General features: G+C 38.3%; 1 protein-coding gene across 1 annotated transcript; it reads left to right on the top strand.

Moving 5' to 3' along the window:
- The first annotated feature begins 55,788 nt into the window (after positions 1-55,788).
- On the top strand, positions 55,789-111,483 carry POP4 (POP4 homolog, ribonuclease P/MRP subunit). Its single transcript, XM_053719315.1, is given in 9 exon segments — positions 55,789-55,955; positions 56,753-57,222; positions 74,729-74,781; positions 84,235-84,400; positions 84,403-84,448; positions 102,506-102,595; positions 103,115-103,234; positions 105,782-105,810; positions 111,347-111,483. Coding segments are annotated over 9 exon segments (1,278 nt in total).
- Positions 111,484-144,179: the final 32,696 nt, after the last annotated feature.

Genomic DNA, 144,179 nt, shown 5'->3' with positions numbered 1-144,179 from the left:
ATCGCCTACTGTTCCCGCACACTGACGGCTGCGGAGTCAAAATACGCTCAAATTGAGAAAGAGTGCCTGGCTTCAGTTTGGGCCTGTGAGCGCTTTCAGGGTTATCTAGTGGGTTTGGAGAAATTTAGTCTGGAGACTGACCACAAACTGCTAGTCCCTCTAATCAACTCTTATGATATCGACAAAACACCCTTAAGATGCCAGAGACTTTTAATGAGACTGCTCAGGTTCAATGTTCAGGCAGTGCATGTGCCGGGGAAACAACTGGTTGTGGCGGATACTCTATCCAGGCTCCCGCTGGCTGCTGCTGAAGAATCCTCCATTGAATCTGATGTGAAAGTGTATGTTGATTCAGTTCTGGCCTCTAAGTCCATTTCTTCAAGGAAACTGGAGGAGATAAAGAAAGAGACATATTTGGACACAGATCTGCAAGAGGTTATAAAGTACATAAAAGAAGGCTGGCCCGAGAGCCGGGCAGCCTGGATGTCTTTAAGTGCTTACCAGCCAGAGAGGTCGCAGCTCACAGAGCTGGAGGGGTTGGTGCTGTTCCACGACGGCATCGTAATTCCTGTCAGCATGAGAAAGGAGATGTTAAACAGGATTCACGATGGCCACCTAGGCATTACAAAGTGCAGAGAAAGGGCAGCTACAGCTGTGTGGTGGCCTGGGATCAGCTCCGACATTGCAATTCACGTGTCTAAATGTGCCTTTTGCTGGGAATGCTGGCCTACTCAGAGAAGGGAGCCCTTGATTTCTACTCCGCTGCCTGCGGAGGCTGTGGCAGAAAACAGCTGTTGATTTGTGTGAGCTGCACGGGAAAAAGTTCCTTGTTGTGATCGACTACTATTCCAGGTATTTGGAAATTGCACCTCTGAATGATATCACAAGTCAAGCCGTTATCATTCGTCTGAAGAGCTTGTTCGCCCGGTGGGGCATTCCAATGGAGCTGGTGAGTGATAATGGTATGCAGTTCGCTTCTACAGAGTTCAGTGCTTTCAGCAGGGAATATGACTTTGTACATTCCACGTCAAGTCCACATTATCCGCAGGCCAATGGAATGGCTGAAAGGGCAGTTCAAACAGCAAAATTAATTCTAAAACAATCTGAGCCGTACCTAGCCCTCTTGTCATACAGGGCGACGCCCATTCAAGCCACCGGGTGTAGCCCGGCACAGCTGATGCTAGGACGCCAGATTCGCACCACTTTACCCTCAGTGGGTGTCTTCAACCCGCCTGGCCCTGTTCCTCCTGATGAAGTCCTTAGGAGGGATGAAGAGGCCAAAAAGGGTTATCGTTTCTTCTACGACAGGAACTGAATGCGGGGCAAAGTGTCAGAATTAAACTGGATGATGAGAAGAAATGGAAGACGCCTGCTACGGTAATTGGACACTCTCCAGAACCAAGGTCTTATACGGTCCTTACTGATGGAGGGACGGTTACATGCCGTAACCAAAGACATCTTCAGCCTGTACCTGAGAGTCTGGAACTGGATGCCTCAGTACCACCGCCGGTGGGATCCCCTGTTCTAAGAGAGGTGCCTTCCCCTCAGCAAGATCACAGCGGGGCTATATCTTTGCCTCCAGCGGACTCTTATTCACCTGCATCTCATGACAAAAAACAAACATTTTCTTTCATGATTAAGATAGATAATACAATTTTTCAAATGTACTTCTATTATTTAATTTGCTTCCTTCTCTTGTAATCTTTTGCTGAAAGGTTTATTTAGCAAAGCTCAGGAGCAGCAAAGAACCTAGGTTCTAGCTGCTGATTGGTGGCTGCATATATTTACCGATTGTCATTGGCACACCCATGTGTTCAGTCAGCAACCAGTAGTGCATTGCTGCTCATTCAACAAAGAATACCAAGAGAACAAAGAAAAAATGATAATAGGAGTAAATTAGTAAGTTGCTTAAAATTGCATGCTCTATCTGAATCATGAAAGATAAAATTTGGGTTTCATTTCCCTTTAAGTATAGATATAGAATGTTAACAGTCAATACTTTTATGCTAATGATTGAGGAAGAAATTAGTAAAAACAATTATAACTTTTTTTTAATATAGATCTAACTGAAGCTCAAATTGTTAAATTGTCTTTGTCAATCATAGTTACATCAATATACAGTAGTTTCAATTTGTGCTTCATTTTTTATTAATACAAATGTTAATTATCCATCAAAGTTGTGTATAATAGACATAGCAAAAGAGAGTAGAGCAAGGATTAAATGCACAGTTGTATGAAAAAGTAGTTTGAGTAAAACACGAGTCCCTGTTTAATGCTGTAATTCATGGAGTAAGGAGAAAAGTATAGTTTAAAAAAGGTCAAGCTAAAAAAAAGTTTTTATTTTATGTATTGATATGAGAAGAGGCATTCATTTTATGGATATTTTGCCTTTTAAAGTCCCCATTCCAGTTCAATATACCACACAAAAAAACACTTCAATATACATCCAAAACACATTTTATGCATGCTTGCTGGAGATTCCAAGGTCAAAGCAAAAGAGTAACATGATGACTAGGTATTGAATGATGATGACTGCTTTACATGTTTGAATTAAAATGACTAAAACCTGAATAATGAAAACATAGAAAAATCAAGAAACACTTTAAACAGTGCAATATAGCTATTTATAGGTAAAATGATTATTGAATAAGTTGCAGCTCACAACATTAGGAGCCAAAGTGACTGTTTGCTCAAGCCCAATGTTTCCAATAGCTCGTGTTTATGGGAAGTAAGTTTCCTGTATATACACTCCAAAAAGAGAATATCATTTCACATACAAAAGCTTATATTAAATTAAAAAACATATTTAATATCAGAGCATACTTTAAAATTCTTGCCAACACAGAGCATCAACGACATTTCACCACCTCTGCAAGTTTCTAACTTTCCACAGGTTTGCTTAATGGTGTCTGTGTTTTTCTACTCTTTTTAGTCCCACCAAACATTTTACTGTTGCAGCTTTTCTCAGGACACTGTTAATTACCTCACACACTTTTATTTATATTCTATGTCAAAAGAGGAACCAATAGGAAGTCATCTCCATGTAAAATATTTTGCATAAAACGTATAAAAAACAACCAAAAATAATTATGTATAATAGAGAGAAAGTAATCACTCTCTAAGTGGTATTGAAGTTGGTAATAACTTACTGGCTTGATTTGTGATAGCACATTGAGGAATTTAAATCAATGAGCTTTGTGGGGTTTTCTCTATATATAGTGACTAAATAACTTCTGTGATTGGGTTACTGGCTTTCTGTGTGTTATTAGAAATAAGAGGGTTATTGGCTGACCTTGTGGATTTGAAGGGCAAATGTTAGTCTTTTTAAACTACCATCTTTTTTAAGTGAAAGCACTAACAATTATAGAGGAATAAACATAGCACCCCTCGTCTGCTGCATCTGTCAGTCCCTCCACTGGCTTTTCTTTGCCTCAAGAACATAATTAAAACTGTTAACCTTAACATTCAAAAACCTTTAATAACATTGCATTCTCCTATATCTCCTGCCTGCAAATATTCTCCTACTCTCTTTGTTCAGTTGAAAAACCTCTTCTGTTATTGTACAAAGAAAATATAACTATCAATGACATTGATTTGTGGTGCTTGAATAACAAAAGGAAAAGATACAGATTGCTAAGCTGTAAAATATAAAGGATTTAGCAATGGGGAAGTAAGAAATCCTATTAGAAGCAGAGACTTTGGGGATACATGTGACTTATACAAGCTTTAAGACAGAATTTAAAGAAAGGAAGATTAACCATCTTTTGAAATGTAAACAAAATGTGCGACATGGGGATCAACTTCAATACCCACCTAGATAAACAGCAAAAGTAAAAAAAATCAACTTCTAATAAATGTAACATCTAGATTACGAGTTTTGCGCTAAACAGGGTGCGAAACGAACGCAACAAAAGTTGCGTTATTTCCCTCTCCATAGCGCTGCCATTACGAGTTAATGAAAAACCTCCTTGTGCGTGAGATATGGCTGCGTTAAGCTCTATACCACACAAAATCCAAGGGCTGCTTTGACGTACTCATGCGCGCTTTCCCCCATAGACATCAATTGGGAGAGAGTGTTAGAAAAAAAAAACACCTGTGATCGCAGAATGAAAAATTTCTGTAACGCAACCCCACTGATGCCTATGGAGAAAAAAGTTACGTTTAAACCTAACACCCTAACATAAACCCCGGTCTAAATATCACTAATCCTCCACCCCCGACACTAATCCGCCATTCCCCGACTTCGCCCCCACTATAGTAAAGTTATTAACCCCTAAACCTCCGGCCTCCCACATCTCCGCCACTAAATACATCTATTAACCCTTAAACCGCTGGCCCCCTACATCGCAAAACACTAAATTAAACTATTAACCCCTAAACCTAACACCCCCCTAACTTTAATTTAAAATTACTATATAACTCTATTTAAATAAATAAAAACTTACCTTTGAAATAAATATAAACCTAACATTAATCTATAAATTATCCTAACATAACTAATCTAATAAAATAAAAAATACTACCAATTAAAATATCTAGATTATAAATTATAAATGTAAAAAAACCTAACACTAAATTTTTTAAAAAAAATCTAAATTTAAAAAATAAATTAAAAAATCCTACGAAAAAATTAAAAAATCTAAAATTACCAAAAATAATTAACACTAAAACCATGAAAAATAAAAAACAATAAGATTAAAAAAAAATGAAATCAGCAAAAATAAAAACAATTACACCTAATCTAAAAGATCTATAAAAATAAAAAGCCCCCCAAATAAAAACACCCCCTAGCCTACAATAAACTACCAATAGCCCTTAAAAGGGCCTTTTGTAGGGCATTGCCCTAAAGAAATAAGCTCTTTTACCGGTAAAAAATACAAAGTCCCCCCAACAGTAAAACCCACCACCCAACCAACCCCCCAAATGAAAAACCTAACTCTAAAAAAAACCTTAGCTACCCATTGCCCCTAAAGGGGCATTTGTATGGGCATTGCCCTTAAAACAGCATTTAGCTCTTTTGCATTGCCTTTAAAAGGGCATTGAGCTCTTTTTCAAAGCCCTAATGTACAGAAAAAAAGACCCCAAAAAAACAAAACAAAACTAACACTAACCCCATTACATCTACTCACGGTTCCTGAAGTCAGGACATCCATCTTCAACCAGGCGGCAAGGTCTTCATCCATCCCGGATGCGTCTTCTATCTTCATCCCGGCGGCGCGGAGAGGAGCCTTCCTGGTAGCCGAAGACATCCTGCGCGGAGCGTCCTCTTCATACGGTCGCCGCCGTACACTAAAGTTGAATGCAAGGTAGCCATTTTTAAAATCTAGTTTTTAGGCTTCTCTATAGAGAGTAAGTATCATATATTAGAAATAATGTTTGCTTTAATTAATTATTTTGGTAATATTAACTGGTTAGTACTGCCATATTATCTGGACACATAAGTGCTTATTAAGCTAAAGTTTATGATATGCACTACTCTCCTAGTCCCTTCTGGGACTGCTTCTCCCCTCTCTGCCTCCTTCTCTGATCCTACCGCCACACACTCTGCCTTCCTCCCGCCTCCCCGCTTTGACCCTCCCCCCCTCCCATCTCAATTTAATGCTGCTCGCTGTGCTACTACTCTCCTAGTCCCTTCTGGGACTGCTTCTCCCCTCTCTGTCTCCTTCTCTGATACTACCCCTATACACTCTGCCTTCCTTCTGACTAACCGCTCTGACCCGCCCCCCTCCCATTTCCATTTAATTCCGCTCGCTGCGCTACTACTCTCCTAGTCCCATCTGGGACTGCTTCGCCCCTCTCTGCCTCCTTCTCTTATCCTACCGCCACACACTCTGCCTTCCTCCCGCCTCCCCGCTCTAACCCGCCCCCTCCCATCTCCATTTAATGCCGCTCGTTGCGCTATTACTCTCCTAGACCCTGCTGGGACTGCTTCTCCCCACTCTGCCTCCTTCTCCGATCCTACCGCTACACACTATGCCATCCTTCCGCCTCCCCGCTCTGACCCACCCCCTACTACTCTCCTAGTCCCTTCTGGGACTGTTTCTCCCCTCTCTGCCTCCTTCTCTGATCCTACCACCACACACTCTGCCTTCTTCCTGCCTCCCATCTCTATTTAATGCCGCTCGCTGCGCTACTACTCTCCTAGTCCCTTCTGGAACTGCTTCTCCCCTCTCTGCCTCCTTCTCTGATCCTACCGCCACACACTCTGCCTTCCTCCTGTCTCCCCGCTCTGACCTGCCCCCCTTCCATCTCGATTCAATGCCGCTCGCTGCGCTACTACTCTCCTAGTCCCTTCTGGGACTGCTTCTCCCCTCTCTGCCTCCATCTCTGATCCTACTGCCACACACTCTGCCTTCCTCCTACCTCCCCGCTCTGACCTGCCCCCCTTCCATCTCCATTTAATGCCGCTCGCTGCGCTACTACTCTCCTAGTCCCTTCTGGGACTGCTTCTCCCCTCTCTGCCTCCTTCTCTGATCCTACTGCCACACACTCTGCCTTCCTCCAGCCTCCCAGCTCTGACCCGCCCTCCTCCCATCTCCATTTAATGCTGCTTGCTGCGCTACTACTCTCCTATTCCCTTCTGGGACTGCTTCTCCCCTCTCTGCCTCCTTCTCTGATCCTACCGCCACACACTCTGCCTTCCTCCAGCCTCCCTGTTCTGACCCGCCCCCCTTGGATCTCCATTTAATGCCGCTCGCTGCGCTACTACTCTCCTAGTCCCTTCTGGGACTGATTCTCCTCTCTCTGCCTCCATCTCTGATCCTACTGCCACACATTCTGCCTTCCTCCTGCCTCCCCGCTCTGACCTGCCCCATTCCATCTCCATTTAATGCCGTTCGCTTCGCCACTACTCTCCTAGTCCCTTCTGGGACTGCTTCTCCCCTCTCTGCCTCCTTCTCTGATCCTACTGCCACACACTCTGCCTTCCTCCAGCCTCCCCGCACTGACCTGCCCTCCTCCCATCTCCCATTTAATGCTGCTCCATGTGCGAGCGCCCAGCTGGCGCAACAAAGGCACACCAAGGCAAGCCCACCTGTGCCCGAACCATGCCCAGCACAAACAACCCTGTCACCCGCACCCACCTTCACTACAGTACCAGCACCCGTCTCAGTCTCAACACCAAGAGATCGCCCGCCTGTCACCTTGCATCCCCCACCAACACCAGACCCTTCACCTGCCCCAACTGCCCCTTTTTCTCCCTACAGACCACAATCCCAACAATCAAGAAACCTAACAACAACCACAACCACCTCAACTTCATCTTCCTCAATATCCGCTCCATCCACAAGCACGCCATCGAAATCTGGAACCTACTTGACTCCACCTCCCCAAACTTTGCTTTTTTCACCGAAACCTGCCTGAACCCCGCATCCACGTCTGACATCGCCATCGCTATCCCAGACGGATATAAGATCTCCCACAAGGACCACACTAACCGACCAGGTGGAGTTATCACCATCGTCTACAAACACCACCTCCATGTCACAGCTAGTTCTGACCATCACTCACCAGGCCTGGAACACCTACACTTCAAGATCCAGGTCAACCGCAACACCACCCTCCGTGGCACTCTCATCTACAGACCTCCCGGACCCCGCACCACCTTCTGCGATTCCATCACCGACCTCATTACACACCACGCCCTCGCCTCCATGGACTACATCCTGAAATGAATCGCCTCCATCCTCACCGGCAGAACCCAGAAAGTCATACTCCCACCTTTTGCCTCCAAGCCCACAGAAATCAACTGCGGTGTACCACAAGGATCCTCACTAAGCCCCACACTCTTCAACATCTATACGGCTCCTCTCGCAGCCATCACCCAACATCATAACCTCAACATCATCTCCTAACAACTGCCTCAAACTGAACGCAGAAAAAAACAAAGTACTCCTCCTTGGACCTGACAACTCAGCTTGGGATAACTCTTGGTGGCCCACAGCCCTTTGACCCCCCCCCCCAACTCCACTGACCATGCATGAAACCTAGGCTTCACCCAAGACTCATCACTATCCATGAATTGACAAGTCAACACCGTCTCCTCGGCAGGCTTCCACATGCTCCACCTACAGAGAAAAATCTTCAGATGGATCCGACCGGACACCAGAAAAAATATCTTCTCGCACCTAATAGGTACCCATCAGCTCCTCAAGACCCTCACGGGTGATTAGCCGCGCTTTATAAAAACCCAATAGAATAGAATAGAACATGTATAGTCCATATGTACTCCAGCATGGGATCCAGCACTCACTTTATCCAAAGCTCACAACAGCCGGGGTGCAATTCAAAGTGTATAATCCAGTAAATCACCTCAGGAACAGCACTCTCCGTTTCAACAAGTTACTTTATTAGCTAACATTTTTGGGGTTTATCCCATCCTCAGACTAAAAGTATACACACAATAAAATCAACTTACCCAGTGGGGTCCTTCAGGCGCAACTGTGCATGCACCAAAGAAAATACGGAGTAATCGAGGGCAAACTTAAAATTAAAGAGAAACACACCATGGATTACTTGTCACCCCTAGCAACCCACAAACAAAGAGCGTTACAATCTATTCACGCTTGCTACACTCCCTATACTATATACATTAGGCAAGCTACCAAATACAGGCACTGATAAGTGATTCACTTCTATATTACCAATAGACTTGTTGCGCATTATTCACAATTACCTAGATTACAAGCTTTGCGTTTGTGTTTTAATGCTGAAAAAATGGCCATTTCAGCGTTAAAACCGTAACGCAGCCATTACGAGTCTTCTCGCTGTACTGCAAGCATTTTAGCCTGTAACGCAACGTCAGTCCCGCACTCAAAAAAATTCAGTTTTTGCGTGGGATTTCCATAGCACTGCCATTACAAGTTTTGCGGTGAGGCTAAAAAGCTTGCGTTACAGCCTATAATGCCTGATGATCCGTTCTGCAATCTGAGACCAGTAGTTATGAGTTTTGCGCAACAAAACTGGTACTCAAAACTCATAACTAAACTGTTACAAAGTACACTAACACCCATAAACTACCTATTAACCCCTAAACCGAGGCCCTCCCGCATCGCAAACACTATATTAAACTTATTAACCCCTAATCTGCCGCTCTCGATATCGCCACCACTAATAAAATGTATTAACCCCTATTCCGCCGCTCTCCGACACTGTCACCACTATAATAAAGCTATTAACCCCTATTCCCCCGCACCCCAACATTGCCCACACTATAATAAAGATATAAACCCCCAGTGGCGTCACTAGGGTTGGTGTCACCCGGTGCGGTAAGTTACACAGGCACACACACATACAAACTCAGACACACTTAAAAACACACTCAGATGCACACACAAACACTCGGAAACAAAAACACTCAGACACACACACATACAAAATATGTAAACTGCACTGCATTAATTATAAAGCTCATGCCTAGAACTGCTCCCTGGCTCAGCAGCGCATCAAATGAAAGATAAACAGAGCACTCTAAAATCACTATTAAAAGGTTTAGATGCGCAAACTATGAAAATTCTGCTCTCTGACTCTGTTCTAAGTCTGTCAGTGCACAGTCCCGGGCCGTGTACCTAACGCTTCTTATGGCCAATCACCTCTGCACTCTGCCCACCCGCAAACCCCCGCCCTCCCCTCCTACCTCTGCAGTGTGCACTTAGTGTACCGTAACTGTACCGTTCTGGTGGGCATCATACGTGGCTCCTTCACTTTAGAGACAGCGTCAGACAATCATGCGGTCAAGTGCCATGTATCCCCCTCACGATTTCCCGGTTCCCTTTTAGAGAGACAGCACAGCAGTGAGTGACTCCACTGCTCCACACGTCACTGAGCAGTGAGCACAGATAGGCAGGCAGGTTTAGGCTAGCAGCGCAACTTCGCAAGCCCCACGGCACGCCCACAACATTCATAGTGAAATTGGATAGGGGAGGAACAAAGTACAAACAAGCAAAAGCAGCCAGGAAAACTATTTGTGGAAATTGCAGCACTGGCTCAAGAGGCAAAAAAATGAAAGGGACACTGTACCCAATTTTTTTCTTTTGTAATTCAGAAAGAGCATGCAATTTTAAGCAACTTTATAATTTACTCCTATTATCAATTTTTCTTCATTCTCTTGCTATCATTATTTGAAAAAGAAGGCATCTAAGCTTTGTTTTGGTTTCAGTACTCTAGACAGCACTTTTTTATTGGTGGATGAATTTATCCACCAATCAGCAAGGACAACCCAGGTTGTTCACCAAAAATGGGCCGGCATCTAAACTTACATTCTTGCATTTCAAATAAAGATACCAAGAGAATGAAGAAAATTTGATAATAGGAGTAAATTAGAAAGTTGCTTAAAATGTCATGCTCAATCTGAATCACGAAAGAAAAATTTGGGGTACAGTGTCCCTTTAAGTGTCTACAACTTCCCCAGTCCCACTAATGTTCACAAATGCTGGCTCCTCTAATAAAAAAAATCTATGCATCTCTACATTGTATTTCTTTGAATTTCAATAAAATTAAAAAAAAAAAAAAAAAAATTCTGGTGGTGTCACCCCCTGGAGGGTGTCACCCGGGTGTGGCCCGCACCCCCCCCCCTAGTGACGTCACTGTAAACCCCTATTCCGCTGCTCCCCAACATTTCTGCCACTAAATAAAGTTATTAACCCCTAAACCTCTGGCCTTCCACATCACTGCCACTAAATAAACCTATTAACCCCTAAACTGACAGCCCCCCACATCGCAAAAACTAAATTAAACTATTAACCCCTAAACCTAACAACCCCCTAACTTTAAATAAAAATTACAAGATCCCTATCTTAATATAAATAAAAAACTTACCTGGGAAATTAAAAAAAACCTAAGTTTAAACTATAAATTAAACTAACATTACTATTATACTAAAATTAAAATAACTATCAATTAAATAAATTAAATTACACATTAAAAAAAACCTAACACTACTAAAAATAATTATATCTACAATTACAAAAAAAGAAATACTAAATTACAAGAAATAAAAATACTAAATTACAAAGAATAACAAACACTAAATTACTAAAAATAACAAACAAAATTATCCAAAATAAAAACAATTACACCTAATATAATAGCCCTATAAAAATAAAAAAGACCCCAAAATAAAAAAAACTCCTAGCCTACAATAAACTACCAATAGCCCTTAAAAGGCATTGCCCTAAAGAAATCAGCTCTTTTACCTAAAAAAAAATACAAAGACCCCCCCAACAGTAAAACCCACCACCCAACCAACCCCCCAAAATAAAAATTCCAACTAAAACCTAAGTTACCCATTGCCTGAAAAGGGCATTTGTTTGGGCATTGTCTTTAAAAGGGCATTCAGCTCTTTTCCTTGCCCTGAAAAAGGCATTTAGCTCTTTTAAGAACGCCCAAACCCTAATCTAAAAAAAAAAAAACACCCCAAAAAAGTTTAAAAAACCTAACACTAACTCCCAACCATCCACTTACAGTTTCTGAAGTCCGGACATCCAGGCGGTGAGGTCTTCATCCATCCAGGTAGCGTCTTCTATCTTCATCTGGCGGTGCGGAGCGGGTCTATCCTGAAGACATTCGTCGCGGAGCATCCTCTTCATACGGTTGCCGCCGTATACTAAATCTTCAATGCAAGGAAGCCTTTTCAAAATGGCGTCCCTTGCATTCCTATTGGCTGATTTGATTTTTGAAATTCAAATCAGCCAATAGGATGAGAGCTACTGAAATCCTATTGGCTGTTCAAATCAGCCAATAGGATGAGAGCTACTGAAATTCTATTGGCTGATTTGAATAGCCAATATGAATGCAAGGGACACCATTTTGAAAAGGCTCCCTTGCATTGAAGATTCAGTATATGGTGGTGACCATATAAAGAGGATGCTCCGCGCCGGATGTTTTCAAGATGGACCTGCTCCGTGCCTCCAGGATGAAGATAGAAGATGCCGCCTGGATGAAGATCGAAAATGCCGCCTGGATGGATGAAGAACTTCGCCACCTGGATGAAGACGTCTTGCCACCTGGATGTCCGGACTTCAAAAACTGTAAGTGGATCATTGGGGTTTAGTGTAAGTTTTTTTTAAACTTTAGGTGGGGTTTTTTTTAGATTAGGGTTTGGGTGCTCTTAAAAGAGCTAAATGCCCTTTTCAGGGCAAGAAAAAGAGCTGAATGCCCTTTTAAGGGCAATGCCCATACAAATGCCCTTTTCAGGGCAATGGGTAGCTTATGTTTTTTTTAGAGTTAGGTTGTTTTTATTTTGGGGGATTGGTGGGGTGGTTGGTTTTACTGTTGGGGAGGTCTTTGTATTATTTTTTTTAGGTAAAAGAGCTGATTTCTTTAGGGCAATGCCCTACAAAAGGCCCTTTTAAGGGCCATTAATAGTTTTTTTGTGGGCTAGAGGGTTTTTTTTTATTTTGGGGGAGCTTTTTATTTTTATAGGGCTATTAGATTAGGTGTAATTGTTTTAATTTTGGATAATTTTGTTTGTTATTTTTCATAATTTAGTGTTTGTTATTTTTTGTAATTTAGTATTTTTTATTTTTTGTAATTGTAGATTTAATTTTTTTAGTAGTGTTAGTTTTTTTAATGTGTAATTTAATTGATAGTTATTTTAATTTTAGTATAATAGTAAAGTTAGTTTAATGTATAGTTTAAACTTAGGTTTTTTTCATTTTCCAGGTGTTTTTATTTATTTTAAGATAGGGATCTTGTAATTTTAATTTAAAGCTAGGGGGTTGTTAGGTTTAGGGGTTAATAGTTTAATTTAGTTTTTTGTGATGTGGGGGTTGTCAGTTTAGGGGTTAATAGGTTTATTTAGTGTCAGTGATGTGGGAGCCCAGAGGTTTAGGGGTTGATATGATAACTTTATTTAGTGGTGGCGATGTTGGGGAACGGCAGAATAGGCATGTGGTAGGAAGTTTTGCTTCTGAAAACGTCCGTCGGGCAAGTGAGAAACAGTAGAAGCGGACCCATTCAGTTGCAGGGGGGAGTATGGAGCCAGCCCAAAAAGAAGCGGAGGACAGCCGCAAGACAAAAAAAGGAAAAAAAGGCGGCTACTGAGCTACTGAAAAAAGTGAGTTTTATTCCATATAAAATACAGATAGACAAAAAGCAAAAAAAGAAATAAGACACTGCATACCAAGGAGGGTACAGCAGACTTACATGTTTCGCGCACAATTGCGCTTAATCATAGTAGCTGAGTACAAGCAAGATCAGCTGTGATACTTAAAGGGACAGCACACCAATAAAAAAAACCTGTTTAGCAATTATATGAAAAAACAGATGTCACATCAGTGTAGAACTTAAAGGTGTGCTGTCTCAGTAAGCACCACAGATCAGAAAATATTAAAAATATAATTAATATACTAGATATACTTGATAAGGGATACAATCCGGCACTATATAATGGAAACTCAATAATATTAAATTATATTATATTATATATTAATTCACAATATACACATAGGTAAAGACATGCATTTGTATAAGTTACTAAGCCAAAGGAGTTTTCAATTTAGTGTAATCATAATGCACTTACATACAGAACAATTCATTATTAAATTTTGAAAATGAGATAAAGAGATAAAGCTGCTTTCAAAGCAAAATGATTTGGAACAACAAATACAGTCATAGTTCACAATGATTAACAGACAGTCATAATTCATAATAATTGACAGACAGTCATAATTCATAATTCATGATAATTGACAGCTGACAAAGTATTTCAGGAATTTTTTTAGAAACTGACCATATTGTTCTCTAACTAACTCTGATGTATATTTAATCATGGGATAAGTCAGAGAGGAATACAGTACGTGTATGTATAAGTATAAATATAGATGTACATATATATATATATATATATATATATATATATATGATGTGGACTTATGTATTAGTAATAAAGATAAGTATTATACTAATATGAAAATATATGTGTAACTATCTATATATTAAAAACACTCATATGTTTGTTCTAGTCCACAAAATATCTCATATCCCATTCCAAATTCATTCCCAAAGGTGACCGTGTTTTCAACTTGTAGATCCAAAACAATTCTTTTCTATCTAAAACCTTACATATATCACCCCCTCGATAAGGGGTTCTAGCTATATCTATAACTTTGATTTTCAACTTTGGTATATTTGTAAGGTGATAGAGATTGAAATGTTTTGCTACCGCTGAATCCTTATTGAAGTTCTTAACATCCCTAAGATGTTCCCTAGCCCGGTCCCTAAGAGATCTGCTCGACTGACCCACATATTGGGCTCTCCAGAGCTGACAATCTAATAAATAAACTATGTGGCTAGTAAGACACGTTGCATAGAAATCAATCTCAAAGGAATTCTCAAGTATATCTAGTATATTAATTATGTTTTTAATATTTTCTGATCTGTGGTGCTTACTGAGACAGCACACCTTTAAGTTCTACACTGATGTGACACCTGTTTTTTCATATAATTGCTAAACAGGGTTTTTTGATTGATGTGCTGTCCCTTTAAGTATCACAGCTGATCTTGCTTGTACTCAGCTACTATGATTAAGTGCAATTGTGCGCGAAACATGTAAGTCTGCTGTTCCCTCCTTGGTATGCAGTGTCTAATTTCTTTTTTTGCTTTTTGTCTATCTGTATTTTATATGGAATAAAACTCACTTTTTTCAGTAGCTCAGTAGCCGCCTTTTTTTTCCTTTTTTTAACGGCAGAATAGGGGTTAATATCTTTATTATAGTGTGGGCAATGTTGAGGTGCGGGGGAATAGGGGTTAATAACTTATTATAGTGGTGACAATGTCGGGAGCGGCAGATAAGGGGTTAATAACTTTATGTAGGTGTCGGCAATGTCAGGGTGGCAGATTAGTGGTGTTTAGACTTGGGGTTTATGTTAGGGTGTTAGGTTTAAACGTAACTTTTTTTCCCATAGACATCAATGGGGTTGTGTTACGGAGATTTTTCATTCCGCACTTCAGGTGTTAGTTTTTCTTCTTACACTCTCTCCCTATAGATGTCTATGGGGAAAGCATGCACAAGCACGTCAAAGCAGCGGTATGGAGCTTATCGCTACATATCGCACGCACAAGGCAGCTTTACAGAAACTTGTAATGGCAACGTTATGGAGGGTAAAATAACGCAACTTTTGTTGCGTTCGTTTTTCACCCTTTATAGCACAAAATTTGTAATCTAGGTGAATGTTAGTATTCTCACTTAAAGGGACACTGAACCCAAAATTTTTCTTTCGTGATTCAGATAGAGCATGCAATTTTAAACAACTTTATAATTTACTCCTATTATCAATTTTTTTTCGTTCTCTTGCTTTCTTTATTTGAAAAAGAAGGCACCTATGCTATTTTTTTGGTTCAGAACCATGGAAAGCACTTGTTTATTGGTAGGTGAATTTACCCACCAATCAGCAAGAACAACACAGTGTGTTCACCAAAAATGGTCCGGCATCTAAACTTACATTCGTGCATTTCAAATTAAGATACCAAGAGAATGAAAAAAAATTGATAATAGGAGTAAATTAGAAAGTTTCTTAAAATTGCATGCTCTATTTGAATCACGATAAATAAAAATTTGGGTTCATTGTCCCTTTAAAAAAACAACTGCAATAAATTGATTGCTAACTATCTATGCATTATAGTGGAAACCATTGTATTATGTTACTCAACCTATAGCAATGTTAGACTTCATAGCCCTAAACTACAGAAGACTATTTTAGCTCATCAGGAGATAGAGAAATAAAGTGACAGAAGTTTGTTATAAAAAGCACTGGAAATCCAAATTTGTGTTAAGTCCTTTAGGAAATAATGTATCCAGATAAAAAATCCAACGGGACTCTCTTTGTAGCAAGCATCTGGCTCTATCACACCCCCTCGGACTCATAAGTATATGATCTATTATGATGTAAATCTGAGGTCTGAAACTGCATGTTTAAACTCCAGAAAATGTCTGGCAACCGGCTGATCTGACTCACCATTTTTAATGGCTAACCGAATCGCAGACCGGTGATTCGTCATTTGAGTCCTCAGATCATCCTGGGTCTTACCCACTTAAAACCTGCCACATGGACAATGCAAGAGGTATACAATATATTTTGTGGTACATGTGACCCTATGTCTAATATGGAACTTTTTTATTAGACCAAGGATGTATGAAAAAGGTGCTTTGGGTTAAACCCCCACATGTTGTACAACCACTGCACCGGAAGCAACCATTTTTGGGGTACTTAACCAAGTTTTATTGGTATAGCTGTCCCTATAGTCTGGGCGTAACAGCAGATCCTTCAAAGAGCAACCTCTCCTAAACCCCACCATAGGAGCCTCCGTCTGCATAAGTGGCAAGGATTTATCTGTGGAGATAATCTCCTAGTTCTCTCTCAGGGTCCGTGAGAAACCAAGTCTCTCTGGGGTGAAAGTAGAAGTGAAGATCATCATTTCTTTTTTCAACTCCTTTACAGTCTTCCTCAATGCTTGCTCCTGTGTCAAGTTGTTCTTGTCTCAAGGGTTTGCTGTAGATGAGCTGCACCATAGCCCCTCTCCCTGAACCTCAGTTCCATCTTAGAGATTTGCTCATTCTTTTTGTCTTCTTCAGTATTATTACAAACAACCCTTTTAAACTGTGACACTGGTAGCGCACATTTTAAACTGGGTGGATGGCAACTTGTCACTTCCAACAGTGAGTTTCTGTCCGTTTCCTTTTGGAACAAAGTGGTACAGAAAACATCAACACCCTTATAAATCCGGATATCAAGAAAGTCAATTTGTTGATGGTGATTGGGGATTTTAAAATGAACCTGAGGGTTAACTTTATTCAGATCCTCAAACCATTGCAGTAGTTCAACGCTACTGCCACTTCACACCAAAAATAAATAATCTATATACCGTCTGTAAAATTTGACTCGAGGATCAAAAAATAGGTCTGTCTCCTCTGTCTTGAATCATGAATAAGTTAGCATAGGATGGGGCCTACATTGGACCTCATCGCTGTGCCAGAAATTTGTTGGAAAAATTCCCTTTCAAATTTGAAGTAGTAGCATTTCAAACAGAAGTCAAGAATCTGCATTATCACATCAATTGGAGGGCCAAGTCTAACATTGCTATAGGTTGAGTTACATAATACAATGGTTTCCACTATAATGCATAGATAATTAGCAATCAATTTATTGCAGTTGTATTATTTAACTCTATGTGACAATACGAGTATTGTGAATAAAGCGCAGCAAGTCTAGTGGTAATATAGAAGTGAATCACTTCTCAGTGCCTGTATTTGGTAGCTTGCCTAATGTATATAGTATAGAGAGTGTAGCAAGCGTGAGGAGACTGTAACGCTCTTTGTTTGTGGGTTGCTAGGAGCGATACGTAATCCATGATGTGTATCTCTTTTCTTAGAAGTTTGTCCCCTCGATTACTCCGTATTTTCTTCGGAACATGCGCAGTTGGGCCTGAAGGACGCCAGTGGAGACTGATGGGCATGATTCTGGTGGTGGGAGCACTATTTTATGGTGGTAAGTTGATTTTATTGTGTGTATACTTTTAGGGGTAGATTTATCATAGTGCAATCATATTTGATCGGGTTAATTTCTCTCCGCAGCCACAGAGCAGGCGGACAAGTTATGGAGCAGCACTCTTTAGACCGCTGCTTCATAACTTCTGTTTCCGGTGATCCTGAAGGCTCGGGCAGAAACAGGGGCATGAAGCTCCATACGGAGCTTGATTAATCGGCTTCTTAGAGGCCGAATTATCAAAGGTCTTGCGGACCTGATCCGACAGTGTGGATCAGGTCCACAAGACCTCGCTGAATGCGGAGAGCAATACGCTCTCCTTATTCAGCATTGCACCAGAAGCTCACAAGAGCTGCTGGTGCAACGCCACCCCTTGCAGACTCGTGGCCAATGGGCCGCCAGCAGGGAGGTGTCAATCAACCCGATCGAACTCGATTGGGTTGAATTGTGGCGATTCCTGTTCGCCTCATCAGAGCAGGTGGACAGGGTTATGAAGCAGCGGTGCTTAGACCGCTGCTTCATAACTGCTGTTTCTGGCGAGTCTGAAGACTCGCCAGAAACACAGGCCCTCAAGCTCCATTCAGAGCTTGATAAATGGGCCTCTTAGTCTGAGGATGGGGAAACCGCCGAAAACGTTAACTAATAAAGTAACTTGTTGAAACGGAGAGTGCTGTTCCTGAGGTGATTGACTATATATATATTTAAATTACCTCATACACATAGAAAAATGCTTATATTAGAAGATATTAAGACATTTTATAGTTGTTATTTTCACATGACAATACAATGGTTTTGTAATGTACTTTTTTTTTAATAACATATTGATACATGTGCTATCTCTTACATTTTCCAATTTTAATGCTGAACTTGGTTGACTGCTCCTGTCACAGTAAGTAAGTAAGTCTCTTTCTTCTGTTTGTTCCTGCAATGATAACTCTTATATATACGGCTAGATTTAGAGTTCTGCGACCAAAGGGGTGCGTTAGCTACGCTGGCTTATTTTCTCCCGCACCTTTTAAATACCGCTGGTATTTAGAGTTTACAGAAGGGCTGTGTTAGGCTCCAAAAAGGGAGCGTAGAGCATATTTACCGCCACTGCAACTCTAGATACCAGCGTTGCTTACGGACGCGGCCAGCTTCAAAAACGTGCTCGTGCACAAATCCCCCATAGGAAACAATGGGGCTGTTTGAGCTGAAAAAAAACCTAACACCTGCAAAAAAGCAGCATTCACCTCCTAACGCAGCTACATTGTTTCCTATGGGGAAACACTTCCTAAGTCTGCACCTAACACCCTAACATTAACCCCGAGTCTAAACACCCCTAACCTTACACTTATTAACCCCTAATCTGCCGCCCCCGCTATCGCTGACCCCTGCATATTATTATTAACCCCTAATCTGCCGCTCCGTACACCGCCACCAGCTACTTTATCCCTATGTACCCCTAATCTGCTGCCCCTAACACCGCCGACCCCTATATTATATTTATTAACCCCTAATCTGCCGCCCCCAACGTCGCCTCCACCTACCTACAATAATTAACCCCTAATCTGCCGACCGAAGCTCACTGCTACTATAATAAATGTATTAACCCCTAATCCGCCTCACTCCCGCCTCAATAACCCTATAATAAATAGTATTAACCCCTAATCTGCTCTCCCTAACATCGCCGACACCTAACTTCAAGTATTAACCCCTAATCTGCCGACCGGAGCTCACCGCTACTCTACTAAATTTTTTAACCCATAAAGCTAAGTCTAACCCTAACCCTAACACCCCCCTAAGTTAAATATAATTTTTATCTAATGAAATAAATTAACTCTTATTAAATAAATTATTCCTATTTAAATCTAAATACTTACTTACTTACTAAAATAAACCCTAATATAGCTACAACATAAATTATAATTATATTGTAGCTATTTTAGGATTAATATTTATTTTACAGGCAACTTTGTATTTATTTTAACCAGGTACAATAGCTATTAAATAGTTAATAACTATTTAATAGTTACCTAGTTAAAATAATTACAAAATTACCTGTAAAATAAATCCTAACCTAAGTTACAATTAAACCTAACACTACACTATCAATAAATAAATTAAATAAAATACCTACAATTATCTACAATTAAACCTAACACTACACTATCAATAAATTAATTAAATACAATACCTACAAATAAATACAATGAAATAAACTAACTAAAGTACAAAAAATAAAAAAGAACTAAGTTACAAAAAATAAAAAAATATTTACAAACATTAGAAAAATATTACAACAATTTTAAACTAATTACACCTACTCTAAGCCCCTTAATAAAATAACAAAGCCCCCCAAAATAAAAAAATGCCCTACCCTATTCTAAAATTAAAATAGAAAAGCTCTTTTACCTTACCAGCCCTGAAAAGGGCCCTTTGCGGGGCATGCCCCAAAGAATTCAGCTCTTTTGCCTGTAAAAAAAAACATACAATACACCCCCCCCAACATTACGACCCACCATCCACGTACCCCTAATCTAACCCAAACCCCCCTTAAATAAACCTAACACTAAGCCCCTGAAGATCTCCCTACCTTGTCTTCACCTCACCGGGTTCAGCGATCGGTCCAGAAGAGGGTCCGAAGTCTTGATCCAAGCGGCAGCTGAAGAACTCCATCATCGGGCTGAAGTCGGAAGTCCATCATCGGGATGAAGTCTTCTATCAAGCGGCATCTTCAATCTTCTTTCTTCCGGAGCGGAGCGGAGCCATCTTCTTCCCAGCCGACGCGGATCCATCCTCTTCAACCGACGCCTACTCGCCGAATGGCGGTTCCTTTAAATGACGTCATCCAAGATGGCGTCCCTCGAATTCCGATTGGCTGATAGGATTCTATCAGCCAATCGGAATTAAGGTAGGAATATTCTGATTGGCTGATGGAATCAGCCAATCAGATTCAAGTTCAATCCGATTGGCTGATCCAATTAGCCAATCAGATTGAGCTTGCATTCTATTGGCTGTTCCGATCAATAGTACTTAGTCTGAACTTCAAATGAGAAGATTTTTGTTAAATAAATTGTAAAGTTATGTCTATTTCCACTCCCCCTGTATCATGTGACAGCCATCAGCCAATCACAAATGCATATACGTATATGCTGTGACTTCTTGCACATGCTCAAGAGCTGGTGACTCAAAAAGTGTAAATATAAAAATACTGTGCACATTTTGTTAATGGAAGTAAATTGGAAAGTTGCTTAAAATTGCCTGCTCTATCTGAATCATGAAGTTTAATTTTGACTTGAGTGTCCTTTTAAATGTTAACTCTACCGGGCTATTGCATGTACAATAACAGTTAATACAGGGAGAGAAAGTTCAGGTTTGTTACACCACAAGCAAAATATAGTACACAGGACAGTACTGGGCTCTAATCAGAGCAATATTAAGGCAGGCTAAGAACCCGACAGTTCAACCCACACTGTAAGTATCTCCCCAGCACACACAGTGTAGTTACATGAGGATATATCCACAAGTTTCCAAAACCGTAGTGACTCACCACAAGCGGTTCATGCCAGCATGCATCTGTCCCAGATCCTCAGATGGTCCTTCATCTGCTCTCCCCTGGAGTAACGTCCTCTGTTTCCTGTCCTCCTCAGGGGTGCTCTACCGGACACTCTCCTCAGCTGGATACATGCGAGCGCCCCTTTCGTATGGCGATCCATGGTTCGGATCCTCACAACTGTCAGGTAGCCGCTTCTGACCAATCCTCTGCAGGCTAGCTCTAATTGCACGTGCTCACTTACGGCCAATCAGAGAACGTAATACAAAAAAGTTCAAGGAGCACTGTGCTTGGAGTAAATAATCAACTTTATTCGATTATATACATAAAAAGCGGGTTATTTCAAGGCAAATAATAACACAAGCAGACGTATTTCGGCTTGCTCCGTAATCCTAGCCTCCTTTAAAAATTATATTACAATCTGTGCTTAAAACACACTATTTGCCTGTCTATTGGTTAATTGGTCCACACCTCCACTATGATTAACCCAATCAGGCTCTTCCAATTTTGCAACCAGTCCTTACTCCCTTACGTGTCATTCATATATTGAATCATCCAATATACACATATGGATGCACTAAACCTTATACAGTTTAAACAGTGTCTGCTAATCTACATCCCAGATTTCACCTTCTTAGGAAGAGTTCTATACTGGGGGGGGGGGGGTATTTATCATTGCACAAGCATTTCACAATACAGCCCCCTGCACATACACGGCCAATTGGCCGCTAGCAAGGGGTTTTAATCATCCCGATCATATCCGATCAGGATGATTGCTGTCCGCCACCTCAGAGGTGATGGATGAGTTAAGAAACAGCAGTCTTAAGACCGCTGCTTCTTAACTTACATTTCCGGCAAGCCAGAAGGCTACCGCAAAATAAGCAGTATTGGCTGCTTCATAAATCAGCCCCCAAGTCTTTCTGTAGGTCTTTTGCAATTACTCTAGGATTTTTCCCAACCTTCCTTCTCAGAAATCTGGTTGCAGTCATTAATAGCTTCCTTTTTCTGCCCCATCCAGGTAGTGTAACCACTGTTCCTTTAACTTTGAACTTGGGAACTATGCTTGCGACTGTGTCTCTAGGAACATCCAGTGCCTTCGCTATTTTTTTGTATCCTGTTTCTTGTTTGTGAAAATAAGTATAAAGTGTATTCAGTATTTGTAATTTTTTAAATTTATATATATATATATATATATATATATGTATATGTATATATTCAGTTGTAATCAAAATTATTCAACCTCCATTGCAAATCAGGTTTATTGTCAAAGTTTACAGACAATGGGGCCTATCTATCAAGCTCCAAAAGGAGCTTGATGGCCCGTGTTTCAGACTCGCCAGAAACAGCAGTTATGAAGCAGCGGTCACAAAGACCGCTGCTTCATAACCCTGTCCGTCTGCTCTGAGCAGGCGGATAGGAATCAACGAAATTCAACCCGATTGAGTACGATCGGGTTGATTGACAGCTCCCTGCTGGCGGCCCATTGGCCGCGAGTCTGCAGTGGGCGGCGTTGCACCAGCAGCTCTTGTGAGCTGCTGGTGCAATGTTTAATGCAGAGAGTGTATTGCTCCGCACTGTCGGATCAGGTCCGCAAGACACTTCTTAAATATGCCTCTTTGAGTGGTTTGCAATAAACAAATCAAACAAAAACAATGGAAATAGGTAAATACATGAATGCTTCAAGTGGTTTCCCCAAATTCAACTGAAAATGCAACTTTTAATGAATTCTGCAGTCTCAAAATTATTCAAACCCTTGAATAGAGGACCAACAGCACAAATATGCAAAACAGGTGTTGTCTCAAGCACACCTGATGCAACTAATCAAGAGCTTCATAAGTTGTACCAGGTGTGCTTGAGCTAGAACACTAAATACCTGAACTTGCTTGGACTTTGTTGAGTGTCACATTTGAATGCATGGCTAAGTCAAAAGAATGGTACAAAAAGTTAAGAGAAGAGATCATCGCCCAGGGTGAAGTAATGCCTGCTTAAGAAGGAGGAGCTTGTCAAACTCCTGTCTTCCCACTCTTGAGAGGTCAATTTGAAGGTCTGAACAAATAGCATATTCGTAAATAGTTTTGCTTATCTGGAAAATCTTGTCATTAACTGTTTCTGGAGCAGGACCTGGAGAAAAGAATGAAAATGAAAACTGCATTAAATTAGAAATTTCATGGAGATTGGATAGAAAAGTGGGTCCTTCCAACATATTGAATCCCACATAATTAAGGAAGATACCACTACATCACGTTTGCTGTCCTCAGAGAGAGAGTTAGCCAGCATAATCTAAAATTCCTGGCCGGCCTGTATAGCACTTGTTTGTGCTTTTCCAAATGTGAGTGCATTTTCATCTCCTTGCATTTACTGTGCCATTTGTTTGAACATATTACGCTATGGGCGCCTTCTTTTTGTACATTTCTCTATAGGTAATCGCTTAAGTGAGTGGCCATCTCACTCTATGAAGAGCTGCCCGCATACTATTGCTGTACACGTTGTATCCGAATATCAGATTCTGAGATCATAAAACAACTAAGGCAAGAACCAAGAGATACTGGGTTCCGTTATACCTCCTAATAGGGAATTTATTAATTTTAGGGCTCCTGTTATTGGCTTTACGATATCTTTTCAGTATATGAATTGTGTCTAAATTGTGTTTTTTAGGTTGCAATACCAATTGTTATATAGTATAGTAATTACTTATTTTGGCGCACCTACTCACTCTTCCTTGGGTTTGGTTGAGCTGGTTTTTACTTTCCTGAAAATAGTTTAATGTCCAATTTATGCATAGATTTAAAAGGAGGAGCTTGAGAAACCCTTAACACTAGGTTAAGACTCCAAGGAGGAGAAATAGGCTGAATAACAGGTTTAATTCAGACTAAAGTCTAAACGATAAAAATAAACATCAGGAAGATTAGCAATCTATCTGTGAAATAATACAGAAAGAGCAGAAATTTGTCCTTTCAGAGAACTGACAGACAAACCTTTATCTAGAACATCCTCCAAAAACTGAAGAATCCCAGGAATTCTAAATGAATGCCAGGAAAAAGAATGGTCTTTACACCAATACATGTAAGTTTTCCAAACTTTGTGGTACATTTTCCTAGAAACAGGCTTACAAGCTTAAATCAGAGTGTTAATCACAGAATCTGAGAAGCCTCTATGACTCAGGACAAAGGGGCCTATTTACCAAATGGCAGGCAGACATGATTCGCTGTAGCTGAATGCTGACAGCATACGTTGTCGGCATTTAACATTGCACAAGCAGTTTTGGTAAACTGCTTGTGCAATGCTGCCCCCTGCAAATGTGATCGGGCGTATTGATGTCCGCAGCATCAGAGGCGGCGGACTAGTTAAGGAGCAGTGGTCTGCTTCTTAACTGCTGTTTCTGGGGAGCCTGAAGTCTCGCGCAGAAACAGGAACATCAGGGGCCATTCAGCCCTTGATAAATCGGCCCCTATGCATTCAATTTCCATGCCATCAAGTTTAGAGACTTTAGATCTGGATGGAAAAAAGGACCTTGACATAGAAGGTCTGACAACTGGACATTCTAACCATATCCACATACTAAATCCTTTGAGGTCACGCTGGGGCAATCAGGAATACAAATTACTGTTCTAATTTTATCTTGGAAATTACTCTGGAAAGTAGAACCAAAAGAGGAAACAGATAGGCAGGCTGGAAGGACCAATTAACTACCAGATCACTGTTTCTCAACCTTTTTATAGCAAGCACCCCTGCAGGTATACATTTCTTTCCTATGTACCCCAATTGCAAAACATAAATATTATTCATCTCAAACTGTAATATGAGTGAAAGTGTAAATCATGTGTATCACATGATTTCACAAACCTTTATCAGATCTATTAACCACAGAAAATATTCAGGTATCAGATTTTTTTTTGATTTTTTTTTACTGTTTTTAGGAATACATTTTAAGGTTAACTGAATTTGGATACAGCAAATCTTTGGAAACATTTGAATAACAAATAAATATGAAGTTAACACACGCAAAACACACACACACACATATATATATATATATATATATATATATATATATATATATATATATATATATATATATATATATATATATATATATATATATAGTCCATTAGTACTGCACCTCTTACATACAAAAGAGGAAAAAAAATGTCTAACTTAATTTCATAAAGTGTTTATCTGGTTCATTTTACTGAGGCACACTTGGTGTAGACTATATTCCCTCCAATGATATTCTATATAAACAGTATGCTTTAATTTTCCTGTCTATATGATTATTTCATATATTATAAAGTAACCTAATCTCTAATTTTGAGAGAGTTTCCCCTCTATGGCATCTTATATACACATATTTGTATGCGGTATACGTATAGACATTTGATGACAGTCTGTTGGGACAATTTTCCTTCTTGAAATATGGGTTTAACACACATAATTTTAGATGATGATCTGTTGCTTGTCCTCTATACTTCGTGTTTACAAATATGTATATTCACTTTCTTTTCAAACAAGAGGTTATTTAGATCATATTAGTGTTGATTCTAGCAATTAGATTATGTGTTAAAATCTTCAATACCACATACAATAAAGTACTAAATACATAGAGGCCTATTTATCAAATGTCTATCGGACCTGATCCGACAGTGCCAATCAGGTCCGCCAGACCTTGCTGAATCCGGCGAGCAATACGCTCTCCGTATTCAGCATTGCACCAGAAGCTCACAAGAGCTGCTGGTGCAACGCTGCCCCCTGCAGACTCGCGGCCAATCGGCCATCAGCAGGGGGGTGTCAATCAACCCGATCGTACTCGATCGGGTTGAATTTTGGCGAATCCTTTCTGCCTGCTCAGATCGGCTGCTTCATAACAGCTGTTTCTGGTGAGTCTGAAGACTCGCCAGAAACACGGGCCCACAAGCTCCATACGGAGCTTAATAAATGGGCCTCATAGAGTAGGAGGAGGAAATTTTTTTATCAAAGCAGAAGCTTAGGGTTAAATGTTCTGTCTGACCACATGAAGGTTAAGTAGCACTGCTCAAGAACCAATCAAAGGGTTTTTAATGTTTTTTAAAGAGTCTAGAGCATGCATGTAATAGGCTATGAGTACGGGAGTTTCCCGAAAAGCGTAAGCTTAAATCAGAGTGTTAATCACAGAATCTGAGAAGCCTCTATGACTCAGGACAAAGGGGCCTATTTACCAAATGGCAGGCAGACATGATTCGCTGTAGCTGAATGCTGACAGCATACGTTGTCGGCATTTAACATTGCACAAGCAGTTTTGGTAAACTGCTTGTGCAATGCTGCCCCCTGCAAATGTGATCGGGCGTATTGATGTCCGCAGCATCAGAGGCGGCGGACTAGTTAAGGAGCAGTGGTCTGCTTCTTAACTGCTGTTTCTGGGGAGCCTGAAGTCTCGCGCAGAAACAGGAACATCAGGGGCCATTCAGCCCTTGATAAATCGGCCCCTATGCATTCAATTTCCATGCCATCAAGTTTAGAGACTTTAGATCTGGATGGAAAAAAGGACCTTGACATAGAAGGTCTGACAACTGGACATTCTAACCATATCCACATACTAAATCCTTTGAGGTCACGCTGGGGCAATCAGGAATACAAATTACTGTTCTAATTTTATCTTGGAAATTACTCTGGAAAGTAGAACCAAAAGAGGAAACAGATAGGCAGGCTGGAAGGACCAATTAACTACCAGATCACTGTTTCTCAACCTTTTTATAGCAAGCACCCCTGCAGGTATACATTTCTTTCCTATGTACCCCAATTGCAAAACATAAATATTATTCATCTCAAACTGTAATATGAGTGAAAGTGTAAATCATGTGTATCACATGATTTCACAAACCTTTATCAGATCTATTAACCACAGAAAATATTCAGGTATCAGATTTTTTTTTGATTTTTTTTTACTGTTTTTAGGAATACATTTTAAGGTTAACTGAATTTGGATACAGCAAATCTTTGGAAACATTTGAATAACAAATAAATATGAAGTTAACACACGCAAAACACACACACACACATATATATATATATATATATATATATATATATATATATATATATATATATATATATATATATATATATATATATAGTCCATTAGTACTGCACCTCTTACATACAAAAGAGGAAAAAAAATGTCTAACTTAATTTCATAAAGTGTTTATCTGGTTCATTTTACTGAGGCACACTTGGTGTAGACTATATTCCCTCCAATGATATTCTATATAAACAGTATGCTTTAATTTTCCTGTCTATATGATTATTTCATATATTATAAAGTAACCTAATCTCTAATTTTGAGAGAGTTTCCCCTCTATGGCATCTTATATACACATATTTGTATGCGGTATACGTATAGACATTTGATGACAGTCTGTTGGGACAATTTTCCTTCTTGAAATATGGGTTTAACACACATAATTTTAGATGATGATCTGTTGCTTGTCCTCTATACTTCGTGTTTACAAATATGTATATTCACTTTCTTTTCAAACAAGAGGTTATTTAGATCATATTAGTGTTGATTCTAGCAATTAGATTATGTGTTAAAATCTTCAATACCACATACAATAAAGTACTAAATACATAGAGGCCTATTTATCAAATGTCTATCGGACCTGATCCGACAGTGCCAATCAGGTCCGCCAGACCTTGCTGAATCCGGCGAGCAATACGCTCTCCGTATTCAGCATTGCACCAGAAGCTCACAAGAGCTGCTGGTGCAACGCTGCCCCCTGCAGACTCGCGGCCAATCGGCCATCAGCAGGGGGGTGTCAATCAACCCGATCGTACTCGATCGGGTTGAATTTTGGCGAATCCTTTCTGCCTGCTCAGATCGGCTGCTTCATAACAGCTGTTTCTGGTGAGTCTGAAGACTCGCCAGAAACACGGGCCCACAAGCTCCATACGGAGCTTAATAAATGGGCCTCATAGAGTAGGAGGAGGAAATTTTTTTATCAAAGCAGAAGCTTAGGGTTAAATGTTCTGTCTGACCACATGAAGGTTAAGTAGCACTGCTCAAGAACCAATCAAAGGGTTTTTAATGTTTTTTAAAGAGTCTAGAGCATGCATGTAATAGGCTATGAGTACGGGAGTTTCCCGAAAAGCGTAAGCTGTATATGCTGCGCTCCTTTTTCACCTTCCTTTCTATTGGCGGCTATGTCAAGTTTTTAAAAATTGACCAATAATGATAAAGATTTTTTATTCAACATACCCAGGCGTTTTTGGTATACATGATATACTGTATACTATTTTTTGCTTACCCCGGACTGGGCTGAAAAATCCATTCATTCCTGTAGTGATTGACGCATCCTGGAGGAGGGGCCATTTCAGAAGCATGACAGATGCGTGGCTCCGTAAACACAAGCTACAGCGTGTGTATACACGGAAGCCTCACAGTACAGGAGACCGACAGCCGAGCATCTCTGGGAGAGGAGGAAAGAAAGAAAAAAAGGCTTACCATCCGATACATACAGGATACATTGGGCATGACGACTCTGACGAGGTACGTGCATGAAGTATAAACAAGTAATACAAGCACGTTTGGGTATTAAGAAGTGTTGAATTTGTTCAGGACCAGAAGGAATTTTCCTGTCCGTCACCTGACCCACACTAAGATGACAGTGTGTTATATACCTTTAAGGTATATCCCCTCCTATTTCCTATACCTATTTAAACACCCTTCCACATCACCTTGCCTGAAAATTGAAGTTGTTTTACGTGTATGTCTACTCTGCGAGAGATTCACTATTCTCCTTGCAGGTCTATTTTTGATTAAAGTAACAACTTTGCCTTTAATTACTACTGTAGCTAAATCTCCAGCATTCTAAACAACTTTCTATAGTTTGTGTAGCACAACTCAGACTGTCACCTACTTCTAGCAGCCGTTGCAGTTCTCTCTTCAATCCTGACACAGATTACACTGCTGTGTCGAACAGCCGGACCGGATCCTCTCCTCCACTCAACCGGAAGTTAGTCACACACAATCACTCTGTTTGGAACTCAGAAACACCATAGCAATGATAAGGTAACTTCTTTTTTTCTCCTCAGGATACCTTACCGCAAATATCCGGAGACTCTTCAAGGTAAAATTAACCTTATGTGATATACCTTTAAGGTATATCCCTGCCTCGCCTCTGACCCTTTAAAAGGAGGTCCTTTTTCTCATTTCAGTGCCTGATTATTGATGTCATACAGCCTCTACTTGTGGTTGTGTATAACTCAGTCTCCAGGTCGTTACTTTCACAAAGTTGTGCTAACGCTTAAACTTTATTTATCTTTCTCTGATCTACCTCTAAGTTCCAGGGTTGCCAAATTATCTGCTTAGCATGGAACTCACCTCCCCATCCAAGCCTCAGGATTGCCAGCTACGGAAATCTATTCTGCAGCAGCTTAACCGAGACGCTGTCTCGTAGAACCGGAAGTGAGTCACACACTCTTTCTCTGAGCCGCAACAACCAGCACACATCGTCCGCTTCTCAACAAGGTAAAACCTAACTCTCCTTATTCCAGATTATGCACCTGAACTGTGTTTGCATATACCGGGCTACACTGCTTACCTGAAGGTATAGGGTTTGATTTTACACTTGTACTATTGCTTCAGTTATATCCAGCGACACTTTAAATCTATGTGACTTTGCATTGCTAAACCTCATTGGGAGAATCCTCATTGGTGTGTCTGTTATGTATATATTTTATGTGAGTGAGTGAGTGTGTGTGAAGACCTCAGATGGCTATATAAAGGAGTCTAGAAAAAACAAAGTTATAGAAAATCAATACAAAACCCTAAATAACTGTACCTCTCAGCTGCCTCTATAATCTGTAATCTCCCAATAGCAGATAAAAAACAAATGTAAAATATAAAATAAAGAGGAGCGCTAAAAAAGCTAGGTACAAAAAAGTCTAAAATAAACTACGATAAGTAAAAAGTTTATTAACATAGGAAATACATACTTATAAATATAACTAATAGTAAAGAGTATGTGTTGTGAAAGTGCCGTGCTAGCTAGTGTAAGGACTGCAATAGTATTAATTATGAAGAAATACTAAGTATAAGGAATTCCTTATAAGTTATGTAGTGCGTGCTAAATATAAAGTGCATATATTAAGTGCATGAAGTTAAATAGGTACACCAATAAACTTTAAACAATAAAAACAGAATCCCAATATTAAGAACGTAAATGTGTGGCCACACATCAATTTTAAAATAGTTCAAATAGGAGATGATAATTCGAATAGTCCAGAAGGATATGAATAAGTATATATCTAAGTTGGAGTCCTTTCCAAATATTAGATAAGTCTCTTTTCAAAGAAGACCGTTAACTGGACAAAAAAGTTATATTCAATATTCACTTGTTTCAATTAGAAAAGTCTTAGACTGATGTTAATATGATGACCCCCACTTCTCCTCTTACCGGACCTCCGTTTGTTGGCGAGTTTTTTCTTCTGCCGTGCAGCTGCGGACCTTTCTTTCTCCGCTCTTGGTAGATTCTGAGCACCGGACTTCGGCGTCTACGCAGCGTCAGCACGTTCAATCCCCGATCACCTGAATGCTCCAACAACCAGGATTGGCTCTTCAGTATGGGACTCTTGGAAGAAACGGAGTGTGGGGGGGTGCTTTGAAATCGTATCCTTTGTTCAAAAAAGATGATATATGGGTACAGTGCACTGTTACCAATAGCATCCACAAGTACTGATCCTCAATTACGCGTTTCGGCGCTAGCTCATGCGCCTTTATCAAAAAGATACAAAAAGGTTCTTTCAACTTACCTACTATTTTATCTTATATGTATACATTTTCATGTTAACTTATTAGATATTATAAGTATTTAAGTATAGTAATCCAATATGGTGATAACAGGCTCTTAGTTTTATTTGTTTTATTTATTTATATTTTTTCCAGTAGGATCTTTAATTTATTCACATATATTTATCTATGTTGTAATCTGTACAAATAATCCCTAATATCTGACTATATCAATACCTTATAATTATTCTTAGCAAGTATATATCCCTCCTAGAAAAGAAAATAAATAACATCAAGGAGTTAATTTTCACACGGAATAACAATTAACAATTACTCTGGACCAATCCAAATTCAAAGAAGGAGACCATTGACTATAAAAATATCACACATTGCATCTACCAGTATGAAGTCTTTTTGATAAAGGCGCATGAGCTAGCGCCGAAACGCGTAATTGAGGATCAGTACTTGTGGATGCTATTGGTAACAGTGCACTGTACCCATTATATCATCTTTTTTGAACAAAGGATACGATTTCAAAGCACCCCCCCGCACTCCGTTTCTTCCAAGAGTCCCATACTGAAGAGCCAATCCTGGTTGTTGGAGCATTCAGGTGATCGGGGATTGAACGTGCTGACGCTGCGTAGACGCCGAAGTCCGGTGCTCAGAATCTACCAAGAGCGGAGAAAGAAAGGTCCGCAGCTGCACGGCAGAAGAAAAAACTCGCCAACAAACGGAGGTCCGGTAAGAGGAGAAGTGGGGGTCATCGTATTAACATCAGTCTAAGACTTTTCTAATTGAAACAAGTGAATATTGAATATAACTTTTTTGTCCAGTTAACGGTCTTCTTTGAAAAGAGACTTATCTAATATTTGGAAAGGACTCCAACTTAGATATATACTTATTCATATCCTTCTGGACTATTCGAATTATCATCTCCTATTTGAACTATTTTAAAATTGATGTGTGGCCACACATTTACGTTCTTAATATTGGGATTCTGTTTTTATTGTTTAAAGTTTATTGGTGTACCTATTTAACTTCATGCACTTAATATATGCACTTTATATTTAGCACGCACTACATAACTTATAAGGAATTCCTTATACTTAGTATTTCTTCATAATTAATACTATTGCAGTCCTTACACTAGCTAGCACGGCACTTTCACAACACATACTCTTTACTATTAGTTATATTTATAAGTATGTATTTCCTATGTTAATAAACTTTTTACTTATCGTAGTTTATTTTAGACTTTTTTGTACCTAGCTTTTTTAGCGCTCCTCTTTATTTTATATTATATAAAGGAGTCTTATAAGTTTCCTGAGACAACCTCTGGGACAGATATAAAACTTAATAGCTAATGCACTCTGATAGAGTGAAGCACACTAAATCATTCTTCTCTTTAACGCAGTACTTTCAATTGCTGTGCATTAATTCAGCTCACTGTGCCTTATCCCTGTTATCCAGATTATTCCAGGGTTTGTTCACAAAGGAGCAACGCAACAAACTTTTGCTTTATTAAATAACTAAATAGTGGGTTCATTACACCTTAACAACCACGGGTTCTTGCCATTGTTTACTATGTAATCTGATGTATACTCATTTGACACTTCCTCATTCTGCTGAACTGTTACTTGCATCAGGCTGAAGTATTTTGTATAATCGTTTGATTACTATCCTGCATATGTACATATTTGATTTGTGTTTGTATGTGTGTGAAAACTGGACTTAACAACCTAATCAACAGCTCATGCTCTGCATATCGCAACTCTCCTCCACTACTGACATTCACCCTTGAATTAAGTAAGGGAACATACTCCATTCTGATCTTACCTAATCAGTACAAACTAACAACCATTTATTAGCTCACAGTGTCTTATTCCAGGTGACTCCGCTAATGTAACTCTGGGTATGTATACTAAAGAGCAACAAACTCACATTTAAAACAAAGATACGCCAGTTCATCATCTATTGCATGTATAACATTACACAGTGTGAGAAGGTAATATATACCGGGGTGAACATTCTACTTACCATCAGTGTCGGAATTATATATATGCCATAATAATATCACTACTAAGGGATTCAGTAAAAACTGAGAGACTATTCCTGCCCAGTTCGCGCAAATTGAAGGACATTACTTTATACATACATTGATATTTTGCATTTACCCCACATTTTCTGTCTTTTGATTGTACTTAGTACTTAGGTCAGGCAAAGTTTGGACACCCCTGACTTAGGTGGTTACCGGCAAGCACAAGGTGGGTTTTTTTGCATAAACAAGTGGTAGGCAATAGTATACAGTTCAAAAATGGAGACTAGCCAGCCACAGTTGTATTCATTGATGCCTGTTATGGCAAGAACAGTTAACCCTATGGAGTATGATAAAATATTCTCTGACGATAAAGGGATTTTATCACTAAATTCACTTTTTGATGCTATGGAACGACTATTATCCAAGGAGATTAAAATTCAATGGGATTTATGGATTATTGATAGATATATAAAATCTAAGATGATACCAAGGGGACTTCATATATTCAAGTTCCCCACCTTTGAAGTGGATCTTATTAACTATGTTGAATTTATTGAAGCCTGGAATCATGTTCTATCAGAATGCTCTTCCAGAATAATGCTTTTTTAATTGATTATAAAACTAAGATGCTAATGAATATTAGGAAAGAGATAGAAGCAACACAAAATGAAATGAACAAAAGATGTGATGATGTAGACTTTCCAAAATTTGATAATATTCTAAGGAGCACATTGGCAGCACTTAAATCAGATATAATGGAAACTAAACACACAAAGTACCTTAGAGATAAATCAGATTATGAAAACAAAGCTGTATATATTTGGAACAAAAAACAGAGGAAATACAAGACGTAGAGCAGGAATGCATCAAACCAACACTGAAACTAACAAAAATAAAAACAAAAACAAAACTAAACAAAATGCAAAACATTACACACGTAGTGCTAGTAATGGGGGCACATCAGTAACATATACAGATAGTGAAGGTGATTATTCCACAGACGACAAGTCCTCAGGAAATGAGGATGATTTCAATCCAAATTCAGGAATACTTAAAAACCAGACTGTAGAATTTCCACAAGTAGTGAGACCAAAGGAGATGATACAGATAGAGCACAGTTCAGATAGCACTAGGTATGTACACTCTGCCTCAGGCTCCACTAGAACAGACATCTCAGTTCTAGATCAGATTTTTCCCTTGGGTCCCAATGCCCAGGTATCAAATATACCCATGACACAATGTCAAAAGAGGTATCAATTATGGGGGATAAGGACAAACACAAAATACAAATAGGGAATGTTATAAACCTATCACATATAGAACTAACATATGAACAATATAGTATTTTGGAATATGGTCTGTCCTTTTCTCCAACTGCAGAATTTAATGTTTTTCAAACAATAGTCGATGTAAACCGCCTGATCAGGAATATCACTTTGAAAAAACATTTTGAGGGTGTTATTCCAGATACAGTGGAGACAGGTGTAATAAGGGAATCCGGCATGCTGGAGAAAGACATTCTGACTTTTAGAGAATCATGTGATGGTATTACCTTACAAGAACTCTCAGCTAATGTAGAAGGGGAACAGGGATACATGAACAAAAGTGTTACATTTAAACCTGTATCCAAGTTTTACCTGATACGTAGTAGGGGAGACATTGTAGAAACCTTTTTGTAATAGGGAAAGGGACCTGGTTGAATTAAAGTCAGCATCCAAATCTGTGAGACGTAATCTAATCTAACCAGGAAACAAAAATCAGCATTAAAGCTCTACAAGACAATACCGATATAGTTATCAAGTATTCTGACAAGGGCGGTACAATCACAGTGATGGACAAAACAGATTATATTACTGAAGCCCTTAGACAATTAACAAATTCCGATAACTATTTGGTATTGAAAAAAGATCCTACAAGTGAGTACAAGGGAGAACTCCTACATTTGTTAGATACTGCTTAATTTATTGATGTTGAATGTCCTAAAATCCCACTCTTTCATCATCTTCTAAAAACTCATAAATCCCTACAAAATGTACAAGGACGCCCAATAGTCAGTGGGATAGGATCTTTGACAGAACACCTATCCCAGTGGCTTGACTCCATTTTACAACCAATAGTAGTCTCTCTACAATCATATGTTAGGGATACTAAACATATCCTCAACATACTGAATACACAAAATTGGCAAGATACCTATTGTTGGATGACCGTTGACGCAGTATCCCTATATTCTTGTATAACCCATGAGGAGGGAATGAAAGCACTGGGCTTCTTTCTACAATACTTTACAGATTATACCCAAGATTGTCAAAAATGTATCTTAAGGGTAGTTACATTTTTTATTGACACATAATTTATTTCAATTTGGGGGGGTTCTATCTCCTTTGATGTGGAACTGCGATGGGAGCAAAATTTGCCCCATTGTATGCCAACTTATTTTTAGGTTGGTGGGAATACTTCCACATCTTTGGAGATAGAAACCCTTTCAAAAGAGATTGTCATGTATCGAAGATACATTGACAATCTCTTATTTATACATAGTGAGGTTTCAGTGGAATTCTTAGACACTAGGGTTTATAAGGATAATGGGACCCTTAAAACAGATCTTTTTAGAAAATCCACTGATAGGAATACTATGCTTGCCTATGATAGTTTCCATCCAACTAGGTTAAAAGACTCACTCCCTAGGAGTCAACTCCTTAGGGTCTGTAGAATAGTGAAGGATGAAGAAATATTATCTACCAGAATGATGGAAATGGGCAACAGATTTGTTAGCAGAGGTTATCCTGAAAACCTCATTAAGGAAGAGATCTCAAGGCTTCAGAGAGAGAAGAAAATGTACAGGGATAATAATGCCCCTAAAGATAATAATAAAAATGGTAAAAATAAAAGTAGGAGGATGGTATTTACTTCACAATATAATTCATACAGTACTGAAGTTACTAAAATCATAAGAAAGCATTGGAATATTATTAAAAATTGTAATAGAGATATGGAGATATTCCAAAATAATCCCATTATGGCCTTTAAGAGGGTTAGAAATTTGAGAGACACACTGATTAAAAATGATTTGGGACCCTCCAAAAGTCTTAAACAAAGCCATATGGGTCAGAAATCTTATGGTTCTTATCCCTGTCTAGGGTGCTCTAATTGCCATGCAATGATAAAAGGGAAAGAATTTTCCCATCCAAGAACAGGGCATAAATATAAAATTAATGGTTATTATACATGTGAGACATCCTACGTTATCTATCTTATTAAATGCCCGTGTTCTCTTATTTACATTGGAGAATCGACTAGAAAAGGCAGGGAAAGAATTAATCAGCATAAGTCCAACTTGAGATGTGGTAATAAAGAAGCTCCTGTTTCTAATCATTTTATCCAGACAGGCCACAACATAAGTCAAATTAGGTGGCAGATTATTGACCATGTAGGTACATTAAGAGGAGGGGGTGACAGGGAGAGGATCCTTAAACAAAAAGAAACTTACTGGATCCATAAATTAGATTGTATGTACCCTAAAGGGTTAAATAGAGAAATAGATTTCTCTGTCTTTCTCTAAATGTAACAAAGTAAAAATACAAAACAAAAAACATTTTCTTCAAAACATTTTTTAGTTAGTTTTGGTTTAGTTAAACACATAGGTAAAGTCACTTGTTCACTTAAACACATAGGTAAAGTTTATCAGTAAGATTGGTAAAATGTGTCAGTAATATACTTTAGAAGTGTTACTATAGAAATATAAGATTGCAGTAAGACTTGTTCCTATATATTTTCTTGTTTTTAATGACACTTGTACATTCAGTGGAAACTCCTCTAGTAATTGTATTTTTGGTAACTTGAGAGTTAAATTTTATAGGATGTAGTAAAATATGACTAACACTAGAGGGAGTAATTGCTCTGTGTGAAACATTTTGTCAAATCTGTTTGTAATTAATGTTTTAATTGATCAGCCTATATACTGTGGACAGAGGCTGAAGTGTTTTGTATGCATGATTAAGGCTGTGAAGGCCGAAACGTCGCATGTAATGTGAAAATAAAGGTATTTTCTTTTACCTAATTGGTGCTGTGGATTCCATTTGTCTTTATTTATATGGAGTGGTCAGATGGCAAATATTCCAAATTTTATAGACTATCTCAATAACAACTTAGTCGGACTTAAATTTACATTTGAAGTTAATTCTGCAGCCATAAACTATTTGGATGTGTCTCTAACTGGTTTAAAGGATGGCAAAATATCAACTAAAATTTATAATAAGCCCATTGCAGGCAATTCCCTCCTACATGGAAATAGCTGTCACCCCAGGCACACTACAGCAGCAGTGGCCAAAGGGGAAATTACTAGACTCAAGCAAAATTGCTCAGAGAAGAGTGATTATGATTTTCAGGCAAAAGATCTAGAATGTAGACTGAAATAAAGAGGTTACCCTAGAAAGGTAATAACAAGTTCAACAGTTAAGAAACAAATTGAGGTTAAAAACAGGGGTCAGTTATTAAATAGTCACAAAAGAGATAAAAACAAATTTGAAGGAATCAATTTTGTAACAGATTACAGTGACCAATTTCCAGAAATAGTCAAAATCATCAAAAAACATTTTCCTATACTTGCGGCGGATAATAAACTAACAGATGTAGTACAAAAAGGAGTCAGATGCAGCTCCAGAAAATGCCCAACCTTAGGATCAATCTTGTCACCAACTCAATTGAGAGAATCTAAACCACACAGTGGCTCATGGTTATCTAGCAGAGGGATGTATGGATGTGGTCACAGGAAGTGTAGACCATGCAATTACCTGGACAGGACAAAGGAGTTTAGCTCCTATGTTACAGGAGACGTTTTTCAGATCAAAATTGTAATGAATTGTATGTCCACCCAGGTAATCTACATGCTTAAATGTGATACAAACAGGCTACAATACATAGGTCTCACTTCCAGGGACATAAAGTCCAGGATAAGGGAGCATCTTTCAACTCTTGGCAGGGGCAAATCTATCACCCCCCTAGTACGGCACTTCCATGAGATACACAATGATAATCTCAACACACTAAAATGGTGTGCGATAGAAGAGATGAAGGTGCCCAATTGTGGGGGGGGGGGAAGATATAGATAAACTCCTAGCTAAGAGAGAGATCCTCTGGATTTTCAAATTGAGAACCAGACATGCAGAAGGTCTTAACTCAAGATATGATATCAACTTTTGGGAGTGATATCTCTTTAAATAGTATACCACATTAAGGGTATAGGATCATTTTGAGGAACCAGTTTGTCTTTATTCTCATCCATAGAGATGCTAATATACATGACACCCCTGGTTTGTGTAGACTATTTTCACTCCAATGATATACTATTTAAACAGTTTGCTTTCATTTTCCTATGTCTATATGATTATTTCATATATTATAAAGTGACCTAATCTCTAATTTTGAGAGAGCTTCCCCTCTATGGCATCTTATATACACACATTTGTATGAGGTATACGTATAGACATTTGATGACAGTCTGTTGGGATAATTTTCCTTCTCAAAATGTGGGTTTAACACACGTAATTTAAGATGATGATCTGTTGCTTGTCCCCTATACTTCGTGTTTATGAATATGTATATTCACTTTCTTTTCAAACAACAGGTTTTTTAGATCATATTAGTGTTGATTCTTACAATTAGATTATGTGTTAAAATCTTCACTACCACATACAATAAAGTACTAAAAAATTTTTTATCAGAGCAGAAACAACTTAGGGTTAAATGTTCTGTCTGACACAGGTGATGACGGTTAAGTAGCGCTGCTCAAGAACCAATCAAAGGGTTTTTGATGTTTTTTAAAGAGTCTAGAGCATGCATGTAATAGGCTATTAGTATGGGAGTTTCCCGAAACGCGTAAGTTGTATATGCTGCGCCCCCTTTTCACCTTTCTTTCTATTGGCGGCTATGTCAAGTTTTTAAAAATTGACCAATAAAGATACATATTTTTTATTCAACATACCCAAGCGTGCATTTTCTCCTTTCAAGCTCTCACACTTGAATATAATACACGTTACCTAGCACATTTCACAATGGCACATTTATCTGGCACCTGCATTTGTTACACTTGTTCAGAGTAATATACATTAGATGGCACACTTCTTATCCTTGAAGCTCAACGCCAGTACTCAAATGTCACTAACAGGCCAGATTCTAAGGATTTCCAAATCTGAGGTGAGTCAGTGTTTGATCAGAAGACCAACCTAGCTTGTGAAATACTCACAATATACCCTTTTTAGAATTGCATAAGGATGCAAACGAGAAACACTACTTCCTGTGATATGTTATGTTTACTGTAGCTACATCAGGAGAAACAATTTTAAGGTTAATTCCTGGAGAACCCCTTATCTATGCCCCAAGTACCCCCAGGTTGAGAAACAAGGTACTAGAACATCCACCACTTCTGCCTGAGGATCCCTGGACCTCACAAAGTACCTGTGAAGTTTGTTGTTCAAACAATAGGCCATCAGATCTATGTCTGGTAGGCCCCAAAGATCTGCAATCAAAAAGAACACATCCTGATGGAGAAACCAGTCTCCTGGATGTAGAGACTGATGACTGAGAAAGTCTTCATCCCAATTGTTCACTCCACGGATGGGAATCACAGCTATTAGGCAAGAACTGACTTCTGCCCAAGAGAGAATTTGAGACACCTCCATCATAGCCAGGGAACTGTGAGTTCCCTCTTGATGGCTGACATAAGCTACTGCTGTAACATTGTCTGTCTGGAAAAAAATCTAAGACTCCCTTTTCAACAGAGACCAAGCCTGAAGAGCTGAGGCGTAACTAGAAACCACAGGGCCCAGGTGCAAGAATCTAAGAAGAGGCCCCCCCACCGCCCCTCCCCCCCCTCCAAAAAAGGTGAATTTAATACATTTTTTTTTAAAAAAATTACATTTAACACAGAAAAAAAATGTGAATCAGATTACATGTCTGCAAAAGGAGGTACCCTGTACCCACAGTCTGTGAGATGGTCTGACCCCCTATTACTGTATATATGTATGTATATATATATATATATATATATATATATATATATATAGTGACACTATTTAACCCCCCAGAACGGTATATAGTAAGTTAGTGACACAGTCTGTAATCTGCCGGTGAGATGGCTGGCCTGACCCTACCCGCCCAGTACTTTATAAAGTGCCCACATTAGTCAGTGACATGGTCCACCCCCCCATACTGTATATAGTGGTACTGTATAATGACACTGTTCACCCCCTGCCCCACCAATGCTGTAGTAACAAGGTCTGTAATTTGCTGGTTCCACAAACATACACACATACATACATGCATAAATACACACACAGTCACATACATACACACACCATACATACACACATAAACACCAATGGGTAAAACAGAAAAAAAAATATTAAAAAATATATATATATATTTTTTATTTTTTTTTTAAAGCTGGGCCCCCACCCTCAGGGGCCCAGTTGCACTTGCGACCTTTGCACCCCCTGTAGTTTTGCCCCTGCTGAAGAGTTCTGAATAGTGCACAGAGTTCTAAAATATAGATTGGTAACCTTCCAAACCCGTTGTGCTGTTAGAGCCCCCCAAACAGCCAACCTGAAAGAATTGCATCTGTGCTGATCAAAGACCAGGTAGGATGAGCAAAAGTTAGAGACAGGTTTTTGCTGGAATCTAAGAATATCTTTCGAGATATCTGGGTATGATTGCTGCAACATTGATGTAGCATACAAAGCTGAAGAGGTCTTGGGAAAATGAGCACATGAAATTGCATCCAAACTTCCATACACAGAGCCACTGAAGGGAATGAGAAAGACTGAAGGATCAGACAGGTTGATATCAATTTTATTCATCTCTGCTCTGTTAGAGAAAGACTCATAGACACTGAATCTATTTGGAAACCTTAAAAGGTAACTTTTGTCTGAGGAATCAATGAACTCTTTGGTAAATTGATCCTCCAACCATGTTTTTGAAGACACAACAACAGTTGTTTTGTGTGAAATTCTGCTAAATGAAAAGATTGAACTAGTACCAAGCTATCATCCAGGTAATGAAACACTGCAATACCCTGAGCTCTGATTACAGACAAAAGGGACCCCAGGACCTTGGTAAATATTCTTGGAGTTTTAGCTAGACCAAATGGAAGAGCAAGAAACTTATAATGCTTTACCAGAAAAGCAAACCTCAGAAACTGGTGATGTTCTGAGTGAATTGGAATATGAAGGTAAGCATCCCTTAAATCTACTGTGGACAAAAAAATACCTTGTTGAATAAAAGGTAGAATAGTCCTGATAGTTTCCATTTTGAAAGATGATATTATTACAAATTTGTTTAAAGTTTTCAGATCCAAACTTGGTCTTCTTTCTTTGGAATAATGAAGAGATTTGAATTAAATCCCATTCCATGTTCGAGTAAAGGAACTGGAACAATTACTCCCATATCTTCCAGAACTGAGACAAATTGAAAAAAGCTTTGATGAGGATTCAGTTTTCTGTTCTTTATTCTGACGAAAGAAACAAAAACGATTAGGAGCTTTACATTTTGCTTTTGACTTCTTGTCTTGAGAAAAAAAAGCTCCTTTACCTCCAGTAATAGTAGAAATAATAGAATACAATTCAGACCTAAATATTTTTTTTTCCTTGAAAGGAAAGAGAAAGTAATCTAGATTTAGACACCATATCAGCATTCCAGACTTTAAGCTATAGGGCCCTCCTGATAAGAATAGCTAAAGACATGTTTTGACATTGATTTTCATAATATCAAACACAGCATCACAAATAAAATTGTTTGCACTTTTAAGTAAATTCAATATATTAGAATTTTCAGGGTTATCAGAAAACTGCTGTGCAAGACTGGCTAACCAGTAAGTAGACGCAGCAGCTACATCAGCTATATATATTCCTGATCTGAGTATATAACCAGTATATAAAAAGGCCCTTCTTAGAAAGGATTCTAATTTCCTGTCTAAATGGTCTTTAAAAGAAGTACTGTCTTCTAAAGAATTAGTAGTATATTTTAGTTAGAGTGGAAATGGCCCCATCTACTTTGGGAACTGTTTCCTATAATTCTAAATTAGTAGCAGGTAAAGCATATAGCTTTTTAAACCTTGTAGAAGGATTAAAAGACACACCTGGTATAGAAAAGTCCTTAACAATCATGTCAGAGACAGCATTAGGTACAGGGAAAATTTCAGGGAGATTAAGAACAGGTTTAAATCATGAATTTAAATGATTACATGGTTTATCATCCGAAGGTTTAGATTCTTCAACCCCTAAAGACCACTTTTAAAAGAGAACAAATGTGTTAAACTTTAAATAAAAAAGTGGAATTATCAGGTTCTACATCAGATGAGGGAGCCTCACACTCAGAGGAAACCTCACCGTCAGAAGATACTACAGTATCCTTTGAATCAGAACATACATTACTTGTAGAAGGTAAAACTTGAACTGACCTTTTAGGCTTGTTTGAAGGCGGAAGAGCAGCCAATTCCTTCATAATAGTGATAGTATTGAAATTCTTCATTGCTGGAGGTACTCCATTACATCTGCATCTTCCTGTTATGAACAGACAGTAGGTGTGTTATTATTATCCAGAGAAACATCATTAGATTGATCAGTATGCAATAACAAATCTAAACTTGAGCCACATAAATGAGCTAAAGAAGGTACTTAAGTTGTTTTACAATAAGCACACTTAATATTAGATAGGTGTGTTTAGGAGACTCGGTTTCTAGGGTAAATTAGGGACAGATTTATGCTGCTCCATTATAGCAAATTAATTAATTACTCAACGTGCGCATATCCAAGAGACGTGCGCTAACCCGACATGCGTATACTAATGCCTGAATGTGTGCTGACCTGACATGCGTAACATAACGCACCAATGTGCACTAATCCCACGGATCACTAACCTGTACTATATGAGGCTAATAAACTATATGTACAAGGTGCGCTAACCTGACAGCGTATTATAATGTCAGGACCTGGCGAGCGAAAACTAAAGCGCAACAAAAAAATGTGTGTGCAAAATCATGGGGAATAATGAGTATCTGTCCCAGGGCTATATATACACACATACAGTATATATATATATATATATATATATATATATATATATATATATATATATATATATATATATATGTACTATACTATACAGTATACATATATATAAACTTTTAACAATTCTTAAAAGTGCCCTAATCAAAGCTGTATGAGTGTCTATATATATATATATATATATATATATATATATAAATATAAAAACAAATACTTCTCCATAGACACTCATCCACTATCAAGCAAGTAGCATACAGCCAAACCAGTACTGAAACATACCAGCAGAGGTAATGGAATAGGAGTATAATGTAGATCTGTAAAGCGATAGAATTTACAGAGGGCATATAAAGGATTTCCCATGAGGCAAAAACATTGTATCACAGACCATACCGCAAGTACATCCCTCTGACAAGCACTGTACTCTGAAGGGAACCTGCCGTCACCATAGACTGAAAGCCCCTTTCCTTGAAGAAATCATGCACATCTTCATGCTTTAACCACCTCCAACGGAGGCAAAGTAAAAACTAAGGTATGTGTGAGGTGGGAGAGGTTTTATAGGGCTCTTGGGGTTTTGGAAACTTTGCCTTCTCCAAGTGGTAGGAATGTAATGGATCGTGGACTCTCACTACATATATGAAAGAAATATACAGTGAAAAGAATCATAGGTAAAGTGGAAAATGTGTGTTGTGGGGTCTGAAGTGAGTCTAGAAGGTTGAAACCATAAAAAGTATATAGGAAATGTATGAAATGTGAAATAAAAAAGGGTGATTATCGGAATTAAGGTAGAAAAAATCCTATTTGCTGATGCAATCAGCCAATAGGATTGAGCTTGTATTCTATTGGATGATTGGAACAGCCAATAGAATGCCAGCTCAATCCTATTGGCTGATTGGATCAGCCAATAGGATTGAACTTCAATCCTATTGCCTGATTGCATCACCAATAGGATTTTTTCTACCTTAATTCCGATTGGCTGATAGAATTCAGAATTGAAGGGACACCATCTTGGATGACGTCACTTAAAGGTACCGTAATTTAGTAAGAAGACTCCGGATGAAGAGGATGTCTTGAAGATGGACCCGCTCCGCGCCGGATGGATGAAGATAGAAGATGCCGTCTGGATTCTGCCTGCCTGGAGGACCTCTTCTGCCCGGCTTGGATGAAGACTTCTGACCGTCTGGAGGACCACTCCTGCCCGGTTGGGTGAAGACGTCTCACGGTAGGGTGATCTTCAAGGGGTTAGTGTTAGGTTTTTTAAGGGGGGATTGGGTGGGTTTTAGAGTAGGGTTGGTTGTGTGGGAGGTGGGTTTTAATGTTGGGGGGGTATTTGTACTTTTTTTTTACAGGTAAAAGAGCTGATTACTTTGGGGCAATGCCCTGCAAAAGGCCCTTTTAAGGGCTATTTGTAATTTAGTGTAGGGTAGGGCTTTTTTTTATTTTGGGGGCTTTTTATTTTGTTAGGGGGATTAGAGTAGGTTTAATTAGTTTATTAAAAATCTTGTAATTATTTTATTATTTTCTGTAATTTAGTGTTTGCTTTTTTTGTACTTTAGATAATTTTATTTAATTGTAATTAATTGTATTTAATTTAGGTAATCAATTTAATTATAGTGTAGTGTTAGGCGTAATTGTAACTTAGGTTAGGTTTTATTTTACAGGTAAATTTGTCTTTATTTTAACTAGGAAGTTATTAAATAGTTAATAACTATTTAATAACTATTGTACCTAGTTAAAATAAATACAAAGCTGCATGTAAAATAAAAATAAACCCTAAGCTAGCTACAATGTAACTATTAGTTATATTGTAGCTAGCTTATGGTTTATTTTATAGGTAAGTATTTAGTTTTAAATAGGAATTATTTAGGTAATTGTAGTAATTTTATTTCGATTTCTTGTAATTATATTTAAGTTAGGGGGTGTTAGGGTTAGGGTTAGACTTATGTTTAGGGGCTAATACATTTAATATAGTGGCAGCAACGTTGTGGGCGGCAGATTAGGGGTTAATAAATGTAGGTAGGTGTTGGCGATGTTAGGGACGGCAGATTAGGGTTAATAATATTTAACTAGTGTTTGCGATGCGGGAGTGCGGCGGTTTAGGGGTTAATATATTTATTATAGTGGCGGCGATGTCCGGTTCGGCAGATTAGGGGATAAACATATTATTTTAGTGTTTGCGATGTGGGGTGGGGCCTCAGTTTAGGGGTTAATAGGTATTTTATGGGTGTTAGTGTACTTTTTAGCACTTTAGTTAAGAGTTTTATGCTACGGCATTACTGACTTTAAAATGCGGTACCAGGCTTGACAGGAGAAGTTCTACCGCTCACTTTTGGTCAGTAATACCGGCGCTATGCCAGTCCCATTGAAAATATAGGATACGCAATTGACATAAGTGGATTTGTGGTATTTCCGAGTCTGACCAAAAAAGTGAGTGGTGAGCCTTGTAATACCAGCGGGACCGGCCAATGCTGCTTTTTAACCCTAACGCACAACTCGTAATCTAGGTGAGAGGAAATAGAGGAAATAGAGGAAAAAGGACAAAAAAGGGAATGATGGAAGTATCAGTATGGTATGGAGTCACACAGTACATGTTATAGGGACTTAAGACTAACAACAAACTTGGGCTTATTTGGACACAGTACCATTATACCCAATAACGTAACAATGTATTATATTGCACATATATATCATGTTCCAGAAATATGTCTTCTGAGCGATATGGTGCTGATCTGAGATCTTACTCAGCTGAGGGTGGACATAAAGGTTATACAACAAATTAATACAAAAACACAGTGCAGTAGTTAGTTAACACCAATGTTGCAAGTAGTGCACAATTATTTCTATTTTTGCACTCATATTTGAAGTCCAAAGTAATTTTTTAGTGCTCAAGTGATAGTCGAGGACGCTAACATCTCCATGTTGGATGGTGCATATGCACTAAATCCTTCACATAATAGACTATTATAGGGCCACGCAGTAAGATTCAACAACTTTCAAAATGACTTCTGTTATCTAATGTGCTTTGTTCTCTTGGTATCCTTTGTTTAAAAGCATGCCTAGGTAGGTTTAAGAGCTGGGAGCTAGCTACTGATTGGTAGCTGCACATATAGCTCCCAGTAGTGCATTGCTGCTCCTTCAATAAAGGGTACCAAGAGAATGAAGGGCTGCCAAACTCTACACTGGCTACCCATACAATTTAGAATACAATTCAAAGTATTAACCCTAACCTATAAAGCACCCTTGCTTACAACTATATTTCCTCTCTCATATTCAAATAATGCCTAAGGTCAAGCATAGCTATTGGCTAAGAGGTGGAAATGTCACCTCATTGAAAAAATGAGCTGTGCTGTGGATGGCCGGGGGAGCTGAAACCACAGTGAAATAATGGTACCTATTCATCAGGTTATTTTCAAACTAATGAATGAAGGACACCTTTAATTTTAGTGATGTCAAATCCTAGAGATTTTGAAATGCTAGAATTTACCATCACTTTAATTAGAGTGAAGACCATTATCCAGTTTGTGCCAGGGTATTCATTATAAAGCGCTTCACTCCTAGGGCTGGGTCACAGCTCATGCATATGTAAATATTATTCCCTGTAAGATGTGGTTGAAGTGTTAAAGACATAATTCACCATGAAATACACTTTTTTCTTTTTGAGTTGGCACCTTTAGAAGCATCAATAGAGAGGACACTGTAAATCATTTTTGAAAAATTGACATTTGAAAGATACATTTGTTTGATTAATTAAAACATAAATGTTATGATGAAACTAAACAGTCCATTTTTGTTAGCAACTTTATATGCTTTTAGTAATGAATGCTGCATATTATATTCTTGCATATGAGAATCCATATTTACATATTGTTTCTATGTGTATGTAAGAGACACATTATTTATTAAAAAAAAAACCTTCAGCTTCAAAAAACAATTTCTATAGGTGAGTAAATTTATTACACTTCAGGCAAATGACAAGCACACAGCTGTTAGATCAACTTACTGAGAGATGTACACAGCAGATTTTTTAAACGGCCCTTGATCATCTGATTGCATTATGAGTGGGTGGGGAGTAACTGTCTCTGTGAAAAATAACTTGGAGCAAGTAAAGACAAAAATTCACGAAACAGGTCACATAGTTAACTGAATAATGGTAAATTCATCTCCTGAAGATATAATTATACTGTAATGTCATAGTTTACTAGAATTAGCAGAATTCCACGAGTACAACCTACAGGTTCATTACATAACTGTTAACCATTTGTCAGCATACATTTAAATAAATAATGTGAACTAGATAGTATCTACTATAAATCTTATTTGCTTAAATATTGCATTTAAAAGCCTCATATATTCTACATCAACTTTGCGAAACAGAAAAATAATGCCCATCAAAACTAGTTTAGAAATTGATAAAATAACTGTTTAATCTATAACATATATGACTCCAACAGGGATTTCTGAACAAATTAAATTAGTGTTTTATTCTAAATTTACATTAATAATTAAATATCTCAAACATGAACTTGATGATTTGAGAAACAGAGAGGAAGATCAGGAGAAAAATATGATCAGACTAACATTTCCCTTTAGCTTAGAAAAACAAAACAAGCTTTCTTAACAAGAATAAACTGAGAAACAGAAAACAGAAAATTTGCTTGATAATCCTTATGCTAACAAATAACCAGCTACTATTTTGCTAGTCTCATAGAGGCCTTTCCACAGAGATTGCACCCAAAATGTATGAGACACCTAGGGCCAGATTACAAGTGGATCACTAATTAACGCTCCCTTTCTAGCATTAATTGTGCCAGAAGTAAGCGTTTTGCGCTTGTCAAAAAAGCCAAAGATATATTCACATATCCCCCTTAGAAGTCAATGAAGAAAAAAAAAATTGGAAAAAAACCAAACACCCCGCTTTCGCACAAACACAATAGTTTATTCTTCAACATTGGAATGAGAAATATATTTACAGTAAATACATAGTTAAAACCTTTATTAATATAAATATTGCATAAATATGCTTTAATATGTTTTTATCTACTTAACTGCAAAGGGCTCCAAAGCACACAAGTGGATGTGTGCTTTGGAGCCCTTTATATATATATGTGTGTGTGTGTGTGTCTGTATGTATGAGTCAGAGGGGCCTTCTCTATAATACTATATATATATATATATATATATATATATACATATATGTGTGTGAGTCAGAGGGGCCTTCTCTATAATACTATATATATATATATATATATATATATATATATATATATATATATATATATATATACATATATGTGTGTGTGTATGTGTGAGTCAGAGGGGCCTTCTCTATAATACTATATATATATATACATTTATGTGTGTGTGTGTGTATGTATTTGTGAGTCAGAGGGGCCTTCTCTATAATACTATAAATATATATATATATATATATATATGTGTGTGTGTGTGTCTGTATGTGTGAGTCAGAGGGGCCTTCTCTATAATACTAAATATATATATACATATATGTGTGTGCATATGTGTGAGTCAGAGGGGCCTTCTCTATAATACTATATATATATATATATATATATATATATATATATATATATATATAAAGATCAGACGATAACCGCATTCCAGATATTTTAAAAAATATATTCCTTTATTCAAATTCAGTTAAAATCCACGGCACACATTATAAAACATAAAAGATCAGTGGGAAATCCGTCAGTCTGACGCGTTTCGGCTATCTAGCCTTACTCATAGACTTAATCTGACTAGCACCTGTGGAGCTTAAATACGCTCCCTCACATTCTCATTGGTTACCACTTTTCCCACTGAAAACAGATGTATGGAGACTTAAAGGGACAGCAGGTCAGAACTGTCAGTCACATGATAAAAGGCAAGCACACTTAATTTCAGTGCCATTAACACTTGGTTAGCTATAATGTGTCTTTTCTTCTTATAATATTGTATGTATCACGTAAGACCCACGATAATCTTATTTAGTGCTACTTGTCTATTGTACCATCAATAGAGTTAAACTAATGCTTTATACAAGCATAGATATAAGATAGTTATTCTCATCTTTTATTTAAGAAAAGGTTCAGACTACACCTCCATATTTAACTTCTGCTAGAGATCAATATTGAGTATATGGAGAGACATCATATAACTTTTGTTGGAGTTGAGTATAGAAAGAGGATTTAAGTGACAGGTATATTTATCATAATTCCTTAAACTAGTTACTATGTATAACCCATCCTATTATATATCTACTCCCAGAAGTTAATAATATCCCCATCTATATTTAGGCCATTTGGTTTACGCGTCCTTAGCGTAAAAATCCAATAGGCCTCCTTTCTAAACAGGGCATGTACCCTATTACCACCTCTTGGTTTTTTCATTATTAGATCAATGATCATCCAGGTGAATGTACTTGTGTCTCCCCCATGGTCAAATATGAAATGTTTAGAGACTCCTGTTGTAGCTCTGTTCTTCTCTATATCATATAGATGTTCCTTGATCCTAACCCTTGTCTCTCTGGAGGTGCATCCTATATACTGTTTCTCACAGGCTGTACATGTAACCATATATATAGCATGGTCTGATCTACAATTTGTACAAAAGCCACAGTTAAAGACCTTCTGGGTACTAGAAGATTGAAAGACCTTACTTGTCTGTGTTAGGTCGCATGCCACACAGCTACGTGTGCCACACTTGTAGTGGCCTTTACATGTGAACCAGCTACTACCCTTCTTAGGTTTTTTCAGAACACTGGGGGACACCATATTACCAATGGTAACATTCCTTTTAGATACAAACTGGCATCCCTCTTCTACCACTCTCTTTAAAACTTTATCAGCTTTCAAAATTGATAAGTTTTTTCTGATAATGTTACAGATACTATTGTACTGTTTGGTGTAGGTAGTCACGAAAGTGACTCCTCCAGTTTGATTCTCATGATTTAAGCCTTTCTCCTTTCTCCTATTTTTTGTTTTCTGTATTTTAGGTTTGAGTAGTTCTTCTCTAGGTATAACCCTAACGTCATTATAGGCTCTCATGATGCTATTTTCTGGATAGCCTCTTGCTCTAAGTTTATTAATCAAGGTTCTACTCTCCTTAAGAAAGGCATCGTCATCAGAGCAATTACGTCTAATCCTTATCATTTCCCCTTTGGACACCCCATAATGCATGTGCTTGGGGTGGCAGCTCTTCGCATGCAAAAGGGAATTTGCGAATATCGGTTTGGTATATAGTGAGGTGGATATGTATCCCCTGTTAGGATCTCCTTCAAGTGTTAGATCTAGATAGTCAATCCTATTCTCTTCAAAGTGAGAAGTGAATTCTAGACCCACTTGGTTGTTGTTGAGGTAGGCTATGAACTGTTCACTCTCCGCTTTAGACCCCACCCATACAAACAGGAGATCGTCGATATAGCGTTTGTACCCTACAAGTGACTCCCTGTAAGGATTTCCATCTGCATAGACGTGGGACAGCTCCCACCAACCCATAAATAGGTTGGCGTATGCTGGGGCAAATTTGGCCCCCATAGCCGTCCCACGCCTCTGCAGATAGAATATGCCTTCAAACTCAAAATAGTTGTGGGTCAACAGAAAGTGAACAGTTCTAACAATAAATTCTTTAAGAGAATCCTCATAATCACTAAGGAGATCCATCATTTCTCTGATAGCCAATAAACCAAATTCATGTGGTATGGAGGAGTACAGGCTCACCACATCAATGGTGAGCCAATTATACTCCTCCCTCCAGGTAATCTCTTTCAGTGAGTTAAGTAAATGTTTGGTATCCCTCAAGTATGAGGGTAACTTGCAAACAAGTGGCTGTAGTAACGATTCTATCCAGTTAGACAGGTTCTCAAAAAGAGAACCTATCCCTGAAACAATAGGTCTACCCTTAACATGGGTGATGGACTTGTGGACCTTCGGTAAGTGGTGGAAAATAGGTGTCACCGGTTCATGAATATATAGGTATTCGAAGGTCGACAAGTCCATCACCCCTTGTTCAAGGCCATCATCAAGTAAATCTTTCAAGAGTTCTTGAAAGTGTTTGGTAGGGTTAGTGTGAAGTGTCTTGTAAACATTTACATCTTCTAATTGTCTGTGAGCTTCTTCTATGTATGTACTCTAATTAACGCTCCCTTTCTAGCATTAATTGTGCCAGAAGTAAGCGTTTAGCGCTTGTCAAAAAAGCCAAAGATATATTCACATATCCCCCTTAGAAGTCAATGAAGAAAAAAAAAATTGGAAAAAAACCAAACACCCCGCTTTCGCACAAACACAATAGTTTATTCTTCAACATTGGAATGAGAAATATATTTACAGTAAATACATAGTTAAAACCTTTATTAATATAAATATTGCATAAATATGCTTTAATATGCTTTAATATGTTTTTATCTACTTAACTGCAAAGGGCTCCAAAGCACACAAGTGGATGTGTGCTTTGGAGCCCTTTATATATATATGTGTGTGTGTGTGTCTGTATGTATGAGTCAGAGGGGCCTTCTCTATAATACTATATATATATATATATATATATATATATATACATATATGTGTGTGTGTCTGTATGTGTGAGTCAGAGGGGCCTTCTCTATAATACTATATATATATATATATATATATATATATATACATATATGTGTGTGTATGTGTGAGTCAGAGGGGCCTTCTCTATAATACTATATATATATACATTTATGTGTGTGTGTGTCTGTATTTGTGAGTCAGAGGGGCCTTCTCTATAATACTATAAATATATATATATATATATATATATATATATATATATATATATATATATATATATATATATATATATGTGTGTGTGTGTGTGTCTGTATGTGTGAGTCAGAGGGGCCTTCTCTATAATACTAAATATATATATACATATATGTGTGTGTGTATGTGTGAGTCAGAGGGGCCTTCTCTATAATACTATATATATATATATATATATATATATACAGTATATATATATATATATATATATATATATATATATATATATATATATATATACAGTATATATATATATATATATATATATGTGTGTGTGTGTGTGTGTGTGTCTAAGGTACTGAAGAGGGTCTGTATGTGTGACATTGCTAAATGTGTATCAGCACCACTAAGTCTCATATCTGCTGATTTATGAAAGAGAAGTAGAATTAGAGTTAAAAAGTAAAGCTGTATTGATTTCATCTGTTGTTGCTTACTAGAGAGCCAAGTTGGTTTACATAAGCCTAAATTGTTAATAACTAGTTCTTTCTTGCAAGTGTGCTGCCCCTCTACATGTTTTGTACTAGATATACTGTCGTATGCTCACTCTGGCTCCTGTAGTAATATAACTGTTATGAATTGACTCTGTAAAGAGCTGTAACTTAAAACCATGGTTTACTGGTGCTTTACCAAAAATAACACCATAGTGAGAGCCCTACCACTGTAGGGACCAGTTATAAAACAACTTATAAACAGTAATAAATACTGCTAACTGGCCAAAGTCCATATGCAAGCGAGGCAAGCGGTATCACTGATGCACTAAGTAGCGCTACACATCCACTTGGCTAAAGGGTGTTTAAAACATAGCATTTATTGTGAATACAAATAGTAAAATGATAAACCTGGATGGCATCAGTTTTAATCATAGACAAAGGTCTGACCCCCTACGCGCCATCTGACGCTTTTCGCCAAAGCTTTTTCAAAAATTCACATGGTGGCAGGCAACAGAGTGGTAACTTGCATTCGAGAGCAAAAGTTGAAATGAATTTACATTAAAGTGATGGTTTATTTCAGACTTCAAGATTGTAGCAACAAAAAAATATATATTAATTTGCAAGTAAAATCCTATATATTGTTTTTAATAAAAACTGCATATATATTTTATAATCAAAGATTTTTATACTCGCTCGTTATCGTTGTTCCTCTGACCCCTTTAATTCTTCTATTGGCTCGGCTGTGACATAGAGACCAGTCCCACCCTCTCTCCACGTAGTCTTCTTAATGAGTGCCGAACGGCACACAGGCAGATTGGATGATCCTTGAAATGGTCACCAAGAAAAAACTGACTATCGTAATAGAACCATTACTATTGATTTAACCCTTTCACAAATGGATTTTTTTTAATTAAAGGTACATATAGACTTCTTTACTGGCAAAGATTACATTATATTGCATTAGATTAGCTACAGTTCACCATCACTTTTGTAGTTGGACTAATTTAATAGTTAGCTAATATATGTTGGGCATAACTAATATTAAATATAAATTTTATTTCGGGGTTCATAATTTGTATTTTGCATATTTATTTAATAGTATGTCCAATAGAGCTAAATACCCCTAAAGCAGCCTAATAATGTGTCTATGGGAAGGGGCAGTAAAGTCAGAATTAAACATAAATTGATTGGGTAGACCATGAGCTTTTAAATAAGCCTCTAGTTTATTTTTATCAGTTTTTCTTTTCATTGGTATCCTTTGTTAAAAAGTAATCGTAGGGAGGCGGGGCTTAGCCGGTCTGGAAGATGGCTGCGTGATCCTATAGCTCCTATGCCCTGGCATCCCAAACCCAACTAAATTAACAGACATTGGCATCTTTAAACACCCCTAATAGCAGCATCTGGTATCTAACACCTCATAGATATTGGCAGAGAGAGGAAGCAGGCACAACGCAGGGGAAACAAAGTCAGCAGCGGAGGTGAGAGGACTGGCCAGAGACACCGGCTATAACATGCAGACAACCGCATAAATACAGCATCGGACAGAAGATACAAGAGAGGAGAGGCACAGACCGACAACTGGAGGTATCAGGGGAAACCTGATTAGAAGCGGTAGACAGCGGAGACAGTGGCCAGAAAACGGAACCGCCATACCACGTGGTCATGCGATCAGTGACGGCCCATAATTACGGAGTGCAGCAGGGAGTAAAGTCGCATAAGAGGCAGCTCTGAAAGGGGAAAAAAAAGGGGACTAAATACATGCAGTAAGTGTACCACTTAACACACCACATGCTGGGGAACCCTGGGCATAGATAGGAATGTTATAAAGCAGGCCCCATACGTTAATCAAACAGTAGAAGCAGACATATAAGCAACTCACAAGAGGAAACAGCACCATAAAGGGGAGAAACATAAAACAGCCAAACAGACACACAGGCAAAGATAAGCTGAACCCCGGTATATAATAAAAGAACACTCCTGACAGGATTACAAGGAAGAAAAACATAGCCTCTCTAATTACAAGCTGGGTTGGCCAGATTAACAGTGAATGAACGTTTCTTTCAGTCACATCCAGTGAACCATCTGCTTACATTACATGAACAAAATGCCAGGAAAGAAGCCAAATAAACCAGACAACACACCAAGGTCCAGAATGCTGCAACATTATTTAAAACCTATTGACCATGTGCTAGATTCCATGCCAGCAACCACTGATACAGACAACCCACAAGGAGACATGGTGGAGAACACACCAATGATACATGACAAAACTGGGCTTACAAAGGAGGATCTATTACCACTGTGTACTAAGAATGATCTTAAAGAAATGGTCAAAGAAGTAAAAAATTGTTATGGGGATTTGAAAAGAGATTTATCTAGAGTGACACAGAGGGTAACAACATTAGAAGAAAGACATAATATCATGGATACGGATATTCAACACATGTTACGTTAGGCTTATGACCAGGAAGAGACCATACAACAGCTATTAGACAAGGTTGAAGATCTGGACAATAGAGGAAGGAGAAACAACCTGAGAATAAGGGGCATACCAGAAACAATACAGGCGGGGGCATTAGAGGGGTGCTTGCAAAATCTATTCAGAACAGTTAAAGATGATAATTGTGCCCCAGATTTGGTGATTGAAAGAGCGCATAGAGCACTACGTGCAAAACCACCACCCAAGGCACCGCCGAGAGATGTAATACTCAAATTGCTCCACTTCAAAGACAAAGAAGAAATAATGAAACAAGCAAGATTGAAGCAAAATATCACACACGCGGGAAACCGCATACAAATCTTCCAGGACCTCAGCCCGACCACTCTTCAAAAGAGGAGAGAACTCAATTACATTACAAACATCCTAAGAGAACAAAAGATTATATACAGATGGGGCTTCCCAGTCAGCATTATTGCAACCAGAGACAACACCACTGTGATCCTTAAAACCCAAGAAGATCTACCATATTTCTGTGAGGCCCTGAAGCTCAGCCTACAACAACTGGAAAAAGCGAAGCACGCTGAAACAAGACTACCTCCACGTGAGAATGGTCCCCGTTCTCCCCTAAAGAAGATTCCCTCCACCCTAGAGAAAGCTCCTCAGCCAGAGATAGCAGCAGATGCAAATACTGAATCTGAAGCATGAACTGGGGACTATTTGCTGTGAAATAACGGCAGTGTATACTTGGAAACTAGACAGCTGATATAAGGTCGTATGCTAACAATGTTTAATTTTTTTATTTTATCTGTACAGGTTGGGTTTGGGGGCAGGGATACTGCCTCTACTGTTTTTTGTTTGTACTGTATTAAGTTACACTGTTCTGTATTGCATGGCATTGAGACACAGATCAATATCTGGGTCTGATACTGTAAGTTGTTGCATTTCACTGACAAAAGAAAAGGTTAGGCTTATATTTGTAAGGAATACTTTCACTCTGTATTTCTCAGTTAAAGGAGGTTCAGTGCATTGGCATATATACCAGTACTAATAGCATATAGAAACGTGAGGGAACACTCTATACCCGGAAACACCACCTAATAGTTTACATGCAGCTCCTTCTCTGGTTAGTATAGTACTTGACAACCTAATACATAGATTGCTTATAACAATCAAGGGCTTACTATATACAAGAAATAGTAATTGTTAAAACAGGGTAGGTTAACACCTCTAGAGACACAGGGGGAAACAATACACCTCATCATGCAGACGAGACAAATAAAACTGTTAACCATTAATGCAAAAGGATTAAACAGCCCAGAGAAACGCTCAATAGCCTTTAATCATATGCATAAGGAACTGGGGGATATAATGTACATGCAGGAAACACATTTCAAAAAGGGAAAAGAACCAAAGTTCATCAATAACAGGTACAAAACGGCCTTTATGGCATCAGGCCCTACAAAAAAGGGAGGAGTAGGTATATTTATGAGAAACCATATACATTTCTGTCCATCGCATGTTATTAAGGACCCTAATGGCGCTTATATAATAGTGATAGGCTTTCTTTTCAATACACAAGTCACATTAGAAAATATCTACCTGCCGAATACAGGGCAGCACTTGCTATTCAAACAAGTCACCCAATTGATACTGGAACACTCGAAGGGTATTCTACTGCTTGGGGAGATTTCAACACCCCATTAGACCCAATAAAGGACACCTCTTCGGGTAAAACCAGCACATCCCACAAGGTAATAAAGGGAATACACACCCAGATGCAACAACTCCGATTACATGATGTTTGAAGGGCAAAAAATCCACGCAAAAGGGATTATACATTTTATTCACACCCGCATCACATATACACCAGGATAGACTACATCCTCACAGACCAGGCAGGGTTAACACTGATAGAAGACTCAACAATACTACCGACCACATGGTCAGACCACGCCCCAGTAAAGTGCACAATTAGATGGCCAAATATGCTGATAAAGCCATTTATATGGAGGCTGGACGAGCACATGTTAGACAATAAACTAACACAGACAGAATTGGATTCTGTTATAGGTCATTATTTCAGAGAAAACACTAATGAAGACACCGCCATGTCAGTACTATGGGAGGCACATAAATGCGTACTAAGGGGAGAATTTATAAGATATAAAGCTAGGGAAAATAAAAACAATAGGCAATTCACAAATTCAATAACCTCTCAAATTAGATACTGGGAAACAGAACTTAAAAAACACCCTAATTCCACTGATATACTACAAGAACTCTCCAAAAGTAAAACTGTACTTAACAATTACCTGATGAAGGAATACCAGAGGAAAGCAAACATACTACAGCAACGATACTTTGATGTTAATGACAAAACTGGCTCATCCTTAGCGAAAGCTCTTAAAAGAAAACAGCTAGATAACCATGTATATAACATATCAGATACAGCAGGACAAACACAAAAAGACAGCATACATATAGCGGACACCTTCAGACAGTATTATGGGAAGCTGTATAGTATCCCGATGAAAGGTACACAGGAAGACATAGATAATTTACTAGATGACATACAGCTTCACCAACTAAATAGTGACGACTCCGAAACCTTAGATTTGCCAATCACACCTGAAGAAATAAAAAAATCCATTAAAAACATGCCAAACGGGAAGAGCCCTGGACCAGATGGTCTAAGTATTAAATACTATAAAAGCTTCATGCATCATTTACTGGCCCCTCTAACCAAATTATTCAATTCCCTACTCAAGGACGGGGGCTTTACAGACAACATGCTAGAAGCACACATTACGGTTCTTCCTAAACCGGGGAAAACACCTGATAGACCTGAAAATTATAGACCCATCTCACTACTAAATTCAGACATAAAAATATTTGCCAAAATACTAGCCACTAGAATAAACACTTATCTCCCAAGGTTGGTGTTGTCAGAGTATATGAATATTATGATGAATATTACATATGTATACATATATATGTATATTTTATACACTGTATATGTTAGATGAGACCTCAGGATTAATTGAACATGAGTTTGTTTAACACCACAGGGGGTCCCAACCCCCTTACCAGATGGGTTCGCTGGATGAATACACGTTTATCAGGATTGAAAATCAGCATAGCTTTTGAAGTACCACCTCCTATGGTGTAAAACACACAAACATTTTTTTTTCCTACTCATTTGACTATATATGCAGAGTTTTATAACTCCCAAAACATTTGGTGAGAGAAAAGAATGTGTTCAAGGACCCCTCTGGAATTTCTCACCTAAGTTTTGTGATTTCAAAGTAAGATGTGTTGCAAATACACAGCTAGGGGGAAGGTGACACAGATAGAGTTGGATGCATTTTGCAAGGGGAACAATGCCAGTTTTCCATGTATGTTTGGAATGATTCATGATATATATATATTAAAATTAAGCACATTGTATTAGGTGGATGATTGCTTCAGGGGATATTTATATAGGAAATAAATTCAGAATTAGTATAGATTGAATTACCATTTTGGTAATCCCTTATTTGAAGTGCATATATATATATATATATATATATATATATATATATATATATATATGTTTTGAAAACATAAAAGATCTTACTTAGCCTCTGTGTGTTTAAGAACATGAATAGATGTTTATGGACCTGAAGAGAAGTGATTATTAACATTTATTTTTATTTCAGATCTACATAGACAGGATTCACTTGGAATACAGTACAATACTGAATTAAAAATAAGCTATTATTCACATATAAATGCCAGGATACAGATAAAATTGTAATGCATTTTAAGCTAATAATTAACAGTATTAAATTGCCTTAATATAATAAAATGTTAATAATATAACATATTTGGTATCAGAATAATGAGAAAATTCATTAAGATATAACTTATCCAAAACAAATATTGTGAATAGTTGTTGCAATAAATTATGATAAAATGAATAACCATTTGATAGAAATACTGATTTAAGTTGATTCAAATGTTGCTATGTATGTTTGTAATGATGCCACCCAGTGTTGCCATGAGAGAACTACAGCCAGAAAGCTTTTTGGCTGTTGGAAATGGGATATTCAGATTATCCAATAGAGGGACAAGGTTTCGAAGGGCCACCCATATTTCACACCTATGATTAGACTAATAAGTTGATGCAGAAGGAAGGGGACACACTGGCTACAGAGTTTTTGAACTGACTGAAACTGTTTTGCGTGGGACACAGTCAAACTACAAAAACAAAGTGGGCCATATTTCTCCTATTCCATTGCAATTACACTTATTTTATATGAGGTGTGAAAAATCTTGAAGTTGGATATCATTTTGGGAAGTTGGATATCATTTTGGTAATGTATATATATATATAGAGTATAAGAAAAGGACTGCTAATTACATGTGATATTTTAAAGTCACTGCAGTTTAAAGATACGGTTTTCTGGGTTTAGTAAGATAAGTCATATGCATAGCCTTTACAGTTAATAGATTTAAAGTACAGATTATACTTTTAAACTGTATGCCATTGTTTCAGTTAGCTCTTAGCCTGCCTATTTGTATGCAAACATTTAAAATAAACATTTATTATTACTGTATGTGGCAGAGTAGGATAAATTGCAGTTAAATAGCAGAATATATATATTATCCTATTATTTTATAAACACTGTTTAGAATTGTATTGCTTGGATGTTAAAAGACTTGTATATAAGGCTGGTTTCTTAAGATAAGCGTGTAGGAATTTTGCATAACATATTTAAATAGTTGTCAAGCGCCTATACTATTATTTAGTTTCCTTTTATTGCAAATATACTTCAATATGTTCATGGATATTAACTAAATAAAAGAATTCAGGTATTTATATTAATTGTATGGTCTAGTAGATGCATGGTTGATTAAGGTTGCTATTTTTTTTTGTTTATATTGTGTTTGTAACCCTGCCATAAACTGATTTATTATTTGGATAGCACTACTAAGATTCTTATAAATATACTGACATAATAATTGGAGGCACTTTTTCTGAGATTTATTAATATTCCATCATAATTGATATAATATATTAGTAAGTAAATAGAAATTATTATAAAAGAGAAAAAAAAAATTCATATTTCGATATTAATATTTTGAAGATATAATTTTTTTATTTTTTTATTTTTTTTGAAAAGTTGAAATATTAATTTTCATATTTCGAGATTGACATTAATATCTTGAAATATTATTAAAGATTAATTTTGAAAAATTAATAAAAATATTAATTTTTCATATTTCAAAATTAATCAAAAATATTGATTTTTCATATTTTCAAAGTTAATCAAAAATATTAATTTTTCATATTTCGGAATATTAATTTTTCATATTTCAAAATTAATAATATTTTTTTTTTTAAATATAAAATTTTTCCTTCTCTCTTTTTATTGGCAAAAATTGTATTAGCGTTTTAGTTTAACTAAGTACTAAACCAATATAATAATGTCTGTAGCCAGAAGTGACTCATTTAATTCTATACATAACCATACCTATTACTAAAGGTCAGGTCCTTAAGAAAGATATCTTAAGTTACCTTAAAGGGAAGTTTAATATTGCGGGTGAATTAAATGATTTTATGGATACGCTTGAAACTAGGGCTAAAAATATTACCGTTAATAATAATATGTGGAATGAAGAGAATGAATTCTTCCAGGAATTATTAATGATTAATCAATGCAAAGCTCCCAAAAAGCGAGACGAACTAATACTAAAATCCTGGCCCCTTTTAATATGCATAATTGACGAAATGTCGTTTTGTGTCACAGACAAACGATTGCAAATACTGGAGCTAGAAAATAGTATTCGTTCCTTGCGCAGACGCGAAGAGGGTTTAAAAATAGCCAAAAATAAAATGGATGAATTGATTGCATAAATAATGTAATTTGGTCACAAGTTAAACGGCCTATCAATTATGAAAAATCTGGTATATCTCACGCCCGACATAGCTGTCACGTGGTGGAAGAGAAACCAGATGCTGTGGAGATTCATTTCAGAAATAACTCTGTACCTGAAATCACTATTCTACAAATAGATGATCAGACTCCTTTTAGTGGCTCTGATGGTAATACTTTTAAAATTTCGCCTGGAAAGATAGCGAATATTTCCCTAGATGGCGATGTATTAACCATATCACTCCACAAGGGGGATCATAAAATCCCTAAGGGGGGAGGCCACGCTCAATACCTCACAGGGATTGAGAGAGTTAAAGAGGATCTATTTATCCCTATACAAGTGCATGACCTTGGTAAAACCAAGTATGCTAAAATAAACTTAAAACAGGAAGCTAGCTATATAAGCGAAGGTTTATTAGCGCAAATAGCTGAACCTAAAGTGATTAAATATCTTTCTCCCCAAGACCACAGTGTCAACGGCCTGGATGACAGGTCTGAAAGCTATAACATCACAGCTAAGTGCTTATTATCTATCTCTATAGGTAATAAGTCAGTGAAGCACCTGTTTTTAGTTTTAAATACTCCCCATAATCAAATATACATTGGCAATGATATCTTACATAGATATGCCATACAAATAGATTTGATTAATTCTTGCCTCTGGAGCAGGTTAAAGGGGGACCCTGAAGTATTTCAGGATGAAAATGCAGCCCTGAAATCAAACCAGCAATTGCCATATGCTGTGAATATGCAGGTATCTAGCGATGTTATAATTCCTGCTGGGGCTGATAAATTTCTTTTACCCTTACAGGTAAAGAGAGGTCAGAAATTAAAAACTTCTGAAACACTGATTTGCCTCTCCCATAGAATACAAAATCTGGGTGTCTCAGTAACCTACACTCCTATGGTGAATATTGGAACTGTGCCAATAAATATTATTGTGCATAACATGACCCCACAGGATATAACATTATCCAAGGGAACTACCACAGGATATGCACTGGAATCAAGTTATTACACTTTTGGATTCCAGAATAATGTAATTGGGCTAATACCTGAAGGATACCTAACTGAAGAACAATTAATGGAACAATCCTTTGCATCTATGCCAGAGGGTCTATTTAATATTCAGTCTATTTATCCCTTCAGCTCAGAAGAAGGCATCTGTAAAATTGAAGAAGCCTCTCTAGTGTTTGATCAGCCAATCAAACAGCAAGATTACCCCAATACCCAGAGTCATGGGAGCAATGTAAATTATAATCAAGGGGATCTCACCTCTAGGTTGGAAGAAGCCTATGAAATAGGACAGCCTGAAATCTTTCCAGGATTTCAGCAAATAGTCGAAGAGCAAATATCCTTAGCTAATGGCTGTTCCAGCGATGACGAACGCCAACAGCTGCGAGAACTCCTAATGGAATACAAGGATATTTTCGCTAAGGATTCTTATGACTGTGGTACTACAGACTTGCACATTGCAAGAATACAAACAGATCCCGATGCGCCACCTGTATTTGTCAAACAATACAGACTTTCCTTAGCCTCATATGATTCTCTTGCAGAGATCATAAGGAATTTGGAAGAAAGAGGTATTATCAGACAGGTGCACAGCTCTTATAATAACCCTATTCTAGGTGTCCTTAAACCCAATGGACAATGGCATTTGTGTGCTGACTTAAGACAGCTAAACAAACGAGTATACATGTCTGGCTGGCCTGTACCATACATTGACCAGTGCCTAGCACAAATGCAAGGATCCAAAATATTCACTGCCATTGATTGTGCACAGGGATATTGGACCATAAAGGTACATGAAGAGGACCAATATAAGCTAGCATTCTCCTTCCAAAAGGTCCAATATGCATTTCAAAGACTTCCTTTTGGATACATAAATTCTGGACATGAATTTGCTGTATTCATGCATAAGGCTATGCCTGATGCACTGGAAAGGGGGACCTTATCTTATGTTGATGATGTTTTAATCAAAAGCACAGACTTTGAAAAACACATCGTAGAGCTTAAACACATTCTCAGCCAACTTAAAAGGGCAGGTGTCAAATTATCCCTGCAAAAAGCTCAATGGTGCCGCACTCGTGTAAACTTCTTGGGACATGAAGTTACTTCTGACGGATTAAATCCCCAGAAGAAAAAGGTAGAAGCGATAGTGAATTCTAAAAACCCAACTAACTTAAAGGAATTGAGATCATTCCTGGGTATGACGAATTATTCTCGCAAATTCATTGATAATTATGCGGAATTAGCTAAACCACTACTACTTCTTCTAAAGAAGGATGTGAAATGGCACTGGAGTGAGTCTCAAGAGACAACCATCAGAGAGCTGAAGAGAAAACTCACTCAAGCACCTTGCTTAGCGTACCCTGAAGGTGGTAAACCTTTCTTCTTAGAGACGGGTTACACAGATGTAAGCATGAGTGCTGTGTTATACCAAAAGCATGATAATTTGAACAAAGCCATTGCTTATGCGAGCAAAAATCTATCCCCAGTAGAAATAAAATCTAGCGATTGCGAAAAAGCCCTCTTATCTACTGTATGGGCTCTACAAAATTTCCGCAGCTATATACAGGGCGAGAAAATTATTGTAGAAACGGCCCACCAGCCTTTGCTATATTTGCAAAGTGAGAGAATAAGAGATGGGAATCTGTCTAATAGCCGCATAACAGTGTGGACTCTTTCCTTACAAGGCTGGCCCTTAGAAATTCGCTACAAACAGAATAAAAAGAATCCAGTCGCACAAGGGCTTGCTGAGCTCCACGACTGTACTGCTAGAGATCCTGGGGAAGAATTATCAGAAGATGATTTTCTGGAGGAACAATTGCTTTCCCGATATAAAATATACAATGAGGAACATTGTCAAACATTACCTTGGGTGTATGTTGATGGTTGTTCTTACCACGCCACTATTGATAGTGAGCGCAGATTAGTAGCTGGCATTGGTATAACTTGGACAAATGGAGACTCAAATATATCTGTAGGTTTCAACATTGGACCAAGATCCAGTCAAGTTGCAGAACTAACTGCTGTTTTCAAAACCATTGAAATGGCTATTGAACATGGTATTCATGAATTTGTGATCATAACTGACTCAAATTATGTACGTGACAGTTTTGTTGAATACCTGCCAACTTGGAAAAGAAATGGCATGCAGAAAAGCAATAACAAACCAGTCAAGCATGGCAAGTTGTTCTGCGAGATTGATAATCTGGTGGTATCCAATGATTTAACCATACACTGGAAAAAGACCAAGGGTCATTCCAGAGTTCTAGGTCCTGATAAGGAAGGCAATGACCTTGCGGATTCATTAGCCAAACAAGGAGCCATAACTGGAGAACTCCTTAATACTGACCACTTAATGGGTGCAATTCAAGTAGAAGCCATTACCAGAAACCAGGCAAAACAACAGAGTGAGCCTAATTTGGTACAATGGAGTCAGGATTCTCCTAGTGAGGACCTGATCACTAGTCAAAAAGAAGACCCCATTGTAGGCATCTTCTATAAACACATAGAAGATCCTGAAAGCAACCCCATCTCAAAAGATGATTGCATTGGCAAAGAAGATCTGAGAATCTTAATAAAATCTAAATCACAATTCAAATTACAGGATGGTTTGTTAATTAGAACCTCCAAAACTGGCATCCAGCAGTGGGTAGTACCCACCAAGTTCCGAGGTCTAATGCTTCAACATGCCCATGATGCTCCCACATTTGGTCATCGTGGTGCCAAACTCACGTATGAAATATTGCGTGATTACGCTTTTTGGCCACACATGTTGAAAGATGTTCAAACCTACTGTCAAGGGTGTTTAATCTGCCCACAGTTCCAACCCACTGGACCAACGCATAGAGCGCCATTGCAGAAAAGGGGGATGGTAATGCCATGGTCAGATATACAAATTGATTTTATTGGCCCAGTAACAAGATCATCAAGAGGTAACAAGTACATGTTAACAGTGACATGCCTGTTCACTAAATGGGTAGAGTGCATTAGTGCACCTAACAATAGTGCTGAAACATGTGCAGCATTGCTCATCAACCATGTATTTTCCAGATTTGGTTTGCCCCAAAGAATCGAATCAGATCGGGGGACCCACTTCACTAGCGAAGTAATGACAAAAATGTGGAAAATACTAGGGGTTAAAAGAAAGCTCCATATTGCTTATAGAGCTGCCTCAAGTGGTGGTGTAGAGCGTTACAACCAGTCCATTGTTAAAATCCTCAAAAAGTTTGTGAGTGAAACAGGTAAAGACTGGGATGTAAAACTACCTCTAGTCTTAATGGCATTAAGAGCAACTCCAAGTAGTGCTACCAAGATGTCACCTTTTGAACTGATGACTGGTAGAAGAATGGTTCTACCTCAGCATCTACTATACCGTACATCAGACCAAAACTTGATAAACGCTGCCAATACACATCAATATGTGGAGAACCTAAGAAAACACCTGCAATATGCCTTTGCATTTGCTCAAAGGAATTTAGAAAGAGCCGCAACTACCACTAAAACCTATTATGATCTCAAAACGTACAAAAAGGAATATGAAATAAATGATAAAGTTTATCTTTATAACTTTGGAAGAGATCAGGTTAGGGAGAAGAAATTTCTTCCCTCATGGAAAGGTCCTTTCGTCATTACTGACAAAATATCTCCAGTGGCCTATAAAATAAGGATCCCCAAAAATGAAAGTTTCATAGATAAATGGGTCCATATCAATCAATTGCGGGCATGTCATCCCAGATCCCAACTACAAGTCATAGAGGGAGAATGAAGTGTCATATCCCCAAATGAACTAAAGACATACTGCAGTTTAAAGGTGCCCAACTGATAAACATGAAGGCTCAAAATAACAAACTTTCTACATAAGAGACTGTCTATGAGATATACGGTTGATCCTCATCAAATACCACTGACTTTAAGCCAATTCAAATACATGTGTCCTACATCTATTTGAAGTTGGAAGGGGGATTTATGTCAGAGTATATGAATATTATGATGAATATTACATATGTATACATATATATGTATATTTTATACACTGTATATGTTAGATGAGACCTCAGGATTAATTGAACATGAGTTTGTTTAACACCACAGGGGGTCCCAACCCCCTTACCAGATGGGTTAGCTGGATGAATACACGTTTATCAGGATTGAAAATCAGCATAGCTTTTGAAGTACCACCTCCTATGGTGTAAAACACACACACATTTTTTTTTCCTACTCATTTGACTATATATGCAGAGTTTTATAACTCCCAAAACATTTGGTGAGAGAAAAGAATGTGTTCAAGGACCCCTCTGGAATTTTACACAGCTAGGGGGAAGGTGACACAGATAGAGTTGGATGCATTTTGCAAGGGGAACAATGCCAGTTTTCCATGTATGTTTGGAATGATTCATGATATATATATATATTAAAATTAAGCACATTGTATTAGGTGGATGATTGCTGCAGGGGATATTTATATAGGAAATAAATTCAGAATTAGTATAGATTGAATGACCATTTTGGTAATCCCTTATTTGAAGTGCATATATATATATATATATATATATATATATATATATATATGTTTTGAAAACATAAAAGATCTTACTTAGCCTCTGTGTGTTTAAGAACATGAATAGATGTTTATGGACCTGAAGAGAAGTGATTATTAACATTTATTTTTATTTCAGATCTACATAGACAGGATTCACTTGGAATACAGTACAATACTGAATTAAAAATAAGCTATTATTCACATATAAATGCCAGGATACAGATAAAATTATAATGCATTTTAAGCTAATAATTAACAGTATTAAATTGCCTTAATATAATAAAATGTTAATAATATAACATATTTGGTATCAGAATAATCAGAAAATTCATTAAGATATAACTTATCCAAAACAAATATTGTGAATAGTTGTTGCAATAAATTATGATAAAATGAATAACCATTTGATAGAAATACTGATTTAAGTTGATTCAAATGTTGCTATGTATGTTTGTAATGATGCCACCCAGTGTTGCCATGAGAGAACTACAGCCAGAAAGCTTTTTGGCTGTTGGAAATGGGATATTCAGATTATCCAATAGAGGGACAAGGTTTCGAAGGGCCACCCATATTTCACACCTATGATTAGACTAATAAGTTGATGCAGAAGGAAGGGGACACACTGGCTACAGAGTTTTTGAACTGACTGAAACTGTTTTGCGTGGGACACAGTCAAACTACAAAAACAAAGTGGGCCATATTTCTCCTATTCCATTGCAATTACACTTATTTTATATGAGGTGTGAAAAATCTTGAAGTTGAATATCATTTTGGGAAGTTGGATATCATTTTGGTAACGTATATATATATATAGAGAGTATAAGAAAAGGACTGCTAATTACATGTGATATTTTAAAGTCACTGCAGTTTAAAGATACGGTTTTCTGGGTTTTGTAAGATAAGTCATATGCATAGCCTTTACAGTTAATAGATTTAAAGTACAGATTATACTTTTAAACTGTATGCCATTGTTTCAGATAGCTCTTAGCCTGCCTATTTGTATGCAAACATTTAAAATAAACATTTATTATTACTGTATGTGGCAGAGTAGGATAAATTGCAGTTAAATAGCAGAATATATATATTATCCTATTATTTTATAAACACTGTTTAGAATTGTATTGCTTGGATGTTAAAAGACTTGTATATAAGGCTGGTTTCTTAAGATAAGCGTGTAGGAATTTTGCATAACATATTTAAATAGTTTTCAAGCGCCTATAATATTATTTAGTTTCCTTTTATTGCAAATATACTTCAATATGTTCATGGATATTAACTAAATAAAATAATTCAGGTATTTATATTAATTGTATGGTCTAGTAGATGCATGGTTGATTAGGGTTGCTATTTTTTTTTTGTTTATATTGTGTTTGTAACCCTGCCATAAACTGATTTATTATTTGGATAGCACTACTAAGATTCTTATAAATATACTGACAGTGTACCCAGACCAGGTGGGATTTGTACCGGGACAGGAAGCGCGTGACAATACACTCAGAACCCTCCAATTAATCACATATGCCCAAATAAATAAGATACAAATGGCCCTTATATCTACAGATGCGGAAAAGGCATTTGATAGGGTAAATTGGCAATTCCTTAAATCAGTCCTTCACAAAATGAAATTTAGTAGTAGGTTTATACAGTTAATTCTCACACTATATAGAAGCCCCACAGCAAAAGTAAAAGTGAATGGACTACTTTCCGAAAAGTTTCTAATTCAAAATGGCACAAGGCAGGGATGCCCACTTTCCCCGATACTCTTTGCACTCACAATAGAAGCGTTGGCCCAGAAAATCCGAGACAACAAACTAGTAACTGGTCTTAACATAGCAAACAGACATCATAAATTAGCACTATACGCGGACGACATTCTGCTCACTTTAACAAACATAGACACGTCATTGCCCCGGGTATTAGAGATTTTCAAGGAGTATGGGGAAGTTGCAAACTTCCAGTTAAATCTTGCAAAGTCTGAATTATTAAATATAACGTTATACGACAACAATTAATGACACGCTACAAACATGCCCACTCAGAAGACAAGCTATCAAAATGAAATATGTAGGCATTTATTTATCCCCAGACCAACAAGAGATTTTTCATGCAAATGATAAACAACTGGAAAAAAGCTTGGTAATTGACTTGTCTAATTGGAAAAACAAAACAATCTCATGTTTAGGCAGGGTTAACGTCATTAAGATGAACGTCTTACCAAGACTACTATACCTCTTACAAACAACACCCATAACTCTGCCTTCTAAATACTTAAAAAGACTTCAAAATATAATAGAACTATATATCTAGGGGGACATTAGACCAAGAATTCCAAGAAAAACGCTCTATTTACCAAGAGACAGAGGAGGGGTGGGACTACCTAACATAGAGGTATATAAGCAAGCGATTGTGCTACACACTTTGTTTGACTGGTGCTACAACGATTATAATAAAATATGGGTACAACTGGACCGCGCCATATTGGGCTCAGGGAACGTGGGAGGTTTGGAGTGGCTAGCAAAAAAGGACAGACCACAGACGGTAGAAAAGTATCCATTATATGTAGACTTTTTCACTATATGGGATAAATTCATGAACACCTCAGAAAGGATCTCATCACACTTTTCACCCATGACACCAATTTGTCAGAACCCGGCATTGCCTTGGAACTATAGGAGCTCAGACTTAGACCAAAACACTTCCGTTAAAACACGAGTATTCAAGATATTGACTGACAATGGTAAAATGAAATCCCTTGAGAACATTAAAGAGACTGAGATAGGTGACAATATGAATTGGCTAAGGTACTCACAGATGAGCCACTACCTCGCGACACACAGACATAAACATAATTTACTCAGGCAGACCACTGCATTTGAAACTCTTTGCTTACGTGAAACCCCCACTGAACATGCTACATCTGTTTTATATAAATTATTGATACCAGAAGACGTACAAACCTTGCCCACATTCACTAGAGCATGGGAGAAGGAACTAAACACAGATATCGAGCTACAGGAATGGCTAGTAGCGTTTCAGACCACTAAACAATCCTCAATCTCAACTAGGGTACAAGAATCAAACTATAAATTCTTATCAAGATGGTACCTGACCCCTGTCAGGTTAAAGCAAATATATAAAACAACCTCAGGGAAGTGCTGGAGAGAATGTGGAAACAACGGCACACTAACTCACATATGGTGGGAGTGCCCTGGCTTGGATAGATACTGGACGGAGATATTTGAGTATGTAAGAATAGCAACAGGGAAATCTTTGCAGAATAATCCTAAGACCCTCCTATTTCGTTCGTTACCCAGCCTCGATAGTAAGGCTGCAAAAGCCCTTAGGTTAGTCATGTTAAACGGGGCAAAAATGCTGATCCCCAAACATTGGAAGAACAAGGTTGCACCATCGGTTGAGGAATGGAAAAAGCAGGTAGACACATTACTACATTTGGAAAGGTACCACCACATGCAAAATAACTCATTAAAAACTCAGGAGATAATGCTGATGCAGTGGAAGGAGTGTCAAGAATCTTACAGACCAAGGGTTTAATAAATTCACACCACAACATCACAGAGGTTAGAACACAAGACATTTTAGTGAGAAAAAATAATAAAGGGAAGGATATAATAGATTTACACGGGCAGAGTTGAAACCTCCCAATAGTTTATAACTATACTAACTATGCATAGCAATGCACTTGGTATCGTAATTAGTTTGTTGTTAGTAATGTTGAAAAATATAATATTTGATAGGATATCAGTTGACTGACAATGAATAGCTCAGAATTGCTTTATGAACATTGTAAGAAACAGGCAATATGGATGGACACTCATCAATAATGTTATGGTGAACAGTTGAATATATAGTTAGAATCAGTAACACAGAAATGAAAAGCAAATGTTGATGATAACTTGAAAGATTTATTTTGAAGGAAGGGAGGAGAGGGATTGTCTCCCTCCCAACCTGAAAGAGCATATTGTATATTTGATGATTTTCTAAATAAAGTTTATTTGAAAAAAAAAGTAATCGTGAGTTCAGGAGCGTTCATGTGTCTTTAGCCCATTGGCAACATTGTTTACAACAATGTTTATAGCAATGTTGGATTACTAAAGATACTTATCAGCCTACCTTTGTTTACTGTTCAAAAAGGATACCACGAGTACAAAGCAAATTTGATAGAAGTAAATTGGAAAGTGGTTTAAAATGTCTTGCTCTGGGCTCCATTTAGCAAGCTGCAGTACAGCTTTATAGTGCCTTTGGTAGAGGCTAGCATGAGCGAGTCTGCAGCCTATAGTTAAGAACCAGCGGTTATCAGACAGCTGCATCTTAACCTATACTCCAGCTCTGTGCTGGAGATTTGCAATCCCCTAGACTTGTCCAGGCTCGTATGCGATTGGCCATGTGTAAGCAGGACGTAGTGAGCACAAGTAGATACTTGTGCAATGTTAAATGCAGGTAGCATATTGCTGTGCGCTAGCAACAATGCCAGAGCGGACAGGTTCAGAGTTGTCCATCTCGTGTTTCTTGAATGGAGACCTCTGTCTCAATCATGAACATTTTAATTTTAATTGTATTGTCCCTTTAAGGTTTTCCATACAAATATCCTAAAAAAAAAGTTGTTTCTGCTTTTTATTTTTTTAGGCTGACTTCTAAATGCTAAGCAAATTTAAGTCCTGTCCTAAATATATATAATACAGTTTAATAGTTATGTAATGTTATGGACACTATAACATGGACTTAACAAGTTATGATAGCAATAATAACCTTATATCACTAGATAACTATTACAAAAATTAATTAGTAAAAATCAAATCTAAAATATGAACATAGCACTATGCTAAGTTTGTAGTTTTTCATTATGACAAGTAATAAAAAGACTAACATTCTCAAGAAATATGAGAAGTTATAATAAAAATAATTTGCCATTAAATGCTTATAGCTCTATTAATATTGTGCAGCAATAATAGGATGTATCAAGATAGTCTAAACATAGGGTAATACAAGTTCTGAGAAGCCATAAAAACATCTTATAAAGTATACAAGATGAAAGTAAGTAATTATTGTTTATAAAACATCAATAAAGTATGAAGTGCTGTGAATAGGTTCAATACAAGCCTGAAAATACAAGACATTTTAAACAGATTTCAGCATAAATAAGAAATGACCCTGTCTTTAAGTCACAATTAGGTATCTGTGTTTTTTTTATACAAAAAAAATAGGTTTTAGAAGTTAAAGGGACAGTCTAGTCAAAATTAAACTTTCATGATTCAGATAGGGCATGCAATTTTAAACAACTTTCCAATTTACTTTTATCATCAAATGTGTTTTGTTCTCTTGGTATTCTTTGTTGAAAGCTGAACCTCGGCAGGCTAATTTCTAAGACGTTGAAGGCCACCTCTTATCTCAGTGCATTCTGATAGTTTTCACAGCTAGACAGCGCTAGTTCATGTGTGCATATAGACAACATTGTACTCACTCCCATAAAGTTGTTTATGAGTCAGTACTGATTGGCAGTCTGCAGAGGCTTAGATACAAAGTAATTATAGAGGAAAAAAGTATATTAACATAACCGTGTTGGTTATGCAAAACTGGGGAATGTTTAATAAAGGGATTATCTATCTTTTGAAATAATAACAATTCTGGAGTAGACTGTCCCTTTTATATGCACAGAGCTATGGCTTCCTAGCTTCTGGGTTTTTCAAGCCTTTTTTTTGCAGCAGTAGAAACATAGATACCATAACAATAGTTTGTGTAGGTATATGACTCCGAAGCTAAAGCACAGGGGCGTATTTAGGTTTTGTGCTGCCCTAGGCACTCAAAACTCTGCTGCCCCCCCCCCCCCACCCTCCACCCCACCCCAGGTTTAAGGCCTTTTTTTAGACATAATATTTTTGGGGCAGGGTGTAAAAAATTAAAAATTCTTTTTAAGTAGATGTTCACCAGGGCTTGCATTCACTCTGGTCACACACACACACACACACACACACACACATATATATATATATATATATATATATATATATATATATATATATATATATATATATATATATATATATATATATATATGTATGTATATATATATATATATATATATTTTTTATTTTTTTATATTAAGACATTATTTTGAAAGTCAGATGATTAAAGTGTTTATATCAGAAAAAAATATCCTTCACTGTATGGTAGTTTGTCAGTAGGTTGTTTAACCTTAAACATCTTCTTTGGTGATTGACAGTTATTTAAGCAAAATATCTGCTTGGATAAATATGTAATGAATATACAAACTGGCCTTTAAAAGTACTAAAAATACAACAGTAGTTATGATAGGTTTAGGAATTGTATCCTAGGGGATAAAGTCACATGATACAATCATAATAAAGTATATACTTGTATTGTTTCTGAATGTATTAAATGCATACAACATATTTTCAGTTGTGTTTTAAGTCACATAGTTGTATAGATTCAGCAATAAATACTTATTCTTTGCATGTATGACAGATAGATAAACATTAAATGTACAAGTATTTAGTGACTAATCCGTTTAAGTATTTTAATGCCTAATGAAGATGTATTGAAGGGAGAAAGGCATATGCTGTTTCACAGTGGTCACTTTGTAGTGCACACTGCACTGTGTAGTCTGTGTGAGTCTCAATCATGCGGTGGATCCAGGAAGAATACCGCATTCCCTCTCAGTCCAGGTCAGGCTGCGCAAGTGAGCTCCGCCTCCACTGTCTCCACGTCATGCGCACCCACATACAATCCCATAGGATAGCAATAGCCGGGCCAGCCATTTAAGTCATTTGTAAATGGTTGATTTAGCCACACGGCCCTGAGTTCAGTAGAGTAGCCCTAGGGACTCAAAATTCTGCTGCCCCTTAAAAATCTGCTGCCCTAGGCACCGGCCTCGTTGGCCTATGCCTTATTACGCCCCTGCTAAAGCAACAATCTAAATCAAGGGAAAATGTTGTGATTATTGAGTATTTGAAGAGATACAAGAGTGATGCATTAGAATCTAATATATAACAATGTATCACTGAAATTGCAGAATAAAAAAATGGATGCATAAAACTACATGGTTGTGCAATTGCAAAACACTTCAGGCACACACCAATTGAAAAGCCTTTTGGGTATGTTTATCTTATGTCCTCTGCTTTGGCAAGTTTGAAACTGATTAAAATAAACTCAAGTAATCACTTTAATAACGGCTCGAAAAAACCCAAATGTGAAAGTTTAAAACTGTATGTTCTATCTGAATCATAAAAAAGTTTATGTCCTTTTAAGATCTATTTCTCAACTTTGTATGTTTTTTCTATAACATTTTTGCTGTGAAGAAGAGGCACATTATTTATGTGGACACAAATTCACAGTTTTGAGAAGTACAAAACCAATATGTGTCTTTTAGATAGAAAAAAATAATTTTACAGAAATCTCTGGGAGAGCATGACATTGTGAATGGATTAATGGAATTTATTTACCAAGAAAAAGTTAAACATTACAGTAATGAATATATAGCCTCATGCTACATCTTTTACTATACTTAAAGGGATACTAAACCCCAAATTTTTCTTTTATTATTCAGATAGAGCATGCAATTTTTAGCAACTTTCTAATTTACTCCTATTATCAAATTTTCTTTGTTCTCTTGCTTTCTTTATTTGAAAATGAAGGCATCTAAGTTAAGAAGCCAGCAACATTTTGATTAAGAACCTTGGACAGCATTTATCCACCAATCAACAAGGACAACCCAGGTTGTTCATCAAAAATGGGCCGGCTTTGAAACTTACATTCTTGCATTTCAAATAAAGATAGCAAGAAAATTAATCATAGGAGTAAATTAGAAAGTTGCTTAAAATTGCATGCTCTATCTGAATCATGAAAGATAAATTTGGGATCAGTGTCCCTATAAATATATTTGATTTGGAGTTTCTGTCACATCTAAACGTTTTAAGTGCATTTTTTTTTTATGGGATAGTTTGCTTACAGACTGATAAAGACAACTCCTACATTTCTATTGGTGGACAATAAAACATACCCACAAAGATAAAAACAATACAGTATTTTATTTTTAGAACAGAAAATCAAAAGAGTCCTTTTGATTTCTGAAAAATGGATAGTCCTCTGCTGGATAAACCAATTCTTTTTTTCCTGTGGCATCTGTCCCCATCAGCTAATGAGCAAGATTCAGTTAATATAATCATGTATTTTCTTTTAGTTTTACTTCAAATTTATATTTTATATGTTAAAATATTTTTAGCATATTGATCTGCCTCTCTTTCTTATGCATGACAAAAAATTGGAGTGCAATATCTCTTTAAATTAATTTTGTATCCCAGTCACTGTTTTGCTAGCAAATGTGAATTAGCTTACTTCTAGTGTTATTGAAGGAGGAGAGCAGATTTCAAAGACTGATGGTAATATTGCTATGGTAACACTAGATGCTTATTTATTTTTTGTTCCTGTTTTTATCTGATTAGGAGTCTTGAGGAAGAAAATAAAACTGTCACCACAATATTCAATTAATGATTTATATACTTTACTTCATGTTTGTAAAACAGGTTGAAAAATGTGCCAGGCTTATTTCTGAAGTCAAATTGTATTTTTCTGCTTTTATCTACATAGTCAACATTAATATAGAAGATTGAAATAATTGTCCACAAAAACAATATTTATTAATAAGCTATCAGTATCAGCATTTCCATAAGACATTTTCATTATTTTTTTTTTCTAGACATAATATATCAACCTCTATCTCCTGAAGAGGCAAAGCAAATTGGATTACAGGTAGGCTTCATGACAATACATATTCTGGTCTTTTTCTTCCTGCAGCTCCTAATCAGTTAGTTAATCTTATCAAATTATGTCACCGATTGCATCTCCACCTTACAAAGATACTTCAGCCTACACAATAACCCAGTGCAAACCAACTATTGCTTTAAAGTTTGATTGAAGCACTATGTAGGGAAATATATGTAAACAGTTAAGTTATTCTAGCATGATGATGGAAATTTTGTGTCCAGGAACCACTTGTGGCCATCAGAAGTTTGTATTTTAATACGTTAGTTGTGTGTTGTCTGTAAGGTGTAAAAGGATTTGGTCTCTACTTTTGTGCCAATTTGATACTGCTCAGCCATCACATTTATGCAAAGCCTAGGAGCCAGACACACATTTGTTGGAGCAAAGCAATTAATTTTACCCTTGTAGAACTCTGTCAATAATAATTAGGTAGATTCCTCCGACAACTGGAACTAGAACTCAGAAGTTTTATAATTTGCTATAGATGAAGGAACATATCTTGACCTCTATAAGAGTAAAGCACAATCAATACTGTAAGGGTCCAGCCACCTTGATAGTTGTTGGTCCCCCACTTGTGACCTTTTAAAGTTGCCACAGCATGTGACCTATTATATTTGTAAGAGATTTACAAGTGGTGTCCCTTGACTCTGAGTGTAGCCCCTGCCAGGTATCCTCACCAATGCAAAGTGATTCTCCACAAGGGGCAGCTTGCTGGGTTGCTTTGCTGTGTTTTCTGTCTACTGTGGATATCCAAATACTGCAGTCCTTCTCTTTAGTAGGCATTGGGAATCAGGTTGTATGTTACTTTTATTAGTGGTAATTGTGGACCTGTGGGTAGGGATGGGCGAATGTGTTTATATCCGAATTCGAATGTTACAAGAAATGTTATTGTAGAAATTCGATTTACATAATAGAATGTTGATAAGAACGAATATTCTTAATTCGATTTTTGAATGTTATTTACAGTTTTTGAATGTCACATTCGAATTCGAATATTACATTTATAAAACACAATTGTAGACTAGAAACACTATTTCGAATGTCACATTCAAATTGAATATCACATTTCGAATCGAATGTCACATTCGAATTCGAATATTACATTTATAAAACAAAGTATTAGACTAGAAATACTATTTCGAATTTGAATGTCATATTCGAATCGAATGTCACATTCGAATTCGAATATTACATTTATAAAACACAGTATTAGACTAGAAATACTATTTCGAATTCGAATGTCACATGTCAAATCGAATATCACATTCGAATCGAATATAACATTTAAAACACAGAAATAGACTAGAAATACTATTTCAAATTCGAATGTGACATTCGAATTCGAATGTAGCATTCGAATTTGAATATTACATTTATTAAACACAGTTGTAGACTAAAAATACTATTTCAAATTTGAATGTCACATTCGAATTCGAATGTCACATTTAAATTCGAATATTACATTTCGAAATTGAATGAATACATAGCTAAGCATTCTATTATTCAAACGAATATTTTTGAATTTTATTGAGAAATTCGAAAACGAAAATTCTAAAATAGAATGTTAGAATGTTATATAAACATTCGAAATTCGATTCGAATGAACGAATGTATCAAAATTCGTTTTAAATTTCGAATTTTTAGAAACATTCGCCCATCCCTACCTGTGGGTATGACTTCATTTTTCTTTTCTCGCCTTGTTATTTCAACAGATTTAAGCAGTTTTTGCAAAAAAATGCATTTTATGTTAGTTTTACATACTCTTTGCTATAAAGTTTTATTGCTTGCATTATATTTTCTCCCAAAGGCAGAATATGCTATGACCTGAGATGACGTCTCAGAAAATGCAGCGTGTCTGCAGAAAGAACAGGACACATGCAGGAACTGTTAGCGCTTTTGCTTTGCAGCCCTGCTCCACATCAGGCTTTTCTCTTCAAAGAGCACTGTGCTCTGGCTGCACTGTGTAAGAACAGTCAAATACAGAGCAGCGCTGCAAAGCAGCAGCACACTGATTGCTAACAGGCTCTGTGATTATTTTCAACACCCCCTAGCCTTTCCAAGTCTACGAATGCAAGGTGTTCTTATGTTGTTTTATTGCTATATTTTTACATTATAATTATAAGATGTTAGACCAAGAGCAAATTCAATTTATTCAAGAGCCATTTTAAAAACTTAACAAAACTTCAATTTTTTTTCAACACATTGAAATTGAGCTGGTGCTTTGGTGCCTAATATAAAATTAAATTTCATTTCAAAATGACCTGCAGAACTTTTTTCACTTAAAAACAAATCTTATAGCAGAAAGAGAGAAAAGGTTCTGCCTCTGGATGTTTGCTATTCTCTTCATGAAGGAAGTTGAGACAGAATTATCCTATATAATAAAAGGCCAAGTGTGTTTGTCCGAAGCTGTCATGCGCAGTAGAGACTGCGCACAAGGACAAACACACTTTGCCTACCTCACCTGGCATCTGGAGTGAAGTGATCGTGGCCAGTCGGGCGTGACGTAGGCGGTGTCGGGCATGATATTGGAGGGGCCGGGTTCGACACGGGTGGGGCCGGATGCGACGTGAGATATATAGAGAGCTCTAAAGAGGGGGGATAGAGAGAGCAGAAGAGGGGGGATAAAGAGAGGGGGGAGAGACAGCAAAAGAGAGGGGGAGAGAGCAAAAGAGGGGCATAGAGAGAGAAAAAGAGAGGGGGAGAGAGAGCAAAAAGAGGGGGGAAGAGAGAGAGCAAAAGAGAGGAAGAGAGACAACAAAATAGAGAGGGGAGAGAGAACAGAAGAGGGGGAGAGAGAGCACAAAAGAAGGGGAGAGAGAGCACAAAAGAGGGGGAGCGAGAGCTCAAAAGAGGGGGAGAGAGAGAGCTCCAAAGAGAGGGGGGAGAGAGAGCGCTCCAAAGAGAAGGGGGAGAGAGAGTGCAAAAGAGAAGGGGGAGAGAGCGCAAAAGAGAAGGGGGAGAGAGCGCAAAAGAGAAGGGGGAGAGAGCGCAAAAGAGAGGGGGGAGAGAGCGCAAAAGAGAGGGGGAGAGAGCGCAAAAGAGAGGGGGGAGACAGTGCAAAAGAGAGGGGGAGAGAGCGCTAAAGAGAGGGGGAGAGAGAGCGCTAGAGAGGCCGAGAGCGCAAAAGAGGGGGAGAGAGCACAAAAGAGGGGAAAGAGCGCAAAAAAGAGGGGGAGAGAGCGCAAAAGAGAGGGGGGAGAGAACGCAAAAGAGAGGGGAGAGAGCGAAAAAGAGGGGGGTAAGGGCGCAAAAGAGGGGGGAGAGAGCACAAAAGAGGGGGGGGAAGAGAGCAAAAGAGAGGGGAGAGAGCGCAAAAGAGAGGGGGAAGAGAGCGCAAAAGAGAGGGGGAGAGAGAGAAAAAGAGAGGGGGAGAGAGAGAAAAAGAGAGGGGGGAGAGAACGCAAAAGAGAGGGGGGAGAGAGCAAAAGAGGGGCATAGAGAGAGCAAAAGAGAACGGGAGAGGGAGAAAAAGAGAGAGGGAAGAGAGAGCGCAAAAGAGGGGGGATAGAGCACAAAAGAGGGGGAAGAGAGAACAAAAGAGAGGGGAAGAGAGCGCAAAAGAGAGGGGGGAGAGCGCAAAAGAGAGGGGGAGAGAGCGCAAAAGAGAGGGGGAGAGAGTGCAAAAGAGAGGGGGAGAGAGCGCAAAAGAGAGGGGTGGAGACAGCACAAAAGAGGGGGGAGAGAGCGCAAAAGAGGGGGGGGCACAAAAGAGGGGGGGAGAGCAAAAGAGGGGAGAGAGAGAGAGCAAAAAAGGGGAGAGAGACAGTGCAAAAGAGGGGAGAGAGAGAGCAAAAGAGGGGGAGAGAGAGCAAAAGAGGGACGAGAGAGAGAGAGAGCAAAAGAGGGGGAGAGAGAGAGAGCAAAAGAGGGGGGAGAGAGCAGAACAGGGGCGGGGAAGAGAGAGCGCAAAAGAGAGGGGGGAGAGAGCGCAAAAGAGAGGGGGAGAGAGCGCAAAAGAGAGGGGGGAGACAGTGCAAAAGAGAGGGGGAGAGAGCGCTAAAGAGAGGGGGGAGAGAGAGCGCTAGAGAGGCAGAGAGCGCAAAAGAGGGGGAGAGAGCACAAAAGAGGGGAAAGAGCGCAAAAAAGAGGGGGAGAGAGCGCAAAAGAGAGGGGGGAGAGAACGCAAAAGAGAGGGGAGAGAGCGAAAAAGAGGGGGGTAAGGGCGCAAAAGAGGGGGGAGAGAGCACAAAAGAGGGGGGGGGAAGAGAGCAAAAGAGAGGGGAGAGAGCGCAAAAGAGAGGGGGAAGAGAGCGCAAAAGAGAGGGGGAGAGAGAGAAAAAGAGAGGGGGAGAGAGAGAAAAAGAGAGGGGGGAGAGAACGCAAAAGAGAGGGGGGAGAGAGCAAAATAGGGGCATAGAGAGAGCAAAAGAGAGAGAGCAAAAGAGAACGGGAGAGGGAGAAAAAGAGAGAGGGAAGAGAGAGCGCAAAAGAGGGGGGATAGAGCGCAAAAGAGGGGGAAGAGAGAACAAAAGAGAGGGGAAGAGAGCGCAAAAGAGAGGGGGGAGAGCGCAAAAGAGAGGGGGAGAGAGCGCAAAAGAGAGGGGGAGAGAGTGCAAAAGAGAGGGGGAGAGAGCGCAAAAGAGAGGGGTGGAGACAGCACAAAAGAGGGGGGAGAGAGCGCAAAAGAGGGGGGGGGCGCAAAAGAGGGGGGGAGAGCAAAAGAGGGGAGAGAGAGAGAGAGCAAAAAAGGGGTGAGAGAGAGTGCAAAAGAGGGGAGAGAGAGAGCAAAAGAGGGGGAGAGAGAGCAAAAGAGGGACGAGGGAGAGAGAGCAAAAGAGGGGGAGAGAGAGCAAAAGAGGGGGGAGAGAGCAGAACAGGGGCGGGGAAGAGAGAGCGCAAAAGAGAGGGGGAGAGAGAGGGAGCAAGGGTTAGAACCGCGGTACTTAAAAAAATTGGCCCGTGTACACAGGCTTTAGGACTAGTACCATTATATAACACTAGGCGATAAGCCTGCCCAGAGGGCAGTCTATGTAAAAAAATAAAAAATACAAACCCCAAAGCTAAAATTACACAAAATAAAAAATTTAAAATTACAGAAAAAATAAACAAAGCTATCCAAAATAAAACATTTAAACCTAAGCTAATACCCCTATAAAAAATCCCCCCAAAATAAAAACACCCCCAAATCTTATACTAAACTACTAATAGCCCTTAAAAAAGGCTTTTGTAGGGCATTGCCGTAAGATAAACAGCTCTTTTGCCTAAACAAATTATCAATTACCCCCTAACAGTAAACCCCCCCACCCACCAAACCCCCAGAATAAAAAAACCTAACACTAAAAAAAAATAAACTACCCATTGCCACTAAAGGGGCATTTGTATGGGCATTGACCTTAAAAGGGCAATCAGCTCTTTTCCAGCCTAAAAACACCCTAATCTAAAAAAAAAAGCCACCCCAAAAAATAAAAATAAAAGCCTAAGACTAAGGCCCGGTGGAGAAGGTCTTTTTCCAGGCAGTTCTATCATCTTCTATCTTCATCCGGTTTAGGGGTTAATAGGTTAATTCGGTTTATTGCGATGTGGGGGTTTGTTGGTTTAGGGGTTAATAGGATAATTAGGTTTATTGCTATGTGGGGGGTTGGCGATTTAGGGTTTAATAGTTTAGTTAAGTTTATTGCAATGGGGTTAATATTTTAATTATGTTTTTTACGGATTAGGGGTTAATTATTTTGCAATGTGGGGGTTTGCGGTTTCGGTGTTTGTTAAAGGACTAGTCAACACTGTAGATTTGCATAATCAACAAATGCATGATAAGAAGACAATGCAATAGCACCTAGTCTGAACTTCAAATGAGTACTAGATTTTTGTTAAATAAATTGCAAAGTTATGTCTATTTCCACTCCCCCTGTATCATGTGACAGTCATCAGCCAATCACAAATGCATATACGTATATGCTGTGAATTCTTGCACATGCTCAGTAGGAGTTGGTGACTCAAAAAGTATAAATATAAAAAGACTGTGCACATTTTGTTAATGGAAGTAAATTGGAAAGTTGTTTAAAATTGCATGCTGTATCTGAATCATGAAGTTTAATTTTGACTTGAGTGTCCCTTTAATACTGTGTGTGGGAGGTTAGTTTTTTTTTATACTTTGTGCATGCGGTTAGGTTTTGTTGTTATACTTCATGTGGACGGTTACATGTTTTTGCGTGTTGTTGTTTTTCTAAGGCTTCGGATTTGCCTACGCTGCATCCAGGTGGTTTCCGAAAATGGCAGGGTGGTGAAAGAATCCACCCTGGTTAAAGATGGCAGGGTGGTGAAAGAATGCACCCTGCCATTTTCGAAATCCACCTGGATGCAGCTTACGCTGCATTCTGGTGGATTCTTTTGGCTGAGTGCACAGCCAACATTCTTTTGGCTGCCTCGCGCAGCCAATATTCCTTTGAGTATGCGTGCGCAACTAGCGACACCGATGGACACGTTACAAACGCGATTATAGTATAGATTATAACATTTTGCAACCATTTTGTTGTTTCCCAGCATGTCTGGAAAAACTTCTGGAAAGTTATTCTTGGTAAAAAGCACAATTGGGCTAAAAGAGGATGTTCCCAGGTGTTTAATCATCATAGAATAAGATACTGAGCTGTTGTTCATTCCTGAGACAGCGCTTCTCTTTCTGTATGTATTTATAATAGTCACAACAGTGTATTTGCAGATGACTGCAACAAAACTTGAAGCCCCCTGTTTCTTTTGCCTGCTATGTTAACCATCCCTGTTTTACTTACAATTTGTTTCTTCCATTGAATATACCTTGAGAGACAGAAGGTCTTGCTATGCCTGCTCTGAATTCCTAACCTGATACCTGAACTAATATTTGTGGCTAGCCCTTCAATGCTAACATGCTTCAACAGTGCCATGGCTTTATGATTTCTTCATGCTTTGGTGGGAAAAGGTATATTTTTTTCTCCAATTTATAAAAAACATAAACAGGTCCATTCCCTTTTACATTATTCACACATTTCCAGATATTGTGTATTCACAGATGCCTGTCTATCTCAGAACTGGAGATTTTAAAAATAAGCAAGAGGCCAAAGTAAAGACAGATCTGCAATTTTCATTTATTTTACTTGACATGAGATTACAAGTGTCCATAGCATTGGATTCAATATACGCCTGTTATTGTTTACAGGAGTGTGGGTAGTCTTGATTTCAGATACATGTACATATCCAATTGAATTTGTGTCCTCCTCCATTAGAACAGTTTCTGTACTGCAGACAATTCTTTTTTTTATTACTTCATTAGCAAAATTGTTTAAATAATTCTGCTTTAGTGCTAAACAGGGTTCTTCTCTTGAATGTTCCTGCTCAAAAGAAGGAAAACTTAAGGCAGCCTGTGTCAGATTTTGGTCATCATATTTAGGAACAATCAATCAAAAGATGCTTCCATGCACACAGTGGCGTCACTAGGGGGTACGGGGGTGCGGGCCGCACCAGGGTGACACCCTCCAATGTAGAGGTGCATATATTTTTTTTATTAGATGGGCCAGCATTTGTGAACATTAGTAGGACTGGGGAAGTTGTAGACACTTCATTTTTTTTCCCCTTGAGCCAGCGCTGCAATTTCCACAAATAGTTTTCCCGGCTGCTTTTGCTTGTTTGTACTTTGCTCCTCCCCTGCCCAATTTCACTATGAATGTCGTGGGCGTGCCGTGGGGCTTGCGAAGTTGCGCTGCTAGCCTAAACCTGCCTGCCTATCTGTGCTCACTGCTCAGTGACATGTGGAGCAGTGGAGTCACTCACTGCTGTGCTGTCTCTCTAAACGGGAATCAGGAAATTGTGAGGGGGTGCCTGGCACCTGACCAAATGACTGTTTGACACTGTCTCTAAAGTGAAGGAGCCACGTATGATGTCCACCAGACTGGTATGGTTGCGGTACAGCAGCTCTAGGCAGTGTTTCTGTGTGTGTGCCTGTGTTTTTGTGTGTGTGCCTGAGTGTTTTGTGTGTGTGCTTGAGTGTTTTTGTGTGTATGTCTGAGTGTTTGTGTGTGTGTGTGTGTGTGTGTCTGTGTGTGTGTGTCTGAGTGTTTGTGTGTGTCTGAGTGTTTTTGTGTGTGTGTGTTTGTGTGTGTGTGTGTGTTTTTGTGTGTTTGTTTTTGTGTGTGTGTGTTTTTGTGTGTTTGTTTTTGTGTGTGTGTGTTTTTGTGTGTGTCTGAATGTGTTTCTGGGTGTGTGTTTAAGTGTGTCTGAGTGTTTGTATGTGTGTGTGCCTCTGTTTTTGTGTTTGTTTGTGTCTGCTTTCTGGGGGGAGGGGGGTGACACCATAAATTACTGCACCGGGTGACACCAACCCTAGTGACGCCACTGCATGCACATTGCAGTTGTGGACCTTATCAAAACTTTGCACAGACAAGCATGGTTGGATATTTAATATTGAAGGTAATTATATTATTTTGCTTCAAACTCATGCCATCTTGGAAACAAAATTTCAGACTCTGAATTTCAGAAGCTGTTTTTTATTAATTTTTCCATTAGTACATATCCGATCTTTGAAAGGTTTTTTAATGTTTGCCCTTATTTATTTCAATGATGCACTGGACAAGCAGTAGGGAGTATTCTACTCAAGTATGTTTTTTTTTATTTTATTTTTATTTTTTCTAAGGTTTGACATCCTAAAATGAGGTTGTTGACTCTTATTCACATCCCAGAAGGGAAAGAAGCAGAGCAAGCCCAGATTGGAATAGCCAATACCCTTATATCAATGTAAAAAGGCAAGATCCATCAATTGTTTTTTTTTTTTTTTGGATGTGAGAAAATAAAAGTCCTTTTCAAAAATTGTTAGTGGATGGATCTTGCCTTTGTTATGGAAAATATAGTTCAATCTGGAGTGCAGTGAAGATTTTATGTTTTCTTAAATGGTTTTCTTTACCATAAACTACAGGAATTTTGCATCACCTTGTCAAACCTATGGACATAAGGAGAATATATGTGGCTGTTAAATGTATTGTATCTAAAGGCAGTTGGTCTAGCTCTCCAGTTTCTTTTTTGTTGTTGAGTCACCTGACCAGTATTGAGATAAAATCCCTCTTCGTCAGTAAAGGAGTAGTGTCGCACATCATACTTTATTTATAATTAAATAAATGTATTTTTATATAGTTTTTGAAATTGGTATTTGGATGAGCAGCCATGAAACTGAAGTTAAATTATACTGTAATTTCAATAACTTTGCTTAGTCCCCTTAATAATACTCACTAACTACCCCTTACTTATATTTATTGATTTTTAAATATAAATGTTACCTGGCAGGAAGAAGGGGCTCTTATTCCCACCCAAAAAGGGGACATATTCTGCTTTGCATTTTGTTTTTGTTTTTTACTACCCTTAAAGGGAACATATCTGAGAAACAGATGGAAATTACATTAAGTATGTTTAATTTAAATGTCTATTTTTTATATTTAATTTGAAATTTGTTCTATTTTACTTTTTTATTTTTATTTTCCTCAGGTTCAAACTCCTGAGAAAGCAGAATAGTTTGTCAATGCCTTCCTTAAACGTAGTATGCCTAACCTGAGAGAGAAAACTATTCAGTAGTGCTTGGAGAGCAAGGCTGTTGTTTTGGAGCACAACTACAAAAAGTAGAAACAGAACAAATCTAAAGATTTAACTGCAAAGCAAAAAGAGAGATGAGACTCTTTAAAATTAAACCAGCACAGCAAAGGTAAACCTGCCCTTGAAAGAGAATCACTTAGACTAGATCTGTCATGTACTTGTTTATGTAGTTATAGGCATGTGCATAAACACAAGCGAATGCCAGATACATCTGCAGGAAATAGCTTTCAGCTATTTTCAGTGTTAGATTTATAAAGGTGAAGGTGTGTTGTACTTTAGCACTAATACATTTGGCTCTGAAAATAGCTGAATATTGTTTTCCACTGCCATATTCTGCATTTGTTTGTGACACAAATTCTGAATTTATCATATAATTTTCCTTTTTTCCAAGATTTCATGCGTCAGAATTTCAAAATTATCCTTCTGGAACACAGATAAGTTAAGATTCCTGGGCTATTTTTTAAATATATAATTTTCAATCCTACACTGTATTCACTATGGCCTTAGAGTACTGGATATGGGCACCCGTACTTCCCAACATTTCTTTTGTTAAAGGGACTGTCAAGTCAAAATTAAACTTTTATGAATCAGATCATACAGAGCATGCAATTTTCCAATTTACTTCAATTATCTCATTTGTTTCATTCTCTTGGTATCCTTTGATGAAAAACATAACTAGGTAGGCTCAGAAGCAACAATGCATTATTGGGAGTTAGCTGCTGATTGGTGACTGCATATATATGCTCACCAGATGTGTTCAGCTAGCTCCAAATAGTGCATTGCTGCTCCTTTAACAAGGGATTACAATAGAATGAAGCAAATCTAAAAATAGAAGTAAAAATAAATTATTTACATTTCTACCCTCCATCTGAATAATGAAATATAGTTTGGGGGTTTAATGACCCTTTAAAGAGATCTGGGGGTTAGGTCACAGAAAACCAGTGGCAGAGACACATTATATAACAGCAGAGTTGAGTTGAGATAGTGGAGCTTGTTAGGGAGTTGGATGATCTGGGAGGGATTGGACATAATGGGCGTGTAACTAACTATAGTGTCCTTTAGTAAAAGGTCCAAAAAGAAAGATGTAACTAGTGCACATTAATCTTAAAATGTATTGTTTATTATATTTTTGTATAAAACTTATATAAAAAAAGAGCTACAATCACACAACTTAAAACACATTATTACTTCCCTCAGATACAGGGGTCAAAATTTTGTAAAGGAGATTGTTAGAGTCACACTTTAGGGCGACGCCCACTATAGTCCTGGTCAATAAACTGATACCTTGGCATCGGTTGGGGGCACCATCAGAAATGACTCAATTGTGCAAGGAAAAAAAGAGAGTTAAAGATTGCTATGATCCCATAATTGCACTAATGAGAGGTAGTTGCCAATTGGTGGCTGTGCATATAACAAATGATACCTAGAGAATCAAGCAAATTTGATAATAGAAGTAAATTGGAAAGTTGTTTATAATTGCACACTCTTGGTATTTGTTAAAGGAGCAGCAATGCACTGCTGGGAACTAGCTTAACACATCTGGCAAGCCAATGACAAGATGACAAGAGGCATAGATGTGTAGCCACCAATTTGCTTTATCCGATTAATGAAAGTATAATTTTGAGTTTGCTGCCCCTTTAAAGAAAATATTATCATAACTCTCTGGCCCTCTTCTCTTCCTGTAAGGTGCTTTAGTTTTTATTAATTTAATAATTATTTATATATACTGCATCTAATAGCTAAATATATATGTTTTTATATACACAATAATATCTACACCTAAACTACCTAGTATGACCACTGCTATTGAAAATAATGCTTTCCTGATGGTGCGATCGGGAGTGCTCGCTGACACGTCATCACCCAGTGTAGACGGCGTGATCCCAGAACGAGGGCAGGCACGATAGCTGTGAGAAGAAGCCGTGTCTGTTGCAAAGACTGGGATTCTTGGGCCCACTGGAGTTCCCGGGTGTGAAGCAAGTGTTGAGGTATAACGGCAAGTTCCAGCGGAGCCGTCACCTCTTACCTAGGGAATCAGCCAAGAGGGAAACGCTGCGGCACGGCTGACTGCGCAGACTGCAGGGACAGCGGCACAAGAAAGGTCTAGCAGCTCTCTGTTCGTTTGGAACTGCCGAGCAACGCTGGGGCTATACGGTGCCCTGAGAGGTGGGAGTAGGACACCTTAAAAGTCACAGGGTTGCCTCTAGACGAGAGGCCTTTAACCCCCCCCCCCCAAAAAAAAAAGAGGGAAGAGAGTCTGGAGAGACTTGTAAAGATCTGGCAGAAGGAGAGAAGGGAGGTAGGAACTGTTAATTTTTTTCTTTCCCTTATCCAGCCTTGAACCAGTGGACTGGTAGTGATGCTAAACAAAATGGCAAAGATCTGGGTTAAAGACTGAAATAATTAGGAGTTTTCCTATTTTATAATTTGAAACCCTAAAGCTGTTGTTCTCTAAGCACTAATTTGCTAAACAAAGTTTTTATTCCTTTTGCTGTGCTTGCTGGACTTGATGGTAAAACAGGGCCTCTCAATGTGTTAAACCTTCAGTCTTTTTCTTCTCCCTAACCTCCTATTAATAAAGACTCCAGGGACATAACATCTTCAATGGGTGTGAGGCAACATATGTACACCTGGTTGCCATAAAATTTGCTATAGTATTTTGTGGTGAAGGAGTTCTTTCTCTCTTGCAATATGGGTGGTCACTAAAAAAAAAAAATATATATATCAGCTATCTGAGTTGATGAAGCTTTTTCTAAATAATCTGCATTTAAAAACCTCACATGATTTAAGGGCTTGTGAAACTTCAGACGTACCTATATGTATAGGAAGATTGAGGTGCTGGATCTAAGATAGAACTGCCTTATAAAATTATATGGATAAATACCTCATTCAAGCGAAAATGTCTCCAAAAATGAAACAAACAGAGAAAAAAGGTAACAAATCAGTCATCTCAATTAGCTCTCCTAACAAATCCACACTAGAAGATAAGAGTTCTGATACCTCTTATGCTGGTGAGATCACAACTCTGGTTTCTGATCTCATTAGCCCAAAGATAGAGGAAATTTACACAAGATTGAATACAATACTGGAAGAGTTGAAAAATCAAGCGGAAAGAATAAAAGAAACAGAGCAGAGGATTTCAAACTGTGAAGACACTCAGAATACTTTACAATTGCAAGTTGAAACTCTTCTAAAACAAAACATAAGCCTGGCCAGTAAAATAGATGATATGGAAAATAGGTCAAGGCGAAATAACCTGCGGTTAATTGGAATCCCTGAAGCCTTAAGACCTCAAGATCTGAAAAAAATTGTGGAATACTCCATTCCAGAGCTACTAGGCCTAAATCCAGGGGATAACATCTTTACAATTGAAAGAATACATAGATTGGGGAGAGAGAGGGAAGACTCAGCACCCAACGCCAGAAAACCAAGACCAGTCATAGCGAAATTCTTAAATTTCCAAGGGAAAAGTGAGATCCTGAGAGCCTATAGGAAACAACAGTCCTTACAGTTTCAAGGAGTGAAGATCTTGCTTTTTCAGGACTTTTCTATTGAAACTTCAATAAAAAGAAAACAGTTTTCGCCTATATGTTCTCATTTAGTAGCTGAAAATAGATTCTTCTCCTTGATATATCCAGCTAGGTTGAAGATAAAGTCTGGAACGGATTTTGTTTTCTTTGACTCTCTGGAAGCAGCATTAACTTTTTTGGAAAAGGAACCAAAGAATTAAAAGATTTAAAGAGAGTCCTCTTTTCAGTCTTCAGATATTTTGTGTTATACTGTTTACTGTGTGTATTATGCTTCTATTTGTTTTCCTTATTTCTTTATTGGTTGGTAGTATGTGTGTGTTTTTTTTTCTCTCCTCCTCCTTTAAATTATGAAAACAATTGAGAACAATGTGATATATGGTAATCGCTTTAGTCTTTTTACATTTAGCGATTTCACTATACTAACCACATATTAGAAAATACTGTTATAAATGGGTTTTAGGTTGTATTGTGTATGCCAAAGATTTTTTTTTTCTTTCCTTTTTTTTATTTTTTTTTTCATGATGAAAATATTGATTTTTGCACAGGTATTTTTTTTCTAAAATGGTTTTAGGTATACTGTGTACTATATATGTGGATGTTTTTTTTTTTTTTTTTTTTTTTTTTTTATTCAACTGATAATTGAAAATTATCTATCTACCTATCTTATAAAGCACGTACTAGAGAATGTTTGGTCATATTCACAAAGAAAATTGATCACTTACACTATATTAAGTATATATATATTTATTTTTTTCTTTCACATGTCAGAAAAGAAAATGTTGATTATATGTTATATAAAGCTTGTGCAGGTGTTTTCTAAAAAAGGTTTTAAGTGCATTGTGCACCATATATGTGGATGCAGTGTTTTTTTTTATTTTTTTTATTCTTTATTTTATTATTGAAAATATTAACATATACGAACGATTGAAAGATATACTTTTGCTCGTAAAGGTAAAGATATATATTACACAGGTTTATTGTTTTAATAGTTCACTTTATAAATTACTTATTAAAGAATGTTGACTATAAAAAAAAAAAAGAAAAGAATGCTTTCCTATAATGATAGTTGATGCACACAACTGTGAACACACAAATAGCTAGATAGACAAGGTAAGGGAAGTATACTATAGTTCACAGTAAAAAAAAATAACAGCCTTCACATGATTAGAACCAGCACAATTTTCTGATGTATTTTACAGGCAAAAGGCAGCAAAATAAATAATTAATCCATAATTAAACAGTTAGGGGCATTTTTTTTTCATGTATCAGACAGAGAATGCAAGAGACGTAAATTAGAATGTTGCTTAAAATTGTATTCTCTATCTGAATCATGAAAAAAAAATTGGGTTTCACATCCTTTTATATTGAGTTTAACCCCTTAATGACCACAGCACTTTTCCATTTTTTGTCCGTTTGGGACCAAGGCTATTTTTACCTATTTGCGGTGTTTGTGTTTAGCTGTAATTTTCCTCTTACTCATTTACTGTACCTTTCTCGCCATTAAATGGACTTTCTAAAGATACCATTATTTTCATCATATCTTATAATTTACTATAAAAATTATAAAATATGAGGAAAAAATGGAAAAAAAACACACTTTTTCTAACTTTGACCCCCAAAATCTGTTACACATCTACAACCACCAAAAAACACCCATGCTAAATAGTTTCTAAATTTTGTCCTGATTTTAGAAATACCCATCGTTTACATCTTCTTTGCTTTTTTTGTAAGTTATAGGGCCATAAATAAAAGTAGCACTTTGCTATTTCCAAGCCATTATTTTTCAAAATTAGCGCTAGTTACATTAGATCACTAATATCTTTCAGGAATCTCTGAATATCCATTGACATGTATATATTTTTTTTTTAGTAGACATCCCAAAGTATTCATCTAGCCCCATTTTGGTATATTTCATGCCACCATTTCACCGCCAAATGCGATTAAATACAAAAAATTGTTCACTTTTTCACTAATTTTTTCACAAACTTTTGGTTTCTCACTGAAATTATTTACAAACAGCTTGTGCAATTATGGCTTAAATGGTTGTAAATTCTTCTCTGGGATCCCCTTTGTTCAGAAATAGCAGACATATATGGCTTTGCTTTTTAGTAATTAGAAGGCTGCTAAATGCCACTGCGCACTACACGTGTATTATGCCCAGCAGTGAAGGGGTTAATTAGTGAGCATGTAGGGAGCTTTTATGGGTAATTTTAGCTTTAGTGTTGTGTAGTAGACAACCCCAAGGGGGGTAGTTATCAAGCCGTCTACTTTACCTGCCTTCGCCGGTTCAATACGCCTGCCTAAGCTCGCCTACCATCGCTGTGGACCTTCAAAATTTCACCTAAGTTATCAAAAAAGCTGTCAAAAAGCCGCGCACCAAGTACGGGGCGATGAGCAGCGGACTGTGATAGTTATCACTCATCCGATCTCGCTGCTCTTTGGCTTTTTGACAGCTTTATTGCTAGCCTGTCACTAAGCACCCACACTAACTACACTGTTCTACCCCCTATACCGGCGCCCCCGGAGCCCCCCGTAACTCAATAAAGTTATTAACCCCTAAACTGCAGCTAATAGACCCCGCCGCAACTCTTATAAATGTATTAACCCCTAAACCGCCGCTCCCGGACACCGCCGCCACTTACATTCTACCTAGTAACCCCTATCCTGCCCCCCCATACCGCTGCCACCTATAATAAAGTTATTAACCCCTATCCTGCGGATCCCGGACCTCGCCGCAACTAAATAAATAGTTTAACCCCTAAACCGCCGTTCTCGGACCCCGCTGCAACCTATATTAAACTTATTAACCCCTAATCTGCCCCCCCTACACCGTCGCCACCTATAATAAATTTATTAACCACTATCCTGCCCCCCCTACACCGCCGCCACTGTAATAAATTAACCCCTAAACCTAAGTCTAACACTAACCCTAACACCCCCCTAACTTAAATATTGATTAAATAAATCTAAATAATATTTCTCTTATTAACTAAGTTAATCCTATTTAAAACTAAATACTTACCTTTAAAATAAACCCTAATATAGCTACAATATAAATAATAATTATATTGTAGCTATCTTAGGATTTATTTTTATTTTACAGGCATCTTTCAATTTATTTTAACTAGGTACAATAGCTATTAAATAGTTATTAACTATTTAATAGTTACCTAGTTAAAATAAAGAGAAATTTACCTGTAAAATAAAAACTAACCTAAGTTACAATTACACTTAACACTACACTATACTTTAATAAATTATTCCTATTTAAAACTAAATACTTACCTGTAAAATAAACCCTAAGATAGCTACAATGTAATTAATAATTACATTGTAGCTATTTTAGGATTTATATTAATTTTACAGGTAACTTTGTATTTATTTTAGCTAGTTAGAATAGTTATTAAATAGTTATTAACTATTTAATAACTACCTAGCTAAAAGAAATACAAAATTACCTGTAAAATAAATCCTAACCTAAGTTACAATTAAACCTAACACTACACTATTATTAAATTAATTAAATAAATTACCTACAAATAACTACAATTAAAGTACAAAAAATAAAAAAGCTAAGTTACAAAAAATAAAAAAAAATAAGTTACAAACATGTAAAAAATATTACAACAATTTTAAGCTACTTACACCTAATCTAAGCCCCCTAATAAAATAACAAAGCCCCCCCCCCAAAAAAAATGCCCTACCCTATTCTAAATTAAAAAGTTACCAGCTCTTTTACCTTACCAGCCCTTAAAAGGGCCTTTTGCGGGGCATGCCCCAAAGAATTCTGCTCTTTTGCCTGTAAAATAAAAATACAACCCCCCCAACAATAAAACCCACCACCCACATACCCCTAATCTAACCCAAACCCCCCTTAAATAAACCTAACACTACCCCCCTGAAGATCATCCTACCTTGAGTCGTCTTCAGCCGACCGACCCACCGATGGAACCGAAGAGGAGATCCGGAGCGGCAGAAGTCATCATCCAAGGGGCGCTGAAGAAGTCTTCCATCCGATGAAGTCATCATCCAGGCGGCGCTGAAGAGATCTTCCAACCGGGCGATGTCATCTTCCAAGCGGCATCTTCAATCTTCTTTCTTCCGGATCCATCTTCATTCCGCCAACGCGGAACATCCTTCTTCCCCGACGGCCGATAACTGAATGAAGGTTCCTTTAAGGGACGTCATCCAAGATGGCATCCCTTCAATTCCGATTGGCTGATAGGATTCTATCAGCCAATCGGAATTAAGGTAGGAATAATCTGAATGGCTGATTGAATCAGCCAATCAGATTGAAGTTCAATCCGATTGCCTGATCCAATCAGATTGAGCTCGCATTCTAATTGGATGATTGGATCAGCCAATCGGATTGAACTTCAATCTGATTGGCTGATTCAATCAGCCATTCAGATTTTTCCTACCTTAATTCCGATTGGCTGATAGAATCCTATCAGCCAATCGGAATTAAAGGGACGCAATCTTGGATGACGTCCCTTAAAGGAACCTTCATTCAGTCGTCGGCCGTCGGGGAAGAAGGATGTTCCGCGTCGGCGGGATGAAGATGGATCCGGAAGAAAGAAGATTGAAGATGCCGCTTGGAAGATGACATCGCCCGGTTGGAAGATCTCTTCAGCGTTGCCTGGATGATGACTTCATCGGATGGAAGACTTCTTCAGTGCCCCTTGGATGATGACTTCTGCCGCTCCAGATCTCCTCTTCGGTTCCATCGGTGGTCAGCTGGCTGAAGACGACTCAAGGTAGGATGATCTTCAGGAGGGTAGTGTTAGGTTTATTTAAGGGGGGTTTGGGTTAGATTAGGGGTATGTGGGTGGTGGGTTTTAATGTTGGGGAGGTTGTATTTTTATTTTACAGGCAAAAGAGCAGAATTCTTTGGGGCATGCCCCGCAAAAGGCCCTTTTAAGGGCTGGTAAGGTAAAAGAGCTGGTAACTTTTTAATTTAGAATAGGGTAGGGCATTTTTTTATTTTGGGGGTGCTTTGTTATTTTATTAGGGGGCTTAGATTAGGTGTAAGTAGCTTAAAATTTTTACGTTTGTAATTTTTTTTTTTTGTAACTTAGCTTTTTTTATTTTTTGTACTTTATTTAATTGTATTTAATTGTAGTTATTTGTAGGTAATTTATTTAATTAATTTAATGATAGTGTAGTGTTAGGTTTAATTGTAACTTAGGTTAGGATTTATTTTACAGGTAATTTTGTATTTCTTTTAGCTAAGTAGTTATTAAATAGTTAATAACTATTTAATAACTATTCTAACCAGCTAAAATAAATACAAAGTTACCTGTAAAATAAATGTAAATCCTAAAATAGCTACAATGTAATTATTAATTATATTGTAGCTATCTTAGGGTTTATTTTACAGGTAAGTATTTAGTTTTAAATAGGAATAATTTATTAAAGTATAGTGTAGTGTTAGGTGTAATTGTAACTTAGGTTAGTTTTTATTTTACAGGTAAATTTATCTTTATTTAATTTATTTAATCTTTATTTAATAGCTATTGTACCTAGTTAAAATAAATTGAAAGATGCCTGTAAAATAAAAATAAATCCTAAGATAGCTACAATATAATTATTATTTATATTGTAGCTATATTAGGGTTTATTTTAAAGGTAAGTATTTATTTTTAAATAGGATTAATTTAGTTAATAAAAGTTCTAATATTTAGATTTATTTAATTAATATTTAAGTTAGGGGGGTGTTAGGGTTAGTGTTAGACTTAGGTTTAGGGGTTAATAATTTTATTACAGTGGTGGCGGTATAGGGGGGCAGGATAGGGGTTAATAAATTTATTATAGGTGGCGACGGTGTAGGGGGGGCAGATTAGGGGTTAATAAGTTTAATATAGGTTGCGGCGGGGTCCGGGAGCGGCGGTTTAGGGGTTAAACTATTTAGTTGCGGCGAGGTCCGGGATCCGCAGGATAGGGGTTAATAACTTTATTATAGAGGGCGGCGGTATAGGGGGGCAGGATAGGGGTTAATTGGTAGAATGTAGGTGGCAGTGGGCTCCAGGAGTGGTGGTTTAGGGGTTAATAGGTATTATGTAGGTGGCGGTGGGCTCCGGGAGCGGCGGATTAGGTGTTAACATATTCATTATAGTTGCGGCGGGGTCTAGGAGCGGCGGATTAGGGGTTAATCAGTTTATTAGAGTGGCGGTGGGCTCCGGGAGTGGCGGTTTAGGGGGTAATACATTTATTTAGTTGCGGCAGTGTAGGGGGACAGATTAGGGGTGTTTAGACTCGGGGTACATGTTAGGGTGTTAGGTGTAGACAGCTCCCATAGGAATCAATGGGATGTCTGGCAGCAGCGAACATGAACTTTTGCTATGGTCAGACTCCCATTGATTCCTCCAGGGCGGCGGTTTGAAAACCAGGTACGCTGTGCCGGAAAAGTGCCGAGCATACCTGCTAGTTTTTTGATAACTAGCAAAAGTAGTCAGATTGTGCCGCACTTGTGTGCGGAACATCTGGAGTGACGTAAGAATCGATCTGTGTCGGACTGAGTCCGGCGGATCGAAGCTTACGTCACTAAATTCTACTTTTGCCGGTATCTAGTGCTTGATAACTAAGGCGAATCAACCTCGCCACAAATACGCTGCAGAATTCCATCGTATTTGAGGTTGACGGCTTGATAACTAGGGGCCCAAGTATTGATCTAGGCCAATTTTGGTATATTTCATGCCACCATTTCACCGCCAAATGCGATCAAATTAAAAAAAAAGTTAAATTTTTCACTATTTTAGGTTTCTCACTGAAATCATTTACAAACAGCTTGTGCAATTATGGCACAAATGGTTGTAAATGCTTCTCTGGGATCCCCTTTGTTCAGAAATAGCAGACATATATGGCTTTGGCATTGCTTTTTGGTAATTAGAAGGCCGCTAAATGCCACTGCGCACCACGCGTGTATTATGCCCAGCAGTGAAGGGGTTAATTATGTAGCTTGTAGGGTTAATTTTTGCTTTAGTGTAGTGTAGTAGACAACCCAAAGTATTGATCTAGGCCCATTTTGGTATATTTCATGCCACGATTTCACCGCCAAATACGATCAAATTAAAAAAAAATGTTCCCTATTTCACAAACTTTTTCACGAACTTTAGGTTTCTCACTGAAATTATTTACAAACAGCTTGTTCAGAAATAGCAGACATATATGGCTTTGGCGTTGCTTTTTGGTAATTAGAAGGCCGCCAAATGCCGCTGCGCATCACATGTGTATTATGGCTAGCAGTGAAGGGGTTAATTATGTAGCTTGTAGGGAGCTTGCAGGGTTAATTTTAGCTTTAGTATAGAGCTCAGCCTCCCACCTGAAACATCAGACCCCCTGATCCCTCCCAAACAGCTCTCTTTCCTCCCTCAACCCACAATTGTCCCCGCCATCTTAAGTACTGGCAGAAACTCTGCCAGTACTAAAATAAAAGCTATATTTGGGCTTTTTTTTATAGCATATTTACATATGCTGCTGTGTAGGATCCCCCCTTAGCCCCCATCCTCACTGATCCCCCACCAAACAGCTCTCTAACCCTCCCCCTCTGCCTTAATGGGCGCCATCTTTTAGTAAAAAAAAGTATGTTGTGTTTTTTTTAATTGCCCTTTTCTGTAGTGTAGCTTCCCCCCCCACGACCAACCCCCCGACCCCTTCCAGATCCCTTAGATGCTTAGATGCAATTTGTAAATACATTCTTTTTTACTTTTATCAACTTTGTTTTTCTGCAGTGTAGCAGTTCCCTCCTGCTGCCGCCCCGTGCACACGCCCACCCACCGCCCCCCGTGCACGCGCGTGCACCCGTGCAGGCCCCCGTCTGTCCCGCCCCCGATCCCGCCCCCCTCCACTTGGCCCATCGATGGCCTCCCAGACTGGCTCCCACCCACCGATGTCCGGTGCAGAGATGGCCACAGAGTGGCTCTCTCTGCATCGGATGGCCAAGGGGGGTTATTGCAGGATGCCTCGATATCGAGGCATCACTGCAATAACCGGAAAGCAGCTGGAAGCGAGCAGGATCGCTTCCAGCTGCTTTCCAGACCAAGGACGTACGCCACACGTCCTCAGTCATTAACTGTATTTTTTTTTAGGACGTATGGCGTACGTCCTTGGTCGTTAAGGGGTTAAAGTGCCATAAAACATGTTGAGGTAAAACAGTGTGTGAAAACAAGTGTAAAAAAGGTTATAAGTACTTTAAGAAAAAATCTGCAAAATTACTTACACTTTAGTGTTGCCAATTGTAGCCTGCACCACCCCCATTATACGTGTCCTACTCCAAGCCTTGTGGTATCATGTAACAAAGTGTGCACTTGAGGATAATTACTTATGCAAGTAAGGGAAGTTGAGGAGGGACAGCAGGTACTGCTATTGTTTCTTGCCAAGAGGCTTGCTTATATTCATGGTATAATGTCACATGCTTTGTGAAAGCTTCAGCATTATACTGTGCACTGCTTTAATCAGGTGTTATGTGACTGTGCCCCCTACCATGCATGTGCACAAGTGCATTCTGCCGAAGCTATATCCTGGATAGCACTTTCAATATATGGAAATGCCCAGTGGGGAGCTTGCTGCAAACAAAACTATGCCTGAATTAAAGGGGTTAATTGGGGGCTGAAACAGAAACTGTTTTGCAGGTAAGCTTTGGCTGCATTATATATTTATAAACTTTAGTTAGTTCATACTGTTTTATGTTTCTTTAACTGTCCTTTTTTAATATTGCACACAGCTATGTCTGGAGGACGTTGAGGCCTAGTTATCAACGTGTCAACTTTCCTGCCTTTGTCTGCCCAATACGCCCGCCTAAGCTTGCCTACCATCGCCGCCACGGACCTGAAAAATTTTGCCTAAGTTATCAATAAATCTGTCAAAAAGCCGCGCACCAAGTACGGGGCGATGAGCAGCGGACTGTGAGAGTTATGACTCATCCAATCTCGCTGCTCTTCGTGTTTTTGACAGCTTTATTGCTAGCCTGTCACTAAGCACCCACACTAACTACACTGTTCTACCCCCTATACCGGAGCCCCCCACAACTCAATAAAGTTATTAACCCCTAAACCGCTGCTCCTAGACCCCGCCGCAACTCTTATAAATGTATTAACCCCTAAACCGCCACCCCCGGACACCGCCGCAACCTACATTATACCTAGTAACCCCTATCCTGCCCCCCTTATACCGCCGCCCTCTATAATAAAGTTATTAACCCCTACCTTGCTGATCCCGCACCTCGCCGCAACTAAATAAATAGTTTAACCCCTAAACCGCCGCTCCCGGACTTCGCCGCAACCTATATTAAACTTATAGAACCCCTATATTAAACTTATTAACCCCTAATCTTCCCCCCCTACACCGTCGCCACCTATAATACATTTATTAACCCCTATCCTGCCCCCCACTACACTGCCACCACTGTAACCCCTAAACCTAAGTGTAACACTAACCCTAAAACCCCTAACTTAAATATTAATTAAATAAATCTAAATAATATTTCTCTTATTAACTAAGTTAATACTATTTAAAACTAAATACTTACCTGTAAAATAAACCCTAAGATAGCTGCAATGTAATTAATAATTACATTGTAGCTATTTTAGGATTTATATTTATTTTACAGGTAACTTTGTATTTATTTTAGCTAGTTAGAATAGTTATTAAATAGTTATTAACTATTTCATAACTACCTAGCTAAAATAAATACAAAATTACCTGTAAAATAAATCCTAACCTAAGTTACAATTAAACCTAACACTACACTATCATTACATTAATTAAATAAATTAACTACAATTAAATACAATTACATAAACTAACTAAAGTACAAAAAATAAAAAAAGCTAAGTTACAAAAAATAACATTTAAAAAATATTACAACAATTTTAAGCTAATTACACCTAATCTAAGCCCCCTAATAAAATAACAAAGCCCCCCAAAATAAAAAAAATTCCCTACCCTATTCTAAATTAAAAAAGTTCAAAGCTCTTTTACCTTATCAGCCCTTAAAAGGGCCTTTTGCGGGGCATGCCCCAAAGAATTCTGCTCTTTTGCCTGTAAAAGAAAAATACAACCCCCCCCCAACATTAAAACCCACCACCCACATACCCCTAATCTAACCCAAACCCCCCTTAAATAAACCTAACACTACCCCCCTGAAGATCATCCTACCTTGAGTTGTCTTCAGCCAGCCGACCCACCGATGGAACCGAAGAGGAGATCCGGAGCGGCAGAAGTGATCCTCCAAGGGGCTCTGAAGAAGTCTTCCATCCGATGAAGTCATCATCCAGGTGGCGCTGAAGAAGTCTTCCATCCGGGCGATGTCATCTTCCAAGCGGCACTGAAGAAGTCTTCCATCCGGGCGATGTCATCTTCCAAGCGGGGTCTTCAATCTTCTTTCTTCATGATCCATCTTCATCCGCCGACGCGGAACATCCTTCTTTCCCGACAGACTACCGACGAATGAAGGCTCCTTTAAGGGACGTCATCCAAGATGGCGTCCCTTCAATTCCGATTGGCTGATAGGATTCTATCAGCCAATCGGAATTAAGGTAGGAAAAATCTGATTGGCTGATTGAATCAGCCAATCAGATTCAAGTTCAATCCGATTGGCTGATCCAATCAGCCAATCAGATTGAGCTCGCATTCTATTGGCTGATCGGAACAGCCAATAGAATAGATTCAATCAGCCAATCAGATTTTTCCTACCTTAATTCCGATTGGCTGATAGAATCCTATCAGCCAATCGGAATTGAAGGGACACCATCTTGGATGAGGTCCCTTAAAGGAGCCTTCATTCGTCGGTAGTCAGTCGGGAAAGAAGGATGTTCCGCGTCAGCGGGATGAAGATGGATCCTGAAGAAAGAAGATTGAAGACCCCGCTTGGAAGATGACATCACCCGGATGGAAGACTTCTTCAGCGCCGCTTGCAGGATCACTTCTGCCGCTCCGGATCTCCTCTTCGGTTCCATCTGTGGGTCGGCTGACTGAAGACAACTCAAGGTAGGATGATCTTCAGGGGGGTAGTGTTAGGTTTATTTAAGGGGGGTTTGGGTTAGATTAGGGGTATGTGGGTGGTGGGTTTTAATGTTGGGGGGGTTGTATTTTTCTTTTACAGGCAAAAGAGCAGTTTTCTTTGGGGCATGCCCCGCAAAAGGCCCTTTTAAGGGCTGGTAAGGTAAAAGAGCTTTGAACTTTTTTAATTTAGAATAGGGTAGGGAATTTTTTTATTTTGGGGGGCTTTGTTATTTTATTAGGGGGCTTAGATTAGGTGTAATTAGCTTAAAATTGTTGTTATATTTTTTAAATGTTTGTAACTTATTTTTTTTATTTTTTGTAACTTAGCTTTTTTTATTTTTTGCACTTTAGTTAGTTTATGTAATTGTATTTAATTGTAGTTATTTGTAGTTAATTTATTTAATTAATGTAATGATAGTGTAGTGTTAGGATTTATTTTGCAGGTAATTTTGTATTTCTTTTAGCTAAGTAGTTATTAAATAGTTAATAACTATTTAATAACTATTCTAACTATCTAAAATAAATACAAAGTTACCTGTAAAATAAATATAAATCCTAAAATAGCTACAATGTAATTATTAATTACATTGTAGATATCTTAGGGTTTATTTTACAGGTAAGTATTTAGTTTTAAATAGGAATAATTTATTTAATGATAGTGTAGTGTTAGGTGTAATTGTAACTTAGGTTAGGATTTATTTTACAGGTAAATTTCAGTTTATTTTAGCTAGGTAAGCTATTAAATAGTTAATAACTATTTAATAGCTATTGTACCTAGTTAAAATAAATTGAAATTTGCCTGTAAAATAAAAATAAATCCTAAGATAGCTACAATATAATTATTATTTATATTGTAGCTATCTTAGGGTTTATTTTACAGGTAAGTATTTAGTTTTAAATAGGATTAATTTAGTTAATAATAGAAATATTATTTAGATTTTATTTAATTAATATTTAAGTTAGGGGTGTGTTAGGGTTAGGGTTAGACTTAGGTTTAGGGGTTAATAATTTTATTACAGTGGCGGCGGTGTAGGGGGGGCAGGATAGGGGTTAATAAATGTATTATAGGTGTAGGGGGGCAGATTAGGGGTTAATAAGTTTAATATAGGTTGCGGCGGGGTCCGGGAGCGGCGGTTTAGGGGTTAAACTATTTATTTAAAGGCGGCGAGGTCTGGGATCGGCAGGATAGGGGTTAATAACTTTATTATAGAGGGCGGCGGTATAGGGGGGGCAGGATAGGGGTTTATAGGTATCATGTAGGTGGCGGCGGGGTCTGGGAGCGGCGGTTTAGGGGTTAATACATTTATTATAGTTGCACAGGGTCAGGGAGCGGCGGTTTAGGGGTTAATATGTATAGAGTAGCTTGCGGTGGGCTCCGGGAGCGGCGGTTTAGGGGGGGACAGATTAGGGGTGTTTAGACTCGGGGTACATGTTAGGGTGTTAGGTGTAGACAGCTCCCATAGAAATCAATGGGATGTCTGGCAGCAGCGAACTTGTACTTTCGCTATGGTCAGACTCCCATTGATTCCTATGGGATCCGCCACCTCCAGGTACGCTGGGCCGGAAAAGTGCAGAGCGTACCTGCTAGTTTTTTGATAACTAGCAAAAGTAGTCAGATAGTGCAGCACTTGTGTGCGGAACATCTGGAGGGACGTAAGAATCGATCTGTGTCGGACTGAGTCCGGCGGATCGAAGCTTACGTCACAAAATTCTACTTTTGCCGGTCTCTAGCCTTTGATAACTAAGGCGAATCAGCCTCGCCACAAATACGCTGCGGAATTCCAGCGTATTTGAGGTTGACGGCTTGATAACTACCCCCCAATGTCTCTTTTATTGTCCTCAGCAGAAGGGGTTAGATAGGGGAACCCAGGTTTCAACATATTGGTGGCCAGTAATTTGTAATCTAAAACAATTTATTTCTTTAATATTTACACAGTTAATATAATTTAAAAAATACATCTATATATTATCAGGCCAATCTTTGCTTTGATTACTGTACATCATCATATTTACTGTTTAACATCTATTTATCAAATACACTAAGATGTTTTAAATCTATTATGAAGTTTGATTCATTCTCTTAGTATACTTTGGTGAAGAGCATACTTAGATAGGCTCATGAACAGCAATGCACTAATGGGAGCTAGCTTCTGATTGGTGGCTGCACATATATACTGTACCTCTTGTATTGGTTCACCCAATGTGCTTAGCTAGCTCTCAGTAGTGCATTGCTGTTCCTTTAACAAAAGATAAGAAAATGAAGCAAATTTAATAATAAATTTATGTTGAAATTGTTTAAAATTACACAAACTATCTGAACCATAAAAGTCTAAGTTGGGGACAGGGTCCAATAGCAGACTGTTATAACCCTTACTTTTATTCTGAAATCAGTTTGTCTTTCGATATTTGGCATTTCTAGTGATCTGAAATAACTAAATCTGAATGCATAAAGCAAATTTGAACATACTGTATGTGTTAAACTTCTGACTTTTGCGTTTTCTGAGGCACATACAGACTGACTGTGAGTGACAAATATTAAATAATAAATCCTATTTAAAGAGACAGTCAACACCAAAATTGGTATTGTTTAATAAGATAGATAAAACCTTTACCACCCATTCCCCGCTTTGCACAACCAACATAGTTATATTAATATATTTTATAACACTTAAACCTCTAATTTTCTGCCTGTTTCTAAGCCACTACAGACATCCTCTTATAACATGCATTTTTTATTAGATTTTCACAACAAGGCACTGCTAATTCATGTGTTACATAAAGATAACATTGTGCTCTCTCCCATGGAGATGTGCATGACACTGCACTAATTAGCTAAAATGCAAGTTAATGGATAATAAATAAATAACCATGTGATCAAGGGGGCTTTCAAAAGAGGCTTAGATACAAGGTTATTACAGAGGTAAAAAGTGTATTAATATAACAGTGTTGGCTGTGCAAAACTGGGGAATGAGTAATAAAGGGATTATCTATCTTTTTAAACCATAAACATTTTGGAGTTGACTGTTCCCTTAATTTAGTTCCCTTCCCCCAAATAAAACCACACCTGACTCTTCCCATATTGCACTTAACCAGTTCATACTGAAGAATGTTTTGCATTGCATATCCCATATATTGACTTATTTCTGATGCATGTATAAACAATTCTGTAACTGTTCATATAAACATGCTATAGTTAATTCAGTCTTGAGTTTTATGTCCCTTTAATAACAGAGTTTATTTACACTCACATATGAAAAGCAAGCAAAATCCTTGTTTCGCTAATAAAAGAATATCAATTTATAACATATACAGTGTAAGTGCTCCCCCTAATATATTGCATGGTGTGTCACAGAGCTTGTGCAAAGTTTGTTTTGTATTTTCATGAAGCCGAAACCAAGAATCTCCCCAACTTGTCAAATATTTATGCTAAACATGAAGCTGTGCTGTTGTGTCTGTGTGCTTTTTTTAGTTAAAAAAAATATTGGTGCCTTCTGCAAAGGTTGATAAACACTCAAGTAAATGAAGTAATTAATTTGGTGCCTATTTCTTTGCCCTTGTTCCTATTTGTGATATACAAATACTGTATCAAAGTGCCTGTCATTGTGATTATTGATGTGTTGATGGTCTAATTGCAGGTATGAGTTGTTTGTGCCACTACATGATCTGTGGAATCAGTACATCAGGGACTTGTGTAATGAATTCTGGCCTGATATGAGAGAAAAGTTTCAATGGGAAACTTGTGCTGTTGGTCTGTTGTGTGTTTTACATTTAATGTATGTAATGCTACAGTCTTGACAGGAAGCGCTGCCATGATCTGATATAGCTGACTAGCAACCTCTTCAGTTTAGGGGTGGTTTAATGGGGTAATAAGGGGATCCCCCCCAATATGCCTGTTTATTCTACTCTGTGTTTCCATGCTCATTGTGCTGTGATCTGCATTGCTACAATTATGCTTGTGTTATTTGTGAATGGCATATGTACATTAATATGGCATCTTTACAAGCATTGGCCATTTGATGTACACTAATAACATTAAGGGACATGAAACCCAACATTTTTCTTTCATGGTTTAGATAGAGCAGACATTTTTAAACAACTTTCCAATTTACTTCTTTATCTATATTGTGTAATTCTGTGGTATAAATCTTTCGATTAGTATTAAAAAAAAAATATGTTTAATGTCCCTTTAATTTACAAACTACTTCCAATATATATTTGTAACAGTGTTTCTGTGTGTGTGTGTAATTTATGGATTCACTGTTTAATGCCTTTATGTTTTTATCTATATTAACAGTGACAAAATCAAAATGCCCCCTCCTAAACCTTACTTGTATCATTTTACAGGAAACAAAATTTGTATTAAAATAATCACTAAAGAAAATAAAATGAAAGATATGGGTTGTTTAAGAAGCTTTAAATGTTTTGTGATCTCTGCTTGTCAAGTAAAATTAGGTTATTCAGTTGGAGATCTCATTTCTTCCAGAATGCAGGTGTGTTAATGGTCATGTTTCAGAATTATCATTTTTTTGGGGCGGAGTCAACCGCCGTAGCTGTAGGACGCATCTCCGAAGAGCTCCTGACATTAAACCATATAAAATTAGGTTCTTTCCTTATAAAGGAAGCTAAATCTTCTAGATTGAACCATATCATATTGGAGAAGTTGGGGAGACGTTATTTAACTCGCATCACTATTCCTACTTGTACGGTAGTAATTTTGAAAAGCAGATGGCCTACCGAAATTCAATGCAGACTGGATTTCTCCATCCACCCTAGGGTCGCTGTAACTCGACCTGAATAATCGAAAGACTGTCTGAAGTATTAGATGGAATTATTTCAATCATATAGCTCGGATCTGCTCACAAAGCTATGTACAATTTATCTGCCTACATATATAGCTTTGTACCAACCCTATAAGTTATGGAGGAAAATCGCTTACAAATACATGCCTTGCTTGAGAAACTTGGAAGAAAGATTCATACTGGGTGCAATAGTCTTATAATGGCGCTGAGAATGCCACATGCTGAAGAATCCTACTACGAATCTTTTGCAGCAGAGGCAAGAAGGCTCCATGCCCGCAGCATTATCCCTCTACTGATCTCGAGTCCTAACCTTATTGTGTCAACCCTTGCTGGATTACTAGACTCTAGCACCTACCCTTGATTCCCGCCCCAGCCGAGAATGAAGCGGCCGATCCTTCAGAGAGCAAAGCAGATAGCTCAATCAGCAGGAGGAGGTGATTACATGCACAGGGTGCAAAAATGGGACTCTAGCATTGAATATCAAAGTTAAAGGGACATGCCACCCACATTTTTTCTTTTATGATTTACAAAGAGAATGCAATTTTAAACATCTTTCTAATTTACTTATATTATCTAATTTGTTTTATTCTCTTGATATTCTTTGATGAAAAGCATATCTAGATATGCTCAATAGCTGCTGATTGGTTGCTGCACATAGAAGCATCATGTGATTGGCTCACCATGTGCATTGCTTTTTCTTCAAATAAGGATATTTAAAAAATGAAGCAAAATAAATAATGGAAGTAAATTGTAATGTTGTTTAAATTTCTATTTTTTATCTGAATCATAAAAGAAAGATTTTGGGTTTAGTGGCCCTTTACGTAAGTAAGGATTGTTTAAAAACTTAGTCAAACAGCACTTGCGTTCCCAGCAGCTCCACCTCTCACAGGGTGCAACCCAAGATGACCAACAGCTCAGAAAAAAGAAAGATTGTGGGAGGCGCCCAAGGCAGTCTGTTCACTATGATCACCGTTTTAAAAAAACGAGTTAACTAATGGGTTAATTTATATGCAAGAAAGTTCAAATTCTACTCAATGTTAAATAATTTATTGTACACAACATTAATAAATACAATATTATGAGATAAAAAACACAATTTATCTTCCTAATCTTATTTAAAAATGTATCGACACTGGTGTCATAATCTCTCTATTCACTATAAAAGGTAAACAAATTAAAATATTTATATATTTGATATAGTACGTCACATGAATATAGAACTGAATCCCTCTCTAGTAAATGATACAATATGTGGCAGTATTTGACTTCAATGTATTTGTAACACTTTACGTGATATTTTTAGTTCACACTATGCACACATTTTTTCAAGGGATACTCTTTGAATATACTTTGTACAGATTTATATAAATCTTTACATATGCTCAAATCCTTACCTCCTCCCTCTGACAGGTCCTCCGATTCCTCTTACTTGTATCAGCGGTTCTTTTTAGTTAGGTCTGACAGCTCTGTGTCTCACCGCTTAGTCCACTTGATTCCTTTCGGTTTCTGACCACTGTTCAGATGGCTATGCACAAGCTGATGTCGGTGGTTCCAATTACCCCGAATTTTCTCTCCGCCAAAAAACAGCTGATGATTTATTCTTGCTGTGTGCGCACACTCCTGATTACTCCTACCGCTCACCTGTACATCTGCTTCTGTTGCACAGGCTGGTTATCACATCAGTGAAGAGAAGCTTAAATCCTGAGAGCAGCAGTCTGCTAGCTTGTTGTTAAATCCTCAGACTAACAGTCTGTAGCCTTGTTAGTACTAGTTATCCTTACTTATCTTACCAAAAGCAGCAAAAATGGAGTAAAGTTAACACTTTCACTTCCCCAAATTGCAGGTGAAAAATATAGAATGAAATAGAGAGAAAATCACACAAAAAATGAATAGAAGCTTCCTCTAGTGTATTGCCAGAGAACAGTTCACTACAGCTTGTAAAATAACCACGCCTTACAAATACATTGAAGTCAAATACTGCCACATATTGTATCATTTACTAGAGAGGGATTCAGTTCTATATTCATGTGAAGTACTATATCAAATATATAAATATTTTAATTTGTTTACCTTTTATAGTGAATAGAGAGATTATGACACCGGTGTCGATACATTTTTAAATAAGATTAGGAAAATAAATTGTGTTTTTTAACTCATAATATTGTATTTATTAACGTTGTGTACAATAAATTATTTAACATTGAGTAGAATCTGAACTTTCTTGCATATAAATTAACACATTGGTATAGTGAACCCTTTCATAGTGAACAGACTGCCTTGGGCGCCTCCCACAATCTTTCTTTTTTCTGAGCTATTGAATATCAAAGGCCTTGCACCAGAGATACAGCAGTGGCCAGATGTTTTTGAACCACATTATACTACATCACACACTGCACATGCTCAAGCTATCAGAGTCGGTGTAGACGTTACCCATGTCTCATCACAGTCCTCACATTCACCAGATGCACAAAGCAGATCTGGAAGTTCCCCCAGTTCTGATTACCCAAAGTTGGCATAGGTTAAAATACTTAAAAATGGGCAAATAGTGAGGCAGTTACTAACCTTTGTGACGCTTTGCCATATATTCTTAAGACATTTGCCTAGTTGGAATAAGATGCCCCTAAAATTTTATCACAGAGCCTGCTCATTCAATGCACATCTGGACTACCTCAAAAACTGTAATTAACATCATAATCCGATCTTTCATGATGACTATAATGTCTGACCACTTAGGTTTCTATTTGCATGCTTCGTTAAAGGGACAGTAAATATCAACATTTTTATTCTAAAGAATATTAATAAAACCGCTTTTTTCCCAAAGTTTTTATGTAATGCATAATTTACCCTCATAATTATTATTTTTTTAATCAAGGCAGCCCACGCACTGATTTTCTTTACCAATTTTGGATTTTTACCTTTTGACTGCTGCGCCTATCATTGCGGTACCGATCGCACCATTGCAGTCTACTGAGCGTGCTCCGATGTTCTTAGATTTTTTTCTTCCTGATTCTACGCATGCACACTTAGTTTCTTCTTCCCTCAGCTGTCAAACTATCAGTGAGGTAAACAAGGGATTGCCGCTTTGGCAATGTGCTGGCTACTTAACGATATTAACATTTGCATTACTTTTTTTAATCTAATTCTCTAACGGCTAGATTTAGAGTTGGGCGGTTGCTGTGAAAACCAACGTTAGAGGCTCCTAACGCTGGTTTTTACCGCCCTCTGGTATTTGGAGTCAGTCAGGAAAGGGTCTAACGCTCACTTTACAGCCGCGACTTTTCCATACCGCAGATCCCCCTACGCCATTTGCGTATCCTATCTTTTCAATGGGATCTTTCTAACGCCGGTATTTAGAGTCGTGGCTGAAGTGAGCGTTAGAAATCTAACGACAAAACTCCAGCCACAGAAAAATGTCAGTAGTTAAGAGCTTTCTGGGCTAACGCCGGTTCATAAAGCTCTTAACTACTGTGCTCTAAAGTACACTAACACCCATAAACTACCTATGTACCCCTAAACCGAGGTCCTCCCACATCGCCGCCACTCTATTAAAATTTTTTAACCCCTAATCTGCCGACCGCACGCCGCTGCCACCTACGTTATCCCTATGAACCCCTAATCTGCTGCCCCTAACACTGCCGACCCCTATATTATATTTATTAACCCCTAACGCTGCTTTTTTGCAGGTGTTAGGTTTTTTTTCAGCTCAAATAGCCCTATTGTGTTCTATAGGGGAATCGTGCACGAGCACGTTTTTGAAGCTGGCCGCGTCCGTAAGCACCGCTGGTATTGAGAGTTGCAGTGGCGGTAAATTATGCTATACGCTCCCTTTTTGGAGCCTAACGCAGCCATTCTGTGAACTCTAAATACCAGCGGTATTTAAAAGGTGCGGGGGAAAAAAAGCACGCGTAGCTAACGCACCCCTTTGGCCGCAGAACTCTAAATCTAGCCGTAATATTGGTAATTTTTGTTTACAAATTAAAATCACTTCTAAACTGAATGACTGGTTTTATTGTAATTCATTTCACTAGATGTTTTTCTTTATTTTAGTGAGCTAGCTCATTAGCATGGTCAGGGGGCGTATCAGGGGCGTATAAAAAAAATAACATTAGATTGTGTCATAGAGGGCAGGGTTTAAAATATAAGACCTAGAATTTTTTATTAAAAAATAAAGACGTGTGTTTACTGACCCTTTAACTATGATACTATTCCATCACAAGTTGTACACTATTTTTAATTGTCAAGGAAATTATGTTTTCATACTATAATTATATGCTAGGGTTCACAGGTGGACCCATCCTAATATACACTTCAACACACCTGTATCGTTGCTATTTATTATTCTAAATCTCCTTCCTTTGATGTATCAGTTTATTTGAGGTACATATAAGGAGAATATATAGAAAATGGAGGTTTCATTTACATAGGTTCATTACGTTAGCAGTTATGTAGGCATTTTATTGTGCTTCTAATATGCAGACCACATTGGGTTTTTTTTGTGCTTATTACTTAGTATGGTCTATTTAAGACGTTCATACTTGTATCCTAATGTTACTGTGAACGAACATGTTCGTTGAACTGTTGTTGCTAAAAATCTCAATAAAAGAATACGATGTTAAAAAAAAAATAATTATCATTTTTTTTCTCTTCAACTGCACAGAGGAGTGTGAGACTATTATATAGAAATTTGAGAGAGGAGCATCTTCCCCTCTAGACAATATACATGCTTAATATGAAAGAGGGGATTCAATATTTTAGTTTAAAGGTCTTGTGCTTCTATGTTGCAGCTAATTGCTATAGAAGGGATTTTTAGATTTGTTACTGGCTCAAAAAGAGACTAAAGCACCCTAGGTAAGTAACAACATGAGGCAGTTGACCTCTGTTTTGGAAGAGAAGAGTCTCCTCTTTCAACTAAGGAGTTAATGTTAATTTGGCTATCAGGTAACTACTGTGACATTAGTAATTATCTGACAGATCCTCAGAAAGAACAGTCATGGTGGGTAAATAGAGGGATATCAAGCTTATTATTCGGAAGAGATAATTTTCTTCTTTCAGATGAGTATTCTGGTACCTTAAAGATGATTTACACAACAATGGCAAATATAAAGAGAAAAAAGTCGAAGGACGTCAGAAGGAAAGTAAAACTTGACTTTTATTCAATATTCATTAAAACAATGATAACGCCAAAGATAGAGCAGTCAGCCCTGATGAAGTGCCAAGTGCCGCACAAAACGCGTAGGCTGTTGGTCTGCTTCTAGGATTTGCTGGCACTAGTGACTGCTCTGTCTTTGGCATTACCATTGTTTTAATGAATATTGAATAAAAGTCAAGTTTTACTTTCCTTCTGACGTCCTTGGACTTTTTTCTCTTTGCATCTAATTTGGAACGGAGGCTACTCCTGTCCATTTCTGGTGATGTCACCACACAGCTTGTCTTCCTAGGGTGCTTTACAGCCATTACGACATTCAAATGGACTGTGACACAAGGCAGTGTATGAGGAAAATAGCACGTTCACCACAAGTGAGTAACTTTATCGAATACCCACCGGAGTTTGAAGGCTACTGATGGGGAGTTATAACCGCTTATACTTGAAAGTCATTTCTTACATTGTGGTAATCTACTTGAGAGCTAAATGATATGTAAGGCTCCAACACAAATAATACTCTAACAGGGTTACGCTATACATTGTTTTACCAGAAACTACTAATGAATATTTGTTGTGCCTGGATCACACCAAAGACATTATATCAAGCACATATTTAATCTGGAGGACTATTTTTGTCTGGGTTGGCCACTGACAAATGTGCAATAAGTTCTTGCCGGAATATATTATGTACTGTCATTGAAATACATGGATTTGGCTCAGCAATTAAAGGGTTAAAGGGGCATTTTAGTCAAATCTGAAAACACATCAGTGCATTTCTATTTTTTTGTAGGCATTTTGTAATATTTTGTAATTTACATATATTTGGAAAAGTTATAACTGTGTAAGTGACCTCCGGTTTATTCAACTGTTGGTCATATGCACTTACATTAAGCTATAACACTTACTTAGAGTGTCAGGACTGATGCAGTACATGTCACTGTCAAGGATACCAGACTGTCAAAGCTACCCCCCCCTTCTACCTGTCTCACTGCTAATTACACCAGTTTGGGCCCTTTCAGGGCTTATGGGATCTCCCAAACCCTTCCTGTGTCATGTTTTTCTGTTTGTACTTCCTCATAGAAGAGCTGACCCCTTGCCGCCTGACCCCTCTCCGACTGGCCGGGCTCCTGGAACTACTGGCCAGCCAGATTACCCTGGGCGCCCGCTAAACTTTACCCCAGGTCGCTCCAGAGGCCCTTTGTCAAGAGCTCCGCTCTTTTGAGGATTTGTTGTGCCTCTGGTGGACAAGGGCTGGGGTGATTGCAGAGGGGGAGCTCACTCGGGAATTGGGGGGTTTTGGATACCCCCACCTCCATATCTTTACAAGGCTGCAACTTCGGTCCCCAGTAACGGATCATGCAACTTTGGACTATGGCATCTGGAGACCAAGAGCTTTCCAATGACACCTTGGAAGTGCCGCCACTCCCCCGGGATCAACCTAGTTACTGTGGGGACTCTATGGGACTGTGGCTCCTATGGAGGTGTCGGACTGTCTGGAGGGGCGAGAATGGCGGGAGATCTTGGGGTCGTATAAGGCTCTGAATGTGTATATAAGCTGAATACTGGTCTTGTCTGGTTATTTGGGTGGGCTCTGGCTGTAATCAATTTCCAGCTCTACAGCTGCAGGCTCCGGGGAGGAAGCAGGACCTATTGGCGAAGATACCCAGTCAGGGTATCCGGGGTCCGTCACAATCAACACTGGTTGATGAGATTGAGGAATCCAATTACTTGGGGCCTATTAGAAATCAGTTACCCAGGTGACATACGCAGTGAATGTTATCAGTAATTTATTAAGGGAAATGTATATATAAAGCTCCTATTCACATTAAAAATGCATTGCTGTGTATGTTAGTTTTTCTTAGAATGTTTCTTTAAGTTTTCATTCAGAAGTCAAACAGGAAATTCCTGGTTTAATTACTAGCTTGATGGAAATTCAAAAATTAAATTGCTCTCCACCCTTCCTACCCTTCCCTCCCTCCCCGACAAAAATTAGTTAATTGAATGTTTAAACCAAGAATTTATGGAGTTTTTACATCCGAGATAAGATTTAAACTTTAGCATTAAAGGGACATATTACTTGGTAATAAATTAACATACTATCGTAGAACTGATGTTAGTGTTAACAGAAAAAAGTGCATAAGTACAAAGCATAAGTATAATACAATGTGACTTTGCTAGTTTTCAAATAACTAAATATTTATTACATCAATTATATTTGTTAAGCCTATTTTTTAATGTATGTTAAGACATTTTTGATTTTCATGTTTCTGCAATTTGAACGGTAATGTTAAATTGTTACAATAGAGATTGCAGTAGGCACCGCTAACTAATTTGACCTTGATTTTAAAGGATTTTGCTTTACCAGGGTGCACAAGAAAGCATTGCACTGTGAAAAACTTAATGCCGCATTGCTACTGGTCATAAATGAGCATTTATCAAAAGATCAAAGCAATTTGTAAAGTTGTCTAAAGACAATTTAAGTAGGAAACATTTCCATCTAATTTATGTTTTACTTTTCTATTTTTGCCTAACAGTTATTCCCAAGTTAAACTGCGTCTTTACCCTGGAAATTGACGGATTTATTTAACACATCGATAGTAGCAAGCTTCAAATAAGATCCAGCTAGCGTTCTGCCAAGATATTTAAAGGCAAAGGCAGCATAGACTTGTAACCATTGTTGTAAAGTACAGAGAATGTTCTGACACATTACTGACTTCTTTTATGGAGATATGTGAAAACCTCAGAGAAAAAGCACTAAGTTCCCAAACAGTAAAGCACTATATTTCTGGTTTTGGAGTAGTTTCAAGGGCTGCTGAAATTGAGTAATGATGAAGCTCCCTTACATCTAATAACTCCCATGAAAGTAAAACATTTTTATTTCTCTTAGATGACACATAATATCCTGTGCCATTAAACTGCTGCCATACTTTATGATGTCCTTAAAATGTTTGGAATATAAGAATTTTCAATGTTATAACAAGATTGCAAGGAGTAAAAATGTTTAAAAGGGCTGAAAAATACTGATCAAATGAGAGTGACAAGACAACAACATATCTAAAATGACAGTTAATGGCGGAAGCCTTCACATTAATTTTCTTGATTGTTGTTTACTGCTTAAAATGTTAGTACTCGTTAAATAAGCCATATCTAGTGGAACGAGATGTCTAAGACTTTTTGCCTCTGATAGTCATGTGTTGTGTTTGATGTTTTTTGTTTGTGTGCAGTGATGAGGTTTGGTATTAAAATGATTGAGAAATGTATACATATTTGTCTTACTTTATTTTTCTACATTAGAAAAAACACATTTTAAATGATACGTTTATCTTTTTTTTTTTTTTTTTTAAAGCTGCTATTTTGGGGGACCGGAATTGAAGAATCCCAGAAGGTAGCACCCCAAACAAGTGGTATCCCCAGGTGACACATTAAATTGCTGACAACATAGTAAAAGGGCTACTTGATCCCCTGCACCCTGCTCAATCTGTACCCCTTTCAAAAAGTGCCGGACCAGGGTACAATTCTGGTCTGGCATTTAGTTCCAGGACCCCTGCTAGGCCGATGAGGTTTTGCCGGCCCTCCGACGTTTACCATATCTCCTTGACTTGACATAATATGCATTGTCATGCACAATGTAGATTCTTTAAAGTGTTGTATATATCTTAAAAGGGATTTATTGTTGCTTGCTGTGTTTATAATTATTAACATAAATTTATATATATATATATATATATATATATATATATATATATATGTTTATGTTTAAAATAAAAGAAAGAAACATTAAATACTCTGCAGATATATACAATACTTTAAACAATATGCATTGTACATGACTATGAGTATCATTTAATATTGACCCCTAAACTGCCATAACCTAATACTAACTGTTGAAGCTAAGGTCCTACACATAAATATTAAATGTTTAAAATGATGCATTGTTATGTAGAACAGTAAGAGTTGAAAGCCCTTTTACATCTGTGTTTCAACCTTTTAGAAATCAGCTTACAAAAAGTAATGAAAGTTAAAGTGCTGTTTTATTTAATATGAAGGAAATGATTCATAGTACACGTAACACACAGCAAGCAGTTTTCCTGGCTGGGCCCACGTCTTCACCAGGTGATATACTGTTGTCCCAATAACATGGAATTAATGGCTGAGAGGCCAAATTTACCACAAACCATTACTGGCAAGTTAAATCTAGTAACCAAACACGGAGAGGAAAAGTGAAAGTGGAGAAGGTAGCGTTAAGAGACGATGGAGAAACAAAGAGTGAAGAGATATGAGAGGGGTTAAAGAGAAGATATTGGGGCCTACCTATCAAGCTCCAAATGGAGCTTGATGGCCCGTGTTTCTGGCGAGCCTGCAGGCTCGGCAGAAACAGCAGTTATGAAGCAGCGGTCTAAAGACCGCTGCTCCATAACCCTGTCCGCCTGCTCTGATAAGGCGGACAGGAATCGCCACAATTCAACCTGATCGTGTACGATCTGGTTGATTGACAACCTCCTGCTGATTGGCCGCGAGTCTGCAAGGGGCGGAGTTGAACCAGCAGCTCTTGTGAGCTGCTGGTGCAATGCTGAATACGGAGAGCGTATTGCTCTCCGCATTCAGCGAGGTCTTGCAGACCTGATCCGCACTGTCGGATCGGGTCCGCAAGACCTTTGATAAATCGGCCTCATTGCCTGATGATATAGAAGGGAGAGGGTAAAAAGTGAGATCGCAGAGAGGAGAGAGTCGAGAAAGATAGTTAAGAGCGAGAAAGGAGAGATGGTTATTATTTTAAAAAAAAAATCTTCAGGTCTGCTATGATCTTCCATGACTATCAGCACTCTCCACATTCTCTCAGTTCAGCAACTTCCTTTTTCTATCGAGCTGTGGCCTTCCCCAGAACCTCTAGTTGATGTTCGAACTGCTAAGAATTTATTTTTGTTTATTTATTAATGTATGTAGCATTATTTAGTTTATTATGGTATAAAATAAAAATAATATTACAAAATGTTTCACAATGGCTAAACATATGCAAAGAGGGGGTTAAATAGTGGGTGTGGAGTGGGTGGGATTAAAAGTGGCAAATAACATTTTGTCCTGGCTAGTAGTTTTGGACTTTAAATTTTAAGCCCCCTGTGTGTATATGTAATACAGTAATGGCCAAAAATATTGGCACCCCTGCATTTCTGTTAGATAATGCACCACTTCTCCCAGAAAATTGTTGCACTGACAAATGTTTAGGCATTCTCATGTTTATTTCTTTTGTTTGTGTTGGTATAACACAAAAGTGTGGAGAAAAAAAAGCCAAATCTGACACATTATACGCAAAATTCCAAAAATGGACTAGACAAAATTATAGGCACCCTTAATTTAAAGGGACAGTTTACTCAAAAATTTTCTCCCCTTTAATGTGTTCCCAATGATCCACTTTACCTGCTGGAGTGTATTAAATTGTTTACAAGTATTTCCATTAACCTTATAATGGCATTTGAAATAGTTTATTTAGCCTGTGGTATCCCCACCCATGAAAGTTTTTGGCCTTGAGGCCAAGCTGTGTTAACACAGCCAGTAGAAAAAATATTACACTCCCAGTGGGTTATAGAAAAGATAAGGTAGTAAAATGTTAATTTTCCATTGTTCTCTCCAAGTATTGGTGATTAGTTTATAGACAGATATAAGATAAAGAAGTATGTTATGTGCACAATGTGATAAAGTAATGAGATCTGATTATACCCACAAGCTCAACCCATTTTATAAGGTGTTGGCTTCAAAACACAAAATCATCTCATTCATATACACAAATAAGCCTTAAACAAGCAAATCTGATGCATTTTATACTCTTCATCTGATAAAAAAGTTATTTGAAACGCATTAAGGGAAAAACTATTTTATAGTATACTGTCCCTTTAATATTTGGTAGCACACCCCTTGGAAAAAATAACTGAAATCAGTTGCTTCCTGTAACCATTAATGAGTTTCTTACACCTCTCTACTGGAATTTTGGACCACTTTTCTTTTGCCAACTGCTCTAGCTCTCAGATTGGAATGGTTCCTTTTCACAACTGCTGTTTAGAGATCTCTCCACAGGTGCTCTATGGGATTGAGATCTGGACTCATTGCTGGCCAGTTTAGTACTTTGTCTTAAACCATTTCTGGGTGATTTTTGATGTGTGCTTTGGGTGATTGTCCACCTCTAAAGTAGACCCAACTTTCTGACACTGGGCCCTACATTGCACAACAGTATTCTTTGGTAGTCTTCAGATTTCATAATGCCATCACACAGTCAAGACATCCAGTGCCTGAAGCAGCAAAGCAACCGCAAAACATCAGTGAACCTCCACCATGTTTGACTTTAGGGTCTCAGTATTCTTTGCTTTAAAAGCCTAATTTCTTTTTCTGAAAACAGTAGAATGATGGGCTTTACCAAAAAGCTGTAATTTTGTTTCATCTGTCCACAGCACATTCTACCAAAAGGATTTTAGCTTCCTCAGGTAAGTTTTGTCAAACTCCAATCTGGCGTTTTTATGTTTCTGTGTCAGCAGTGGGGTCCTCCTGGGTCTCCTACCATAGCGTTTCTTTTAATTCAGATGGCGACATATAGTGCAAGCTGATACATTTGTACCCTGTGCCTGAAGGTCAGCTTGAATTTGTCTGGAAGTTGATTGAGGTTCTTTATGCACCATTCAAACAATCCTTTATTGCTATCTTTGATCAAGTTTTTTCTTTCATCCATGTCCAGGGAGATTAGCTAGAGTGCCATGGGCTGTAAACTTCTTGACAATGTTGCGCACAGTGGACACAGGAACATTAAGATCTCTGGAGATTGACTTGTAACCTTGAGATTGTCCATGCTTTTCCAAAATGTTTGTTCTCAAATCCTCAGACAATTCTTTGCTGCTCTTTCTCTTTTTCGTGCTCAGTGTGGCACACAGAGATACACAACAGAAAGGTTGAGTCAATTTTTCACCATTTCAACTGTTTGCTGGTGTGATTTCTATATTGTCAGCACCTGTTAATTGATTCAGGTGAGTTTAATTACAAATTGTAGGAGCATCACAAACTTGGAATGCAATTATTTCTTATGACTGTATGTATGTGTATATATATATATATATTATATATATATATATATATATATATATATATATATATATATATATATATATATATATATATATATACAGGGAGTGCAGAATTATTAGGCAAGTTGTATTTTTGAGGATTAATTTTTTTATTGAACAACAACCATGTTCTCAATGAACCCAAAAAACTCATTAATATCAAAGCTGAATAGTTTTGGAAGTAGTTTTTAGTTTGTTTTTAGTTATAGCTATTTTAGGGGGATATCTGTGTGTGCAGGTGACTATTACTGTGCATAATTATTAGGCAACTTAACAAAAAACAAATATATACCCATTTCAATTATTTATTTTTACCAGTGAAACCAATATAACATCTCAACATTCACAAATATACATTTATGACATTCAAAAACAAAACAAAAACAAATCAGTGACCAATATAGCCACCTTTCTTTGCAAGGACACTCAAAAGCCTGCCATACATGGATTCTGTCAGTGTTTTGATCTGTTCACCATCAACATTGCGTGCAGCAGCAACCACAGCCTCCCAGACACTGTTCAGAGAGGTGTACTGTTTTCCCTCCTTGTAAATCTCACATTTGATGATGAACCACAGGTTCTCAATGGGGTTCAGATGAACAAGGAGGCCATGTCATTAGATTTTCTTCTTTTATACCCTTTCTTGCCAGCCACGCTGTGGAGTACTTGGACGTGTGTGATGGAGCATTGTCCTGCATGAAAATCATGTTTTTCTTGAAGGATGCAGACTTCTTCCTGTACCACTGCTTGAAGAAGGTGTCTTCCAGAAACTGGCAGTAGGACTGGGAGTTGAGCTTGACTCCATCCTCAACCCGAAAAGGCCCCACAAGCTCATCTTTGATGATACCAGCCCAAACCAGTACTCCACCTCCACCTTGCTGACGTCTGAGTCGGACTGGAGCTCTCTGCCCTTTACCAATCCAGCCACGGGCCCATCCATCTGGCCCATCAAGATTAACTCTCATTTCATCAGTCCATAAAACCTTAGAAAAATCAGTCTTGAGATATTTCTTGGCCCAGTCTTGACGTTTCAGCTTGTGTGTCTTGTTCAGTGGTGGTCGTCTTTCAGCCTTTCTTACCTTGGCCATGTCTCTGAGTATTGCACACCTTGTGCTTTTGGGCACTCCAGTGATGTTGCAGCTCTGAAATATGGCCAAACTGGTGGCAAGTGGCATCTTGGCAGCTGCACGCTTGACTTTTCTCAGTTCATGGACAGTTATTTTGCGCCTTGGTTTTTCCACACGCTTCTTGTGACCCTGTTGACTATTTTGAATGAAACGCTTGATTGTTCGATGATCACGCTTCAGAAGCTTTGCAATTTTAAGAGTGCTGCATCCCTCTGCAAGATATCTCACTATTTTTGACTTTTCTGAGCCTGTCAAGTCCTTCTTTTGACCCATTTTGCCAAAGGAAAGGAAGTTGCCTAATAATTATGCACACCTGATATAGGGTGTTGATGTCATTAGACCACACCCCTTCTCATTACAGAGATGCACATCACCTAATATTCTTAATTGGTAGTAGGCTTTCGAGCCTATACAGCTTGGAGTAAGACAACATGCATAAAGAGGATGATGTGGTCAAAATACTCATTTGCCTAATAATTCTGCACTCCCTGTATATATATATATATATATATATATATATATATATATATATATATACACAAAAAATGAAGAAAGAATTCGATCCGTAGGTCAAATAAGTGAGTTAAAAACAACTTTATTTGTTATCCATTAAAAAGTCCCTGGAGGGGTCCTACAGCAAAGAAACATAGAGCACTGTGTACTCAAGCTGACATGTTTCGGCTGTGTGCCGTAATCATAGCTTGATTGAGTGCATCAGTGCTAACCATTTAAAAGACAATGTTAATTCTGATTGGTTAAAACATGATTACACATTTTCAATGTTAGAACTAAAGTCCTGTGTTAACCTATTCCCTGCCTGATTATTTTATGCTGCTGACCAACTACTAACTTTTGTTGAAAAATTACATTCTTGCATTTGTATGTAAGTGTAGATATGGGAAACTGTGAAAAATTATTTGAAGATTTGGACCTAATGCACTATATGACCATCATTAAAGTGGGTGAAATAAATTAGGTATTCTATTTTGCGTTGTTTTTAAACATTCTGTTTAGCGCATTATTTCTGTTTTGTGTATTAATTATGTACCTAAGTTGTAACACTAACTGATTGAGGACCGTACCTATAGTGAATAAAATTCTTGTTGTAGTTTTTATCTATCCACTTGGAAGACCTCTGATAAGTTTCACTGGACTGGTGACTTATTATACATTATGCTTACTAATCAATATCATTATGTAAGTGCATAACCGAGACACTTCTTTTTCTTCTCTAGTGATTTATTCTATTTACTGCTAAGGTACGAAAGAGTGTATGTATTACACATTTATCTAAATGTTCTGTCTAACAATCAAAGCTTTTTCCCAATAGTATGTTATGAGATTTTTGGGAATTTGAAAATCTGAGGTACTTAGTGTTTGCTTAGTAATGTTGTGTGAATATGAATATAATTCTACAATACTGTTTATTAATTTGTTACTATTGCCAATAGTTTATTAGATCATATTCGGAGTTCAGATCCCTTGGCACTCTTGTTTGGAGTTTAAAGATCCAATACATCTCTCTTTTTCCCAAAATTAGATTCCTGTCCCCACCTCTTAAAGGGGTTTTGATTCTTTCAATGGCTTGCCATCTCAGAGTGGTACTGCTTTTATTGTGTGAATCTTTGAAATGTCTGACCAAGGGGGTAGTTGCCTCTCCCATTTTGATGGTAGACAAATGATTACGTATTCGGACATTAACCTCAGTTGAGGTGAGTCCTACATATTGCAGCTTACATTCCACACAGGATAGAACATATATGACATAGGAGGATGTACAGTTTAGGCAGGAGGTTATTTTAAACACTTCACCTGTGACTTCTGAATGAAATTCATTCAAGATAATGGCTTTGTCACACGGTTTACATCTGGCCCTACCACATCTGTACATCCCTCTATGCCTTAGCCAAGAGCTTTCTTCTGTGCCTGCTATCCTGGGCAATTCAGAGGGTGCCAAATAATTTCCTATAGTTTTGCTTTTCCGATAAGAACATCTGAGGCCCCTATCCACACTGTCTACAAGTCTGTCATCAGCTTTAAGTAGATGGAAGTGTTTATTTATTATACCACAGATGTTCTTATAATCTGTGCTATAATCTGTTACAAATGTAACTTTTCCTTCCTGAGTGGATGGATTGGAGGATCTTAATGATCCCTGTAAAAGTGCCTTCCTATCCAGTCTGTCTACCTGTGACTTCGCTTGCTTGACAGTATATTTTGGATAGCCCCTTTGCAAGAGTCTCTTCTCCAGATCTCTGCTTTGTGCCTGATAAGTGCTCTCATCTGTACAGTTTCTTTTTGTTCTGATGAGTTCACCTTTAGCCACTGCCAGTGGAACTTGCTTAGGATGGCAACTCTTTGCGTGAAGCAAAGTGTTTTTTGTAATCGGTTTCCGATAAGTACTTGTTCTGACTCTGCCATTTTCAGCAACTGTTAGGGTAAGGTCTAGAAAATGTATCTGACTAGTATTTGTCTCATGAGTAAATCTGAGACCTATACTGTTGTTATTCAGTTTGGTCATAAAGTCAGACATTTCATTGTCTGTGCCCTGCCAGACAAACAAGAGATTATCTATGTATCGCCTATAAAAGGCGATACATAGTTTATGATCATTTTCTTCTCCATAGATGTGGGACAGCTCCCACCAACCCATTAAAAGGTTGGCGTATGAGGGCGCAAATTTGGCCCCCATTGCTGTCCCACACCTCTGGAGAAAAAAATCCTCATTGAACCTGAAATAATTGTGATTGAGGAGAAAGTTGGTGACTCTCAGAATATACCTGATAAATGTTTCATCAAAATAGGAAAATTCCTCTAGAAAGAAGGTTATAGCTTTTAAGCCTTCTCCATGTGGAATGGAAGAGTACAGAGCCGTGACATCAATTGTCAGCCACTTAAACTGGCTTTCCCAATTGAAGTCTTCCATAAGATTCAGTAAATCTTTCGTATCTCTTATGTGGCTCTGTAAGCGGACCACAAACGGATAGAGGATTGCATCAAGCCATTGTGACAGATGTTCAAGGAGGGACCCTATGCCACTCACAATGGGCCGTCCCTGAACATCCGTCAGGCTCTTATGCACTTTCGGAAGATGGTGGAAGATGGGCACAACAGGATTCTTTACAAAAAGAAAATCATGTGTGTTTAAATTCAGGTGCCCATCCTCCAGACCATCATCCAAAAGTGATCTCAGTTCCTTTTGAAAGGGAACGGTGGGATCCCTTGTAAGTCTCACATAATTGTTAGTATCATTGAGTTGTCGCTCTGCTTCACTAATGTAGGCACTTCTGTCCTGGACTACCACCGACCCCCCTTTATCCGCTGAGCGGATAATGAGGTTTTTGTTTTTCTGTAACTCTAATAGAGCTTGTTTCTCTTTGTGAGACAAATTAGCTTTGTGCTCACCTCTATCCGTCATATGTGACAGTTGTGTGAGATCTTGTTCTATCCTGTTATAGAAAGTTTCCAGGATGGGGCCCCTAGACTGTATGGGATAGAATGTTGATTTATTCCTAAAGCCATTGAAATTCTTAACCGTGTGTGTGGGATTTTCATTTTCTCCTACAGTTGCCAAGTTTTGTAGTGTGATCAGATCACAAGTTTCTGAAAAGTCCAAGAGCTGTGAATTTTCAGGGCCGTGCTGGAATGATGTTATGATCTCAGGGTCCTCAGCCCTCATCTCATTACTCCCCTGAAAGTGTTTTCTGAGGGTGAGATTTCTGATTAGTCTGTTTACATCCAGCATGGTCCTGAAAAGATCAAATGAGCAAGAAGGGGCAAAATTTAAGCCCAGACTGAGTACTTTCAATTGTGTGTGTGTTAAAGTAATTGAGGAGAGATTGATAACATTATACTCTTTTATTGGTATTTCGTTGCTCTGTTTCCTCTTTTGGGATACCTGTTCTGTTTGTGCTGGCCTATTCCAGTTTTGTCCTGGGCTTGGTGAAAAACCTGCTCGAACTCCCTGCGGTCTTCCCCCACATTGGAAATATTGCTAATTATCTGTTGACTGGTACTGCCCACATACTTGGATACTGTGCCACTTTTCTGTGTGCTGTGTGGGTGGGGATTATTTTTTGGATTGCTTTTGCTCTGTTTTGCTTGTATTATCTCTGGGGCACTTTCTTGAAGTGTAACCTGCTTGTGTGTATTTTTTAGTATCCCCTTGGGTGCAATCTCCTGCTCTTCCCCACTTGAGGCTCCCATTTCTCCTCCTGACTCAAATTCACTATCTGTAGTTCTGCCTGGGCCTGTATGAGTACTGTTAGAGTTAGATTTAATCCCTCTCCCTCTTCCTCTGTTCCTGCTCCGTGATCTCCCTCTCCTACTATTAGACCTCCCACCTTGTCTCCTATTGGTGTGACTCCATATATAAACTGATGGTGTATCATAATCAAGTTGATCTCTTTGATACTTTATATGTTTACGGTTGAGGATAATGTTTTTAGACTCTGTGAGTGAGTGCAGATCTTAAAATGCAATCGAATTTGGGATAATCTATCTCCATTCTTTTGCTATTCAATACTTGTTGCAACTCATCTATTTCTTGCCTAATATTTTCAAGCATTTTACTTTTGTAATTAATTATCAAATTCATTAATCTTAGTGAGCATCCTGTTAATACAAAGTTCCATTTGGTAATAAATTCAGAGTCCTGTGTTTCGAATGTTGGAAACTTGCTTATCCTCAAACCCCTTGGTATGATGTTAAGTTTTATGCACTTTTCAAAAGTCCATATATCGAAATGGAGCTTGTGTTCCCTAACAAGTAGTTGCTCCATTCTGTCAAATAATTCACTTAATGAGTATGTGGAAATGTCCAAAGAAAATACTGTATCAAAGTCCTGGTCTCCATATCCCCTCTCAGCAGCCGGTAGTAGGGAATAAAAGTTAACTACGGACCCCTCCATTTTGTAAGTGAGCTCTTAATGTTGTGCTACACAGTAATGCTGCCAGATAGCATTAAATTCAAACAACAAACATCAAAGTAGAAAGTCTGTGTTGCTACAACAAAGGCATAATATTTAAGTCCAAAAACATATGAACACTTTCTTTATGTGCTTACACTACCGTTCACTCTGAGTATAATGGAAATAATGGTGAGAGTCCATCCACCCTGTGCATTTGTCTGTGGGTCAGGTTGTGCGTTTCAGACTAAGGCTATACATCAGATGCAATATGTGTATAAGTGCTGGGGACCGGGCCCCGTGCAGCCTATGGCCACTTGCAACTCACGATTACTGTCGTGGCCTCTCGGTCTGATGCAGCAGTCCTCCTGCCTCTCTCCTTCGGTCTCCCAACGTGCAGCTCCAGGGCTGTCTGAGACGTCTGTAGCGTCGGGAGTCCTCCGTGTCCACGTGGTAGAGTGACGTCAAATCCTTGCGCCGGATGTCTGGTACTGGCGCCGAAGTAGTTCCATAGTGTAAGCACTGTTGCCTGTATCCTTTAGGAAGAAAGTTGCCGAGCTTGGTGACCCCGGATCCTGGCCATAGATACACAAAAAATGAAGAAAGAATTCGATCCATAGGTCAAATAAGTGAGTTAAAAACAACTTTATTTGTTATCCATTAAAAAGTCCCTGGAGGGGTCCTACAGCAAAGAAACATAGAGCACTGTGTACTCAAGCTGACATGTTTCGGCTGTGTGCCGTAATCATAGCTTGATTGAGTGCATCAGTGCTAACCATTTTTTTAATGGATAACAAATAAAGTTGTTTTTAACTCACTTATTTGACCTACGGATCCTACGGATCGAATTCTTTCTTCATTTTTTGTGTATCTATGGCCAGGATCCGGGGTCACCAAGCTCGGCAACTTTCTTCCTAAAGGATACAGGCAACAGTGCTTACACTACGGAACTACTTCGGCGCCAGTACCAGACATCCGGCGCAAGGATTTGACGTCACTCTACCACGTGGACACGGAGGACTCCCGACGCTACAGATGTCTCAGACAGCCCTGGAGCTGCACGTTGGGAGACCGAAGGAGAGAGGCAGGAGGACTGCTGCATCAGACCGAGAGGCCACGACAGTAATCGTGAGTTGCAAGTGGCCATAGGCTGCACGGGGCCCGGTCCCCAGCACTTATACACATATTGCATCTGATGTATAGCCTTAGTCTGAAACGCACAACCTGACCCACAGACAAATGCACAGGGTGGATGGACTCTCACCATTATTTCCATTATACTCAGAGTGAACGGTAGTGTAAGCACATAAAGAAAGTGTTCATATGTTTTTGGACTTAAATTTTATGCCTTTGTTGTAGCAACACAGACTTTCTACTTTGATGTTTGTTGTTTGAATTTAATGCTATCTGGCAGCATTACTGTGTAGCACAACATTAAGAGCTCACTTACAAAATGGAGGGGTCCGTAGTTAACTTTTATTCCCTACTACCGGCTGCTGAGAGGGGATATGGAGACCAGGACTTTGATACAGTATTTTCTTTGGACATTTCCACATACTCATTAAGTGAATTATTTGACAGAATGGAGCAACTACTTGTTAGGGAACACAAGCTCCATTTCGATATATGGACTTTTGAAAAGTACATAAAACTTAACATCATACCAAGGGGTTTGAGGATAAGCAAGTTTCCAACATTCGAAACACAGGACTCTGAATTTATTACCAAATGGAACTTTGTATTAACAGAATGCTCACTAAGATTAATGAATTTGATAATTAATTACAAAAGTAAAATGCTTGAAAATATTAGGCAAGAAATAGATGAGTTGCAACAAGTATTGAATAGCAAAAGAATGGAGATAGATTATCCCAAATTCGATTGCATTTTAAGATCTGCACTCACTCACAGAGTCTAAAAACATTATCCTCAACCGTAAACATATAAAGTATCAAAGAGATCAACTTGATTATGATACACAATCAGTTTATATATGGAGTCACACCAATAGGAGACAAGGTGGGAGGTCTAATAGTAGGAGAGGGAGATCACGGAGCAGGAACAGAGGAAGAGGGAGAGGGATTAAATCTAACTCTAACAGTACTCATACAGGCCCAGGCAGAACTACAGATAGTGAATTTGAGTCAGGAGGAGAAATGGGAGCCTCAAGTGGGGAAGAGCAGGAGATTGCACCCAAGGGGATACTAAAAAATACACACAAGCAGGTTACACTTCAAGAAAGTGCCCCAGAGATAATACAAGCAAAACAGAGCAAAAGCAATCCAAAAAATAATCCCCACCCACACAGCACACAGAAAAGTGGCACAGTATCCAAGTATGTGGGCAGTACCAGTCAACAGATAATTAGCAATATTTCCAATGTGGGGGAAGACCGCAGGGAGTTCGAGCAGGTTTTTCACCAAGCCCAGGACAAAACTGGAATAGGCCAGCACAAACAGAACAGGTATCCCAAAAGAGGAAACAGAGCAACGAAATACCAATAAAAGAGTATAATGTTATCAATCTCTCCTCAATTACTTTAACACACACACAATTGAAAGTACTCAGTCTGGGCTTAAATTTTGCCCCTTCTTGCTCATTTGATCTTTTCAGGACCATGCTGGATGTAAACAGACTAATCAGAAATCTCACCCTCAGAAAACACTTTCAGGGGAGTAATGAGATGAGGGCTGAGGACCCTGAGATCATAACATCATTCCAGCACGGCCCTGAAAATTCACAGCTCTTGGACTTTTCAGAAACTTGTGATCTGATCACACTACAAAACTTGGCAACTGTAGGAGAAAATGAAAATCCCACACACACGGTTAAGAATTTCAATGGCTTTAGGAATAAATCAACATTCTATCCCATACAGTCTAGGGGCCCCATCCTGGAAACTTTCTATAACAGGATAGAACAAGATCTCACACAACTGTCACATATGACGGATAGAGGTGAGCACAAAGCTAATTTGTCTCACAAAGAGAAACAAGCTCTATTAGAGTTACAGAAAAACAAAAACCTCATTATCCGCTCAGCGGATAAAGGGGGGTCGGTGGTAGTCCAGGACAGAAGTGCCTACATTAGTGAAGCAGAGCGACAACTCAATGATACTAACAATTATGTGAGACTTACAAGGGATCCCACCGTTCCCTTTCAAAAGGAACTGAGATCACTTTTGGATGATGGTCTGGAGGATGGGCACCTGAATTTAAACACACATGATTTTCTTTTTGTAAAGAATCCTGTTGTGCCCATCTTCCACCATCTTCCAAAAGTGCATAAGAGCCTGACGGATGTTCAGGGACGGCCCATTGTGAGTGGCATAGGGTCCCTCCTTGAGCATCTGTCACAATGGCTTGATGCAATCCTCTATCCGTTTGTGGTCCGCTTACAGAGCCACATAAGAGATACGAAAGATTTACTGAATCTTATGGAAGACTTCAATTGGGAAAGCCAGTTTAAGTGGCTGACAATTGATGTCACGGCTCTGTACTCTTCCATTCCACATGGAGAAGGCTTAAAAGCTATAACCTTCTTTCTAGAGGAATTTTCCTATTTTGATGAAACATTTATCAGGTATATTCTGAGAGTCACCAACTTTCTCCTCAATCACAATTATTTCAGGTTCAATGAGGATTTTTTTCTCCAGAGGTGTGGGACAGCAATGGGGGCCAAATTTGCGCCCTCATACGCCAACCTTTTTATGGGTTGGTGGGAGCTGTCCCACATCTATGGAGAAGAAAATGATCATAAACTATGTATCGCCTTTTATAGGCGATACATAGATGATCTCTTGTTTGTCTGGCAGGGTACAGACAATGAAATGTCTGACTTTATGACCAAACTGAATAACAACAGTATAGGTCTCAGATTTACTCATGAGACAAATACTAGTCAGATACATTTTCTAGACCTTACCCTAACAGTTGCTGAAAATGGCAGAGTCAGAACAAGTACTTATCGGAAACCGATTACAAAAAACACTTTGCTTCACGCAAAGAGTTGCCATCCTAAGCAAGTTCCACTGGCAGTGGCTAAAGGTGAACTCATCAGAACAAAAAGAAACTGTACAGATGAGAGCACTTATCAGGCACAAAGCAGAGATCTGGAGAAGAGACTCTTGCAAAGGGGCTATCCCAAATATACTGTCAAGCAAGCGAAGTCACAGGTAGACAGACTGGATAGGAAGGCACTTTTACAGGGATCATTAAGATCCTCCAATCCATCCACTCAGGAAGGAAAAGTTACATTTGTAACAGATTATAGCACAGATTATAAGAACATCTGTGGTATAATAAATAAACACTTCCATCTACTTAAAGCTGATGACAGACTTGTAGACAGTGTGGATAGGGGCCTCAGATGTTCTTATCGGAAAAGCAAAACTATAGGAAATTATTTGGCACCCTCTGAATTGCCCAGGATAACAGGCACAGAAGAAAGCTCTTGGCTAAGGCATAGAGGGATGTACAGATGTGGTAGGGCCAGATGTAAACCGTGTGACAAAGCCATTATCTCGAATGAATTTCGTTCAGAAGTCACAGGTGAAGTGTTTAAAATAACCTCCTGCCTAAACTGTACATCCTCCTATGTCATATATGTTCTATCCTGTGTGGAATGTAAGCTGCAATATGTAGGACTCACCTCAACTGAGGTTAATGTCCGAATACGTAATCATTTGTCTACCATCAAAATGGGAGAGGCAACTACCCCCTTGGTCAGACATTTCAAAGATTCACACAATAAAAGCAGTACCACTCTGAGATGGCAAGCCATTGAAAGAATCAAAACCCCTTTAAGAGGTGGGAACAGGAATCTAATTTTGGGAAAAAGAGAGATGTATTGGATCTTTAAACTCCAAACAAGAGTGCCAAGGGGTCTGAACTCCGAATATGATCTAATAAACTATTGGCAATAGTAACAAATTAATAAACAGTATTGTAGAATTATATTCATATTCACACAACATTACTAAGCAAACACTAAGGCCTAGATTTGGAGTTCGGCGGTAAAAGGGCTGTTAACGCTCCACGGGCTTTTTTCTGGCCGCACCATAAAATTAACTCTGGTATCGAGAGTTCAAACAAATGCTGCGTTAGGCTCCAAAAAAGGAGCGTAGAGAATTTTTACCGCAAATGCAACTCTCGATACCAGAGTTGCTTACGGACGCGGCCGGCCTCAAAAACGTGCTCGTGCACGATTCTCCCATAGGAAACAATGGGGCTGTTTGAGCTGAAAAAAAACCTAACACCTGCAAAAAAGCAGCGTTCAGCTCCTAACGCAGCCCCATTGTTTCCTATGGGGAAACACTTCCTACGTCTGCACCTAACACTCTAACATGTACCCCGAGTCTAAACACCCCTAACCTTACACTTATTAACCCCTAATCTGCCGCCCCCGCTATCGCTGACCCCTGCATATTTTTTTTAACCCCTAATCTGCCGCTCCGTAAACCGCCGCAACCTACGTTCTCCCTATGTACCCCTAATCTGCTACCCCTAACACCGCCGACCCCTATATTATATTTATTAACCCCTAACCTGCCCCCCACAACGTCGCCGACACCTGCCTACACTTATTAACCCCTAATCTGCCGAGCGGACCTGAGCGCTACTATAATAAAGTTATTAACCCCTAATCCGCCTCACTAACCCTATCATAAATAGTATTAACCCCTAATCTGCCCTCCCTAACATCGCCGACACCTACCTTCAATTATTAACCCCTAATCTTCCGATCGGAGCTCACCGCTATTCTAATAAATGGATTAACCCCTAAAGCTAAGTCTAACCCTAACACTAACACCCCCCTAAGTTAAATATATTTATCTAACGAAATAAATTAACTCTTATTAAATAACTTATTCCTATTTAAAGCTAAATACTTACCTGTAAAATAAATCCTAATATAGCTACAATATAAATTATAATTATATTATAGCTATTTTAGGATTAATATTTATTTTACAGGCAACTTTGTAATTATTTTAACCAGGTTCAATAGCTATTAAATAGTTAAGAACTATTTAATAGTTACCTAGTTAAAATAATAACAAATTTACCTGTAAAATAAATCCTAACCTAAGTTATAATTAAACCTAACACTACCCTATCAATAAATTAATTAAATAAAATACCTACAATTACCTACAATAAAACCTAACACTACACTATCAATAAATAAATTAAATACAATTCCTACAAATAACTACAATTACATAAACTAACTAAAGTACAAAAAATAAAAAAGAACTAAGTTACAGAAAATAAAAAAATATTTACAAACATAAGAAAAATATTACAACAATTTTAAACTAATTACACCTACTCTAAGCCCCCTAATAAAATAACAAAGCCCCCCAAAATAAAAAATTCCCTACCCTATTCTAAATTAAAAAAGTTACAAGCTCTTTTACCTTACCAGCCCTGAACAGGGCCCTTTGCGGGGCATGCCCCAAGAATTTCAGCTCTTTTGCCTGTAAAAAAAAAAAAAAAATACCCCCCCCCCAACATTACAACCCACCACCCACATACCCCTAATCTAACCCAAACCCCCCTTAAATAAACCTAACACTAAGCCCCTGAAGATCTTCCTACCTTGTCTTCACCATCCAGGTATCACCGATCCGTCCTGGCTCCAAGATCTTCATCCAACCCAAGCGGGGGTTGGCGATCCATAATCCGGTCCAGAAGAGGCTCCAAAGTCTTCCTCCTATCCGGCAAGAAGAGGACATCCGGACCGGCAAACATCTTCTCCAAGCGGCATCTTCGATCTTCTTCCATCCGGAGCGAAGCGGCAGGATCCTGAAGACATCCAGCGCGGAACATCCATCCGGACCGACGACTGAACGACGAATGACTGTTCCTTTAAGGGACGTCATCCAAGATGGCGTCCCTCGAATTCCGATTGGCTGATAGGATTCTATCAGCCAATCGGAATTAAGGTAGGAATTTTCTGATTGGCTGATGGAATCAGCCAATCAGAATCAAGTTCAATCCGATTGGCTGATCCAATCAGCCAATCAGATTGAGCTCGCATTCTATTGGCTGTTCCGATCAGCCAATAGAATGCGAGCTCAATCTGATTGGCTGATTGGATCGGCCAATCGGATTGAACTAGATTCTGATTGGCTGATTCCATCAGCCAATCAGAAAATTCCTACCTTAATTCCGATTGGCTGATAGAATCCTATCAGCCAATCGGAATTCGAGGGACGCCATCTTGGATGACGTCCCTTAAAGGAACAGTCATTCGTCGTTCAGTCGTCGGTCCGGATGGATGTTCCGCGCTGGATGTCTTCAGGATCCTGCCGCTTCGCTCCGGATGGAAGAAGATCGAAGATGCCGCTTGGAGAAGATGTTTGCCGGTCCGGATGTCCTCTTCTTGCCGGATAGGAGGAAGACTTTGGAGCCTCTTCTGGACCGGATTATGGATCGCCAACCCCCGCTTGGGTTGGATTAAGATCTTGGAGCCAGGACGGATCGGTGATACCTGGATGGTGAAGACAAGGTAGGAAGATCTTCAGGGGCTTAGTGTTAGGTTTATTTAAGGGGGGTTTGGGTTAGATTAGGGGTATGTGGGTGGTGGGTTGTAATGTGGGGGGGGGGGTATTGTATGTTTTTTTTTACAGGCAAAAGAGCTGAAATTCTTGGGGCATGCCCCGCAAAGGGCCCTGTTCAGGGCTGGTAAGGTAAAAGAGCTTGTAACTTTTTTAATTTAGAATAGGGTAGGGAATTTTTTATTTTGGGGGGCTTTGTTATTTTATTAGGGGGCTTAGAGTAGGTGTAATTAGTTTAAAATTGTTGTAATATTTTTCTTATGTTTGTAAATATTTTTTTATTTTCTGTAACTTAGTTCTTTTTTATTTTTTGTACTTTAGCTAGTTTATTTAATTGTATTTATTTGTAGGAATTGTGTTTAATTTATTTATTGATAGTGTAGTGTTAGGTTAATTGTAGGTAATTGTAGGTAGTTTATTTAATTATTTTATTGATAGGGTAGTGTTAGGTTTAATTATAACTTAGGTTAGGATTTATTTTACAGGTAAATTTGTTATTATTTTAACTAGGTAACTATTAAATAGTTCTTAACTATTTAATAGTTATTGTACCTGGTTAAATTAATTACAAAGTTGCCTGTAAAATAAATATTAATCCTAAAATAGCTATAATATAATTATAATTTATATTGTAGCTATATTAGGATTTATTTTACAGGTAAGTATTTAGCTTTAAATAGGAATAATTTATTTAATAAGAGTTAATTTATTTCGTTAGATGTAAATTATATTTAACTTAGGGGGGTGTTAGGGTTAGACTTAGCTTTAGGGGTTAATACATTTATTAGAATAGCGGTGAGGTCCGCTCGGCAGATTAGGGGTTAATAATTGAAGGTAGCTGTCGGCGATGTTAGGGAGGGCAGATTAGGGGTTAATACTATTTATGATAGGGTTAGTGATGCGGATTAGGGGTTAATAACTTTATTATAGTAGCGCTCAGGTCCGCTCGGCAGATTAGGGGTTAATAAGTGTAGGCAGGTGGAGGCGACGTTGAGGGGGACAGATTAGGGGTTAATAAATATAATATAGGGGTCGGCGGTGTTAGGGGTAGCAGATTAGGGGTACATAGGGATAACGTAGGTGGCGGCGCTTTGCGGTCGGAAGATTAGGGGTTAATTATATTAAGTAGCTGGCGGCGACGTTGTGGGGGGCAGGTTAGGGGTTAATAAATGTAATACAGGGGTCGGCGGGGTTAGGGGCAGCAGATTAGGGGTACATAAGTATAACGTAGGTGGCGGTCGGCAGATTAGGGGTTAAAAATTTTAATCGAGTGGCGCGATGAGGGGGGAGCTCGGTTTAGGGGTACATAGGTAGTTTATGGGTGTTAGTGTACTTTAGGGTACAGTAGTTAAGAGCTTTATGAACCGGCGTTAGCCAGAAAGCTCTTAACTCCTGCTATTTTCAGGCGGCTGGAATCTTGTCGTTAGAGCTCTAACGCTCACTTCAGAAACGACTCTAAATACCAGCGTTAGAAAGATCCCATTGAAAAGATAGGCTACGCAAATGGCGTAGGGGGATCTGCGGTATGGAAAAGTCGCGGCTGAAAAGTGAGCGTTAGACCCTTTAATCACTGACTCCAAATACCAGCGGGCGGCCAAAACCAGCGTTAGGAGCCTCTAACGCTGGTTTTGACGGCTACCGCCGAACTCCAAATCTAGGCCTAAGTACCTCAGATTTTCAAATTCCCAAAAATCTCATAACATACTATTGGGAAAAAGCTTTGATTGTTAGACAGAACATTTAGATAAATGTGTAATACATACACTCTTTCGTACCTTAGCAGTAAATAGAATAAATCACTAGAGAAGAAAAAGAAGTGTCTCGGTTATGCACTTACATAATGATATTGATTAGTAAGCATAATGTATAATAAGTCATCAGTCCAGTGAAACTTATCAGAGGTCTTCCAAGTGGATAGATAAAAACTACAACAAGAATTTTATTCACTATAGGTACGGTCCTCAATCAGTTAGTGTTACAACTTAGGTACATAATTAATACACAAAACAGAAATAATGCGCTAAACAGAATGTTTAAAAACAACGCAAAATAGAATACCTAATTTATTTCACCCACTTTAATGATGGTCATATAGTGCATTAGGTCCAAATCTTCAAATAATTTTTCACAGTTTCCCATATCTACACTTACATACAAATGCAAGAATGTAATTTTTCAACAAAAGTTAGTAGTTGGTCAGCAGCATAAAATAATCAGGCAGGGAATAGGTTAACACAGCACTTTAGTTCTAACATTGAAAATGTGTAATCATGTTTTAACCAATCAGAATTAACATTGTCTTTTAAATGGTTAGCACTGATGCACTCAATCAAGCTATGATTACGGCACACAGCCGGAACATGTCAGCTTGAGTACACAGTGCTCTATGTTTCTTTGCTGTAGGACCCCTCCAGGGACTTTTTAATGGATAACAAATAAAGTTGTTTTTAACTCACTTATTTGACCTACGGATCGAATTCTTTCTTCATTTTTTGTGTATCTATGGCCAGGATCCGGGGTCACCAAGCTCGGCAACTTTCTTCCTAAAGGATACAGGCAACAGTGCTTACACTACGGAACTACTTCGGCGCCAGTACCAGACATCCGGCGCAAGGATTTGACGTCACTCTACCACGTGGACACGGAGGACTCCCGACGCTGCAGACGTCTCAGACAGCCCTGGAGCTGCACGTTGGGAGACCGAAGGAGAGAGGCAGGAGGACTGCTGCATCAGACCGAGAGGCCACGACAGTAATCGTGAGTTGCAAGTGGCCATAGGCTGCACGGGGCCCGGTCCCCAGCACTTATACACATATTGCATCTGATGTATAGCCTTAGTCTGAAACGCACAACCTGACCCACAGACAAATGCACAGGGTGGATGGACTCTCACCATTATTTCCATTATACTCAGAGTGAACGGTAGTGTAAGCACATAAAGAAAGTGTTCATATGTTTTTGGACTTAAATATTATGCCTTTGTTGTAGCAACACAGACTTTCTACTTTGATGTTTATATATATATATATATATAATATTAGTTAATGTTATCTTTATTTTTGAGCTATGAGGTAACCATTCTCAAAACATAATATCTTGGCACATACAGTTACACTAAATGTTGAAGTTCCATAATAATAATACAATTGAAAAAACACTATCGGCTAGATTTAGAGTTTTGTCGGTAATGACCCGCGTAGATAACGCTGTTTTTTTTCCCCCCGCACCTTTTAAATACCGCTGGTATTTAGAGTTCACAGAAGGGCTGCGTTAGGCTCCAAAAAGGGAGCGTAGAGCATAATTTACCGCCACTGCAACTCTCAATACCAGCGGTGCTTACGGACGTGGCCAGCTTCAAAAATATGCTTGTGCACGATTACCACATAGAAAACAATGGGGCAGTTTGAGCTGAAAAAAACCTAACACCTGCAAAAAAGCAGCGTTCAGCTCCTAACGCAGCCCCATTGTTTCCTATGGGGAAACACCTCCTATGTCTGCACCTAACACCCTAACATGTACTCCGAGTCTAAACACCCCTAACCTTACACTTATTAACCCCTAATCTGCCGCCCCAGCTATCGCTGACACCTGCATATTTTTTTAACCCCTAATCTGCCGCTCCGTACACCGCCGCAACCTACATTATACCTATGTACCCCTAATCTGCTGCCCCTAACACCGCCGACCCCTATATTATATTTATTAACCCCTAATCTGCCCCCCACAATGTCGTCGCCAGCTACCTACAATAATTAACCCCTAATCTGCCGACGGACCTCACGTTACTATAATAAATGTATTAACCCCTAATCCGCCTCACTAACCCTATAATAAATAGTATTAACCCTTAATCTGCCCTCCCTAACATCGCTGACACTTAACTTCAAGTATTAACCCCTAATCTGCCGACCGGACCTCACCGCTACTCTAATAAATGTATTAACCCCTAAAGCTAAGTCTAACCCTAACACCCCCCTAAATTAAATATAATTTAAATCTAACGAAATAAATTAACTCTTATTAAATAAATTATTCCTATTTAAAGCTAAATACTTACCTGTGAAATAAACCCTAATATAGCTACAATATAAATAATAATTATATTGTAGCTATTTTAGGACTAATATTTATTTTACAGGCAACTTTGTAATTATTTTAACCAGGTACAATAGCTATTAAATAGTTAATAACTATTTAATAGGTACCTAGTTAAAATAATTACAAAATTACCTGTAAAATGAATCCTAACCTAAGTTACAATTAAACCTAACACTACACTATCAATAAATTAATTACATAGAATACCTACAAATAAATACAATTAAATAAACTAACTAAAGTACAAAAAATAATAAAATAATTTACAAACAATAGAAAAAACAATTTTAAGCTAATTACACCTACTCTAAGCCCTCTAATAAAATAACAAAGCCCCCCAAAATAAAAAAATGCCTTTTGCGGTGCTTGCCCCAAAGAAAACAGCTCTTTTGCCTGTAAAAAATATCATACAATACCCCCCCCAACATTACAACCCACCACCCACATACCCCTAATCTAACCCAAACCCCCCTTAAATAAACCTAAAACTAAGCCCCTGAAGATCATCCTAAATTATCTTCACCACACCGGGCATCACCGATCGGTCCAGGCTCCGAAGTCTTCATCCAAGCCCAAGCGGGGGCTAAAGATGTCCATGATCCGGCTGAAGTCTTGGCCCAAGCGGGGGCTGAAGATGTCCATGATACGGCTGAAGTCTTGATCCAAGCGGGAGCTGAAGAGGTCCATGATCCGGCTGAAGTCTTCTATCAAGCGGCATCTTCAATCTTCTTTCTTCCGGATCCATCTTCATCCCGCCGACGCGGAACATCCTTCTTCACAGACGAACTCCCGACGAATGACGGTTCCTTTAAGGGACGTCATCCATGATGGCGTCCCTCGAATTCCAATTGGCTGATAGGATTCTATCAGCCAATCGGAATTAAAGGGACAGTTAACACCAGAATTTTTGTTGTTTTAAAAGATAGATAATCCCTTTATTACCCATTCCCCAGTTTTACATAACCAACACAGTTATATTAACATACTTTTTACCTCTGTGATTACATTGTAGCTAAACATCTTCTGACAGCCCCCTGATCACATGACATTTTATTTATTATCTATTGACTTTTATTTTAGCCAATTAGTGCAGTGTCTGCCACAATTCATGGGCGTGCTCACAATGTTATCTATAGGGTTTACCTGAACTAGCTCTCCCCTGCTGTGAAAAGCAAATACAAAAGCATGTGATTAGAGGCGGCCTTCAAGGGCTTAGCAATTATCATATGAGCCTTCCTAGGCCTAGCTGTCAACTAAGAATACCAAAAGAACAAAGCAAAATTGGTGATAAAAGTAAATTGGAAAGTTGTTTAAAATTGCATGCCCTATTTGAAACATGAAAGTTTTTTTTTGGCTTGACTGTCCCTTTAGGGTAGGAAAATTCTGATTGGCTGATGGAATCAGCCAATCAGATTCAAGTTCAATCCGATTGGCTGATTGGATCAGCCAATCAGATTGAGCTTGCATTCTATTGGCTGATCGGAACAGCCAATAGAATGTGAGCTCAATCTGATTGGCTGATTGGATCAGCCAATCGGATTGAACTTGAATCTGATTGGCTGATTCCATCATGGGGAAACACTTCCTATGTCTGCACCTAACACCCTAACATGTACCCCGAGTCTAAACACCCCTAACCTTACACTTATTAACCCCTAATCTGCCGCCCCAGCTATCGCTGACACCTGCATATTTTTTTTAACCCCTAATCTACTGCTCCGTACACCGCAGCAACATACATTATACCTATGTACCCCTAATCTGCTGCACCTAACACCGCCGATCCCTATATTATATTTATTAACCCCTAATCTGCCCCCCACAATGTCGCCGCCAGCTACCTACAATAATTAACCCCTAATCTGCCGACCGGACCTCACCGTTACTATAATAAATGTATTAACCCCTAATCCGTCTCGCTAACCCTACAATAAATAGTATTAACCCTTAATCTGCCCTCCCTAACATCGTTGACACTTAACTTCAAGTATTAACCCCTAATCTGCCGACCGGACCTCACCGCTACTCTAATAAATTTATTAACCCCTAAAGCTAAGTCTAACCCTAACACCCCCCTAAATTAAATATAATTTAAATCTAACTAAATAAATTAACTCTTATTAAATAAATTATTCCTATTTAAAGCTAAATACTTACCTGTGAAATAAACCCTAATATAGCTACAATATAAATAATAATTATATTGTAGCTATTTTAGGACTAATATTTATTTTACAGGCAACTTTGTAATTATTTTAACCAGGTACAATAGCTATTACATAGTTAATAACTATTTAATAGCTACCTAGTTAAAATAATTACAAAATTACCTGTAAAATAAATCCTAACCTAAGTTACAATTAAACCTAACACTACACTATCAATAAATTAATTACATAGAATACCTACAAATAAATACAATTAAATAAACTAACTAGAGTACAAAAAATAAAAAAAGAACTAAGTTACAAAAAATAATAAAATAGTTTACAAACAATAGAAAAATATTACAACAATGTTAAGCTTGTTACACCTACTCTAAGCCCTCTAATAAAATAATAAAGCCCCCCAAAATAAAAAAAATGCCCTACCCTATTCTAAAATTAAAATAGAAAAGCTCTTTTACCTTACCAGCCCTTAAAAGGGCCTTTTGGGGGGTATGCCCCAAAGAAAACAGCTCTTTTGCCTGTAAAAAATAACATACAATACCCCCCCAACATTACAACCCACCACCCACATACCCCTAATCTAACCCAAACCCCCCTTAAATAAACCTAACACTAAGCCCCTGAAGATCATCCTACCTTATCTTCACCACACCGGGTATCACCGATCGGTCCAGGCTCCGAAGTCTTCATCCAAGACCAAGCGGGGGCTGAAGATATCCATGATCCGGCTGAAGTCTTGGCCCAAGCGGGGGCTGAAGATGTCCATGATCTGGCTGAAGTCTTGATCCAAGCGGGAGCTGAAGAGGTCCATGATCCGGCTGAAGTCTTCTATCAAGCAGCATCTTCAATCTTCTTTCTTCCGGATCCATCTTCATCCCGCTGACGCGGAACATCCTTCTTCACCGACGAACTCCCAATGAATGACGGTTCCTTTAAAGGACGTCATCCATGATGGCGTCCCTCGAATTCCGATTGGCTGATAGGATTCTATCGGAACAGCAAATAGAATGCGAGCTCAATCTGCTTGGCTGATTGGATCAGCCAATTGGATTGAACTTGAATCTGATTGGCTGATTCCATCAGCCAATCAGAATTTTCCTACCTTAATTCCGATTGGCTGATAGAATCCTATCAGCCAATCGGAATTCGAGGGACACCATCTTGGATGATGTCCCTTAAAGGAACCTTCCCTTGAAGAAGGATGTTCCGCGTCGGCGGGATGAAGATGGATTCGGAAGAAAGAAGATTGAAGATGCCGCTTGATAGAAGACTTCAGCCGGATCATGGACCTCTTCAGCTCCCGCTTGGATCAAGACTTCAGCCGGATCATGGACATCTTCAGCCCCCGCTTGGGCCAAGACTTCAGCCGGATCATGGACATCTTCAGCCCCCGCTTGAGCTTGGATGAAGACTTCAGAGCCTGGACCGATCGGTGATACCCGGTGTGGTGAAGATAAGGTAGGATGATCTTCAGGGACTTAGTGTTAGGTTTATTTAAGGGGGGGTTTGGGTTAGATTAGGGGTATGTGGGTGGTGGGTTGTAATGTTGGGGGGTATTGTATGTTATTTTTTACAGGCAAAAGAGCTGTTTTCTTTGGGGCATGCCCCGCAAAAGGCCCTTTTAAGGGCTGGTAAGATAAAAGAGCTTATCTATTTTAATTTTAGAATAGGGTAGGGCATTTTTTTATTTTGGGGGGCTTTGTTATTTTATTAGGGGGCTTAGAGTAGGTGTAATTAGCTTAAAATTGTTGTAATATTTTTCTAATGTTTGTAAATTATTTTTTTATTTTTTGTAACATTTCTTTTTTTATTTTTTGTACTTTAGTTAGTTTATTTAATTGTATTTATTGTAGGTATTTTATGTAATTAATTTATTGATAGTGTAGTGTTAGGTTTAATTGTAACTTAGGTTAGGATTTATTTTACAGGTAATTTTGTTATTATTTTAACTTAGGTAGCTATTAAATAGTTATTAACTATTTAATAGCTATTGTACCTAGTTAAAATAAATACAAAGTTGCCTGTAAAATAAATATAAATCCTAAAATAGCTACAATATAATTATAATTTATATTGTAGCTATATTAGGGTTTATTTTACAGGTAAGTATTTAGCTTTAATTAGGAATAATTTATTTAATAAGAGTTCATTTATTTCGTAAGATAAAAATTATATTTAACTTAGGGGGGTGTTAGTGTTAGGGTTAGACTTAGCTTTAGGGGTTAATAAATTTATTAGAGTAGCGGTGAGGTCCGGTCGGCAGATTAGGGGTTAATACTTGAAGTTAGGTGTCGGTGATGTTAGGGAGGGCAGATTAGGGGTTAATACTATTTATTATAGGGTTAGTGAGGCAGATTAGGGGTTAATAACTTTATTATAGTAGCGGTGAGGTCGGGTCGGCAGATTAGGGGTTAATAATTGTAGGTAAGGTAGCAGCGACGTTGGGGGCGGCAGATTAGGGGTTAATAATATAATATAGGGGTCGGCAGTGTTAGGGGCAGCAGATTAGGGGTACATAGGGATAACATAGGTGGCGGCGGTGTGCGGTCGGCAGATTAGGGGTTAAAAAAAATTAATAGAGTGGCGGCGATGTGGGGGGGCCTCGGTTTAGGGGTGCATAGGTAGTTTATGGGTGTTAGTGTACTTTAGAGCACAGTAGTTAAGAGCTTTATGAACTGGCATTAGCCCAGAAATCTCTTAACTCCTGGCTTTTCTCTGCGGCTGGAGTTTTGTCGTTAGATTTCTAACGCTCACTTCAGCCAAGACTCTAAATACCGGCGTTAGAAAGATCCCATTGAAAAGATAGGATATGCAAATGGCGTAGGGGGATCTGCGGTATGGAAAAGTTGCGGCTACAAAGTGAGCGTTAGACCCTTACCTACACGACTCTAAATACCAGCGGTAGCCCAAAACCAGCGTTAGGAGCCTCTAACGCTGGTTTTGACGGCTAACGCCAAACTCTAAATCTAGGCGATTATTTTTATTTTAATGTCTACACGTAAGTGTGAAAAAGTAAGGAGCATTTCTAGTTTCAGTACTTTCTTGAAGGGACATAAATGTGTAAAACAAAATTATCTAATGTGTTAGATCAGTTTACTATTGCACTATTGATGGGATATAGCTAGTTACCCCCATGAAGACAGCTGAAGTAACCTATACCCTAAGGGGTTAATAGCATGGGTCTCCATCAAATTGTGATGTGTGCCTCTTACTTCCAATATGTGACATATGTTATATCCCTTGAGTTCAGTAAGTCTGATATTAGGAATAAGAGGCACACATCACAATTGGAGGCGGGACTTATCAAGTGTTTGTTTGGACATAGTGTCTTCACATGATCGCTTTAAACTCAAGGCGTAGCTGGATTTAACAGTTCCTTCTGAAAAAATCCTTTGCCTGTTTTAATTACTTTCATTTGATTTAAAAAATGTACAGTATGAATGATATCTGTGGTCTGGTGTATTTGGGAACAACAGTGAACCACGGTATCAACTATGCAAACGCTAGCTGTACCGGGAACTGGGTGACAGCACAGAGTAGCATTCATTTAGATTTAAGGGTTGAACAACTTTCCCTTTGCTTTTCAGTATTCCACTTTGTCCTCCTATGTGTGTTTATTTTCATAATTAACATCCAGAAGTCATCTTGTCTGAGATAGTTAAAAGAAGGCACACTACCCTTGTATCGTTTTTTTGCGCACAATGTAACAATTTATATTTTTCTTTTGCAGCTCATTGCTATACATATTGTTGCAAACACTACTGCCAAATGGCTAAAGACACGTACAAACTCCTAAACTCTTTTAGGATTACTCTTTAAATAGACACAATGAAACCCCAATTTTTTTTCTTTCATGATTTATATAGAACATACAATTTGAAAAACGTAACATTTTTTCTATTATCAAATTTGTTTCATTCTCTTGGTATCTTTTGCTGAATGTGCAGCACAGGACTACAGCTTTACTAGCTAAACACATGAGGGGAGCCCATAACAAGAGGCAAATATGTACAAACACCAATTAGCAGTAGTGCATTGCTGCTCCTAAACCTACCTAGTTATGCTTTTCAACAAAGGATACCAAAGGAACAACATAAATTAGATAGCAGATGTAAATAGGAACTTTTATAAAATGGCATGCTCTATCTGAATCATGAAAGTTTAATTTCAACACAAAGGATACCAAGAGAACTATGCAATATTGGAAATATATGTACATTTAAAAGCTGTTTGAAATGCCATGTTCTATTCAATATATTACATTTTAATTTTGACTTTAATGTCCCTTTAAAAAAATAATAATATAATTAATATTTTTTTAAGTTCAACTTTAACCCCTCACTCTTCTTTTTTTTCTTCTGCTTCCTAGAATATCCCTACTTCCACTAGCAGTTTAGAATACTGTCTAACGCCTAGATTTAGAGTTCTGCGTTAGCCGTCAAAACCAGTGTTAGGGGGTCCTAACGCTGGTTTTGGCCTACCGCTGGTATTTAGAGTCTTGTAGGTAAGGGTCTAACACTCACTTTCCAGCCGCAACTTTTTCATACCGCAGATCCCCTTACGTCAATTGCGTATCCTATCTTTTCAATGGGTTCTTTCTAACGCAGGTATTTAAAGTCTTGGCTGAAGTGAGCGTTAGAAATCTAACGACAAGACTCCAGCCACAGAAAAAAGCCAGGAGTTAAGAGTTGTCTGGGCTAACGCCGGTTCATAAAGCTCTTAACTACTGTGCTCTAAAGTACACTAACACTCATAAACTACCTATGTACCCCTAAACCAAGGCCCCCCCACATCGCCGCCACTCTATTAAATTTTTTTAACCCCTAATCTGCCGACCGCACACCGCCGCAACCTACATTATCCCTATGTACCCCTAATCTGCTGCCCCTAACATCGCCGACCCCTACATAATATTTATTACCCCCTAATCTGCCCCCTCCAACGTCGCTGCTACCTACCTACAATTATTAACCCCTAATCTGCCGACCGGACCTCACCGCTACTATAATAAATGTATTAACTCCTAATCCGCCTCACTCCCGCCTCAAAAACCCTATAATAAATAGTATTAACCCCTAATCTGCCCTCCTAACATCGCCGACACCTAACTTCAAGTATTAACCCCTAATCTGCTGACCGGACCTTGCCGCTACTCTAATAAATGTATTAACCCCTAAAGCTAAGTCTAACCCTAACCCTAACACCCCCCTAAATTAAATATAATTTAAATCTAACGAAATAAAATAAATCTTATTAAATAAATTATTCCTATTTAAATCTAAATACTTACCTGTAAAATAAACCCTAATATAGCTACAATATAAATAATAATTATATTGTAGCTATTTTAGCATTAATATTTATTTTAACCAGGTACAATAGCTATTAAATAGTTAATAACTATTTAATAGTTACCTAGTTAAAATAATTACAAAATTATCTGTAAAATAAATCCTAACCTAAGTTACAATTAAACCTAACACTACACTATCAATAAATTAATTAAACTATCTACAATTATCTACAATTAAATCAACTAAACTAAATTACAAAAAAAACAAATACTAAATTACAAAAAATAAAAAAAGATTACAAGAATTTTAAACTAATTACACCTACTCTAAGCCCCCTAAAAAAAATAACAAAGCCCCCCAAAATAAAAAAAATGCCCTAAATAAATATTTTACAGCTCTTTTACCTTACCAGCCCTTAAAAGGGCCTTTTGCGGGGCATGCCCCAATTTTGCTCTTTTGCCTGTAAAAAAAACATACAATACACCCCCAACATTACAACCCACCACCCACATACCCCTAATCTAACCCAAACCCCCCTTAAAAAACCTAACACTAAGCCCCTGAAGATCTTCCTACCTTGTCTTCACCACGCCGGGTATCACCGATCCGTCCAGAAGAGGGTCCGAAGTCTTCATCCTATCCGTCAAGAAGAGGTCCAGAAGAGGCTCCAAAATTTTCATCCTATCCGGCAAGAAGAGGAGATCCGGACCGGCAAACATCTTCATCCAAGCGGCATCTTCTATCTTCTTCCATCCGGCGTGGATCGGGACCATCTTGAAGCAGCAGACGCGGATCCATCCTCTTCTAACGACGTCCTAAGTCCGAATGAAGGTTCCTTTAAATGATGTCATCCAAGATGGAGTCCCTCAAATTCCGATTGGCTGATAGGATTCTATCAGCCAATCGGAATTAAGGTAGGAAAAATCTGATTGGCTGATTGAATCAGCCAATCAGATTCAAGTTCAATTGGATTGGCTGATCCAATCAGCCAATCAGATTGAGCTCGCATTCTATTGGCTGTTCATATGGCTATGAGTAAGGCTTAGGCCGAAACACGTAAGCCGTGTGCTACAAGCTCCAACACTATTTTTCCTTTATTCTCTGCTTTTTACCCGGGTAATGTGTACCCTTCACTTTGGTGATTTTGTGATTGTCTGCTTTTGGATTTACAAATAAAAACACATTCAACTGCTGCTGCTCGTGTGCTTCTCACTTCCTTTGTATGATTGCTTTCTATTTGGCCAGAGTGAGCACGGAGCAGGCGGCATAGGGCTGCAGGGGTGTTTCTTCACATCGGAGCGCTGTGTTGGAGGTGGGACCGGAGCTTGCCCAGACGGACAGACAGCCGTTGGGTTTGAAAGTACAAACAAATCTGCTAACACTGACGGTTACCCAAGGTATGTTTTCTGCTGTTGCTGGGGAGCTGTGTTATGATTATCATCACTTTGACATTGACTTGTTTGATCTGTATTAAATAACCGGAAGGTCCGTTATCCACACTCTCATTCACCAAGGGGGACGGAGGAAAACCTCCCTGCTGATAGAGCACCCGCTTTCCGGGGGGACTGTCACTTAGATTGAGTTAGGTACACCAGATGGTGTTCATTATAGTGATATATGATTGGTGATTACCAACATTGAATACATTCCATCTGTAACTATAAGAAGTGTACCTCATCTACTACTTTTCCGCTCTGGACTGTTTTGACACCAAACAAGCTCCTTTCTCCACCCACTGTGCAGCACTGATTCTTACTATCTGCTCTTAAATAGTGATGTCGCGAACTTAAAAATTTTGGTTCGCGAACGGTGGACTCGAACTTCCGGTATTGTTCGCGAACCGGCGAACCGCCATTGACTTCAATTGGCAGGCGAACTTTAACACCTACAAGGACTCTTTCTGGCCACAATAGTGATGGAAACTTTGTTTCAAGTGGACTAACACCGGGACTGTGGCATGCTGGAGGGGGATCTATGTCAAAACTCCCATGGAAAATTACATAGTTGATGCAGAGTCTGCTTTTAACCCATAAAGGGCCTAAATCACCTAACATTCCCAAATTGTTTGCAATAACGTGCTTTAAAACATCAGTTATGATGTGGTATCTATCAGGTAGTGTAAGTGTTACGGCCACTTCACAGTGACAGAGCAAACTCCAAGTGTAACGCACCGCAAACAACCGCAAACAGTCCATTTGCACAACCACGAGATAGATAGATTTGATAGATAGATAGATACATAGATTACATAGCTCAATCGATGCAATATACATATGATCGATACAAATTACATAGATCAATAGATGCAATATACATTTGATAGATACGAATGTTATCGATCCAAAGATGCAATATACATTTGATAGATACGAATTACATCAACCAAAAGATGTAATATACATTCTATAGATATGAATTACATCAATCAATAGATGCAATATACATTTGATAGATACGTTTGATAGTTCGATCGATTTGATAGATAAATAGATAGATTTGAAATATATATAATTTCCCTGACAGAGTATAACAATAAGACATGCGGTCTGTGACCCGTGGTGTGCTAAGTAGTACTATTCTTAGCAGTTTACTACAACCTGTTACTCCCCCTATCGGGGGAGGTCTATATGGCCTGCATTTTTGGAACCGGGAGATGGAAGAAGATGATTGGTCTGTCCTCCTACTTCAAATTTGTCAAAAACACAAGTGGCTGTCTCAAAACAGTCCGGACACAAGATAGATAGATAGGATAGATAGATAGATAGATACAGGGCCGTCTTTAATATTGACTGGACCCTGGGCGAAAATTTTCTTGGGCCCCCCCCATGCAATTTCGCTCTCCACCCCAACATCCCAAAAAACAACTAAATCAATTTTTTTTTTATTATTAGCCCAGCAGTGGATTATCCACTGCTGAGCTAATCATTTAAAAAAATGAAATAAATTGCAATATGTGAAACTGAACCTAAGCAGTACTAATAAGTAAATATATATATATATATATATATATATATATATATATATATATATATATATATATATAAATTCCTCCACTGTGGATTCATTTAATATTCTTTTGAATGTGATTCTGGTGTGAGGTTAGTTGG

Source organism: Bombina bombina, chromosome 1 (assembly GCF_027579735.1).
Source record: "Bombina bombina isolate aBomBom1 chromosome 1, aBomBom1.pri, whole genome shotgun sequence".
Lineage (NCBI taxonomy): Eukaryota > Metazoa > Chordata > Amphibia > Anura > Bombinatoridae > Bombina > Bombina bombina.
This window is presented reverse-complemented; position numbering and strand designations above follow the sequence as displayed.